The sequence below is a fragment of the Watersipora subatra genome, chromosome 9 (assembly GCF_963576615.1).
Source record: "Watersipora subatra chromosome 9, tzWatSuba1.1, whole genome shotgun sequence".
Lineage (NCBI taxonomy): Eukaryota > Metazoa > Bryozoa > Gymnolaemata > Cheilostomatida > Watersiporidae > Watersipora > Watersipora subatra.
The window spans coordinates 17,602,131-17,720,163 of record NC_088716.1 but is presented as its reverse complement, the minus strand read 5'-3'; the positions used below and the strand labels follow the sequence as shown (position 1 = coordinate 17,720,163).

Below are 118,033 nucleotides of genomic sequence, written 5' to 3'. Positions count from 1 at the left end.
GTTGTAAGAAATAATTTATGTTTTGCTAAACGCAATAAATTACACAAAACAAATAGGGTAAAAGTTGGCCTTCATCAGTAAATTGTGTTTACTTTCCCTTTAAGGAATATTTGGGAGTTATTTGTTATAATTAAAGAAAAATTGCTAGTGTACTAAATAGTTAGTAAAAGCTTTTTATTAAAAAATGTTTGCAATATGATATTTGAAATTTGCATGTACTTGTCTGGCAAAAGTTTTATCAGCACATCATGTAGTCTCTATATACCTGAGAGGTAACATTATCTAGAGTAGTCAATATAAGTTTATTGAATTGGGAAATTTTTTAAACTGCTCCTGTATACATTAATGCATAAGAATTGTAAAGTACTAGTAGTGAGGTAGTACTAGTAGTGAGGTAGTACTAGTAGTGAGGTAGTACTAGTAGTGAGGTAGTACTAGTAGTGAGGTAGTACTAGTAGTGAGGTAGTACTAGTAGTGAGGTAGTACTAGTAGTAAGGTAGTACTAGTAGTGAGGTAGTACTAGTAGTGAGGTAGTACTAGTAGTGAGGTAGTACTAGTAGTGAGGTAGTACTAGTAGTGAGGTAGTACTAGTAGTGAGGTAGTACTAGTAGTGAGATGTTATGAATTGGACATCTAAGCTCGTTTAGAGGAAAATATCTGGAACTCATGATATATGGAGCATATGAGAACTATGTCACAGTGGGTAGCAATTTTTCTAGTTCATAGGTTAGAAGTAGCTAAACTTAAAATTTGCAAATAAGTTGGAGAGAAGGTCCAAAATTATTTACTAACAAAAAATTGTTATAGTTGGAATGTTATAAAAAAAACTTAAAAAAACATAATTTTTCAGCGAGAGGGACAAATGATCAAATCTCAGCTTGATTGACCACAGCATTGACAAAAAGGCAAGTCTAGCCAGAGATTCCCTTTTTATATTGTTTGATGCTGACTTGTAATTTCTTCTGTTTTGAATTACTAACGATAAACCATAAACCTTTGTTTTTGAGTTCATGCTACATCTGCTTCACCTTCTTACTCAAACTTATGTAAAATGATACATAAGTTTCTCAAAATCTACTGTAAATATTACAGATGAACCTCCAACCACGTTTACTTTCTGAAAGGCCATTAAAATGTTTTATTCTCATGCCCTTGTTCCTGTCATTCCAAATGCTGCTGCTTTACATCTTCCCTCCTATCTGCGTTCAAGGAAAAAGCATTTTTAGATAGCCAACCTGTCTGCTTAGAACCTTTCAGTTTTACCTGCACTCTGTAGTACTCTACCTGTCGTACTGTACTCTCACTATAGCATCAGTTTAAATATGTAACTGATTCATGATACTTTTGTAGTAAAAACTATCAATATTAAAGCTTGTAGCTATAGCAAGCAATAGCTATAGAGTGATATAGCTAAAAAAAGCTATAGCTATAGCAGTTGTTGTTAATGCATTCAGTAAGACAGGTATTAACTTCTGTCCAATTAAAATTAATCAAATGCTTTGCTGATGCGCAAAATATGATTAAACTAACATTTTTCAACCAAAACTTTAAAGTTTGCTTTTTGGGATAAAAATTGAACAATAAAATAATTTGACGTATACATGTATAAGTCGGGAAGAAATGTTTCACATCCTGTAGTAGTTGTTGTTACTTACTGTTAATGAATACTTGTTTAAAATTTCCAGCCTACACAACTAAAGTCTTTAAAAAAATTTAATTGAATAAAAATTGGTTACAGAGTTAGCCAGACTCACCATTATTCCTCCAGATATCAGGTAAATATCATTGTCATCAAATCCGTTTTCTGCAAGATAAAATTTTGCACTGTTGACAAAAGCACTACTAATGCTGCACAAAGTAAAATATGTTGAGTTATACAAAAGGGTCTCTATAGTGTTGTTGGACCATCTATAATTTGTTCAGTTGAGAATTTTAATGATATATTTTTGCCAAAAGACTTTACAGAGTCACAGTCAAATTTTTCGAATCCAAATATTTTAAATTAGCATTCATTTTAGTCAAAATGTGAGTTTAGTTAGTTCACCCTCTTCTTTGTTTTCTACAAATTTATGATCCTCTCTGCATTATGCTGTTTTAAAAAAAAGTTGACCATTGAGTATAAAGAGTTCCTTAAGGGTTGGTCACGCAGAAACCAGAACAAGTTTTTGGTGCCAGAAGCTACAATTGAGAAAAACATCTGTTTAATTATAGCATAAAAGCTTAACACATGGCTTCGGCCATGCTAAATATTTTTGGCCAACTGCAACTAAGACTCATGTTTGCTTTCACAAGATCTTATTAGCAAATGTAACAATTATTTTATAACAATTGGTTGATTCAGTTTTGATTTAGAAGGTCACAAATTGAATCTTAAAAAAATAAGAAATTGCAAGAATGGCAAACATTTTCTTGACCCATGTGACACTTCCTACAAACTTGTTTTGCTTCAGTGGAAAAATGGGCTGATATTGCTATTTGGTGGCTGTGAGACCAACCCTTAGCCTGTGTGTGCTTTTCTATTGTACGGGTCTCAGCCTTCATTAACTGAAGCAAACAGGCTCATATAGATCTGATGTCATAACAATCATTTACTCTACACCTACCATAACCATTGGTTTGCAATTAAACCTCAGTTGGTCTCTTAGTAACTGTAAGTTCTTCTTACAGTATGTTTATTGATACACATGTAGATACCTTTGTAAGTTTACTTATAGTAATTTTACCTTTTATGTACCTGTAAGTATCCTACAGAATTACAGAGGTGGTACAAGAGTTGTTACTTACTCGAAAGGTCCAGCTTCTGGACGATGTGGTTGTGAGTCATTAGAATCATGAGGTAGGCAGCAGCTTTAGTTTTACCAAGTTTGTTTCCAGCTAGTATCTAAAGGAGGAAGACTTTCTACTAACTGTGGGAACTGATATAGTGATTTCTACTATCTACTAACTGAGGAAGCTGATATAGCAGTTCTTATGGAGATTTTGGGTCGTTCTGATTTGGGTAGCAAATGAAATAAACATCACCTGACGCCATTTGGTAGATCTTTGAAAACACTTTGATTAAAGATAAGGTAAACAACTTATAATAACTGGTTTGCAGAAAAAGAAAAATAACTACAAGAAAAATTCTAAGAATTCAAAAATGTATATTTGATCTCCATAATAATTAGATAAACAATAATAAATAAAAAGTTGAATAAATTGATTGCCATGGTAATGACCAGCTCTGCTTTGCTAGCTGCCGATTCAGACAGGTAGAGACAGGTAGAGACAGGTAGAGACAGGTAGAGACAGGTAGACAGGTAGAGGTAACTCTCACGCGAAACACTTAGAAAAAATGTGGAGCTAAGATTGCTAATACTTCAGAAACTGCATGAAGTTCTTCTATTCAGATAGGTGGTCTGCACTTACCAACTCACTAACAGAAGGGTTTGGAATCAAGGCTAAGACCAAGCTTATGCCTCCCGACTCTCCTAGGGAATTGTAGCTAAGGTCTAGTCGTGATATCATGGGATGAGCCTAAAATTAACCACATCTCATTATCAAGTTAAAGTAATAAATGATAAGTCAGAAGTAACAATTGACAGATGACAACTGACAGTTGACAACTGCTATAGTACAAATAAAAGATGACAACTGGCAGATGATAACTGACAAATGACAACTGATAAATGACACTGGTAGATGATAACTGACAATCAACAATTGGTATATGATGGCTGACAGATGACAGATGACATTTACAATTGAAAACTGACAAATGACAATTGAAGAATGACAAGTGGCAGTTGACAACTTGCAGATGACATGCGGCATAGATGACATGGTCTTTGTGATATGCCTCATGCCCATGTAAATATTGATAACAACACACCTTTCACTTTACAGCATGGTAGGTTTTTTGCTAGAACCCTCACTGTGTTCATTCAGCTAACCTACAGGTTATCAAACTCAACTATCTCTTATCTTCAGTCAGCTGTGACAGCTGATAGAAGTTTCTAGAAAATGCTTCTGGTAACACAACAAAAATGGAAGTAAACAGATTTGTTACTTGACCTGTAGACATGCACATATAGATAGGCTAGCCTTAGATCCAAGATGTCTGCAGACAAGGGAGAGTAGAGCCGCTTCTGGTTCATTATGACTCTTATGAATTGCACTTGCAACTCGTCTATGAAGATAGCTTTTAGTTGCTTCTGTTGCATTTGCTAAAGCCAAAGCTGGTCGGGTAGAACATTGACAGACAACTCCAACACCATTATCATGTGACACTATAAAATTTATATAAACTTTATATAAATTTAAGGGTTTATTTAATTTTAATATTAAATATAAATACTTATTTATTATTAAATATAGTTTTAATAATTTCAATATTTAGTTTATCTAACAAATTAAATAATTTACATAAATTCCACCAGTTTCCTATCATCTTCAGGCTTTGTAGATAGGTATTTGTTGATATTTGGAATATCAAATTTTAGTGATTGTCTGCCCATGACAAAATAACAACAGTTTTAATACAGGAATATTAATCAATACACTTTCTTGTATGTATGTATGTAAGTATTTATTTTCATTATTTTAATATACAACATGTAAAAGATAAGAAATCTATAGAAAATGAGGGTCCACATGCGCAATAGCAGAGCTAATCATGGCGCCGAACCCAAGTCAGCAGACAAAGCAACTAAAAGTCAATAGAGCTAAGCTATCCCAGTAATCCAAGCAGATGTTGCTTCAGAGTCACTTTAAATTTGTGAGCATTGGCTATCAAGCATAGACTGCCAAGCAATAGGTTCCAAGCCCGTGCCATCTGATAGTAGACCTGTCTATGTCCACATGTAGTAGAAGAAGACGGGAGTGGAAGAGATAGTAATGAATGTCTAGTAGGGTAAGCTGGATGTGATGAAGGATGGTTGTAGAATTTGTTATGTGCTAGAATACAAATGCGTAAAGTATAAAGTTGATGAATAGGTAAAATGCTACTAAGTTTAAACAGTGAAGCAGAAGAATATGTGAGAGGTTTATGATAAATGATTCTAAATAATCTTTTCTGTATGGTAAGTATTTTATTTAGGTATGTAACAGGTGCATTCCCCCTTGCCTCAATACATTATATTATTTTACGGTTTATCAAGCTGTTGTATAGTAATATGAGGGTAGTAGTAGAAAGATAGCTAGAAGCTAGGTAAATTAAACCTAAGCTTTTGTGAAGTTGTTGTCTTAAATTAGCTATATGAGCGGACCAATTTAGTGTTTGATCTATAGTTATACCAAGGAATTTTATGTTGTTTGTCCCTGAAATAGATAAATGATTCATTTTTAAATTTCCAGCTAACGAAAATGTGAAGAATGTGGGTATTATGTGGGCAGTGCAGTTTTTATGTACAACGCAAATAGCATAAAGGGGCTCTAGTATGCCTAATTAGGTTTGACACTGAACAAGGCTGACAACAAAAAGTGCAGATCAATTGAGCACCTGAGTTCGCCATCTCAACGACATCTTCCAAATCGGTATCAATCTCAGACATTCTTCGTAATCTGCGAATAGAAAGTACTGGTGCTGATTTTTAAGTAGTTCAAACTCTTAGTACAGTTCTCATACTTATAGTTTATTATATCTCATAAGAAGTTGTCATCACCTGTTGAAGAACCCGAAACTGTTTAAATTCTGCCAGTTTTAAACCTAATTTTTAGTGTTTATGAGTAATGTAGCGGATTCCCTGGTTTATAATTATGTTGGCATGTACGGGTGATGAGGCATAGTGTATATTCTATTTAAATTTATGGTCTATGCTTGTCAACACCGTGAAACTACAATAAACCAATAACTTGATTATCGATAAAGGTTATTGAAAGTATGCTAATTATACAGGTAGTCATCTGCGAAGCTATTTAGAAACATATAAAATAAAACACATTAAATGAAAGATATAAAATTTACCTAAATAATACACCCAGGAGATTGCTAAATAGTATGTGATTCCCATTCTGGTTAATTCTTGATTGTATATGTATATGAAATTGCTGTAATGATGAAACTTAATACAAATAAAAGAAAGTACCAGCATTAAAAACAGAGCTGAAAAGCTACATGTTGTTGGCTCAAAGGCTGACAGAAAAATGACTTTAAGCACACCTAATCAAACGTATAACACCATGGCAAGTCAGACAGACCACACAAGACCCACAGACCACCCAAGATCAACAGATCAACTGGCATTCATTCTGGGCAGTGAATCATGCTGGGTGTCTGGATCGTGAAGTGCAATATCAAATTATGAAATTTAACAGAGACAAGCAGAACCTTGCAAGTAACTTCAGTTAAATCACAGGTTCTATCATAGAGCAGTAAGAAGTTGTGGTATGTTGGTTAGAAGCACAGAGTTTGATCAAGGAGTGGCTGTAGAGCAACGGAATCTAATTTTCTGGCATTGGAGGCATTTGAAGTCATAAAAACCCAAAAGTTGCAACCGAAAGGGTTCAGTCGTACTCAATTTGTCTCAGTCAGCCACAACTGAAGGTTGAACAAGATATTATTGTAAGGATTATATTATTTTATCTTAAACATTCAATTCAGAACAAAACAAATAGTATCTCACAACTACCGGACAGGAAGTAGGTAGAATGACATCAGTTATTGAGGCTCAATTCTGTCTAGTGTAGCCGCACTTTATAAACTTCCGTAGCTTTGAGTAAGATATGCGATTGTCGGAAACTTTGATTTGCTTATTATGTAATCATATTTCATTCATCATGAGTGAAAGTACAGCTGAGCTTAAAGCTGTATCTACCTCTAAGGGGCAGGGATTACGTGTTTGTCACAATTTCCATTTCCATAACATTTCCATAATTCATTTTCATATTATTTCCATTTCCATAACATTTCCATAATCTATTTCCATATTATTTCCATTTCCATAACATTTCCATAATTCATTTCCATATGATTTCCATTTCCATAACATTTCCATAATTTATTTCCATATTATTTCCATTTCCATAACATTTCCATAATTTATTTCCATATTATTTCCATTTCCATAAAATTTCCATAATTCATTTCCATAGTTTTTTCCATTTCCATAACATTTCCATAATTCATTTCCATATTATTTCCATTTCCATAACATTTCCATAATTTATTTCCATATTATTTCCATTTCCATAATATTTCCATAATTCCTTTCCATATTATTTCCATTTCCATAACATTTCCATAATTCATTTCCATATTTTTTCCATTTCCATAACATTTCCATAATTCATTTCCATATTTTTTCCATTTCCATAACATTTCCATATTTCTAAAATGAAATTTCCATATCCATTTCCATAAAAATTATGGAAATATTTATGTTTATGGAAATGGAAAAGTAAACATTTCCATAATATGTTTAGCGATCCCTGGTGTGTACGTATGTGTGCGCTTGAGTGTCAAATGAGCGTGTGTGTGTGCAATCGTCAACTCTTCCCGAATATGTGATTAATTTATACATAATATGAATATGATATTTGCTTGCTAATATACTTTATTTAGGGTCCAGGCAACATCAAAACTGTATGCTACCATTGCCTATAACTAAGCCAGAGACGATTTGAGATGTTTTGAGAGTTTCTTTCAGACTTCCTTAATAGTTTCTGTAATACCACTGATGTTAGCTGGGTTTGTGTGTTACCATTGTCCGTACATGTAGCCAAGTCCAGAGACAATTTGAGTTAATTTCTTCCAGACCACTTTAATAGTTTCTGTAATACCACGGATGTTAGCTGGGTTTGTGTGTTACCATTGTCTATACATGTAGCCGAGCAAGAGACAATTTGAGTTAATTTCTAATAATTCTAGACACTTCCAGACCCCTTTAATAGTTTCTGTAATACCACTGAAGTTAGCTGTTTGTGTATTACCATTGTCTATTCATGTAGCCTAGTCTATACAATATAACTCCCCTCTGTTTATATCTTGGACTACGTGTATGTTACAATTTCCATAATTCAATTCTATATTATTGCCATTTCCATAAAATTTCCATAATTAATTTCCATAATTTCCATATTATTTCCATTTCCATACCCTTTCCATAATTTATTTCCATATTATTTCCATTTCCATAATATTTCCATAATTCATTTCCATATTATTTCCATTTCCATAATTCATTTCCATATTTTTTTCCATTTCCATAACATTTCCATAATTTATTTCCATATTATTTCCATTTTCATAACATTTCCATAATTCATTCCCATATTTTTTTCCATTTCCATAACATTTCCATAATTTATTTCCATATTATTTCCATTTCCATAACATTTCCATAATTCATTTCCATATTATTTCCATTTCCATAACATTTCCATATTTCTAAAATAAAATTTCCATATCCATTTCCATAAAATTATGGAAATATTTACGTTTATGGAAATGGATATGGAAAAGTAAACATTTCCATAATATGTTTAGCGATCCCTGCTAAGGGGTCACCAAAGAGTTTGAATGTAAAACTATCTCCAACTTTTATTACTAAGTGATTTGGTTAACGCTGTTTGGTATGTCATGGCAAATGCTCAAAAATTGTGGATTTTCACTCATTCAAATACATCTATGTGATTTATTTTTTAGATTAAAAGATAATAGTTCATTTAACAGATTTAATAAAAATGTAATGCTCTGACTAAGATGCTGATGAAAATTTTCTAGAAATTTCTTCTAAATAAACATACAGTGGATGGACGATGAACTTGTGTACAGTTTAGAAAATTTAGATAGAATTTACATCAAGAGAACTGTGTATATATAACAGTTAATCTTATATTAAACAGGTGTGCAAACACAAAGTACTCCAAGGTCAGCATTATACATGCTATATTACTTTTAATGCCTTTAAAAACGCAGTTTGATGGGAAATGGGTCTTTACACTCACAATGATATCACTCTTAAGCTATTTACAGTAGTCTAAATCAAAACATTTTCTAAAATAAAATGGTGTTCTCTACGTGTTTGTACTATGATATAAATACATAGACTTTAAGCATAGCTCCCATTTCTATTTTATGTACATTAAAAATTGAATTAATTAGAGGTTAAAAAATTACAACTCACAGTAGTTTAGTTGAACTTCCATTAAAGTTTGCAAATTTGAATTATGATTTCTACAAATACATCCTATGTTGGTTATTATATTACTATTAATCTTATTATATATTTGTAAATTAAACATCGGCTAAGAAATCTTTTACTGGATCTTTACTGAAATGTTTAGAGTTGCAGAGATGAGTGAACAGAACCTCTTGTTACTAGTAGTGATGACGTCAGCATGCTTGGCATGTGTTACTATATTCATATTCTAACTGTTTATTATTTACTTACTATTAAATTATGGTGTTTGTTTCATATTCTTTTTGAGTTATAAAAACATTTAAAACAATTCAATTAAATTTTTTGAAATTGATACAGATACAACAATAATAAGATAGTGATTTTATCTGATAGCCAATGGTCAGTTAAGTAGGAAATATAAATTGAATTTTTATGTTTAAGAATCTATGTACATGATAAAATTAAAATGTAATAAATGTTAGTGAAAAAAGATTAACCGAAGGCATACTGTATGCCAGATATAGTAATACAATGTACCTTACAGGTGTTGCCTCTTCTCTTGTACCCCTTAGCTATGTTGAAACATTGTATCAATATCACATATGACCATATTATAACATAACATCAATATAACTCACTCGCAGTCTTTTGTTATAATAATCTCATGAATATCATAACGACTCTTGAGAGGTTGTTGATGTAAGCAATTTGTTAAATATTTAATGGATTGTGAAAAGCATCTCTGGCAATCGATAGCAGGTGATGAACTCGTCATAGCAACATTGTGCAGTTATTAGGTAACAGGATGTAGTATTGAGACATTTGATCTGCAGTTAAATATAATAATGAATAAGGTTGAATTTGATAGTTTATATTTCATATGGAAATAGCTACCAATATGCAGCAATGTGATTAGTAGCACGTATCCATGTTGCTATGGATGTGTGCTAACATGGTGGGTTAAGTTAGCATATGGAACCTGTTGGCCCTTTAGTTAGATGGAAACAGGGATCCATGCTGTTATATTGACCAAAGATGTCTCAAGTGATCGCAATTATATGTCGCCCTCACTAAGAGTAGACCTCTTTAATTCTTTCAGTCAGGTATTGCAACAAGCGAATAAATCAACTAATTATGTTTCCTACCTATGAAGTTTGTTCAACAAGTTAAAAGCGAGAGATACAATCATATCCTAGTATAGACATTTATGCTATAAAATCAAATGCCTGGTCATTAGTAAAAAAACTGGGTAGCTGATACTATAGCAAGGTTGCTGTTGATGCCGTATTAAATACTTTGGTGAAGTCAGTCTCCAAAGAGCGAATAAGTTTGCTAGCACTGTGAAATGCGAAAATCTACAGAGTACACTGTCTATTGGAACTTTTCAATTTACTCTGACTTGTTATGAACTATATAAATCTATTGGAAATGACTTCAGTTCAATGCTAGTTTCCATAGAGTATACAGCTTCATGGGAACTGATTGCAGTTTGAGGTTTGATGTGTTTCCATAGAATATACTGGCCTCTCGGAGTTACCTGTAATTTTTGTGAAATTCCATAGAGGAATGCTAGTCTACTTAAACTGAGTACAGTTAAAAGTGACTTTTTATAGAATAAATCAGCCTATTACGGCGGCATATCATTCAATGTTTCCATAGAGTATACTGGTCTATTGGAGCTATATACAGTATAATGCTACTTTACATAAAATATACTGGTCTGTTAGAACTGTGTACAGTATAATCTTATTCTTCAATGAATATACTAGTTTATAGAAAGCGAAATATGTTTAATGAGCCGTATTAGTTGCTTGTATAAGCTGACTCTCTTCAAGAGATCTTCAAACACTGAGACAAACACTCAGTTTAAACTATGTTTGGTCCTGTAAACATTGTATCTAGTGAGGTCTAGTCTCTAGTGATTGACAAGTAGCTGTGTGTCTTTATATTCGTACCTTGATATCGAGCTCACCATTCAACCCATATATAGCTCAACAAGCTGATAATATTAGTAACAACCCAAGACCTTATCTAAAATATCATCTTTCTTATCTTATGTTTCGTACTCTACAGACAAGCATACAACTACACAAACAAAGAGAATCACTATTTCATTGGCTGTTTTCCTAAAACTATTAGCCAATAATTTATTAGCTTTAAATTTGGTTAAAAACGGCATGTATGATTATAAAACACCAGAGTTTATATATTAAAACATGCAATACTTTAAAAATGACTTAATACTTATAATTAGAACATTGTTGTGCAATTAGCATCTCATACTGTAATCTGAAAGTATTCATATAACATAGAGCTAACTTTTTATCAATAGATAAATCAGTTGACGTAGGAGAGGATGTCAATAAGGAGCCTGGCTATCTTGCTAGGCAGGTTGGTGGCTATGATAAAGTCAGCATGATCCCAATCAGTTACGTAGACGTCGTTGATAATGTTGGGGAGGTGCTGTCTCAAGTAACTGACATCCTAGAACACAATCATTTACTAGTATATATTACTAGTACTAGTACTAGTATACATTACTAGTACTAATATATATTACTAGTACTAGTAATATATACTAGTACTAGTATATATTACTAGTACACTAGTACTAGTAATATATACTAGTACTAGTATATATTACTAGTACTAGTAGGCCTATATATTACTAGTACTAGTACTAGTATATATTACTAGTACTAGTAATATATACTAGTACTAGTATATATTACTAGTATTTATTACTAGTACTAGTACTAGTAATATATACTAGTACTAGTATGTATTACTAGAACTAGTATATATTACTAGTACTAGTAATATATACTAGTACTAGTACTAGTATACATTACTAGTACTAGTAATATATACTAGTACTAGTACTAGTATATATTACTAGTACTAGTATATATTGTACAAATGAAAATATTCCAAAGTAAAAGATTTTATTTCAAAAACTATTGTAGTAGAAGGTATTTACAACTCAATTTAGGTATTTACAATATAATCTTTGCTAGCTTTATTAAAAATGTAACATGTATTTATGACTATGTTGTTATACTTAGAGCTTGTAAGATAACTAACAAAATTTGGCAGTTATAAATGACAGATGCTAACGAGGACAACTTTCAATATAGTTAAACTTCCAATCAGGGGATAAAGGTTGTTTCGCGAAAAAAAAAGCAAACAGATTGATGGCAGATGATCAATGGCCAATCCAGATTATTATTAGCTGTTGTCCGTTTGTCCTTGAAGCACAGATAATCATCACCATAATGAGAACCATATTGGTTCATCCATCTGTCTGAAGTCATGCTAAAAATGTTATGAAGGAAAGGCAATCTTTTTTCATAAAATTCTTAGCATGGCTAAGCAGGGTTAATCAAACCTTGGGCATCAGATTTAAAATCCGGTGTATCAGTACTACACCACTTGGTCATCTTCCTACTTCATGAGGTAACTATACATGAGCTGTTTACTTACGACAATCTCTCACAGGGTACGAGACTAGCAAGTCTACTAGAAAAGGGAAAGATTGGAAGGTGGTTGATTAGCTCAGTTGGTTAGAGCTCAGTCAACTAAGCTGAATGTCATGGGTTCAAGCCCCATATTGACCAACATTTTAGGAGTCCCATTAATTGCAAGTACAAAGTTTTATGATCAAGTGAAAGTTGGCACATTTAAAACAACTGTTATTGAAACACAAAAATAAAAAGCTTTGACATCCATACTGAACTTCATCACTTCTGATAATTTAACATTTATTCAAGTCACTTTTAATTCATGGTGACTCTGTGAGTCCTCTTAACCGAATCTAAATGAAGCTGAACTAATGTAGAAGGGATTACAATAGAAATTATAAAGTGTCCAGTGAGGACCAGTCATTTCAATGAACCAAATATACAAAATTATTTTTCATTTGTCAATTACTAAGGCTTATGAATGAAGAGTGGTAGCTAACAGTTTAAATGAAAAATGGTCATTATAAAATATTTGGGATAACCATCTTTTTTTAATTTTAACCATAAACAAGCTAAATGATTGTGTTAGCTATCATTTAGCTTGTAATAGTATAGATATACATTGCCTATGTCTGAATAAATTGATTTTTTAAACAGTAGAATTTAATCTGCTTGTGAATAACCAATGTGTATTACAACTAATTGTTGCTTATCCTAGAAGTTTTAGAAAATGACCAAGTTTAATGCTTTTAGAATAAATTCTAGTATGGTAAAGTTTGCAATACTCTTAGCCATGCCATGCTGAAACTGTTTTATTCTGTGTAAAGGCAGCTTTTTATGTTTGAACAGTGAATTTTTTTTATAAAACTAGAAGTCAACACTATTTAACTTTGTTCAAGTGATGACAGTTTATGGTAATGCTATGAATACGACGCTGCTATATTTTTTCTAACTCTGAAGTTTTTCTTTAGTTGCATAATACAACAGCTGTATCTATTTACTAACAGCTATAGGTACTTACAACGGCATCTGCTAAGATATCCTTCTCAGCTGAAAACAATGTCACTGGAGTTGTGATATCCTGAGCATTAATGATAGGAGGAGATGATCGGTTATATTTTTCCATGTTTTCTTTGGCAGAGCCATAATCATAGAATGAACAGTTACCAGATTTTACCATTTGTGCATAGTGTAGAATATCTTTCACGGAACATCCTTCTGGTGTGTGGGCAGCGTACACTGGCATGCGAGACTACAATGTGGTAACTACAAGTTACTAAATTTTATGGATAGGTCTGCACTATTGAAAGTTAAATAAGCAGGTCTGCACTATTAGAAGTTTAATGGACACGTTTGCACAAATAGAGTGTTAATGGACAGGTTTGCATTATTAGGAGTTTAATGGACAGGTCTACACTATTAGAAGTTTAATGGACAGGTCTGCACTATTAGAAGTTTATAGGACAGGTATGCACAAATAGAGTGTTAATGGACAGGTCTGCATTATTAGGAGTTTAATGGACAGGTCTGCACTATTAGAAGTTTAATGGACATGTCTGCACTATTAGAAGTTTATAGGACAGGTATGCACGAATAGAGTGTTAATGGACAGGTTTGCATTATTAGGAGTTTAATGGACAGGTCTGCACTATTAGAAGTTTAATGGACAGGTCTGCACTATTAGAAGTTTATAGGACAGGTATGCACAAATAGAGTGTTAATGGACAGGTCTGCATTATTAGGAGTTTAATGGACAGGTCTGCACTATTAGAAGTTTAATGGACAGGTCTGCGCTATTAGAAGTTTATAGGACAGGTATGCACAAATAGAGTGTTAATAGACAGGTCTGCATTATTAGGAGTTTAATGGACAGGTCTGCACTATTAGAAGTTTAATGGACAGGTCTGCACTATTAGAAGTTTATAGGACAGGTATGCACGCATAGAGTGTTAATGGACAGGTCTGTATTATTTGAAGTTTAACTTGCAAACCATTTGCTTGAGTTTTTATTGACTGGTCTCTGTGGGTAAAGTTTGTTCACAAAAACAAAACAAACAAACAAGATTTGCTGCCACCATTGCTGCTACCATTGCCAGCTTGCAATTTAACAAGTATGAATTTTACTCCATAGACCTGAAATCTTGAGAGTGTCAAGGCCTATTCTTACCTGGTTGAGATATTTGGCATCATAGCCCATGGTAACAAACAGAACACCGTCACAGATGTCAACCAGAAGAGGATGGTTGCATAGATGCGTAGCATCCCATCGAGAAGACTAAAAAAGGAAGAAAAAATTGTATTAGCTGAAACAGTAGCCTATGAGAAAACTGGTTGCATTTCAAATAGTGAATTTCGTTGTCCAGCCCACTAGAACTTTTAATTTGACTCGCCATATCAAAATAAGAAATACATGTATTTATCTACAAAACTTTTAATCATAAATATTTTAATTTCAAGTTATCAAGCATATGACCACTTTGACTATCGACCTTTCACTAATTGATTACAACTTTAGCCTTAGTATAGTTAGGTTGCTCAGTTGCCAAGTTCTAAAAGTAAAAGGAATTGAGGATACAACATTCTTCACATTAAGTACACAAATTTACTTGTTTGATAAATTAGTTGAAATTATTAGAAACCAATAATATCACACTCACATTGCTTGAAGGAAGAAACTTTCCATTGTCAATGTCTTCAAAAATTCGTCCTAAAATACTTTTAAAGGGTATAAGAAGGCGATATGGACCCTCAATGTTGGTGACATGAAATATTGGAGCCAAGGCTATAAGGTGAGATATCTAAAACACAAATTAGACAAAGGATATGAACATAAAGGTTAATATTCATTTTTTACAACTAAATGATGGAATATTGTATCTTTAAAAATCTTATCACCTTTTTACTCTTGGTCATAGCCTCATGAGCAAATGCAATGAGGGTGCCTTGGGAGTGTCCGATGTACGGAATCGAGTTTGTATTTGTTATCTTTAGAACAAAGTCTAATGATGTAGGCAGATCATACATGGCCATTTCTTGCCAACTGCAAAAATATTTTTATCAGTGAGATACAACAGAGGCTGTAAAGTTTGCTTTTTCAAAACTGCGACTTAGAAGTTGTCTCATCATTTTACTATTTTGCTATTTGAAGGGTGTCATAAATCACGGGTCATTTTAAAGCTCCCATGGAATATTTTAACATCCATATAATAGCATTGACTGTTACAAATTGTTTTTTATAATTCTGTATTAACATTTCACAGATACATAATTTTTTTCAAACCATTTCCCACAATGCAATTGTGTTTTTATTTTGTCGGTACCTGAAGTCCCAGAATTCCTTTTGCTTGTCGTTATATTTGATGTGCTTCATAGAGTAGGTATTGCCTCGACTGTTACCGAGCCATACGTCAAAACCAGCATCAGAGAAAATGAAAGGGAGGCTGTTATTGGGCAGATTCATGATGAAACCATAACTAGATGAGAGAAGGCCGTGTTGCATGAAGACAGCTTTACGATTCACTTTGGGTTTTTCATTCAGTCGTCCATTAATTCTACAAAATATTGTGCTCCATAAATTTGCTCTCTTTTAACAAACTTGCAGCTTTGCTAATCACACAATTCAACAAATCTTTATTTAGATATTTGAAATTTTAACTTCTAATGAAGTTCTTTACCAATGAACTAAAAATATATATTCTTTTTATGGATTTAACAAGCACGCTACTGACTGTCTAATGAAAATTAGCAAAACAAAATTTCTCACTTGAAGCTTATTTAATAACTACCAGCTGTTGTGCTGACTTTGAAGAAAACCAAATTGAGTTGCCAGAAGCTCCGCCTCTCTTGCCTTTGACAAGATTTTCTACTATTCTACTTCGAGAAAACTTCCATAGACATCCAGACTATTTAAATCTCAAATTGACCGGGGACTATCACCTTAACAACAGCATTACATCTCTGAATATGACACATTCATAGATGTTACTCCGTGTATTAAAGCTTAAAATGGTTTAGCAAATAAAAGCAACGTTGTTTTTTTTACTGTAACTTTGTTTTTCAGGAAAATGTATTTTTATTACTAGCCTAACTGCTTTTAAGAGCCTCCAAGCTAAAAGAATGGTTTGTTAGAGATGTAGACGTTACGCAGGACCAAAGGGAGAGAGAAAAAGCAAACCTGTGTATAGTGAGCAGATATCCATCTGGTGTCTGAACATTTTTATGTTCTTCACAATAGTAGCCATGGTAGTTTGCTGTCTCACACTGTCATGTAAAGCAGGTGTACGTTATTGTAGAGACATGTTATACAGGTTGACTTACAATATGTATTTAAAGTCTAAAGTTGGTCATTTTAGCGACACATTGTTAGTAGTGGCTGTTTCAGCTACACATTGGTAAATGTGACTGTTTTACATTGAAAAGTCATTTTGCAAATATATACATGCAAATAAATATATACAAATACATATAGACTACCGTAAAACCTGTATTTGAAGGCTACCTCTATTTGTACACCACCTCTATTTGAAGGCCACCTCTATTTGAACCCCACTATAGGAAAAGGGTTGAAAAATAGAACGCCATCCATTATGTGAAGGCCACTCTTTATTTGAAGATTACATATATTTGAGTGACACTTCGACATTCAGTTAATTAGTAATCAAAGGTGACTAATTAGGCATATTGTACTATAAGATCAGTGCATTTTCGCAATATTAAATGCATTTGTCACGCATCAAACACGTAAATGAACATAAACAAACATATATATATATACATATATATGCATTTATATATATTTATTTGTATATGTATTTATATACATTTATTTATGTATAGCAGTTGTAACTACGTAGAACGTAGCAAGTGTTGAAGCAGTCATAAAACATAGTACATTCTCAGAAACAAACCTATTCAGTCTGCTTTGTAAAGTTGTTAAAGACTTGATTGTGGTGCACCAGGTTTTTAAAGCCTCAAAACGCTTGTACTATGTTTGTAAAGTAATATAACACCAAATAATAAAAAGTTTAATAATATTGTATTATACCATTATGAAATATAATACAAATTTGTACAATGTTGTGAAATAGAATAAAAATTAAGGTTATCGTATAATATATTATAATATAATACATAATAAGTTGTTTCTTCCAAAATTTGTAAAATTGCTTCTACATGTATAATAATTTGAGGTCAAGGGTGCATTTCATTTTGGCGCTAAAATAATTGTGTTGTATTTGTTGTAGTTGTATTCTCATGATGATAGCAATATTTTATTAACAGCTTTAAACCTTCAGAAATTTCTTAAATAAATTGAAGCTTACATTTTAGGTAAAAATACATTGAAATGCCTTATACAAAATATATTAAATAACTTACGAAATTCATGTGAACCTCAGGGTCTTCTCCAACAGTTCCTTGTGAAGAAACTGATGCCACCAAAACCAGAGCAATTACAAAAGCTTTAGCTGACATCTTGTCACCAAGCGCTGCGAGAAATGAATGCTTTTCCAAGCTGACACCTGAACATATAGGCAAACTCTAACAAGGTGGGACATTCAGGTTGAACAGCCCTAAAGATGTTATTGCTAGACTGAGAAATGAAAGCTACCAACAGCCAGACAAGGCATATATTTACACGCGTATCTTATCATTGCAGAAGGAATCAGTGCTACCGTGTCACATGAGCAATAGATATGCTATCAATAGATACAAATGTGTTATCCTTAGCGCATGTATGGCTTTGTGCCAGAATTCAAGATTTCTACCAGGTCTTGTTGGATGTTGTTCAGGTGAAATTATCTGTTAAAATCATACTCTTAAATAGGCTTTTAGTAGCATTAGTAACCAGGCAGTCAAGTGAGCTGTGAGAGATTGTCATGCATAATAACTGTGTGTACAAATATTCCACTGTGCAGCAAGGTAGTTGAGTGGTGCAGATGTTAGCATGATAGGTTGGGAAGCTGAATAGGTGAGTTCATACCAGTGTGAAGCAATATTTTTCCTAATGTTCTTAGCGTGGTTCTTTTTCCTAATGCTCTTACTAATGGAAGGACAGACAGACGGACAAACACGGCTTTATTATAGTAAAGAATAGCTGAACGCTTGAATAGCAATGAATTTGAGTAACTTAAGCTAGTAATTTGAGCTAGCCTAAACAATTACTATAATAAGAGCTATGAAGCAAGCTCGTAATTACGTTACGTCTCATGATCTTTCAGGCAATCAATCATGAGCGAGCAATTCGAGCGTGCCTGTAGTAGCCAATAATATTTTCGCAAGTGCTTCAAGGGCGATTATTTCAACTGATGTAATGAGTATGACAACAATTATTTCATTGTACAGCGATGTACAAGCTTGGCATTGTGATTAGCATGCCTGTCTGCATCTCTGGAGATTCTAAATTAAAATCTAGGAAAAAGCAGCATTATCATTTCAGTAACTTTATCACAATAACTGGACAACAAAGAGATCAACACTGATATTTATATAAATAAATTTATCAAATTGCAGGCCATTCGAAACACCAGTTTTCTTGCAGCTCGCTAAAGTGTATATGCATAGTTAGCCAAGACTAGAAACAACTGGGGTTCCAACCAGTCCTTTACTGGCATGCAGAAAGAACCAAATGTTATTGTTTAAGGAAACTGACCAATGAAATAACGGCATTTGAAGCCTACTCATGGAACATTTGTGCAAAGGCTGATTTTTTAAGTTACTCTATTGAATAGAGCAGAAACATTAGTGAACATTGAACTTTCGCTTGCATCTTTTTTGACTATTTCTAATAATATCGCTCTTTCAATAAGTTTGTAGACTTCTAAAGAGTGAAATAGTTTTACGATGTGTGGACAAAGATTGTAGTTCAAGGTTGAACATTGTGCTAGTTTTATTAAACGATGTCACTGTGAATGTACTGCTCAAGTTTTATGCATACTCAGTTGGTAAACAGTTTGTGATTGGTTGAAGCCTTTAAGAACTTGGAATAGCATTCTGTAAACTTCTTTTTACACATCAAATGATTGTAGAGACCGTAGCTGGTTTTTGAGATGTGGCCAAAAATGCGTATACATTTTATTCAACTACAAGACAACTGATGCTTCAGATGACCTAAAATTTTGTAATTTTACATAACAAACTTTGTTTAGCAGCACGATGCTAGCAGATGATCTCACCTGATTGTAGCTCAACAGGACACAATAAGATTTCATAAGTGTCAAATTGAGGTCAAATTAAATGACATCCAAACTTAAATTGCTCTCTGCAACACAACATGTCTCTGGTTGTCAAGGTTCCTTGTCATTGGACTCAGACATGACCAGCTGAGATTACAAAGCCACCGCTTGTGCTTTAAAAAAACACAGTAAGCAACAAAGGCCTACTTGATCTTTGAGTGATTACTCACTCACATACATGTTAAATCAACTTGCAAAATGACTCGTCGCCACTTGTCAGTACACAAACAGCGTAGAGATGGGTTAAAACGTCCTTTGAAAATAGCTCTTATGAATTTATCGATGAATTGAGCAAAAGCAACAACAACAAGGTGTACTGTACACCTTGTTGTTGTTGGTCAAGGTTTGATTGTAACAGTCAAACCTTGACACACAAAGTTAGTATGTGTTAATATTTACTTTGTGTGACATGAAATATTCTTATACAAGTACATTCAATTTTTGTTTAACTTGTTTCACAACTGAAAGTGGTAAAATTACTAACTAACCATCCAACCAACCAACTGTGAAATAGATAACTTACATAACTAAAGGCACTCACATCTTGACTCATGATTCTATCAAATACAAATTTTTTCGACTTACTATAACAAGGTTACTATGTAGGTTATGTACTTACTAATTACAGTAAGTATGTGACATAGTTGTCATTGCTGTTTGGCATCTTTTACAAAGTTAATTTAGTTAAAGACATTTTTCACATGCAGAAAGTTGCAGGCATAAATTGTGTTGAAAGCTTTTATCAACTTGCTACTTTTGCTTAAAATCTTGCTAATCAATCAAACCTCAATATTAGAATTTAAAAAAATACGATGTTAGATTTAATCAAACATTTTTTTTAAAAACGCAAAGTAGTATTTTAGCACGCAATTTCTGAAATACGATGAACAGATCACCTTGAAACACTGCAGTGTTGAAAATTTGTATTTGTGTACATACATGCATGTAGTTGTAAAAGACACTGCTCTGTCTTTACATCACGCTAGCTAATTCCCCTTTTTCAGGCTCAAATGTAATAACGCATGAGAGTAGAGCGCTTTAGTATAATTTTCATATAACATGCACAATCACAGCCAAGGGCTACTCTGCCGTCTCAGAACAAAGTGCCAGCCTTTTATATGGGTGACCAACAACAAGTGTTACATAAGATAGAATGGTCAAACTCGTGATGGCGATTACATAAGTTGCGGTGAGACATTATTCAATACACAAAGAAAATTATGTAATAAGTTGCTAAATATAGATATGCATACGTGACAGCTACTGCTGCCAAAGATCACTAAAGTAGAGTGTAAGTTTTAAAATATAGCCTTCAATGTCCGTGTGCTACGACCATCACACAGTTCCCCTACTAAAGATGCTCGGACAGTATTGAATAGTGTTTCGTATCTACATTTTAGTTTTAAGCTCTAAGATTTCAACGAAAAAAACATGTGGGAGGCAGTAATGGTAAAAAAAGAGAATGTTTTTTTAAAGTGAAACAACCAATGGTAAAAATTTATTAATTATCGGCAAGATGAAATAGAAGTGATATAAATGATATATAAAAATATCAAATATAACAAGAATAAGTAAAAACAATGTTAATTTAAAGTTTATATTGTCAAAGGTAAACTAACTACAACAATGTGTGTCTCCTGCATCGTCAAAACTATGTTGCAAATTGCTGTTTTAAATGAAAAGATTAAATGACAAAACATTTTTGATTGATTATCACTCAATGGATTTTATTTTATACATTTTGGTTTTGTAGACTTACTTTTACATAATGCATGTTTCAATTTACAGCATTACAAGTTTAATAAATGTGAATGCCCTAAAACAAGTTTAATGGACAAGTCTGTACTGTTAAAGGTTTAATGGGCAGGTCTGGACCACTGAAGGTTTAAAGAACAGGTCTGTACTATTACAAGGTCAGTTGACATGTCTGTACTGTTAAAATTTTGATGAACAGGTCTGTACTATTACAAGGTCAATTGACATGTCTGTACTGTTAAAATTTTGATGAACAGGTCTGTACTATTACAAGGTCAATTGACATGTCTGTACTGTTAAAATTTTGATGAACAGGTCTGTACTATTACAAGGTCAATTGACATGTCTGTACTGTTAAAATTTTGATGAACAGGTCTGTACTATTACAAGGTCAATTGACATGTCTGTACTGTTAAAATTTTGATGAACAGGTCTGTACTATTACAAGGTCAATTGACATGTCTGTACTGTTAAAATTTTGATGAACAGGTCTGTACTATTACAAGGTCAATTGACATGTCTGTACTGTTAAAATTTTGATGAACAGGTCTGTACTATTACAAGGTCAATTGACATGTCTGTACTGTTAAAATTTTGATGAACAGGTCTGTACTATTACAAGGTCAATTGACATGTCTGTACTGTTAAAATTTTGATGAACAGGTCTGTACTATTACAAGGTCAATTGACATGTCTGTACTGTTAAAATTTTGATGAACAGGTCTGTACTATTACAAGGTCAATTGACATGTCTGTACTGTTAAAATTTTGATGAACAGGTCTGTACTATTACAAGGTCAATTGACATGTCTGTACTGTTAAAATTTTGATGAACAGGTCTGTACTATTACAAGGTCAATTGACATGTCTGTACTGTTAAAATTTTGATGAACAGGTCTGTACTATTACTGTACTTTTCAGACTATTATCCGCGACTTTTTTTCTGATGTTTTGAGCCATACGGCTTATATAAGGGTGCGGCTATTCTGTGGTTTTTTATTTCACCGCTAGGGCGCATTAACCAGAATCTCCAGTTAGTGCATTTCTAGCGGTGAAAGAAAAAACGAAGCAATGCCTAACTGTACTGTTCCATTAGGCAATGGGTTAAAAAGCGTCAGTTTATTCGGAACAGTGCCTAACGGCACCGTTCCGTTTTAACCAGCTAAGTTGCTGCCGTGTTAGAAAGCACCGTCCTGATTTCTGCGGCCTATACAAAAGTGCGCCCTATGTATTGTTTCATTATTGTCTTTTGAAAATAAAGCAGATGCAACTTATATAGGGATGCGGTTAATAATCCAAAAAGTACGGTATACGTCAATTAACATGTCTGTACTAGTAAAAATTCATTGGGCACCTCTGCACCACTAGAAGATTCATGGGCAGGTCTGTATATGCCTGTATTATTACTTTAACTGTCTGTTTAACAGACAGGTCTGCACTGTAACAAATTTTACAGGCAGTTCTGCAATGTTGTGAGTTCAATAGACAAGTCTGTTATGCAGCAAGACTAACGTATCGGTCTGCACTAGTTTATGGTTTGGGAAAGGTCTGCACTAGGTTATGGTTTGGGAAAGGTCTGCACTAATTTATGGTTTGTGACAGGTCTGCACTAATTTATGGTTTGTGACAGGTCTGCACTAATTTATGGTTTGTGACAGGTCTGCACTAATTTATGGTTTGTGACAGGTCTGCACTAATTTATGGTTTGTGACAGGTCTGCACTAATTTATGGTTTGCGACAGGGCTGCAATGCCTTGTCACAACGGATCCAATCAAAGTTCTGCCTTTAAGAATTGCTGTTTTGTCAAATATGTACAGGTTGGGTGCTCTCTCAGAACAACTGCACACACTTTGCTTGCACTGATATCATCTGATGCTACATCCAGTTTGCTATCAGCACGAGTTCAATAGATTGCATAGAGTGCTGCTAAGACAATGGAAATCTTAAGCTAATCAAGATCAATATAAGGCATGTGATGATTAGGTGTATCCAGGTAAAGAGCAGTGTAATAATTTATTGAGTTGCATGTACATGCACATTATAACATACAATTCTCCAAAAATATTCTTATGTCGAACATTACAAGTATGTAAGTGTGATGGCACCTATATACATAGAGAGCTGCAGCCACATAGTTCCTTCCTATTCACAAAAGAGATGCTAGTAACTTTTACACCAAACTTCACAGTTTATTAACAATATCATACGCTCACATACACTTAGATCATCTTTAATGCAAGAACACGGGGTGTGACATGATTACCCATCTCTCTGTAGAATAGCCGTGTCTCCTCATATTCATGGAACTAAACTTCATTGGCACAATAACACGGGTATGGTGACAAAGCCCCCAATTTATTGAAGAATAGCCATGTCTCTAGCGATTGGTTTTTTGGATTTGTGAGAGAACTTATTGCCTTTAAATTTGGAGGCGTTCTGGGCATGTCTCTTGGAGGTGTGCTTCTTTGTGTGTAGTCTTATTTTCTTCCTGGCAGTCACACTTGGATCAATGACAGCCTGAAATGTATTTCATATAGTAGAACTACACTCCTCGCTGGGTCAGACCTGACCACGGCGCAAATTGTAAGTCAACTACATACAGCCAACATGATAGCCTTTTGCGTATCTGTGTATCACAGGCTATTTCTGATGACAAATGGCTATTGACATAAAGTAGGCATTCTTAGCGCGGTAAAGCATAACGACCTACCTTTGTTTGGGTACATTGAAAATTCAGTAACTACTGTACAACCATTGCACAGCTTGTGTAAGGGTGGTTTTTATAAAAACCAACAAAATGCTAATGTATTACACCATGAAATTTTAAAATATTTAATTTGTGATGAGCGTTTACATTGATTTCTATGAACAGAATTTGTTACAATGTATCTATAGTTTCCCCATTCTCTCTTTTATTCGCTTGGTTTAATCAAAGCATATAAGAACCTTAACGAGCACATTTTAGCAAACAATGATAATATACATGGAGTATATGGCAGTACATGCAATTCTATGAAACTACAGACTACAAGGGGAGAGAGAAATAAGAGAGGGGGAGAGTACAGTAATACCAGGACATACGAAGGTTTTAGCAAACGAGAAATTTGTGATAGGAGGAAAAATTCGACTAAATTTTTGCTACGAGATGTGAGCATATGAAACAGGCTGCTTATGATAACAGCATCGCTTGGTCTCTCTCGTCGGATCAGTTTGTTGTTTGCACTTTTGCATGTTTTTGCGTGAATCAGTGCAGAATTAGGTGAAGGGGAGACAAAAACAAACATCAAATAGATGAGTTCCTTATAAAAAGGCTGACTTAAAGTGAAGGTGAAAGTGAGTCAAAAGTAGCTGAACTGGAAGAAGAAAAGTAAACAAATGAAAATGAAAACAAAATCAGAATTAAGTTTAGTGTAAACATGTGTTTAAGTGCTAGTGTTCAAGTCAGCTACGGTAAGTTTATTTATGTTAAGTTTAAAGTTTATGTTATGGAATGCCACAAAAATGTAGTGTACTTAACATGTTGCTGTCGAATCTCTCTCAAAGGTAAGAACTCCATACAGCACACAGTACTGGACGTAATGATGTGACATTTTATTGCAGATCATAGCCACTGAATAGGTATTTTTTAACTTAGTGAGGCGATTATATTACAATCAGAAAAACCATGTGTTTTTATTGTAATATATTTTTAGATGCTTTTTCAGAGCGTAAAATGGATAAATTTGTTTTTAGTTATATCATATGAGAAAAATCTATTTGAGATAGAGTGAATTGACACACGAGCTCAGGTCCCATAACGCGTACAGCTCGTACCTCAAGGTATTACTGCAATGTCACAGGAAGTATAAGGAGGCCGCATTGGTGACATAACTCTCTCTATACACTGCTCTACTTTAGAGCATTCCATGAATACTATCCAACCGATATCATGACAACTATCAATTCTACTTATAACTAAACAGATTACTGACCTGCTGGGCAAATTTACGTTTCCGCTCAGCTTTCCTCTGACTGGCAGCACGGTGCACATTGGCATACTCAGCAGAGTAGACTGATATGCCAACAGTTGACTTGAGGAGGTTACATACTTCCCCAGCTAGATTCCTCAAGTCCTCAGTCTCTGCCACAACAACACACAGACCATTAATTTTTGATGTCAGTTAAACTCTCAGTAAGATGCTAAGAGTAAGAGGTTGACTAGCAACAAAATTCACATTACAGCTATTTGGTATCAGAAGATTCACCATGTCTTACTCTGCTGTTTTTTAGGTGCAAAATATGTGGAAATGTGATTACAAGCTCTTAAAAGCTTAAAAACGAACAGTTAATCGCAGCCATCATGAAACCGCAGTAGATTGAAATCAGTTTATTTCTCTGACGTAGTCATTACATTTGGTTATCGTTTTGTCACGTGATGTTCTCACGTAAATTGAAAGGCCAATAAAAGGCTCAATATAAAACTTATCGTAGCACTAGTTTATGACAAACACTTCGGGTTTTACCGAAGACCCCGCATTAAATATAGATGCTCGCTACTTTACAGTTTTGTTTCGGTTGGTCTAATCATCTAGTCGTAATCTGATCATGTGACCCAATACTTTGTGAATAATTTCTGCAGCATTTTTCGATTATCACAGGTGACCAACAGACTCGTCATGTTTATCAGACAATGATATGTACTCCTTCGAGCTAAGGTTAAAAAATTAAACGAATTTTCATGGTAGGTTATAAGATATCAGTGCTGAAAGTGACAGCATTACAATGATGATAAAATAGATGCGTAAGAACAATAGACATGGTTTCATTGAATGCTGAAATATACTTGTAAAAATATTTGACTATATTTGAAATTATTTGAATGAGGTTGCGTGAAAGTGAAAACAGAAGCCATATTGTACAACTACGTCCCATTTGAGCCGTTTTGGAAAGAGATTCTAATCTACGGCGGTTTTGTGATAGCTGCGATTAACTGTTCGTTTTTGAGCTTTTAAGAGCTTGTAATTTCATTTCCACATATTTTGCACTTACAGCACAACAGAGTAAGCGATAGTGAATCTTTTGATATCAAATAACTGTAATATGAATTTTGTTGCAAGTCAACCTTTAAGTAACATGTTTTATTACAATACTGCTCTAATGTTCCAAATGTAATAATTAATGTTTATTTACTCATTCAATACATCCGCCAATAAGATTAGGTTTCTGAGACTTATTCACTACCAGCCAATAAGAAAAGGCTTCTACGACTTATTCAATACATCAGCCAATAAGATTAGGTTTCTGAGACTTATTCAACACATCAGCCAATAAGATTAGGTTTCTGAGACATTCAATACATCAGCCAATAAAATCAAATTCTGAGAGTGTTTTTCAAGACAATCACCTGCAGGCGTGTGTACTAAAGTCTAACTAGTTGAGCTACTTTTGCTGAGGCTGTTAATAATGATAATAAGTAAGGATAATGATGGAGCAACTCCAAATGTTGCAGAATGAAACTCCATAGAACCAAAAATAACTTTCATATTAGATATATGCTGATACGCCTCAAGAAGATTCCTTATGATGAGACAAACTAAATTGGGAACCCAAGGATCTCTGTCTAAATGTATAAAAAAATACAAAAACTAGGTTCAGGCTGAGTAAGTCTATCTAAAATGGATATCAAGGCCAGCAGAAGAGAGGTTTGTAGTGGTACCTGGAAACAAATTGACCATGGTGAGCTCTCGGTGAATAGGAGGTAAAATGTTTTTTAGATGCTTTTCCAGATCATGTGGACCGAGTTCCATAGCAATGGCTGCTAAACACTTGAATACATTGCTTCTCTGTAAAAGATGATTCAATGAATGACAAGACCACAGACTTGACTTGAATATAAATGAAACTGGTCCCCTGATTATAACTCTATCATTAATAGAGGGGGTACATGGGTCAAGTACAAGTGTTCATGTAGATCAATGCACAACATGTATGTTCTTCAGAAAGAGCTCCTGTACTTTACTGGTTCATATAAATATACATATGTAAAAAACAAGACAACTCACAACTAGACAAAACAACCCAAGGACTCCATTGAGCAAAAAATAAGCTGCTGCCAAAAGCGCATCTATATTTACTTTCTATGTCTATGCCTTTCATGCTGAACACTGACCTTGACACATGTTCGTGGAGAGTTTGTGGCTTCGTATGTTGCAACTTTTCCAAGGCGTCTGATAAGCCAATTAACTGAGACATCCTCTTTTTTAATCTCAGTTTCTTTGCTGGCACCTTCGGCGAGATTGGAGGAAATCACTAGCTCCTCCGTAGGCTGCTGTTGCGGTATATCTACGCTCTCAGTCTCTGTTAACAATGAGCCTCTAGTCACACGCAGTGTTTCTATGGCAACATTTAAACATGTTTCAGCTAATGAAACTTAAAAATGCCTGACTGATGCTATCAGGTATTGGCAAGTGGTTTATGTGGAAACGCAGTAGAGCCATTTTGGTTTACCTGGAGATGGTGGTGTAGGGGACCTGGACTCTGGGAGCTTTAGTATGACCTTAGCCAAGAATATCAAGTTCTTCACAATCTGCAACAACACCATGAACACATCGCTAAGGTAGATAGTACTATTCATATACACAACATCATTCAGGAAACATAGTCTATTTAACAGCGCTGAACACTACAACACATTTCATGAGTTGAACACACCCCTTAAGGATTGAACACACCCCCTAAAGTTTAACATCCCCTTAAATGTTTAACACATCCCTAAAAGTTGAACACACACCCTAGAAGTTTTGAAAGGGTTTGAAAAAGTGTACAAGTCCGCTAGCATATGCGATTTCTTTGCTAACTCAAACTAAAGAGGTTTCTTTTTACAAAATATATAATAAGCAGATTAGGGAGAACATCAATAATATGACTCTAACAGCGATCTGATGAATTAGCCCACAAGCTACATCCAAGTGAACAATGCTATTGCTAAGCTTGTATTGAGGTAGAACAGGAGATGAATATAAACAATGCTAGAGCTTCAACATTTTTTATATTGAGTATAAAGTCTTCAGTCTATGCGAACAAAGAAAATTTTTCTTTCTATGTATCAATACCTCCCAAACTTGTAAATAAGCAGTAAACAAAATAGCTAGCTTCCTGTTTATGCAAAATCACAACTCTACTACAATTTAACATGAAGCGTCATACACTGTTTAAACGCATCATAATTCTTTGTCGGAAATAAAAATGACCAAAATAGCATACACCGAGGATACACCGTACATATTTGCTATAAAATACATGTAAGTATACGGTGGTATTTCCGTGTACTAACTAACATGAATATAACATTCATAAAAATTTTGGACTGTTGTTGTTGAAGATGTATTGGCAAACATGCCCTAATTCACTGTCAAAGGACCTCAGCAGGCTCTATTATGGCATAGAGGGCAAAAAGCTATTGTGATTCTCTTACCATTGTAAGTGTAACTCTAATGGAATTTGAAAGCTTTATGTGGACTCCAACTAGTATCCACAAGCATGCAAGAGAATCATGTTGCCGACCTTTATCACATCCATTCAACCCTCTCACCTTTTCTCTTCTCCACGCATTCTTAACAACTTTATTTCATCCACCCTTTCCACCCTCCTTTCCTCTGCCCATACCTCACAATTTTATTTCATCCACCCTCTCCCCACCAATTCTTAACAATTATTTCATCTACTCCTTTCCTCCACCCATACCTCACAAGTTCATCTCATTCACCCTCTCACCCATCTAACCCCACTTCACAACACCCTAATCTTACCTGAGCAGCGAACTCCTCATCAACATATTTGGAACTAAGTTGAGTGCAAAAGTCAGCTGTGAAGTCCCTGAGCTTTTGTCTCATATTCCTCAGGAGAAACATCATACTTCTGTATGACTTGTTCAGGTCAGCGGACGATCCTTTACCTTTCTTCTCTCCTTGAGCCGTTGAAAGAGCGCTGCCGGATTCTTGAGACAGAAAGGCAGCGATAAGCTCATCAGGGTTGAAGGTGCTAAAGACGAGACCGAAGACCTGTGCTGTAGCACACCTAACCCAGGCGTGAGGGTGCAGCATGAGCTGTTTGATGTGCTCTGTAAATAAGCACATAACAATCAGATGCACAAACCATTATGTTATTATACACACTTCTCTGCTTAATGTTGAGCACATTTAACACTTTAAAGCCTGTGCCCGAAATTTGGGAAGATTTTTTTTCATCTGATCTTACGACTGAGAAAACTCGGCTTCATGGTTTTGCTTTTCACTTCATGGTTTCACTTTCCCGTACTTCTGGTTTACATAGAATTAAAAACTTTGTTGCTGTGTCCGATATATATATTCAGTATATTTTGATCGTCGACAAGTCGATTAGACTATTACCTCTTGAGATGAAATACCCAGGTTATATCTGAATGGCCGAGAAATGAAAAATGGCTGCCTACAGTACACTAGCTTCTAATGACATATTGATTGAAACTCTTGGTAATGACTGATCAAAAATAGGAAAAACTAGAAAGCTTCCCCTCAGCAACAAGAACTTTACACTAGAACTCCCTGTTTTGTATTCATTAAGGAATACCCACACTCTGTAAGGTTTGGTGTACGTCAACCATTATATTTCTCCAGTTACCTCTAAACATGGCATCTTCAAAAAAGCTTAAAAAGCTATTTACTCTGTTTAATTTCTGTTTACTTCATCGAGTTCTACAAACTTGGAGCTTAAAGATGATATTCAGTTCAAAAGGATATGCGTCATTTTACTGTAAGTGCTTTCACCGTCAATGGAAAGTTATTACTAGAGTCTAGGATCAGGGAACTTGCTTGTGTCTGCAAGGTTAAGTATACTGTGTCTGTATGTGTATACACTTGCTATGTCTGCAAGGTTAGGTATACTGTGTCTGTATGTCTGTATGTGTATACATTTGCTTGTGTCTGCAAGGTTAGGTATACTGTGTCTGTATGTGTATACACTAGCTTGTGTCTGTATGTGTGTATGTCTGTATGTGTATACACTTGCTATGTCTGTATGTCTGTGTATACACTTGCTATGTCTGTATGTCTGTGTATACACTTGCTATGTCTGTATATTTGCTTGATTAGTCTTCAAAGTGGTAAGAATAAGTTACAAAGAAATGATAATATGGTCTTATTGCATGAACTCACCAAGCAGGAGGTCACATGTGTGCTGCCTCAGTACCCTCGGACACTCCCTTATGACTTTCATAGTTAACATGACCAAATGGTAGAGTTGGAGGTCCTTGGAGGAGTCGCTCTCTCCTTCCTGATAGATAACATGTGACTCATATTAAATACATCCGAACAAAACTATCTAAGTATTTATGCAACATCAATAATAAAACACAGAATAAAACAAAATGTAATTCCAAACAATATACAGAACACATCACTAGTGTACTAGAAGATATGTCTATTTTGGGATTGCAGTTGAAATTTCTCTCACTTTATTCAACCAGAGTGCAGTCAGCAATAGATATACCAGTCAATAGAAGGCTTAAAATATATTCACATCTCAGTTACAAATAGAGATACCAACCATTGTAACATAGAGTTGAGGCTGCAATGCTTTCTCAAGAACTGGCAAGAAATCATTGAACCTGGAAGAGAAGCCATCGCATTCGACCTCGATAAACAGACCAATAACCTGCGCAGCCATCTGAACAATCTCCACCTGCAAAGTTAAGATCTGCCTACACATCAAAGATTCGCCTACATATCTAAGGCCCACCTACACATCTAAACCCTGACTAGACCAAGCAAGAAAAGACAGTCTACACAAGCAGCAGGTGTCAAGGACAATTCTCTGCTGAATTTATAAAGAGCAGCTTAAAAACTACAATGTAGGTATCACAATGAGAATTGTAGACACCTGTTACATAGAGGCAGCAAAAGGTTAAGAGATAACACACATTATGAGTTCTATAATGTCAAAAACGTTGACCATTGGAGCGAGTTTATTGCAATGACTGTCACAAGGGAATACTTACCTTAGACTCTTGAAGCCACTTGAAGGCCATTTGGAAAAGGCGAGTGCGAAAGTTTCTTTCCACTCTCCCTAAGAGAGTTTTTATGCCGAGGGCAGCTAGCCTACGGCACTTCTCTGCCTCATCATTCACTCGTGCCTGAGCCAGCGAGAGGAATATGCTCGAGGAGAACGTGTGCACCGTTTTCTACAATAGATTATGAGAGACACTATTAACTAGGTGAACATTGATATCAAACACTCCTAATGTATGTAGACTTACTGGCTGCTAAAACTCTATGAGACTATGTCTGACCATAGAAGGATTCAGTTAGCGTGTAATCTATATTATGCATAAACCTGCATAAAGCTATCTGATAATTCATAGAATAAAATCAGTCTAATCCTGTTCATTACATTTTCTGTATATATACTAGTATATACACAGAATATATACTAGTATATATATAGTATAATGTATATATACTAGTATATATATTAGTATTTTTATGTACCATACTTTTCGGACTATTAGCCACTACTTTTTTCTGATGATTTGAGCCATGCGGCTTATATAAGGGTGCGGCTATTCTGTGGCTTTTTCTTTCACCACTAGCCCGCATTAACCGGAATCTTCGTTTAGTGCGCCTCTAGCGGTGAAAGAAAATATAAAACAATGCCTAACAGTGCTGTTCCGTTAGGCACTAGGTTAAAAAGCGTCAGTTAATACGAAACAGTGTTGTTAGACACTGTTCCATTTTAAACAACAAAGTTGCTGCAATGTTAAAAAGCACCGTCCTGAGTTCCGCGGCATATACAAAGGTGCGGCCTATGTATTGCTTTATTATCGGTTTTTGGAAAATAAAGCAAACGCGGCTTATATAGGGGTACGGTTTATAGTCCGAAAAGTATGGTATATATTTTACTAGCAAATATATGTATTAGTATTTTTATTTAAAAATTTTGCTAGTATATATACATACTAGCACTTACATAGTTATGGCCCGGTAACAATGCAAATCCATGCAGAAGACTAAGAAGTTAAAACACCTATTTTATGCAGTAGCATTTGTATGCTCCTACAACATAAATAATCCCTTCCAAACACACTTTATATGGATTTTACATAATGCAAGCAGTAAAATACATGTAAATGGCCTAATCCATTCCAAGATCTTCCCAAACCCATCCCTTCGGCCCTTCAGAATGAACGTACTAAACTTAACTTCTTAATTTATTGACTGTACAGTAACTGTGGTATTATTTGTTTGTATCCACAAACTTTTCCTTTTTTTGTCACTTACACTTGATTTAGGGTCCATGGGTAATTTCACGTCATGTTAAGGTGAGCATTAACTTTAAATTAAAATTAACACTTTCATGTTCATTTTAATTGAAATTTTGCCAAAGCAAGGTCTCTGATGCGAAGAAAATTGCTAAGAAAGACAGGTAAAAAACTAGAACAAAGTGAAATATATAATAATGTGGCAAAAAAGAAAAATATATTTTTAATTTCGACTATGTGACTCTCGTTAGTCAAATCAAATTTGAGAACTTGCACCGAGTTGATGCTTTAATTTATATAAATGTTCTCTTGTAGTACAAAGCGCAAACTTTATATAAGTTCGTTACGTTCAGTAGAATTGAAGTAAAATGAGGTTTACATTACAGAGCGTCTGCTATTCAAGAAAACCGTGGAGTGGTATTCAAGAAAACTTGGAGTAGTTGTATTTTGGAGAATACAACTTTACGATGTAGATGTCAAACACAGTGTCAAAAATTGAACATTATAAGCTTATACAATTAATATAAGCAGAATATGATATTGAACCATGAAAAAAAGATATGTACACATCAATAAATCGCTTGTATTGACAACTAATTGACACTTTTAGTAACCAACTGACTGTGAGAGATACATTCGTAACCAACATTGTACTCAATAAAACATTAATTAAAAGTTAAATCTGTCTAAGCACTACTAAAATGAAAGTGGGTGTGAATACTTTGAAATTGATTTCATACTTATCATGAGGAGACAACTCTAAATCCTTACCATGGGAAGACAAATTCTTATTCAATTTCAAGAAGTCGAATTAAATGGTTAGGATTTAAAGAACTACCTAGCACTGCCCAAAGTGTTTTTAAAAATACTTATTGAGCTATACCGTAATCCACAAGTTTATACCATGAGGTGACAACTCCATATGAATTTCAATGAGCTGGCTCAAGCGTAGGCCAACAATGATGAGATTATTTATACAATTAGCCTTCAAAGGTCATTAGATTTTTTATACAACTAACTAGTATGTGGTAACAGATAATCCAAGTTTTCTGAAAATTACCCAGATAATTACCCATGTGCAAAATATAATGACCTAAATTCTTCATAGAATGACTAATAGAACTATAAAATAATCGATAGGCAACATAAAGGAAATTTTACTTTGTGCAATTATATATACAAAAATCTATCAACCTGAGGAAAGGCTGTCAGCATGGCGCCTAGCATTTCAAATATGCTCTCACGACCATGTTGAGCACCATAGTCCAGATTGTCAAGGTAGAAATTGATGTGCTTTGGCAGACCTTTGCCAAGAGGATAGTCCAAGAGAAACTGTAGCACAACCTGCAAGAGACAGCACTTGTATGCTGATGTATATAGCCTCCATGATGAAATGTGAAGACTTAATACATAAACAAACATGTAGATTTGAGATTTACTATATATTAAAAATATGCTGTTTAAAAAATTTGACTATTAGTCAGCATGTAAATATCGTATCGAGAGTTTTACCTCTATACAGTTGAGTCTCATATCAGAAGACTTACCTGCCTACAGTTGAGTCTCATATCAGGAGTCTTACCTGTCTACAGTTGAGTCTCACATCAGAAGTCTTTCCTGTCTACAGTTGAGTCTCACATCAGAAGTCTTACCTGTCTACAGTTGAGTCTCATATCAGAAGTCTTACCTGCCTACAGTTGAGTCTTATATTAGAAGTTTAACCTGTGTACAGTTGAGTCTCATATTAGAAGTCTTACCTGTCTACAGCTGAGTCTCACATCAGAAATCTTACCTGTCTACAGTTGAGTCTCATATCAGAAGTCTTACCTGCCTACAGTTGAGTCTCATATCAGAAGTCTTACCTGTCTATAGTTGAGTCTCACATCAGAAGTCTTACCTGCCTACAGTTGAGTCTCACATCAGAAGTCTTACCTGTCTACAGTTGAGTCTCATATCATAAGTCTTACCTGTCTACAGTTGAGTCTCATCAGAAGTCTTACCTGTCTACAGTTGAGTCTCATATCAGAAGTCTTACCTGTCTATAGTTGAGTCTCACATCAGAAGTCTTACCTGTCTACAGTTGAGTCTCACATCAGAAGTCTTACTTGTCTACATGTGAGTCTCATACTAGAAGTCTTACCTGTCTACAGCTGAGTCTCACATCAGAAGTCTTACCTGTCTACAGTTGAGTCTCATATCAGAAGTCTTACCTGCCTACAGTTGAGTCTCATATCAGAAGTCTTACCTGTCTATAGTTGAGTCTCACATCAGAAGTCTTACGTGCCTACAGTTGAGTCTCATATCAGAAGTCTTACCTGTCTACAGTTGAGTCTCATATCAGAAGTCTTACCTGTCTATAGTTGAGTCTCACATCAGAAGTCTTACGTGCCTACAGTTGAGTCTCATATCAGAAGTCTTACCTGTCTACAGTTGAGTCTCATATCAGAAGTCTTACCTGTCTATAGTTGAGTCTCACATCAGAAGTCTTACCTGTCTACAGTTGAGTCTCCCATCAGAAGTCTTACCTGCCTACAGTTGAGTCTCACATCAGAAGTCTTACCTGTCTATAGTTGAGTCTCACATCAGAAGTCTTACCTGTCTACAGTTGAGTCTCCCATCAGAAGTCTTACCTGCCTACAGTTGAGTCTCACATCAGAAGTCTTACCTGTCTATGGTTGAGTCTCACATCAGAAGTCTTACTTGTCAACAGTTGAGTCTCACATCAGAAGTCTTACCTGCCTACAGTTGAGTCTCATATCAGAAGTCTTACCTGTCTATGGTTGAGTCTCACATCAGAAGTCTTACTTGTCTACAGTTGAGTCTCATATCAGAAGTCTTACCTGCCTACAGTTGAGTCTCACATCAGAAGTCTTACCTGCCTACAGTTGAGTCTCATATCAGAAGTCTTACCTGTCTATAGTTGAGTCTCACATCAGAAGTCTTACCTGCCTACAGTTGAGTCTCATATCAGAAGTCTTACCTGTCTACAGTTGAGTCTCACATCAGAAGTCTTACCTGCCTACAGTTGAGTCTCATATCAGAAGTCTTACCTGTTTACAGTTGAGTCTCATATCAGAAGTCTTACCTGTCTACAGTTGAGTCTCACATCAGAAGTCTTACTTGTCTACAGTTGAGTCTCACATCAGAAGTCTTACCTGTCTACAGTTGAGTCTCACATCAGAAGTCTTACCTGCCTACAGTTGAGTCTCATATCAGAAGTCTTACCTGTCTACAGTTGAGTCTCATATCAGAAGTCTTACCTGCCTACAGTTGAGTCTCATATCAGAAGTCTTACCTGTCTATAGTTGAGTCTCACATCAGAAGTCTTACCTGCCTACAGTTGAGTCTCACATCAGAAGTCTTACCTGTCTACAGTTGAGTCTCATATCAGAGGTCTTACCTGTCTACAGTTGAGTCTCATCAGAAGTCTTACCTGTCTACAGTTGAGTCTCACATCAGAAGTCTTACCTGCCTACAGTTGAGTCTCACATCAGAAGTCTTACCTGTCTACAGTTGAGTCTCACATCAGAAGTCTTACCTGCCTACAGTTGAGTCTCCCATCAGAAGTCTTACCTGTCTACAGTTGAGTCTCATATCAGAAGTCTTACCTGTCTACAGTTGAGTCTCACATCAGAAGTCTTACCTGTCTACAGTTGAGTCTCATATCAGAAGTCTTACCTGTCTACAGTTGAGTCTCACATCAGAAGATTCACTGTTTACTGACAACTCCTCTAACTTCTTTATCAGCTCATAGAGCAGTTTACAAATAAGCTTCCGGGAGATAATGGCCTGCAACAATGATATGGTTAGTTGTTGCAGTATTGATAATAAATCATATCAGATTCAAGAACTGAGCTAATAAAGCTACACATAGTAATGTTAATGAGAAGATAACACTATCTATATAAAAAATCTCAGCGTTTGTTTGTCTGTCGTCCATGTGTCCGGTTATAGCGATAAAGTCATAGGAACAAAAATCTGTTTTGCATTGGATCTGGATTTGCACTAGAATCAAGCAAATGCAATTATATTTGCCTGTATAGTGCAATTCGCACTGTATAAGGCTAATGTAATTACTTCAAGAAGTTCTCATTGCTTTTTTAAACTGCAGAATAAACTATGCAAAATACAATGTACTGTATTCTTGTAAGAATATTTGTTCCAACTTAAGACACCATTGATATACGGATAAAATATTGGAATGGTTTCACTTCATATATTGAGATTAGACTGTAGTTAACACATGCTATGTATTATTTATGTAAAATGCTATGAAACCCAGTTGACTTGTAATTATCATTGATAACAAATTATAGATAAAATTTGTGTGATAAACTGTGCCTATATCAGAGGAAAGTGTAGCCCTATTTTGGACACTTGGTCGGAGCATTTATTCTCAGTCGTTGAAGCTAAGGTACATGTAGGCTCTCTGAAAGATTTATTTTACAATAAAATATTTCTGCTGAACCAGCTTTCACTATTTATATTACTTTATTGTTGTCTATTGTATACCTTTGTACCTTCTATCTATTATATATATACAGTCAAACATGGATAACTCGTCCACGGATAGTTCGAACACATGGTTAATTCGAACGGTTTCTTTGGTCCGTTCCCACGTAATGATAAATTGCTATAGATAACTCGAACTCAACACTGTTAATTCGAACTGTTTTTTTGCCCAACGGATACCGAAACGGTTGTTATCGCTTTAGAAAATCACTTTTTTCAAAGCCATAGAGGTAAACCTCATCTTTTCGTAATTCATAAGCGTCGTTATTACCACCATCGGCAAAATACTTCTGTCAACGACTTTTCTAAAGGTTTGGTAAAATTTGATTTATACTGCTATACGATGAGTAGCACGGGCTAGCCAGGTCACGCGCGCAAGGATTTTCGCCACGCACATACAAAACAAAAACAGCATGTTGTTTTGTATATGCGTGGCGAAAATCCTTGAGTGCGTGACCCGGCTAGCCCGTGACGAATAGTTTTTCGACGTTGATTCCGTGTTCAATCAACGTCGGAATGCTGAATGTTTAAAACGTCTTAAAAATTGTGGTAAAAAAACGTTTACGTTGTCTTAGCTAAAAAAAACTATTCATCGTTTGACCTAAACACAGAATACGTGTGTACATTCAATAAGTATCCATTCAAAAAGCGTGAGTGATATACAATGTACCGTAAAACCTCGTAAAACTTTTAATTGAACTGCCTCGGAGTGTTGCTCTTAACGAATCCCAGGTAAAGTAAAGTTATCTTTGCATAAACTTCAAGAAAAATCGACAAAATTGATCATGGGTAAAACGCTCAAAAGAAAAATGTCTTTTCTTTTGAGCATTTCAACAACGATCAAGTTTTGCCAATGTCAATCTGAATAACGTCCTGGCAATAACATCATCTCAAACAGCAAACTAATCTCAAGTGATAGAAAAATCTCTATACTTTTTGATAAAAACGTTTTAAACATTACATTAGAAGCATTTAATTTGAAACAAGCCATTTGTGCTTTTGATTTATATTATAGTTTGTATATGTACATGTATCTACTAATAAATAAGTAAATACATGGACTTGTGACAGTGCTCTGATAACTTGAACGCACTGATAATTCGAACACTTTTGCTCGGTCCCGTGAAGTTCGAGTTATCCATGTTTGACTGTATATACATATATATACATGTATATATCTGTGTTTGTTTGTCTGTCGTTCGCGTGTCCAGTTATAACAATAAAGTTATAGGAACAAAATATCCGCTTCGCATTGGAATCAGGCAAATTCAATTACATTGGCCAGTATTAGTGCAAGTCTTTTTTATTTATTGTTAATTGATTTATTTAGTATTACAGATTTAAGCTTTACAATTTAGTTTTTTATACATCTATCTATATAAATCTCAGTGTTTGTCTGTCGTCTGTTTGTCATTCGTGTGTCCAGTTGAAGTGATAAAGTTACAGCAACTAAAACATCTGCTTTGTAGCGGAATTGAACTCAGCTTTGCAGACAGGCATCCTATCCATTACACTACGCACCCAACTGGCCATACTATAGAATAATTATGTACATCATGATTATTACACCTGCCAACCTTTAATGCCGATTGGTTAAAATACTCACGCTTCAACCAGCACTCTTGAAGATCATGATTACGTGAAAGATTGAAACGCAATATCTTTTCCTAGCGCTAGCTTCAGAGGGACGAACATACATGTAGATCATATTATAGTACAGATTTTGACTAGCTTAAGCTACCCCAATTCATTAAGTGAAGAAACTTAGCCATTGAAAAATAAAGTTCTTATGCAAAAACCTTTTTATTACCTGTGCAACTCGAGGCATTTAGCTTGTTATAGATATAAAAAGCAAAACCACATCATTTACCTGAAGGTAAATGTATATTACAGGATTATCATTGCAGACTGACCTTTAAGAGTGAGAAGGCTGTAGCCTGTCTGTTATGATCTAAAATATCTGACTCGGCATACGATAAGAGAATCTCAACCTTCTCCTCCGTCCACTCATAGTAGCCGCATGTCTTCAGCACCATCGATATTAACTGCAGAAAATTTACTTACACAATATATATATAACATAGACACCTTGGTGGGGCATTATGCAAAAAATATGCCTTTCAAATTCAGCATGAAATAAAAAAATTGAATGCTCAAACAAGTTGTAATGTAGGTGTAAGACAAGTTTATTAGTTTAACATTCCTGGAGTTGATGCCAAGTCAAATCGGCCTAATCCGTGCTGACCAATGATAGTTGCCGGCGTTGAGCCATAAGCTAAGGTTTGCTTAACTCATAGCATGACGTTTCTCTAGTTTCTGTAGAAGGCAGCCAGATTTGAATTACCACTCTTAATTATTAAGTTGTCAATTACCATGGGATTATTTATTAGAGATTACAGGTTAGTTACGTATGCTGTTTTATTTTATTACACATGTTATATTGTCTTGTCACATTTCATTTGATGTTCAGTACTTTTACTTGCTATCATACTGTAACTTTTCATATTTTATTGCATTCATATTTATTGTGCTTTGCAAGTTGGTATAAAAATGGCACTGAAATATTATTTCAGGTTTCACGGTAAAAATGAAGATTGTGAATTGCACACTTAACCAGTGAAATCGTCTCTCTTAAAGTCCTGAGTGAATTCAATATTTAGAGTTTCCATCCAACTCTACACCTATAATGTAATATGAAACACAATAATCACTAAGCTGTTAGTGAATCTTTACAAATTTGTTTCAAACAGATATTGATCGCCTGATGGGAGCAAACATTATTCGCTTGAAAAAATTGCACTGAACAACTAACAGCTAAGTACACTTTATATTTTATATTATACTACAATTCACTCTACACACAGTGTATTGAGTGCTCGTTCCTCAGTATTCTTTATGAAACTAGTGTTTCTAATAATAATATAACACAATTAATAGTTTTTGATAGAATTAATTAATCAAATGTATTAGAATTTTGCAGTCATCAAAACTCGTATTAGTGATGTGGAAATCAGGAGCACTTCTAGTAACTGAGCTAATTATCAAAGCAACCTACAGGTAATGAGTTATGATATTTAAATACATAAAGTTTCCTGAAAAATGTTATTATAGAAAAAGTGAGATTTGCATTGGGACAAGACAATTATTCAATATATATTTGATGGATAAAAACTGTCGAGTAGTAGTAACCAATACCTTTTAAAGTTTATATACAAGAGAAGATAACCCTCTAATAGAAAAAAGAACATAATCATTTAGTTTTAATATGTAAGTCAAAAGTATTAAACTACTCAAGCACACAAAACACCTGAGTGCCTGATTGTACAAGCTAGGGACAAGTCTACACCCACCCTGAAACAGAGCTGACATAGCTCAAAGCTTTCTCCAGAAGCAGTTCCACTATAAGTCTTCAGTAGCAGAAAAATAGGGTTAATTATCTTCTCCATGCCATTGACCAATGATGGCAGTCCTAATAACATGATAACCAATCAAATGACAGATAACAGAAGCAAAATAAATGCTAGCAGTAGTTGAAGGAGAATCATCCCGACCTACTTTCAGAGGCAGAGACCCTCTATTTACAGTTTTGGTTTTTACAAAGAGTGTGTTTTGCCCAGAAGTTCACACGGCAATATAATAGCCTTGTTCGAAGGAAAGAAGAAATGTTGAATAGCAATATGTTGACTGACAATATGTCCAACATGACATGGGTATGTTGGAAAAGTTTAACCAGTTCCTAATGATATATTTATATTGCTTCTTGAACTCACTTACAGACAAGTTATAGCTTATCTGTTCTAACATACAGTTCAACTCTGTACAGCTAACATACAACTCAACTCTGTACAGCTAACATACAATTCAACTCTGTACAGCTAACATACAGCTCAACTCTGTACAGCTAACATACAACTCAACTCTGTACAGCTAACATACAACTCAACTCTGTACAGCTAACATACAACTCAACTCTGTACAGCTAACATACAATTCAACTCTGTACAGCTGACATACAGCTCAACTCTGTACAGCTAACATACAACTCAACTCTGTATAGCTAACATACAACTCAACTCTGTACAGCTAACATACAATTCAACTCTGTACAGCTAACATACAGCTCAACTCTGTATAGCTAACATACAACTCAACTCTGTACAGCTAACATACAATTCAACTCTGTACAGCTAACATACAGCTCAACTCTGTACAGCTAACACACAACTCAACTCTGTATAGCTAACATACAACTCAACTCTGTACTGCTAACATACAACTCAACTCTGTATAGCTAACATACAACTCAACTCTGTAAGCTAACATATAGCTCCATTCTGTGAGCTAACATACAATTCAACTCTGTACAGCTAACATACAGCTCAACTCTGTACAGCTAACATACAACTCAACTCTGTACAGCTAACATACAACTCAACTCTGTACAGCTAACATACAACTCAACTCTGTACAGCTAACATACAATTCAACTCTGTACAGCTAACATACAGCTCAACTCTGTACAGCTAACATACAACTCAACTCTGTACAGCTAACATACAACTCAACTCTGTACAGCTAACATACAACTCAACTCTGTACAGCTAACATACAATTCAACTCTGTACAGCTAACATACAACTCAACTCTGTACAGCTAACACACAACTCAACTCTGTACAGCTAACACACAACTCAACTCTGTATAGCTAACATACAGCTCAACTCTGTACAGCTAACATACAACTCAACTCTGTACAGCTAACATACAGCTCAACTCTGTACAGCTAACATACAACTCAACTCTGTACAGCTAACATACAGCTCAACTCTGTACAGCTAACATACAACTCAACTCTGTACAGCTAACATACAACTCAACTCTGTATAGCTAACATACAACTCAACTCTGTACTGCTAACATACAACTCAACTCTGTATAGCTAACACACAACTCAACTCTGTACTGCTAACATACAACTCAACTCTGTACAGCTAACATACAACTCAACTCTGTATAGCTAACATACAACTCAACTCTGTACAGCTAACATACAATTCAACTCTGTACAGCTAACATACAGCTCAACTCTGTACAGCTAACATACAACTCAACTCTGTACAGCTAACATACAACTCAACTCTGTACAGCTAACATACAACTCAACTCTGTACAGCTAACATACAATTCAACTCTGTACAGCTAACATACAGCTCAACTCTGTACAGCTAACATACAACTCAACTCTGTACAGCTAACATACAACTCAACTCTGTACAGCTAACATACAACTCAACTCTGTACAGCTAACATACAATTCAACTCTGTACAGCTAACATACAACTCAACTCTGTACAGCTAACACACAACTCAACTCTGTACAGCTAACACACAACTCAACTCTGTATAGCTAACATACAGCTCAACTCTGTACAGCTAACATACAACTCAACTCTGTACAGCTAACATACAGCTCAACTCTGTACAGCTAACATACAACTCAACTCTGTACAGCTAACATACAGCTCAACTCTGTACAGCTAACATACAACTCAACTCTGTACAGCTAACATACAACTCAACTCTGTACAGCTAACATACAACTCAACTCTGTACAGCTAACACACAACTCAACTCTGTATAGCTAACATACAACTCAACTCTGTATAGCTAACATACAACTCAACTCTGTACTGCTAACATACAACTCAACTCTGTACAGCTAACATACAACTCAACTCTGTACAGCTAACATACAACTCAACTCTGTACTGCTAACATACAACTCAACTCTGTACAGCTAACATACAACTCAACTCTGTATAGCTAACATACAACTCAACTCTGTACAGCTAACATACAGCTCAACTCTGTACAGCTAACATACAACTCAACTCTGTATAGCTAACATACAACTCAACTCTGTACTGCTAACATACAACTCAACTCTGTACAGCTAACATACAACTCAACTCTGTACAGCTAACATACAACTCAACTCTGTACTGCTAACATACAACTCAACTCTGTACAGCTAACATACAACTCAACTCTGTATAGCTAACATACAACTCAACTCTGTACAGCTAACATACAGCTCAACTCTGTACAGCTAACATACAACTCAACTCTGTATAGCTAACATACAACTCAACTCTGTACTGCTAACATACAACTCAACTCTGTACAGCTAACATACAACTCAACTCTGTATAGCTAACATACAACTCAACTCTGTACAGCTAACATACAACTCAACTCTGTACTGCTAACATACAACTCAACTCTGTACAGCTAACATACAACTCAACTCTGTATAGCTAACATACAACTCAACTCTGTACAGCTAACATACAGCTCAACTCTGTACAGCTAACATACAACTCAACTCTGTATAGCTAACATACAACTCAACTCTGTACTGCTAACATACAACTCAACTCTGTACAGCTAACATACAACTCAACTCTGTATAGCTAACATACAACTCAACTCTGTACAGCTAACATACAGCTAAACTCTGTAAGCTAACATATAGCTCCATTCTGTAAGCTAACATTTAGGCCAACTCTGCGCAATGAACATGAGGCTTAACTATGAACACTAACCTTTGAACTTGATGACGAAGGTCAGGCAAATAAGAGACTCAATTATGACAGGAACATCCTCAGAAGTGAGACCATCTACAAGGAGTCTCACGAAGGGGTCGACCATCCGTGCATGACCTTCATCTCCATATGAAATTTTGGCTCTCTTTAGTAACATGTGGAAGAGCTACAAAAGGCATAACTCCAGTAGAAGCTCAACTTAGGACAATGTTAGCGATTGATGATGATTAGTTTCTGCAAACTTATTCAATATTCACATTTTTTTTACAATGGGTTTGTTCTCATTGTATCGTCACTAAAATTTGAATCGCACCGAAAAAGCTGAAAATAATTATGATACACTTTTTTGATGGGCAACGCTTGGTAGCGGGTTTGATTGAGTGAATAAATAATTAGTTTCGGTGAAAATAATAACTGTAATAATAAAGTATTAGTATCAATAATTTTTTCACAATTTTTTTAATCATTAAAATTAAAAAGATTAAAGTGCTTCATTGTTATTCAATGAATAACTCACTGAATATAAATTGAGTCCTTCAATGAGCTCAATTGTTATTCAATGAGCTCATTGAATAACAAGCTTATGGAACGCTTGTTATTCGATGAGCATTCTAATTGAATAACAAAATAATTTTGGTTATTCAATTAGAATGCTGATTAGTCAGGATTTAAGTGATGTGACAACTCTTGGCAAACTGCCAGAATGTCATTTCACTATATCCCCTGTCAGGTCTGTGAGTGAAGGGAACAGATTTTACTATCACTATACTAGATTAATAGACTCACTTTCTTATTTACTGCTACATAAGTGAATTGACATTTGACTCGAGGAGTTGTTCTTTCAACTATATTTTCAATGACGATGATATCACCGATGACAGTAAAACTAAGAAAAAAGATTACCATGTACTGTTATAGACTTCCACATTATTGTAAAGAAGTTATGTGAAGTTTTTGCTTCATGCTACGTAAAAAATTCCATATAACGTTAAGTGTCAAGTCGGCGCAAGTTCTTAAATTCTATTTGAACAACAAGAATCTCGTTTAAAATATCGTTTCCTTTCTTGTCACACTTTGGAGAGAAAATGACATATATCTCTATTATATATATATAACTACCCTGTCAATCTGGTTTGCCGTGACGGATCGTCAGGTGTATCAATAGAGGACAGAGAATCTGAATACTTGAATACAGAGAATACTTGAAGGTTATCGATTGATGAAGGTCTTACACTGTCGGTCTACCAATCTGAATGGTATGAGTTGGAGTCTAGTCAAAAGCTATTTTTATATTCACCTTGAATCCTGGAGACGAATAGACGAACAGACGCGGCCCTTATTATAGTAAAAATATATTTTAGCTTAGCTTTATTGTATACACATAAAATATTTTTTATTATCGTGCTTCCGCAGAATGAACTTCGTTGTCTAGAAAAAAATGAACAAATGTTGTAAATGAACTTGTAGGTGTGCGCCCCTTAACTTATTGTAAAATTACTGCAACCTTGGACCGTTAACCGAGTGAAAGTGATTCGGAAAAGGAGAACAGTTGTCGTGTCAAACCAATAATACTACAGTTACAATACAGCCAATAAATTAAAAAGTGGAGTCTCATTTTTTCTTATTAAAGGGCCAAAGGAGTGAGTTTGGAAATATGCTGTAACGGATTTACACAATTTACAAGTATTTTATTGTCATACAACATAAAATCCTTATTATGTAAGCGTTCCCCTCACAGATTATTTATGTTGTAGAGGCATATACTGAACCTCTACAGAGGTTAACCACACACCTTCATTCCAAATTCAACCAAGACATGTGTGTTGCTCTTCTTCAAGGTTGGTGCTTGCGGTTGTGCCCGACCCGGCTCAGCAGGGATCACAAATGTCTCCTCAGCATCATGCATCAGCGCTGCCTTCTCCTTTCGCTTCTTCTCCGCCAGCTCAGCCTGTCTCGTCTTCTTCTCACTGCAGACCATCACAACAATATCAGTTTAGCAGCTGAATATAAAATGTCAAATGGATTAGCTTTCTCGCATGAAGATGTGCAGGAATTTGTGTTTTATGCCTAGTGTAAGTCGCTAGTGTAAGTCGCTAGTGTAAGTCAATGATAAAACAAAAAAACATCTAGACGGCAATCTCTCGCAACTTGGCTGCTCACCTTTCGTGGATTCAGTACTTTGCAGTTAAACATGCTCGTTAAAAAATAAACAAATTAATTAAAAACGCATTAAAAATTAAAATACATAAATCTCTGAACCTGACCTTCTCACAATGGACCCAGTTAATCAAAATTACGAATATTCCGACCAGATGAAGTAAAAACTACAAATGTACTATGTAAATGACATTCTCCAGCCTAAAATATTAGGACTGAAGTTAAAATATAAACTGAAAGCCAATCAAGATAAATTCAGTTTACTTACTTATGATAAAAATATAAAAGCAGTTCAAGTGTTCTGGTGTTAAATTTCAGCTCATTCCTATACTTGGAAAAGTTAGTTTCTATTTCACGCATTTTCACTTATCGTGGTGAAAATATTATGCACTGGTCCCAATTAAACACAAAGAGTTACACAAAGGGATTACTGTATTAAGACAGCTTCATCTTTATAAACATTGTATGGCCTAAACAAGAGTTTGTACATATCTCCTGCATTATACTGATTCCTATCACTTGGAATTAAATGCAGACGGATAACAAGGCAAATAACCAATAATGGAAGTATCTAAAACAAAAGACAAAGAAGATCTCTCAATAATGGGGATATGATATCATATGGCCAACACATATAATATATATAATGCATATTTAATATCAATTAATATAATATCAGGTGAGAGGTATCATAAGCGTTTCAATCAAGATCAAGTTTTGTCAATTTTAATCTTGAAACTTCCTGGCAGTCCGATTGCCTCAAACATTAAAAACAATCGCAAACGATAGAAAAATATCGATACTTTCTGATAAATTCTACTAAAATTTTGTATAAGATATTCTTTAAAGGATGCAGTAATTCCAAGATTCTTTGAGCATGAGACAAGGAGAGACAACTACTGCTAATCATACTTACTTTAAGAATTGGCCAACACTGTCGCTGACGAGACTGTAGGTGAATTTCAAGTATTGTTCAGCTGTTAAAACTGGGTTTTGCAGAAGGCCATCAGCCATTCTCTCGAGACATTGCCTCAGTTTGGACATGTCCTTAGCCTTGTGTATTGTATCTAGTTTCTGTAATCATAAGAGAAATAACTCAATGTTACTGACCATAAAACACATGAACGAATACTTCATCATATAGAATTTATTTTTAAATTAACCCTTTGAGCCCTAATGACCGGTATTCCGACATTGCGTAGTGTGTGTCCGAAACTCTAACAGCCGGAATAACGTCATCCACATGGCTCTGTTTACAAATGCTGGTTCTGAGTAACAGCGTAAACCAATCAAATTAATTCTTGCACAAAAATATTAGACCAGAAATTTTATCTCAATTTTTAACTGTTTTCAAATACCTTTATCTGTTTCCTTCGTTATAATTACAATTTTTATTGAAACGATATCGCAAAAGAAAATCGATACAACTCATTTCATATCATTATTATTTCACTAATCATCGTTTCATGAGCCATGAAACGATGATAAATGTGTGGTCAACGAATATTTCTATGAGTTTTTAAAATCACACAAATTATTATGGTTATAGCCCGAAGTGCTGTGAAAGACTTTTTTTTCTGTTTGGTGAGATTTGCTGTGGGCTGCCGGACTACTTTACTAGTGTTTTACCAAATATTATTGCATTATGAGCACATTAAGTTATATTTAATAAAAAGTTTAAAAACTTCGGATCTTTGGACAAATTGCCCAGGGTTACTGACACACATTGACAAGGACGGCCTGACAATTTTGAATTTCTGGAAACAGCTCACATAAGTTTTAAATTCTAGTAAACTTAAATTAGATTGGACCTTAGAGTTATGGTTATATTCCTTAATATTGCAAGGACAACTCCAACTTTACATGTTCAGTGTTTTTGTATTTATTTTGCGTTGACAAATCTTTGGGCCTTTGAATAGATACTTTCCTTATGAATAAGTAGAAAAATATTTTACAAATAAATGTAGCATATATTAAAATTATCACTAGCATTAACTTAGCGTGCCCTCTAAGTATCCCGTAATACATATAACTGTAGTTATTTTCAGCCTATTATTTCATCTCAAACACTAAATATGTCCGATGCAAGCTGCATCATGGCTACTCATTGACCTCTAGCAATGGTTATTTTACAAACAAAATGCAAGATATGTTAGGATTAACATTTGCCATTGGATTGGATTTAAATAGAGTTCAATTGGATTAGTTAAACCTGAGCCAATATCTTTGAACTTAATTGGCATTCTTCTAGTTCGTGAAATGAACAAAAGATATCATATTGGTTTGTGGTTAATGAAAGATCATAAATATTTTGAAATAAAGCAATGCGGCTGCAGTACTCAAAATTAGTGGGCCACACTTGATTTTGCAAATCTAAGTTTTTGGCTGTTGCGATTTTTTTAGTTGTTAAATGTCTTTTTTTAAATTCAACTATTTTAGAGACAAACATAAAGCACTTTTTAAATATGTTGAAAACACTGTATTTTTTACAATGTCTGTTAACCTCCAAACCATCGTGAGCGTGTCTAGTGAGTAATCACATACGTACCTGCTTAAGAGGACTGAGTATGACAGCAATAGTTGGGGCGGTAGCAAACTTAGCCAGTAACCAAAACATCTCATAGTACTGAGGCTTGCGTTTTTCTTTGGATGTATCATGTTTGTCCACGTCTTTGTCCTGGCTTGAGGAACCAAACAGCCCACTCATAGTGATCTACAGGAACACAAGCTAAGGTACAACAGTGCGCAACATATGTGATCAGATCCCCAAACGCCTGGCTGGCTATAAAATTTGAGTAGCTGATGTGTTGGTAATTCAGCTTTTCAGCAATATGAAATGCTGAAAAGCTGAATATGCTGACAAACAAAGAAGAAAGCCAGCAACAATGTGAAATCTATTGCCCTGTGAGGTGAGTATAATAGTTAAAATGAAGGTCTGCATCTGAAATTAATTAAAATAATTGTTTATTGTTGTTGAAGCATTGTGTCTAAATAACCATATTGATCTATCTGTCTTGGTAAACATGGAACCAATACGCTTCTGCATGGTCAAGCGTGGATTCCAAGCAAACATAATCTCGATTTCATTTTATTTATTTTCAACGCCAACTGATTTTATTTGACATCCAGTTTAAAAAGATGACAACACGGGCTTCACCAAACAACTATAAATATGGACAAACATATTCTCACTAGTAACGGATATGTAATGGTCACGGGTGCAAACTAATGATATCCGTAAAGTCTTTCAGATAATTCTTTAGGTAGTTGAAGGCGTTGAAACGTACAGTTATTTTTAGGTTGAATCATTTCACGAACCTAAATTATTTTTGTACATCTAGAGGTTTTGCTTTGAGTAAAAACATAGAAATACATTTAGCAAACGTTGTTACTATCAATATCACAAATTATTGATGATCTATATTAGATAACTAATATAGATCATCAATATAGATATCTAATATAGATAACTAATATAGATAATATTGTATTGGAGAGATAATACATAACTACTATGCCGACAATATTTGAACCACAACAATCGAAAATACAGAAAATATGTCATGACTTTCTGAACTGACCTTCGCAACTGAGATCAATTCTCATTGGTTAATTAATTTGTCGATGCAGCTGGTTGGTTGCTGTATGCCCACTAGGCAAATATCTGTGTGCAAATCTTTAGCAAATTTACCACAAGAACCTATTTATTAAATTACTCTACCTATTTCATGTATATTATTGCATTGAGAGAAGAATGAACAGTTTAAAAAAAAACTAAAATAACGTTTTTATTCCCGTCCCCAATATATTTCCTTTAGCCTCTGTACCTATATAAAAGTCTACATACATTTACTAGGGACTGGAGACAAGGTGTCAGATCCCCAGGCTTGAACATGTCTATATTCTGATGGATGATGTAATGGAGTGAGTAGCCGAGCACATTAACTTGGTAACCTGTAACCATAGCACACATATATTCCTTTATTACATAATAAATACAGCAACAAGTTTTCATTTAATCAATTGTAAACATAAAATATGGGTGAATCTTATAATTTTAGAATAATTTACTACTGAAGCAATTTTAGAATAATTTACTACTGAAGCAATTTTAGAATGATTTATTCTTGAAGTGCCTAAAGTCATTTGGCTCTAACATTTCAAATCATGAGACAAGATGAAATTGAACACCTAATAAATTTGTATTTTCCTGTTATTTATGTAAATAAATGTAAACACAAATATACATTATTTGCTAACATAAATAATTATCCCCTGGGAATTGTTGAAAAGCTGAATATGCTGACAAACAAAGAAGAAAGCCAGCAGCAATGTGAAATCTATTGCCCTGTGAGGTAATATAATAGTAATAATAATAAGTATAATAGTTACAATGAAGGTCTGCATCTGAAAGAAAACGAAAAACTGAGGCATACTGCAATTACAATTTTATTTTTCTGTCTCATTTATAAATGTAAAATGTTTGACTTTCAATAATTGTGACTATTTTCAGGCACATGTAAAACTAGGTTTAGTGAATGCTGGTGTAAGTTAATTGAGAAATGTTATCTTTAGCACAAATCCCTATATGTAAATCTCAGTATTTGTACTTTTTTTTTTTTTTGTGTGCACCCTGTGCCCAGTTATAGTGATTAAAACTAGCAATGAAAAATATGTATCACAGAGGATTTGATCTTGGAACCTGCCATTCACAAGGCGACAAGCTAACAGGCTAACTCATTAGGCTACACGGGATACAACAGACTCTTTGTCAGACAGTCATTACCTGGCTTAAAATAGGCATAGCGACTCCATGTTACACACAACATTTACACTGAAGCTTTCTCTGCTTGCACCCCTATATAAGCCGCATCTGCTTTATTTTCCAAAAAATGATAATAAAACAATACATAGGCAGCACCTTTGTATAGGCCGCAGCACTCAGGACGGTGCTTTTTAACATGGCAGCAAATTTGCTGTTTAAAACGGAACAGTGCCTAACAACACTGTTCCGTTAGGCATTGTTTCGTATATTCTTTCACCGCAAGAGGCGCACTAATTGGAGATTTCCGTTAATGCGCCATCGCAGTGAAAGAAAAAGCCACAGAATAGCCGCACCCTTATATAAGCCGCATGGTTCAAATCGTCAGAAAAAAGTAGCGGCTAATAGTCCGAAAAGTACGGTAGTAAGTTTAGCAATATACTAGCTTACTCAAATTAGCCAGTGGCAACTACATTACCTGCCACTGCGCATATGTTGGTTTTTTATTACATGTGGGACGCCGGGCATTCGGTTAGGTAACTTTATATAAATAATGATATGTATTCCTTGTGTTAATATGTTCCTTTAAAATACTATGCTAAGGGTACTCCAACTGTTTAGATTCTTTAAACAATAAAATGATTATAATACTTCCATTATGTTATTTCAGATATATAATTGTTTCTTATTTTTCATTAGTTCAAAATTAATTAAAAAACGCCAATCTTCTGGTAAAAGGCAGAATTGTTTGCCATCTATGCACTACAAAATGCCATATCAAAAGGGAAAAGCATAGAGGATGCATGTTATGTAACCAGGCTGAAACTGTCCACAAACAAAACTTCATGAGCAGATGAACTCTGGTAACGTACAACTTATATTAGTGATTTCCACGCTAGCCCTATGTTCACAGCTATCTAATTAGACATCAAAGGAAACAAGCATCCAATACTAACAGCCAATAATATTATTACTAGACAGCTGATCACATCCTGATTGGCCCTTTCCCATCTGTAATAAATACCCTGGCTAATGTCTTGTACACTCATTGATGGGATGAGAAGATTTTAAAGTTTGATTCTTATTCCTTTAAAACAAATCTTTTTATTTCTGTGAGTGATTTTAACATAATAGTGCCAACGTAAGTTACACTAACCTCTTGTAAGGGTGGCCTGAAGATGCTCCGTTATTGTGGTCATGTGACTAGGCCCGAGGTTAGCCATCATCTTAGCCAATGTCTGCCTCGCTGAGTCACGGATATCCTCAGCCCTGGACTTGATGAAGTAACACACTTTCACAAGAACACTACAAGTGGACGAATCACAGCCTTAGCATCAGAGAAAAACAGGTACAAAAAGAACCTGATCAGATAGACTGAGGTTCATACTTTGGAAGGTGACGTTCCAGTGTTTCAGCTGATATCTTCTCCAGAAGCTTGACAATGGCGACAGCCAGCGGTATCCGTAGGACCTCCGCCTGATCCGGATGTATCTATAAATAGAAAAACATTTTCAGCATCAGAAGCTAAAACCCCACTAGCAGCATTGCAACTATTCCACAAAATCCATCGGGTCATCAATTAGCCTGGGCTCCAAACTCACAGTTTTGTTCTCTTTATGTAGGTCCTCTGTGGAGGCTTTCTTGTTGAAAATCTGGTGGAGAAGGGGCAGAATAGAGCCAATGATGTGAGAGTGGATGGTGGTTGCAAGGTCTTTTGAACAGCGAACTGTGGCTGATATAGGTGTATCCCCACGCTTGCTTTCCTGGGTCTCTGACTCTACCTATAGCCAAATGTATAACAATAGGAATGCATAGATGCACCAATGTATGACCATAAATGCCTGAAGGTAAGGGTGTGGAAGAAGGGTACATCTGTGGTACCTTTAGATTTGCAATAAATCCTTGGATACATGAAATTATCAACTGTTTATCTCGCAGAATGTCATCTGGTTTCCTCCAGTTAAACTCATAACAATACCTAGTCCTTGATGGACTCCCCATAATAATACCTAGTCTTTGATGGACTCCCATAATAATACCTAATCTTTGATGAACTCCCCATAATAATATCTATTCTTTGATGGACTCCCATAATAATACCTAATCTTTGATGAACTCCCCATAATAATACCTAGTCTTTGATGGACTTCCATAATAATACCTAATTTTTGATGAACTCCCCATAATAATACCTAGTCCTTGATGGACTCCCCATAATAGGGTAATACCTAGTCCTTGACGGACTCCCCATAATAATACCTAGTCCTCGATGGACTCCCCATAATAATACTTAGTCCTTGAAGGACTCCCCATAATAATACCTAGTCCTTGATGGACTCCCCATAATAATACCTAGTCCTTGATGGACTCCCCATAATAATACCTAGTCCTTGATGGACTCCCCATAATAATACCTAGTCCTTGATGGACTCCCCATAATAATACCTAGTCCTTGACGGACTCCCCATAAGCTCTGCTGAAGTATGATTTCGAGAGGCTCGAGGTATGAAAGCAAAGGATCTACTGACTTATTGACATCTAAAGAAAATATGATGTAAGAAAAGTATAGATTGTCAGATGTGACGTTTTTTATCTCAATTAGCAACAAATTTAAACTATGTTTTTTATATTTTGCAACCAATGGCATGATAGCCTGAGGCCCTAAAGCACACTCAGTTTACATACATCAATTCCCTCATCCACATCATCACTAGCATCGTCCTCCATATTAGCCTCTAATCTAACAGGTTGGTGGCTGATGGGAGCCTCTGTAGGCCTTTCACTCTTTGGCACGATCTCTTCAGAGGCCTTGACCTGCCTCTTTTCTGCCTTCTTAACCGATAACTCTTTGCCAACCTGCGCCTCCACATATGTACTCAGGCTAACATCATAGTGAAACGCATCCAGCACTGTGCACAGCAGCCTACAAAGATTACATGAGACATTTCATAAGTCTATGTTTATGTATAACTCTATGCTACCATATGAAATATAAAACGGTGGGACTGTGGCAATGCTCCATCACGAGAATCCAGCTGATTTGTCTTTATGAAATCAGCTGACTTCGTGGTCTGTCGCAAAACCAATTTCATTATTTACTTTTAATTCATTGACAAATGTTATTTTTCAAAATTCTGAAAAGAAATTTGGAAAGTTACCAACAAAACAATAATATGCAAAGTTTGTGTAACATATAAACAAAAAGAATAAGTGCAATATATAGTACTTTAAATATTTTACGGAGGGGTAAAAGTCAGGACTCGTGAGCTCTAAGTAGAACAAAATTCATTGCTACGGAACTTTGAAACGAGATCAACACACTGAGCTTTTTCCCGATTATGTTGTCAAACGTATTTTCAGAGCACAAAATAAACACGGACAGTTAAACGTTTTGTTGCTCACGCGGACCACATGGTTCGAGCATCATTACTTGAAGGATCAGGCAGTTTTAATCAGTCTGTACATTATTGGCTAGATCAGAATACTAAAAGCGGTAAATCCGTACAATTGAGCCGGCATATAATCACATTTCTTTGTAACATGAAATATAGCCATAATGCATTTCAGACTCCCGTATCCAAGCATTTAGATAGCAGGTACTTATTTAGCACAGACTAGTACTGACACACAAGTGATGGCAGAATCATAGTCCTCTGACGATAGGAGATATCACTATAATCACTGTACTTAAATGTGATTGGCTACCTGAAAATAAGATGATATGATGGTACACCATAAACAGCTTATAGAACCCATGCATTGCTGATACGTACTATTTGTTGTTCATATATAATATTTAAAATATATAATATATTTGTTGCTACCACAAACAAAAAACTAATTGATCTAATTCCTCTTTTTTGAAGACTTCGGCATGTCATCAAGATACAAACACAAAATTTCAAGATTTCTGAACAAGCATTGACGATACTTGAGGATCAACTTTATAGATAAAATTTGATAACGGATGATGGTTGTAAATATGCTCTATTAAATGGTATCTAACTTGACAAAAAATGATAAAATTAAATTAATTAGATTATTAGCAGTGTAAGGAATCAGAACATATATAGTTTTGGGAATCTATATGTATATGATCTATACATATCTATATGGATCTATATGTAAAAACTTGTAAGTTATTCATGTCTCAAGCAGAAAACCCACCATTGCTGATTGCATCCCAATTTTGTCTGAATAAGCGTACTCAGTAAATGTGCGAGTTTAGAATAAATGCCAAAATGTGATTGATCAACATTAGTGCTGGATAACGATTCGAGTGCATTCGGTTTTTCGATAGTTGTTCTCTCTCGGTTCATCGATTCAAAAGAGAAGACAACTGCGTATGAACCGAATTTTACATCACAATTCGATTCAGTGTTTGCGCATGCCCACACAGCAGTTTCCTAAGCAAATTTTCGTGAGAGCATCGATCGGTCAGTAAATGAGTTTAGAGTTATTTTTCATCCAAATTGTAGCAATAGTCTTGACTCTTGCCAAATAAACTCATGTGATGTTTTGTAGTTGAGAGACTTATATTTGTAATATCTTATTATGGTATTAATCTTCATTGATTGTATTTATCCTGAGTATATTGTAATTTTTTTATTTATATTTATTCAATTGTTTTTAAATTACGTAATCAATTTGATGTTGATTAATTAAATTTTAAAGAAGATAAAATTTTTCAAATTGTATTGGTTAATTAATATTAATATAATTAAAATTTTCACCATTACTTAAACACTTTTGCAAATATTAATTATTAGTTTACTATTTATTAATAAATATACAAATCTCGGTTCGATGCGGTTCATAATGCCAATATGAGTAAACCGAAGTAACAATTGAAGATTCGGTTTCATTCAGTTTTCAGGAGAAAACAACTCTGAAATTGAATGCATAGTGCAGGTAGACATCGAACAGCTCTAATCAACATCCAGATTGTTGACAGTGCAGGTAGACATCGAACAGCTCTAATCAACATCCAGATTGTTGACATGTTGAACAGTTGTAATTCAATCAATATACATGTAGATCTCAATTACCTGACGGCCATCTTGTTGTTGTCTAATCTAGACAGGAGGTTGAGGGAGAGTTTGAGCTGAGATTTATAGGCAGACCAGGACAGGTGCTTGCAGATGGCCCCCACGGTCGATATGCAGACATCAACCATAGAGTTCTTCTTGTGATAATCAGTGTCATCCTAAAGAGATATTACTAGCTATGATGCTATGTGTTAAGGATTCCTCTACTTAACTGAACTACTGCTAGAGTTAATCTTCGTAGTTTCGCTGCTCACCTTTCGCAGTTTCAGTACTTCGGAGTTAAAAAATCTTTGTTAAATAATAAAGAAAAATTAATTAAAAAACCATTCTTGAAAAAAAGAAAATACATAAATAGAAACATGCGACTTCCTTATCACAACAAACCCAGTTAAACACAAGTAGAAATATTCGGGCCAGATGAAGTCCAAACTTTGCCCTATGGTAAGTCAAAACTTACCACTAAGTGCATTCTCCCACTTAAAATACCGAGAATGAAGTCAAAATACAAATTGAAATTTAATCAAAATAACTTTAATTTGCTTACTTAATATATAGGAAACAAATACAATATGTTTAGAAAACAGTGTAAGTGTTCTGGTATCAAATATTGACTCATATTGATGTAAAAACATTAGTTTCTATTTCGCGTATCTTTTTCATTCCTTGTAGGACTGATTTCGGCAAATAGCATCTTGACATATTTGTTATTCTGATGTTATCAGCACACCAACTGCCAAATTTGAAATTCAAGAAAATATTTTGTTGATATCGTATGGCTAAAAATATTTCGTATTGAGAGAGCAAACAGTCGTGTTCTTCATCGTGGGTCAATAAAATCGTATAACGGGGTCATCGTAATCGAATGGTGCACTGTACTAGAATTATAGAGTTGGTGCTATAAATGTCATGATATGACAGTTATGAATTTTAAATTTCAAAAAAGGCTTAAAGACACAAATTCATTTTCTATTCACTTTTGCATTTTCGGAAATGACCAAAAATAATAGACAACCAGATTGCATTGAAAATGCAATACAAAGATTTTTTCTTTTCATAGCATCAAGTAAGCAACTTGATTAAAATAAAAAAGGAAGGAATGGCAAAAAATTTGTTCCATGAAATGTTACTGCAAAACAGACCACACAAGTAAAGACTTGACTATATATAGTAACCTTGATGAAGGAGAACACAAGTGGCAGCAGGTACTTGGTCAATGATGAGCTCTTCATAGGGACTGTATCTAAATGCCGCATCAGCCTGTTGAGACCCTTCAACCTTCTTGACACCTACATACAGAAAGCAGATTTTCCTCATGTATGGAACCCATCTATGAGCGCCTGAGCTCTTAGAATCAATCAGAGCAGTTCTGATAAATGATTTGTTTTCAATAACTAGGCAGTGATTATCACCTGTATGTGACGAATGTTCTCCCAGAAGTCATCCTCTACATTTGTTTGGTTCGTCAGTCCAACCATGTCCTCATAGAGATCAGGTCTGCTGTTGATTAAGTCTCTCAAGGTCGCCAAAAACTCGGACCTGAAGGGCCAAAAAGAATAATACATTAAAAAACTACATGTAGCTACAAATAATCAATTTGAAGTTATCTACACCTGAAGAACCAGGTATAGAAAACTCCAAATTGTAACTAACCCGGGGGAAGTTAACCTTTTTGTGGGCAGAGCGACGTTTTTGTTGCTTTGCGATACGGCTGCTAATGGGCAGTGCGACGTTTTTGTTGTTTCGGTAACGTATTTTATTATTGCAGTTTCTGGTTAGCTAAATGCCGTTTTTTGTTTACTTTTTTTACCAATAGCAAGCTACGATATAGTAGTTTCGGTTAGTCTCAAAAATTGACTTTTAGGTTGAAAAAAACGATCGTTTTTAGCAGTGATGAATAAATAAACTTTCGAAAAAAATTAGAAAATTGTTCTAAATAATTTATCAACTTTTATTTTTCTTGCTTCGGTTATAGCTTTTATTTACCAAATTTTTCGAGAGTTTGACTTAAGTTTACCGTCATGGCGACTTCTAAAAGAACCTCCCGAGATTATTCTAATAAAGCAAGAACTAGTACCGAAATTACTAAGAGATTCAGAGCTGACAGTGATTTTTTAGATTTAGTTGCAAGAGATGACAGTGAATCAGGTTTGGATTGTGATTGGAATCACTTTACATCTGGAAGTGACAGTGATGAAAAGGCTGGTAGCAGTAATGATGAGGATGTGAGTAGGAGTGATGCCAGTGCCTGGAAGAATATAACCAACATAAACAGAGATAAATCTCGTACAATTCAGCAGTTTATAGCAGTGACAGGCCCAGTATTTACTCCAGTAGATGCTCAACCAGTAGAATATTTTGAAAAGTTTTTTGAGCCGGTCAATCCAGGATGTACATCTTTGTGGGAGCTCTTTGTTACCCGAATAAGCACATGGTGCAAAGTCTGTGATGTGGGCCTTTGTAAAGGAGAATGCTTTCAAAAAGTATCATTTGTAAATAGACAATTATTATGAAAAGCATATATTTTCTGTTATACATTTTTGATTGTTTATAATATATATATATATATATATATATATGCCTATGGACATATACAAGTATACCTATGCACCTTTAAACATAGATATATGCACATAATAACACACAGAAAAGTGTATGAACCTTTAAAAAAAATTAATTTTTTGGAAAATTAATTCGCCCATGGGAGTCTGATTTAGTTTTGAAAATTCGCCCGCGAAAGGGTTAATATTACAGATCGAAGCATAGTATTATAACTGCTATGATATAGCTGATTAGCTCAGTTGATTAGAGTCTCAGTCTAATAAGGTGAATCTCGACCAAACCGGAACATGTGCATAGGAAGTAAACAATCGGAACAGCTCCGGAAGCAGCATAGAAACATTCGTTAACAAAGGGAAAAGCAAGTCACACCTTATAAATTCATTTCAAAAAGGAAGGAACCATCTGCGGCGACTTTCTCCTCTACTGAAGAGATTTGCTAGGGAGACAACTCCTCCAGTCGAGTTGCCCTAAATTGTTTTGAATGGGGATTCTCTTTCAAAGTTGTGAAGTAAATATGCCACTGCTATTTATATTTTCTTTTTCACACGATTGTTGATGTAACTATCTGTTGCATTTTTTGCTGTTTCACTATCAATTTCTGCAATTTTTGGTATTTTACCTTAACTTAGAGTGTTTTCGATGTTTTAAAAGCAAAACGTACAAAATGTTTACTTTTGTTCTATTTTTGCATGATCACAAATAGAAAATATTTTATTAAAACTAAATCTAATCTAATTAAATCTATATCTAGCCGTTTTTATTTATAGTATGCAGTATACAGTACATTTTATGGTATAAAATATTACTAAAATACTTTATCGAAGTTGTTTTCTTGACTTGGAACGGTTCAAAATTCACATACATTTATTCTAATGGAAATAGTGGTTTCAGATCTCGAACAACTTGGTTTTTTTAACGGATTATGAAACGGATTATGTTCGACAACTGAGGTTCCACTGTATTACAAACAGTCTCTGTCTGTACTTCCATAGCCATGCTTACAAGTAAAAAAACATTGCTTTCGACGGGATTCAAACTTGTAACTTTCAACTTGCTAGACTGACGCTCGACCATCTGTACCAATCAACTGCCTTGCAACATTTGTGAATATTTGTGCATATAGTTATCCCACCTAACGATCTCTCACATCACCCCAGACTGCTAGGGTACTAGTATTTATAATACAAGTATCTTGTCTTTACTGTAACTTCCTACATTTTGAGGGCTTCGCTGTAATCAACTAAGACCTCCATGCCAAGACCTACTTTTCTGTTCGACACCCTGCATTGCATAAAAATAACATACTTTTTACTTGTTGCTACCAACCGTATAGTGTCCTGTTTAACTTGTATGCCAAGCCTGAGCAGTGGCAGCAGGTGTCTGTTGATTGCCACCTCATAGTACTGCTCCGGCATCTTCTTCACAATGGTCTGGAGAGACGCTGCTGCACTGTCTCTCAGAGCCATGTCATCAACCTGAGAATGAAACGCGGATTAGGGACTTACAAGGATGAGAAGATGGTCAAACTCACAAGAAAAGCAGAACATGATGAGAAACCACAAATTAGTGAAAACAAGACACTGAGATCAACTGAAGGTGTACAATTGTGACAAAAAGAAAAATACAAATTAATGTTATCAGGTTAAGAAGAGCATATAACATGATTTAGGACTATAAAATTTAGTAATAAGTTGTGAGTTCAAATTCCATACAAGGGAATTCTTTTTCCCTTTAGGCTAGCTCACTTCAGTTGTTGTGTGTTTGTTGGTATATGAGATGGCTACGAAATAGTCCCTGCAGCCAAGTAAAAGATAACCATATATGGAACTTGAATGGAATTAAAATCCACAAACTAGATTTGCTATCAATGCATAAATTATCAGAATATTGAAGCAGCAAAAAGCCTTGGAACTAGTTTTGAGCAGGCTATGTATTCAGGTAGAGCGTCTTATATTGCATGGGCGCCTCTACCACATTGTAAGAACTCAGGCTTACAATGCTAGTCTTGTAAGATCAGGTAACCATCTTGAGGTATACAACTAAGGCTTGGTCCCACTGTTCACTCATGAAAGACATGGTATGAACGACGACATTTGACCAAGCCGATGTTATATGATGCACCTTTTAAAAGTCAATGGCGACCGATGGGAACCAAGTTTGCAAATAAAATTTTCAAGCTGATATGGATTGATATAGTGGAAAAATGAGTGAAAAAGAGAGGACAAAGATTTCAGAAGTGGAAGGAAAACAAAAGAAGATGATCACTTGAGATACAAATGTTTAATAGGAGTAAAGAAAGTGACTCAGACATACAGAGGAGAGTCTCACAAGTGAAGAAGATGCTCCACATATGAACTAGACAAGTATCAATTACTCACGTGTCTGAGGGTGTAGGCACAGTTGTGGACCATGGCGAGAACTAGAGGAAGCGGGCACTTGCCATAATCCCACCAGACTATCTCCCTGAAAGCCCCCAGTCTACTGTCATAGTCTGGCTCCTCGATACGGGATCGGTCAAAAGCGTTGACCTAAGGCAAACAGCATAACAACATTATGCAATATTGAGTCATATTGAATCAGAGTGGCACCCCTAAGGTGCTCCACAGAATGATACTTCAGGTAACAAACTTCAGGGAACTAAACAATGCATTTATAAGGTATTGGGACAATGTGGTAATGGATATACGAATCAAATGTGTCGACATGAATTTTGTTAAAAATGTTCGGTACAGAATCACAGTTGTCCAATTATTTGCTTTGCAAGGGTAATAAAAACAGCTTATAAACAGTGATAGATAAAGTAGTTACTATTAGCCAAGTTCACTAATTTGCCAATAGCAAGATTAGCAAATTTGATTAACTTAATGCTAATCTTACTATAATAAGAGCCGTGCGCTGTGAAGGCCACGAACTGTGAAGGTTGTGAAACCAGCCCTCATGCGCTACTGCATATTTTAACCTATGTAAGAAGGAAGTATACTTGCGATTCAATTGAATTGCAAATGGGCTGTGAGGTTTAATAGGTGTGAAATCCAGTGCAATTTTCCGTTCTTGAACTTTTTTGCTAGAACTGGACACACGAATGACAGACCAACAGACCAAAACTGAGATTTCTATATATAAAGATAGTTTCCATTGCAATACTAACAATTGCAGTATATGTGTTATTTTATTACCCAGAGCAGCGGGCTTACTGTTTTGTGGTAACTGGCCAAGATGCAAAGCGTGCTCGCTCATAATAAAATCAACTAATAAGACGCGACCAATGCGAAAATGCTCCTTCAAAAACAAAACGAGCTGAATGAGGTGATCATGCCTGACAAGCACATGTCGAACACATCAATGCATAAATATAATGAATAAATGAATCGTGCTGACACTCCTTAGTGTAAAAACAGTAAGAAGTATAACAAGCAAACTAAGGTCAAGATCTAAATTTTAAAAAAATGCAAATGAGAATATTCAGTGTGACATTGGGTGAATTTGGCGCACATTTTAAAATAGTTGACACAGATTCTACCATCTACAAACATGCGATATCTCGATGGAAGAAAATATACTACAAGTTATGCACAACAATAAGGAATCTATATATATATATAAATCTCAAAGTTTGTATGTGATCTGGTTTGTCCAGCTATAGCTATTACAATCTTTGGAATGACGAATTCTTATTGCAGAAGACTTGATCTCAGAACCTCCCGTTCCCCAAATGAAATGCTAAACCATTGAGCTATACCAAATTGATGGATTCATTGGGCGATATATATTGTTATGTAGGTGAAAATACGCATACGGTTCTCCGCTAAGACGCAATGCCATTTTATGCTTGCTCTCACAGCTTTTATTAGTAAGTTTAGTAATAGGTTACTAGCTTATTTAAATTAGCCATTGGCAATGTGCCAAACTACATTACCCGCCACTGTTTATAAGCTGGTTTTTAATACCGGTACAACACCAAGCATTTTGCTTGTGTATTAATAAATTGTGGCTTTACAATTGACCAAATACCTTGTCATTCTACTCCATCAACGTTTTTCATTTCCTGAAATTTGAACTGAAATTTATAAAAAAACATAAATGCACCACACTTTATCTGATGGGAAACTCAAGAATGTGCCTTGGCATGCAATTAGGACAAGTTTGTATTGTGGGTATTAGCTTAAAATGAATACTCAGCAATTTGTGATTTTCATCCTCAATGTGTTCGATTTCCAAAAATTTAAACTGAAAACTAGCCTGACTTCCATATTGCAGTCCAGACAAAATAGAAAAAGTAGTAAGGCACATGCCAAACTAGTGCTGCCGAGTTAAAAACCTTGTAGACGTCAATGCAAAATATACTCATATTATGAACCGTTATAAAAGAGACTATTTCCTTTATAAAAGTATTGAACAATGACTTGCAACAGAATATTTCAATTTCATAAAGGACATACAATTATAGAGCAGCCATATTTGCAAGAGAAAGCAATTTGCAAAAAGGACAATCCTTTGCTGTGTTCTTTTAGACCCAGTTGGACAAGAAGCAAACACAAATGTTTAAACCTAACAATAAAGTTTTAACATCGTTAGATAAACTAATAATCAGCATAAAGATAGCAATGTGCTTAAAGAGTTTACAGACCTCCTCGACAAAGTCAGCGACTTCCTTGCAGGCAGCCGACAAATCTCTGAGAGAAAGGAAAAGCTTCACCAACTCCATTCTAACAATCCGTTGGGTGAGGGAAGAGCACAAGGGCAGCAGCTTGCTATAACAGTCATATATAGATACAGTGGTGTGCATAAACTTGGAATCACATTGTTTTGTTCACTCAATATCGAATGGATCTTCCATTTGCTTTCTATTTTCCCGCCAATTATGATGCCATGCCAGATATTATATATCAATCTGATCAGCAGAAGATGTGCTTTCAAACAATGCATTGATTGATTTAACACAATCATTTCTGAGTGATTTATATTAATCCTCTTAAACAGATTAGCAATTTTATCTCGACGGATTAGCAAGATCTCGACGGTGTCAGATGGTGATCAAGAACAAGGGCTGGCCAATAAAATACTAATGCTCAGCTCAAGACACCTTACCAGTTCTTCTGAAGACCAACAATAACCCTACGGCCCTTTTCAGGGCCACCAATTTGTATAAAAGAGTTTGTTTGTATCCTATTTTATCAATTTTTACTAACAACATTCAAAAGCCTGCAATAAGTCTGCGTTTCGGTAGATCCACCCCCAGCAATAAAACTCTGAGAATATTTTTGAATATTTGGCATCATCTTGTTCTTCAGAATTTTCCCTTTCAAATGATATATATATTGATGGGGTTGAAGCACTTAACTCCAAAGAATTTCTTTGACAACAGCATATAAACATACATATTTGAAGATTTAACTGGTGATTCCAAGTTTATGCACACCACTGTAGATTATAACTTTATTTACACCAGTCAATGCTGTTTTGAACAAATTAGACCATGAAACAAAAACAATAAAGTAAATTATGTGTATTGAAATCAAGCTTTTTTTGCATTACGCTTGTTCTATAATGTAAATTGCTAAGGTGTTGGTGTCTTGTATAAGGTGTAATGTGTACGAATATAATGGATGGTCAGGCATATTGGAGATACGATTTGAATATTTCAGAAAGCAAATAACTAAACACACATTTAGCTACCCGGCATTAAGGGCATTTAGACGCTGGTCCAAACTGTCTATATCAGGTAGCATAACACTAAAACATAACTTTTGAAAGCGTTCTAATTCTTTTATTAGTTTTCGATACAAACGGTACTATGAACATCACTAAATATATACATGCACATCGCTACATGCCATCCACTGACACTTGTTGAAGCATGTTAAACTAACCACATCCATGAAAAAGTCTGATGATCATTTAACCATGTATATTTTTATGACAACTGCCATAGATTAGAAATTGTCATGAATGGCACTTGACAAGTACCTGCAAATGAGTGGCAATAGCTACCTGCTACTGAAGGTCACCCTACTTTTAGTTATGCCTTCGATTACTGCAATTTACTTTTCAGATCAAAGCGAACTTGCAAACAGTGAGAGTTGAAGCCTTCTAATGTGCCTTTAGACATGGATGATTTGAGGGAGTTGCTTCCACGTCGACAAAGTCTATTTGGTGTAAAACGGTTCTAAAATGGCTTTATCCCAGCCTGTGACACAAAATAGTATATAAAATTTCACTGACACAGGGTCGGTGAAATATTGGATACTATGCTTGCCAAATTTTGATGGCTGTCATTGTCAAAGTACAACATGGAATTGATCAATCATATCTTGGAATGTTGATATCACCGTAAATACAGGCAAATGGAATGGATATCGATGTTGTATTCAAAGGTTAAAAAAAGGTGACCTATTTTGTATAGTTGGGAGTTTGTGTTGGTTTGGTGTAAAGTCTTCGCAAATATGCCATTCCTAGCCCGTCGAGGAAAACACAACTCCGACAAATCGTCCTGGTGTGAATGCACTTTTACATTCAGTCATTGCATACTTAAACAGTATCCATGTTATACCAAACTGATTTTCGCACAATCGCTTCCTGCGAGTCGAGGCCTTTGTTCAATTACCTGTATCACAATATATCAGCAAAAATCCCACACTACATCAGCGAACTGGTGATCGTCTGCGATACCATTGTTCACACTATCACAAACCTATCCGCGTTTACATGAGCAAATAGTCTGCGGCATAAAATTCTCACTATATAATGCAATTACGGAAATGATGACATACTAGTCCTTTAGCAAATGTCATGAAGGAAAATATAGAAGCAGCAATCTGGGACAGCCAATCAACATCACCTAAGTAGCGCACACACTGCATGACGTCATGCATCCGTGCATGACGTCATGCACGGATGCATGACAAAATCTTAGCAAAGTTTGACAGCTGCTATGCTTCCCGACATAACTGCGTTGCCTCGGTGTTGTCATCAGCCTAGTGAGAGTCTACGAAAATTAGCAGAGAGGGTAACTCCGGCATACTGCGATACCTTATTCTTTTTAATGTATCTCAAGTTCAGTGGATGTTACAGCTGAGAGTATGTGTGGAGATGACATTCCTAACAAGTGTCAGTAACTTAACCTTCCCTTGAGCTATTCAGCTGCAGCATCATTTTAAACTCGATTATGTGGATAAATAAGAGTATGTGTCTGGGAATCCATAAAGACGGTATAAGAGAGGTTACATCTATGCATTTGAAGTTTCCCATTTAGTCTAAACAGCATGAACTAAAGAGGAAGATTAAATTTCAGTTTGGTTTCCGAAACTCTTTAGGACTGGTTTTTATAGCTGATGCAATTCGAGTCGATGCAGTTCCATGAGCTTTTATCTGGATATTAATGATCTTGCTATAAACATGGTCTCTATTATCTGAATAACATTTGCTCAGAGAATAACAATGACTAGCATGTGATCACATGAGAATGAGTATCCAGCACTTACCACAGCTGCCCATCAATGTCATCAGATTTCTTAGCCAAGTTTCCTAAAGTCTGTAGAATTCCACATTGCTTTTCTGGTGAAAGGCGTGAGGTACCACCCGTAAGGAATGGCAGCAGCTGAGTGAGGAGAGCCGTACACAATGCAGGCGCTTCTACATACTGACTGCACCTGCACATTCAGATGGAATAGACAAGTTTGATTCTCCAAGGAAAACCTCAGCAAAATCATTTTCCAATATCACTATTATATCTATAGAGGTATATCACTCATAGACGCACTGGAGTTGATGCATTTTATTACTAATATTAACCAGCTAGATGTCTATGTGTATATAGCCAACATATAAAAGATTATGAAACACACATAATTTTGATAGTCACATGAATGAGACACAAAGACATCACTTTCACTGGGACGAACTAGTAATAGTACTGAATTGATTATACTCCACTGTCTGTCAAGTTTTTTATGCCTGTTTGATAAAAGCCTAACTGACATTCATGTAAACTATAACAAAGTTTAAAGGAGATGTACCGTACTTTTCGGACTATTACCCGCTACTTTTTTTCTGATGATTTGAGCCATGCCGCTTATATAAGGGTGTGGCTATTCTGTGACTTTGTCTTTCACCGCTGGGGCGCATTAACCAGAATCTCCGGTTAGTGCGTTAGTGCGCCTCTAGCGGTGAAAGAAAATATTAAACAATGCCTAACGGTACTGTTCCGTTAGGTACTACTAGGTTAAAAAGCGTCGGTTGATACGAAACTGTGCTGTTAGGCACTGTTCCATTTTGAATAGCAATGTGGCTGCCGTATTAAAAAGCACCGTTCTGAGTTCTGGGGCCAATACAAAGGTGCGGCCTATGTATTGTTTTATTATTATTTTTTGGAAAATGAAGCAGATGCGGCTTATGTAAGGGTGCGGTTTATAGTTCGAAAAGTACAGTATTAATTATCGTATTATCTTTAAACAATTATTGTCCAATCTTTTGTACAATAATAACTTATTCGTGCTCAAATTCATGCAAACCCTGATTCTGATTCACCATTTTTTCGATGTTATTACTATTACTCTTCACATATGCTAGCACCCTGGCAGTCCAGAGTCCTATGAGATATCATCATTGGACTGATAAAGTATGGAAAATAAGCATGTGCACAATTATTCTGAACAGCCAGAAGGTGGTTGATTGGTGCAAGTATCGAAGTATCAGTCTACCAAGCCAAATATTAAGAGTGCAAATCCCATGTGATGCAATCTTTTTTTAACTTCCAACATTGGTTTAGCACTGACAGACTAACAAAAAGTCCGACGGACATGGCCCTCATTATAGTAGATATTTTCTGCACTGTCCTCATGGTTGCTAAGTAGTAAAATAAAGAGATTTATTGTAACTCCTACTGTTGGAGTTTGTCAACCTAGCCTAAATGCCACATTCTCTGCTAAGAATTTGAACCGATTTCGGTCGTTGAAAGACAACTAGAAAATGTGTTGATTAAAAAATGTGCGACATAAATGGGAAGTGAACTACTCAAAAAGTAGGGTGAGCAAGACGTGCTATTTGTTTCCTCACATGAGTGCTACCAAAGATGTTTTCTCTCTGTAAAGAACTACTACCTGATGGTAGTTTTTATAGCAAGTACGCACCATTGATACTCACTTCATCATCATAAAATATAACTGAGATCATTGCATAGAAAATATAGCTGTGCCTTTTGTGGAAAAGTAGGAGAACTTTTAGCTAAATAAACTGGAGTCGGAAATTAAAAGCTTCATGTGACCAATGATATACAGCCCCAAAGGATAGCCGACGGCGCTCATATGGGCGGGGTTTAATTATGAAGCTCTGTTGGGATTAACCCGGACACGGCACCCGAACAAACAAATATGCTGAATAAAGCACCTTGTAAATTTACGAATATTATGAACTATAGTGGTTATTTTACTTATCTGTTGAATTCATTTTGTTGTCAAATAAATATAGTATCCCAATATTGTCACCGTTATGATCAGTCAGTTGCCATTCACAAGCATTCGTGATATTAATAGTCACAATCGTAAAATAGCTCAAATTCGGTTTTGCATTTAGATTTTGAGTATGAAAACTACACTGCACAGCTTTGCCTGCTGTCCCATCTTATTGGCAAGGTAAAACAATGTGAAACCGATGAAAGACTTGGTCATTTTATATTAGGGGTGGCAAAATATTAATCAAAAACTAGAAAAAAAATGCCGTTGTTAGGGTAATTATATTTAACTTTAGGCATATACTACGACTTTTACTAATTTTAAATTTACTAAAAATAGGTAATTTGAAATGTTTTATTTTGATTAGATACATTATTTTGGTTAGGTATTACCCCTACATTGCAGAAATTCAATGTTTGCTATTGTGACCCGCGGGGTCTACTGGCTGAATAATCTAATGAAACGATAACAGCGATTCGTGTTTTCTAAAACCTAACAAGGCAACGCGACCGCCCCGCGAGAGTTGTGTTTGCTTTGAAACCCAGGCTAGCACAATCCTAATAGAGCTCCATAATTAAACCACGCCCATATGATAGCCGTCGGCTATCCTTTTGGGCTGTATATCATTGATGTGACCTAATTGAAGGAGTCAAAACAGATTACATAACATTGCTATAATCTTTAATATAATATAAACCTTCCTTCTGTTTATCCGCAGCATCATACAGGAAGCCAACTCTGATATTCACCTTAACAGACGGTCACACTACCAACTGTTCCACTCAACCATTTTGCCGCATCGGCGGAATAATTGTGCACATAGTTATTACACATAATCTCTCACGTGCATGGTCTGCCAGGCTACTCGTAATTAGTTATTTGTAAACACTTCACACTCTAAACAGGACTTACACGGAGAGTATGTTGAGCTCACGCATGGGAAAGGCTTTCTGGTTGGTGGCTTTAAGTGCAGCCTTAGACACCCTATCCTTAATGTAGGTGATAATAGTAAAGAGGTAGGGCGTTAGCATGGCCACTTCGTAACTCCCAACTACAATCACAAAATAGCAAACATAACCACAAAACATGTTACCCAGAATTTCAAAGCTGTGAAGAATTTTTGTGATTTTGCTAAGAGCTATAACATTGAAATTTTCAATGTTATAAAAGTGCATTGTACAGACTGTCTGATGCAGATAAGTATGTAAAGCGTTCCTCAGTTTAGGAGCACAGGCTATGCAGCCAGTTGTGCAACAGATGCACGATTAACACCTCAACAGAAAGAGATAAATTTCAGAATTTCAACAAAATAGTTGAGCATGAACTCTATTGCAAAAACTGTGTATAAACTAAAAACATTCCCATAACTACTACTGGCTGCTTTAAGAGATTAATAGAATGTAACAAAGGCATCTTTCTTACCAGAATCATCCACTGCAGCAAGGGTTCCTGCAGGCAGTGTTACCCTATCATCTACCTCCATAGTAACTGGTTCTCCCGTAATGGAGGAGTTGAAATCTAAAATGTTCTCAACCATTTCCATGATGAGAGAACCCACTGTAGGTTTACAGAGAGGTGCGGCAAGCAACTTCATCACTCCTGCAAGCGGTGTGTCAGCAGAGGTCGCCGAGGTCAACTTGAGTAGCAGCGGAAGATACCTTTAAGAAATTACGGAACAGTAAATTGAATGATATGAGTCTAGGAAACATATAAATGCTAATGATAATCATAACCAAAGAGTGTAGGCAATACATCGCATCTCCCTGTGTGCTAACATATAATCCTGGGAAAGTAAATAGAAATAATTGAAGTTATTCTCTCCCATCATAGTATGATAATTCCTAACAGGTAAAAGGAAGAGTGAAGAAACTTCAATTGGTCGACAAACTGAAAGTGAGCTAGCAAATTCTAAAATTAAAACTGATAATGCCAACCTTCTATAGTGGGTCCATGTCTTGATGAGGCTGAGAAGAGGAGTGGGTGCCGATGCCCCCTCAACAGTTAACCGCGGGAGCTGAGGCCATACTGCTACTTCAAATAACTCCGTGATTTGTGTTTCCGAATAACTAAAGTCTGAGTTTGTCTCCATAAACTATGAAGAAGATAAGTAAAGTCAATAAAAGAAAAGAGACAAACCATGTAGGAGACACTCATTGGTTGAAGAGAGTCGAGGGAGACAAACCTGTGTAAGACACTTGATGGCTGTTTGCCGAGCAGCCTTCATGCTGTTAACAGACTTGAAGTTAATATCTGCCCTCCTTCCATCCAATAGGCACACGCAGTACCGCAGCACACTCACCTACAATGGAAGCCTTAACACATGTAGACCTAAATTATAATGCTCAACTGGTTGGTACGTGAGGTACACAGGCCACAGCGCTCAGTTTCTAACCATCTCAATAAAACATTAAAGATCTTCAAGGATGTCCAAAATGTGAAATATCAGAACCCCACCCTACCCAAAAATCGACATAACAAGAGAATTTTTGGTCAAGACGAGTCATTATGAAGACCATCACAACTACAAAGATTGGTTGCATTTATTTCAGCACCATATACAGATACATATCTTCTACATGATAACCATCTTAGCCACACATAATAATACAATTATTCCAAAAGATTTACCAGCAGATGGAAGACTCGGCTGAGATGGGAAGTTAAGAGATGACAAAGTTTGTCCATTATTACCACGACAGTGCTCAGAATACCCAGAATTCTTTTGGGAGGAAGGGCTTTACTTAAATCCAGTGTTGAGGCATAATCTATATAGAGCAAATCATAACAACAGGTTATTTAAAATAAACTTGCAAAAGATTTTAGCAGAAAGCATCAGTATTTGTCTAACATTTGCGATTGTTTTTGATGTTTGAGATGATCTGACTACCAGGATGTTTCAAGATTAAAATCGACAAAACTCAGAATAACAACACAATACAATGCTGAATGCTCAGAATAAAAGAAACTGCAATTATGATGTCTATAGTTGCGAAGAGACCAACAGAAAAGAGATGCATAACGCGACAACTTTAAGGTAATAGCCGATATTAACTACCGCAATAATAACAACTGAAGACCTATTTTGCAAATATTTTTTTTATGAGTACTTTAACCGTGAGAAAGTTTTACCAACTTGAATCTTGAAGCATTCTGACGGTCAAATTACCACAAACAAAAGAAAATCGCAAGTGATAAAAAATGGTGATACCTTCTGATAAAATCTACAAATATTTTATATAAGTTCATCATTAAGGTTCTGGATTGGTACAAAATCACTTAAATAATGATGCGATCAACAATCAAATGGAGCAGCTAAAATCAATGGGTTTGACCAGGATGTGAACTCTAGAACTCGTGAATTCTAAAATGATAATCATATCCCTAAAAGACATATCCCTAATTATTAAAAATTTTAACTACATCTGAGAACATATTATGTAACATTGTAGCACAATTGTAAAGCGTCTCGCATCCAAAATGATAATCAGAACTCTAAACCATTAGAACTCTAAACTGCTACAGCTAGCAGGAAACCGGGACTCTTATGAACAAAATCTCCATAATGACAACAAAATACATGTATATAATGAAACTGTCAACTAAGAACATAGAAGTATAAACTAAACACATGATTGCCATGACCAGAATTTTAAACCAGGTTATCTCACACTCAGAACAAACATACTATTAAATCATCAAGCCATAATTAAGGAGAAACCTCAACACTGAACAAAATCTTGTGTTAGCAGAGGTGGCTGAAGTCAAACATTAAGATATAATTTTTTGGTGGTGTTTTCAAAATAAAAACAGGAGACACATTATTAAAATTCAATCTTAAAATACCATGCATAAAATTTACTGGGCTTGACCGGGATTTGAACCCGGGACCTCTCACACCCAAAGCGAGAATCATACCCCTAGACCATCAAGCCTTCATACATAGTGCATCCAAACGCCGCGACCAACCTGTGACTTCTTCGTAGCATTTCCATAGCAACAAAGCGCATTAAAATGTTTACTACAATAGAAGCCGTGTCCATCTATTTGAAGCCACAGCTTGATGTTGGGAAAATAGATGGCGTCACATGGGATTAAAGTTCAGACATTTGCTTTATCAACCAGGCACACTACTAACTGCGTCTCTTAACCACCTCGCTTCATCTCAGAATATTGTGCAGATAGATAGTTCACACGACGATTTCCCGCAGAGCGCCGGACCACCAGGCCACTACTGTGTTTTAAAATCAGATTGTTCTTAAAAAGAATATTAGGCTTCACCGGAATTCCAACCCGAGACCTCTCACATCCAAAGCGAGAATTACACGTCTATCAAACCTGGATTAATAAGAAATATAGACTTTGCGAACAAATAAACCCTGAATCTTTGATAGTTGTTAACAAAATAGCCATTAATAGCCTTTGCTCTTTGATAGCAACAACAAAATAGCCATTAAAATGAATTTCAACATCAGACCATTCTTAAAAAGAATATTTGCTTTCACTGGAATTTAAACCCAAGACCTCTTGTACCTAAAGCGAGAATCATACGCATCAAGCCTTAATTAAACAGAGAGCTAGACTCTGTGAACAAACTCTGACTTTTTAGTAGCGTTTCCATAGCAACAACAAAGCATATATTAAAATGCATGAGTAGCCTGGCAATCTAGTGCGCCATGAGAGATCATCAGCTGTAATAACTGTGAATATAGTGGAACCTTGCCATGCGATTTTTATTCGTTCCAGTGTTGGCATCGTAAGGTGAGAATGTCGTATAGAGGGGTATAGAAAACCCATAGCAATTATCTAATGCAAACACCCCCTAGGTAAAAACCATCAAAATTTCATATACATACTGTAAGTGTTAAAAATTAGTAACAAAACAGTATGTAAACCTTAGTAACTATAGTTACCTATGGTAACCTTATTGTATTTATTGTACACATTTAGTGGTTATGATCAGCAATAAAATGTAACATTATAATGAGCTATGTGTCATAGGTACAGTAGAAAGTTCTTCCCTTCGAGACAGACGTATAACATAAACATTGAATTTAATTTAAATGAACTTAAAGCTAAGTTTTAGTATGTATTCTACTAAACTTCAACTTCGTCATCGGCTAAAATTTTATCAACTATTTGTTTCCGGTTTCGTTTCCACTGTAACTAATAACGAATTTTGTACGTTGAACTAAGAAAGAGCGAGCATAAGAGCTCTTTTATGCGTTGTAGGAGAACTTTTGGCAAATAGCTTATCAGCATCTTCGTTATTCCGACGTATTTAGCACATTGACTGATAAATTGGAGTAACAAATTTTTTTGCTGAAATCATATGGAGAAAAAATGTTTTGTATGAAGAAGGCAAAAAGCCGTGTTCTACATCGTAGAGCGTAAAAATCGTATAATTGTTTCACCATAACCCAAGGGCGCATTGTACAATTATTCTGCAATTCAATTAATGGGTTGACGAAGTTGATAGGGTGCCAGTCTACCGAGGTGACCGTTACAAGTTGAATCTTGCTTGATGCAAACCTTTTTCCAACTTTTAATAATAAATTATGGTAATGATTTATTATTAAAGGTAATGATTATAAAATAAAATAGTTCTAAAAATATTGGGCTTGACCGGGATTTGAACCCGGGACCTCTCGCACCCAAAGCGAGAATCATACCCCTAGACCATCAAGCCACAACTGTTTGACATTGTAGAAGCTACAACAATAATCCTACGCTTAGCCACATGTTTAATAATATGTATTAGAAGTATGAGATAAGCATTCCCATTATTTAATTACATGGCTGAGTGCATTCCAACAGAGGGGTCTTATCAGTAGCAACTCTATGCTGTGTAATAACTGTGCATTAAGGTATCTACCTTGAGCAAATTAATTCTGAAGATTACGATTAGGGTAGGAATAAAAACACCTTTCAGTGCAATTCTAACTGAAGGTACAAATTTTGGTTTGGGTGTGTGCACGTGCGCCTATCTCACAACCTGGGTTTATGATTATGAGAGTTTAGGCAATGAAATCATAGCTAGTTAGCCGTGGCAGCGGAAATGCCACGCCTCCAATTGATAACATATTACTGATACACCTTCCAAAAACCCACTTCAAAAAGTAGCTAGGGTTACTTAATCACAACAGTTCTACTTTTCCATTCTTTATTTTGTTGGTGACTACTATATACTAAGTTTTCCTTTCCTAAATGTTAAAAAAAACTCCAAAATTGTGTATCAAATAATTGGTAAAGTCCGTTTTTTGAATAATAATAATTCTTTTAATTATTAAGAGAATTTAGACTTCTTTGTTAGTTTAGACTGATAAAAAAGTTCTCCAGTTAATACTTATTTTTTTAGCAATGGTTCTAAGCTTAAAAAACATGAAAAAAATTCAGCTCAATGCAAGTGTATGCAAATTTTTTGAACGTACGCCGCCACCGGAAGTTAGGCTTTATATAAACCGATGTTTATATGATTGTCTATACTCTTCTATGTTCTACTCTGCTCACGACCAAGTGAAGCGATGTTAAAGCTATCTCAACAGACAAATAACACATGTAACTCGTAAACTAACGTGAAAATGGCAGAGGTCTTTAAACCAGACAGAATCATGAAATAGCCATGACCATGGTCGGTTTAGACACCAAAGAATAAATTGTTTTGACCAAAGAATAAATTGTTTTGACTAAGCAATACTATTGCATGATGACAGATTTCCTGTTATAAATATTCTAGTCTACAATATATGTAAATAATCTGAAAGTAGACGAACAAGGACTGACCTCGATTAAGGATGGGTGTAAATGGATCAGTTACAAGGTCTAGCAGTATTTCCAACTCTTCTTCCTGACAACCAGCCAGGAATGAGATAACAATACTACGCCGGAGATCGCCTCTTCCTCCACGACCTTTTGTCTCCTTGCCGGTTGAGTGCAACATCCGACCTATCAACACAACTCACAGTAACCACAGACTGAAACAGGAATAATCTTCCCCGCTCGATAGAGAACAGCCCTCACTCGCTATTTATGCACATACCAATCTATAAACCAAGGGTTCTCAGACCTTGAAAGCATACCAAAGCATAGATGATAAAAAAAATATTTACAAGGCAGAAAAACGTGAAAATAGAGAAAAAAACTAAATCAAACTTAATGGTAAAAGGTTGTTATTTGGCTTATCAACAATCGGAAAGCAGCAAGGATTTAGCTACCAGATTTTTATTGACACATATCGTTAAGTATACTGTTAATGTAATTGTTTCCTGTTTTTCAATCAGACTTTTTTCTCATTAATGTGCTGTGCATATCGTTGAAGTTAAATCAACTGCCAAAATCTTCTATTCAACTCTTTCATTTAAAAGAAATATGTCAAAGACAGTTTGGTAGCTCCTTTTGAAGAAGCCAACTGTGCAGACGACATAGAGGTACGTGTGCAAGTATAGTAACAAATAATGTTATGTTCAGTACCACCAGAGTGTGAAACTCCGTTTTTGATGACATCAAATATGAATGATTATCCTATCATGTCTATCTAACCAGTCGGAGCACTTGTTTGACTGGTTATGTTACCTAATAGAAGTTATCTTCTCTATGCATAAACTATAGCTCTCTATGCATTCTCTAGCATAAACTATGGTTGAAATATACCGACTGCTACATTGAAGAGGGAACAAGTACATTACCGCCTAACCTCAGAGTTCAAATACTCAGTCTGTAATATCATTCATCCCCTTTTACCATTTTTACTACAACCCTAAATAGAACACAATTATTTTGTAAGTAGCAACATCTTGCTGGTTTGAACTGGTGCCTCATAAACTTAGCTTCTGTAAAAGACTTAGGAAACCTAAGTAGATTGAGCCACATTATGTGTATTCAGTTGTTTGGAACTAAGGCTTTATCCTGACTATCTTTAGTCTATAAATAGAAAAAAGGTGTCTTGTAAGGAACACAAGCTTTGACCATGTTATCTGGCCATCAATTGTAGCGATTCATACAAATCTAATTACTGTATTCAGCTTTTCTTATAGTCTCATTAAAATAGTGAGACATCTCAGTGTTAAAGATGAACTCTCACAAAATTTTAGTAGATTTATCTGAAATCATCGGTATTTTTTTATCATTTGCGATCATTTTTAATGTTTGAGGTGATCTGATTGCCAGGATGTTTCAAGATTAAAATTGACAAAACCTGATCGCGATTTAAACACTCAGATCAAGCGAGAGTGTGATTATAGTCTATGGTATTATGTCTATAGTTGCAAAGAGACTAACAGAATAGAGACCCGTAATGCTGCAACTTGAACGCAATATCTGATATCAACTATAGCAATGATAACAACTATAGCAATGATAACAACTATAGCAATGATAACAACTATAGCAATGATAACAACTATAGCAATGATAACAACTATAGCAATGATAACAACTATAGCAATGATATCAACTATAACAATGATAACAACTATAGCAATGATAACAACTATAGCAATGATAACAACTATAGCAATGATAACAACTATAGCAATGATAACAACTATAGCAATGATAACAACTATAGCAATGATAACAACTATAGCAATGATAACAACTATAGCAATGATAACAACTATAGCAATGATAACAACTATAGCAATGATAACAACTATAGCAATGATAACAACTATAGCAATGATAACAACTATAGCAATGATAACAACTATAGCAATGATAACAACTATAGCAATGATAACAACTATAGCAATGATAACAACTATAGCAATGATAACAACTATAGCAATGATAACAACTATAGCAATGATAACAACTATAGCAATGATAACAACTATAGCAATGATAACAACTATAGCAATGATAACAACTATAGCAATGATAACAACTATAGCAATGATAACAACTATAGCAATGATAACAACTATAGCAATGATAACAACTATAGCAATGATAACAACTATAGCAATGATAACAACTATAGCAATGATAACAACTATAGCAATGATAACAACTATAGCAATGATAACAACTATAGCAATGATAACAACTATAGCAATGATAACAACTATAGCAATGATAACAACTATAGCAATGATAACAACTATAGCAATGATAACAACTATAGCAATGATAACAACTATTGCAATGATAACAACTATAGCAATGATAACAACTAGTGATGTCATTTCACACATATTTTCCTTCTAAACATTCAAGCCATGACCAAGTTGGTTGATTTCAACCTTGAAACTTCCTGGCAGTTAGATCACCTCAAACATACAACAATCACAAATCATAAAAAATGCCGATACTTTCTGATAAAATTTCTCAAAATTTTGTGCGAGTTCATCTGTAAGTATCAAAGTCGATGTTTCAGAATTCAGGCCTTTATCCAGCTTATATTTAGTTTACGAATAGAAGAACACTGTCTTTTATCAAACACAAACTATTGGTCTTTGTGACACAACTCTAAAAACAAGTTAATATCAATTACTGAACCACAGAACGACTTCTCATGAGCAGCCTTTGGTACCAGACCTGTTATGACTTTATGAGAGTATAATGCAAACATTATAAAAGCATTATATAACATTCAAAAGGGTTTAACTAAAATATGAAAAGTAAAAGAAACATAGCAGGACATATCTGATATAACAAAATATCTTGCTGATTATAAATTGCATTAAAACTTTATTTTAAACCAAACTGTTTATGGCAATTTAAACATTACAAAATAGAAATATAATCCCACAGATGTGGCTAAACCAACTAAACTAATACGGAGTGTGCTCTGCGTGTCTGATCAGACTTCACATATAGATGACACTGAGTGACAGGCTCAGCAAAAGTTGGCACGTACAATCTAAAGTCTGGTAAACACTATATCACAGGGTGTCACTGTTAATCCCACAATACTTCGGTGAATGACTATTACAAACTCATCTGGGTTTACATCACGGAATAGTCCACAACATTCTCATTATAAAATGCGATCGATGAAACGATAAAATACTCATTCGGCAGCAAATGTCATGAAGGGAAATGTAGATCAAGCAATCTGCGAGAGCCAATTACCATCACCAAAGTGATACACATTGTATAGACTGTCAATGAATACATGTCGAAATATCAAGAAAGTTTGTGACAGCTGCAATGTTTCCCGACATATTCACAATGCTTTGGCGATGCCATCAGTGCACGGTACACAGTCGACGGAATAATCGCTGAGAGGACAATCTAGACACACCGCGGCCAAGCGTGAACCAGCCTTAACAAACGAGTAAGAATGCGGCGCTAACATCAAAGGAAGTATGAATCATAGAGGAGAATACTAGAGAGTTTTGACTAACCATAGAGTATTCTCATGAGCACAGGCATGACTGTAGGCCTATCCACTGCCTTCACCACGCTCGTCGCCGCGTCTATGCTGAAGAGGGTCAGCTCTGCGCGGAATGTGTTCTCATTCAGTAGTCGTTCCAGATTCTCATGATACTGTGTCAGGTGCTTCTTCTTGTACGTCATGAGACACTTCAGAGCCACCTGCAAGCACCGACATGTCATGCCAGTCATGACATTTACAGGATATCTTGTTAATGGTCTACCAGTAATGACAAGTAACAAACAGTTATTTAGCAAAAACAGAGATCAGTCTATGTCCACAGGTCTGCTAGATAACTACATTTTCTTTCAAATGAAACCTATTAATTTCGGTTTTAGATTATTTATTTGCTAGCATGTGTTCCCAAGTGTTTGAAACTTTCAAGTCCCGACAGCATATCTAAGTTTCTCCAAATTAATTCCCTAGGAGTTTGTCTTATACTAGTTTTAATACGGCTGAAACAAAATCCACCTGTTCCTGAGTGTCAGGAAACGCATGGCCTTAGGCCTTACACGGTACACAGAATGGTTTTAACAACTGCAAATGTATTTTTGTAATTACCAATGAAAACTATTAAATCAAAATTGAATTAAACATTTAACCCTTAGAACTTTAACAGTCGTCATTCTGGCATTGCGCAGGGTGTGTCAGAAACATTAGCAGCCAGAATACCGGCATTCCCATGACTCTGTTTACAAAAGCTGTTTCAAAGTAACAACGTAAACCAATCAAATTAATTGTTGTATAGGAAAATTTAGAGTTAGACCAGAAATTTCACTTCTATTTGTAGCAGTTTTCAAATATCTTCATCTACGTCCTTCGTTATAATAAACAATTTTATTAGAACGATATCGCAAAAAAATCGATATGACTCATTCGTTGGTAGATCATGGATGATTGTGATGCAAATGAAGAATTTTATGATACTAAATATAATTTTATAACATTATATAATTTTCCAGTTTATTTTGAGTCATGAAATGATGATGAACGTGTGCTCAATAGATATGATACTACTGTAAATATTTTTCCGAGTTTTTAAAATCGTACAATTTTTTCTGTTTGATGACATTTGCTGGGGGTTACTCGACTTTTGACTAGTGCAGGGGTTGGCAACCTTTTCCACTCAAAGAGCCATTTGGGCCCGTTTTCCACAGGAAAAAATGCAGTGGGAGTCACAAACCCCCTTTCATGTTTCAAATTAAAAAATAAATAAACACCCCATGTAACTTTTGTGTTTAGCTTTAAATGTTTTTATACAATGTTTACATCATAAAACGTAAAGTTGTGGCATGTATAATGATTTAATTGCTGAGAAAACAAAATTACACTTTTGCAAAAACAATAAAATAATTTCGGTGGTTTTATTGGCGCATAAATTGTTATGAAGTGTACTACCTGTATTAGTGTTATTGTTTGTCAGTAGTGTTGTTGCCGATATTGCAGACCTAAGTGGCTGACCGGCCTTACTAGATTTGTAATTGTTTAATTAACCCAGTTCATTGACATAATATCAGGAGGTATCTTGTAGCGATCTGACATTCCGCGCGAGATCGCTGGTACGTTTTTCGGTACTTTTATGTTACAGTCACGTGACGATCATGTGATGAGGTACTAATAATACAACATAATGTAAATAACGACGCTTACCAAGCGACAATGTTTGATTTATCACCATACTTACCAGTTTTAAAATTATATTACAAAATCTAGTGATAAAATTTCTATGTTTTTATGAATTACTTGGCATATGGTAATAAAAGGAGTAAATTCTAAAGTCAGAAGGAGCCGCAGCGAGGGGATGAAAGAGCCGCATGCGGCTCCGGAGCCGCAAGTTGCCGACCCCTGGACTAGTGTTTTACCAAATATCATTGCATTATGAGCACATTTAGATATATTTAATAAAAAGTTTAAAAATTTCAGATCGTTGGACAACAGGTTTTCCAGTGTTACTGACACACACTGACAAGAACGGCTTCAAAGGGTTAATTTATTTTATAGTTTCGAGTTTATTCTTTCTTATTAATTCAATTTTCTAGTGACTTTTATTTAGTAATAAATGAAAACTTTTTACAAATACAGTCAAACATGGATAACTCGAACTTCAAGGGACCGAGCAAAAGTGTTCGAATTATCAGAGCATTCAAGTTATCAGAGCACTGTCACAAGTCCATATATTTACTTATTTATTAGTAGATACATGTACATATACAAACTATAATATAAATCAAAAGCACAAATGGCTTGTTTCAAATTAAATGCTTCTAATGTAAAGTTTAAAACGTTTTCATGAAAAAGTATAGAGATTTTTCTATCACTTGAGATTGGTTTGTTGTTTGAGGTGATGTTATTGCCAGGACGTTTTTCAGATTGACATTGGCAAAACTTGATCGTTGTTGAAATGCTCAAAAGAAAAGACATTTTTTTCTTTTGGGGTTTTACCCACCATCAATTTTGCCGTTTTTTCTTGAAGTTTATGCAGATTACTTTACTTTACCTGGGATTCGTTAAGAGCAACACTCCGAGGCAGTTCAATTAGAAGTTTTACGAGGTTTTACGGTACATTCTATATCACTCACGCTTTTTTAATAGATACTTATTGAATGTACACACGTATTCTGTGTTTAGGTCAAACGATGAATAGTTTTTTGTAGCTCAGACAACGTATACGTTTAATTACAACATTTTTTAAGACGTTTTAAACATTCAACATTCCGACGTTGATTCAACACGGAATCAACGTCGGAAAACTATTCATCACGGGTTAGCCGAGTCACGCTCTCAAGGATTTTCGCCACGCACATACAAAACAACATGCGATTTTTGTTTTGTATGTGCGTGGCGAAAATTCTTGCGCGCGTGACCCGGCTAGCCCGTGCTATTCATCGTATCGCTGTATAAATCAAATTTCACCAAACTTTTAGAAAAGTCGTTGACAAAAATATTTTGCCGATGGTGGTAATAACGACGCTTATGAATTACGAAAAGATGAAGTTTACCTCTATGGCTTTGAATAAAGTGATTTTCTAAAGCGAAAACAACCGTTTCGGTAGCTGTTGGGCAAAAAAACAGTTCGAATTAACAGTGTTGAATTCGAGTTATCTATAGCAATTTATCATTACGTGGGAACGGACCAAAGGAAATGTTCGAATTAACCATTTTTTCGAGCTATCCGTGGACGAGTTATCCATGTTTGACTGTACATTAAACTTCTTTTTCAATTAGCTTTTGCATGTAAACAAGTGTTAGGCTATAGTAGAGTATATTGTGATAGATGTTATGTATTTTTACCTATTTTTCATGTTTACTTTCTTGTTATTTCACTTTTCGCGTCGCATTTGCATTTATCATAGGTCTTTTTGATAAAGCTTCCACGAGAGCAGATATTAGCGTGACAACCGGTAGGATAAATGCCTAAACAGCTGCTATAAGTGTATGGTAAGTGCATAACAAAAATGCCATGGCTAGCGTAGATGTTTAATATCTAAACATTCACCATCACTTTAATGGTTTTCAAAAATATATTTTCTTTTCATTTCACTTTCGATTCTTTAAGCGAATTTGTGAACTAATTCCACAATTTATAACACAATATCATAACTCCTAACCATTGTTAAGTGAGCCCTACATGTATTGCGAAGAAGCATAAAATGGATAAAACCAAAATTGTTTATATTCAGTAACTACTGTTGACTCTAACTGTAACCCATCACCTCATCATACTAATGCCTTTCACAACTCACTCCAGTGACAAGTCGCCTTAGTTTTAGGCCCCTAGTAAATAAGATCAAGTGGTATAAAATCTTCGTTCGTCACAATATCCACCGATTTCATTGCATAGACAGTATTTTTCTCGAGTATACAAACTCAGTAAATCATTTTGCATCTACTTATTTTAAACCACGTAAAACAATTGTTTTCAACTAAAAATGATTTTCAGTTGTTTTTTTTTTTTGAATTTTTAGTTTTTTGAAAGGTTTTTCAAAAAACCTTTTTGCAGGGTTTTTAAATCTTTCAAAAAAGCAAATACAATCGCCTAGATGAAAGCTTAAGAAAACATTGCAATACTCTTGAGTGAAACTTCCCACTTTTCATAGAACCTGCCATAGATGTATTTCACAGTTCAATACCGGCGACAAGATAAAATTTACTCTTATTCTGCCATGGTACACACATCATGAATGACATTTTCAATCAAACTACTAACAGCAGGCAAACTATGTGTATATAGGACAGCGTTTTTAAAACTGCTCTCATAAAATAAAAGGTCAGCCACAGACAACTCCCAACAAACAATAATACACGCTACACTACCTAGCTTTAGTACCTGTTGGATTGTCATGTCTCTGTGCAGTAACAGGTCATTATAGAGCTTGGTTAGCCTTGGCTCCTGACTTATTCTCATAGGATGTTGAAATTTGGAAAATAAGGTGAGCTTGGTTATCAATGTCTCATGTATAACCTTGGTTCTCTTCTTCCGCTGTTCTTGTACCTGCAGCATAGTATTGCTTGTTACACAGAGTGAAATTATGTTCAACTACAACTTTGACCTTTCTATTAATAAGACCTGAAAATCCTGAAATACTGAAGCAGACTATATATTGGAAATGCAGCATGGAGCAGAGATAACCATATTCCTAACGCTATCATACTGCTATCAAAGTGTATTCAGATTTGTTGATAGACTTTTCCTGTTGTTAAAAGCCTGCTGGGCCATGTCCAGGAGAAACTGCGGTTAACATCATACTGTTAACAAGTTTTTAACACCTTGTTAACGCTCGTGTACAAATATGCATGGAAATTTTAGTGAGTTACACGAAAACTGATGATTCAAGAAACTTAAAATTTAGTGATTCAACATACAAGACTCTGCTTAAAGATAAATTTACACAAAACTTTAGTAGACTATCAGAAAGTATAATTATTTTTTATCACTTGCGATCGTTTTTATGGTTTAAGTGATCTGACTGACAGAATGTTTCAAGATTAAAATCAACAAAACTTGATGGGGTTAAAACACACATATCAAGCGAAAGTGTGATTATGATGTCTATGGTTGTAACGACGCCGATGAATTGCGACGGGTAATGCTTGAATGCAATAGCCAATATCAACTGTCGATACTAGTGATGTCATTTTGAACCTATTTTTCTTCTGAGCATTCTAACCACAATCAAGTTTTATCGATTTTAGTCTTGAAACATTCTGGCAGTCAAATCACCTCAAACATCAAAAACAATCGCAAATGATAGAAAAATACCAATACTTACTGAAATCTTGTGTAAGTTCACCTCTTAGGCAGAGCATAGTGCATATTACCTTTGCTACTTGTCTACTTTTTAAATCTTGTAACTACACTAACATAACAGAATTTCAACTTTTAGTTGCCTACTTCAAAAAGAGCATTTTTCAAGAGTAAGCAACTCCTAATGCTGCAAACCAAAATACCTGGTCTCCTTCAGTCCTCTTTTCTTTACCATCAGCTAAGCTTTCACCTGCTTCATCTGTCTCCATAGACTCAGTCTGTTGAAATCTTCGAATGTCCTCTGTCGGTGCATCATAGAAGGCTGATATGTAGTACTCATCACTACACAAATATAAAAATAATAAAGAATTAATACAATATAATATGATTAATAGAAAGAAAAATGAGATGGAAAGTAAACACAAGTGAAGCATCTCTAATCTGTTGGTCTCTTTGCAACTATAGACATCCTAATAACACCTTCGCTTGATCTGAGCGTTTTAACCCACATTTTAACATCAAATTTTGTCCATTTTTGTCTTGAAATATCCTGACAGTCAGATCACCTCACACATCAAAAACAATCGCAAACATAGAAAAATACTGATACTTTCTGATAAACGCAACTAAAATTTTGTGTAAGTTTCTCTTTGACTAGCCTGAGTAAACTAACCAAGCACCAAAATCACTTTCAACTAATCCAGCAATGAATCTAACACCTGTTATGACTTTATGAGAGTATAATGCAAGCATAAACATTACCACGTGACACGTAAACAAAGTTGATTATTTGATTTTAGCACTAGCCAGTCTAAGAGACAAGTAGGATGTGGGTTCCACCAAACTTACTTGAGAAACTGGAAAAAAAGCCCCACAAAAATGGCTGAGTGCTGCTCAAAGCTATGAGAGAAGTTCTGCAGGGCCCTCCAGAGGAGCAGCCTTTGGTTGTGGAAATCAGCTCTATCAGAGTCATTCGTATGATAAGACTCCACCTGGTGGTAGATCTCTAGCAGAGGAGAAGGCTCTTCACACTCTGTGTCCTCTGAAGGTGGCTCTGTTACAACTAGTGAACAAAGTGTCTCTACTATCAGCAGAGTATGGAGATCTCATTAAATAAAAAGTCACAGAGTATATCCTGAACTATGGTCAATACATTAAAATAAAATGTTTGCGCTTAAAAGAAAGCTAATAGCCTGACGATTATAATGAACAAAAATATTGTTACAACAGCTTCAGGAGGACAAATGAAATTTTGCCCCGAGTCACCCTCAGTTGATTATTAAAAACCCATCTTGAGAAGAGAAACCTAACAAATGTGAACATGAATCTAAGAACTTGTGGAATAATATAAAACCACACAAATAACTTGAACAGCGTTGAATTTTTATTTCAACTGTTGTGTGCCAGAATTACATAAATCATTAGAATATTGACATTACGTAAAGCCACGACCTCTGGCACCATGAACTAACCAATCAGAGCTAAATGATGCAGACAAACCTGTGCAATTGTGAGCAGCTGTAGTTAGTATCCCGTCATAGCAAGTCCAGAGTGTCTCCTGAGTGAGTGAATTACCATGGCTCTCCATGAGAGTCAGCACCTCAGGCCAAAGCATAGAGAAATTAACATACAGAACAGCTGAAAGGTAGAGTAGAGGAACATCATTGAGTGTGCCATCGGAGGGAAGACGTGGCATGATGAGGTCATAGTGAAGCTCTCTCAACACTCGTAGCTTTTCTCTGCAATAAATTATTTCTTTTCAGATGATGTCTAACTATGTGAAGAAAGATAATAGATACTATTGTTAAAATACCAAACTGTTAAAGATCTTGCTGTAGGAGCGACACTATACAACATATGCACAGAGAATAACATCATTATATACAGGCTCCAGTGAATAGATGATGTGCTATTTTGATATACTGAGTGATATACTAAGCTTAACTAATAAAATATGCTGAACCCAAATGAAATAACAGGCAATTTTCTTCTGTATATGTCTATTTTCATTTGTCTCATAAATTAAATAATGCTTACTTAGCATTTTCTTGTTATTATCACTGTGCTATTTCTTTACTGTATATAAGCACAAATAATTTATTCAGTGTAAAAATAGCGCCGCAACAAAGTCTTCGGCAAAAATTCCTACTGCGATAACATTAGTTTGTTTACACGCATCCCACAATATTTTGAGTCATGATTGCATCACACCACAAACAAACATTATATTATTAAAACCTGTCAGAGCCATAATAAACACATAAAACACTGTGTGGAAGACAGTTTTTTACAATCGATATTTGCTCTTCAAAACAAAAGCATATTTCAATAGAAAAGAAACTATTGCACTCAGTGAAGCCATAAAGAATCTGCCACATCGGCCATAAATGTGATATACTATTACATATATCACATTTATATATATGTATTTGTATATGCTCCCTCACTTCGGTTTGGTTGAGCACTCTGTGAGAGGCGCGGCAGCATTAGCCTTTGTGCAAAGCTCATCACTTGTGGGTTGAGCACTCTGGTGTCAGCACATCGACTTTATTAAAGTCTGTGAGGCAACTTAGTTGTTTCATGGCAAGAAGTCAACTTTCATTGGTAATGGGATTTGTGTCCCTTGCCTGCTCTGAGCTGCACTGATGAGGCTTCAATAGCCGAAACAGTACTGTCTGTAGCATGAGTATATACATGTATATATATACAGTCAAACATGGATAACTCGCCCTCGGATAGCTCGAACACATGGTTGACTCAAACGGTTTTTTTGGTCTGCTCCCACCTAATGATAAATTGCTTTAGATAACTCGACCTCAACTCTGTTAAATCGAACAGTTTTTTGCCCAACGGCTACCGAAACGGTTGTTATCACTTTAGAAAATCACTTTATTCCAAGCCATAGAGGTAAACCTCAATCTTTCGTAGTTCATAGGCTTCGTTATTACCATAATCGGCAAAATATGTTTGTCAACGACTTTTCTAAAGGTTTGGTGAAATTTGAGTTTTACCAAACATCCTCTTAGCGATGGCCCTTCGGAAGCAAGGAAAAGTGAGGTAACCTTCGCATGAACTTCAAGAAAAATTGGCAAAATTGATCTTGGTTAAAACGCTCAGAGAAAGAAGATGTTTTGAAAACGTCCCGGCAATAACATCACCTCAAACAACAAACCAATCTCAAGTGATAGAAAAATCTATGCTTTTTGATAAATATTCAAGCATTTAATTTGAAACAAACCTTTCATGCTGTTGACTTATATTATAGTTTGTATATGTACATATATCTACTAATAAATAAATACATGTACTGGTGACAGTGCTCTGATAACTTGAACGCTCTGATAAATCGAACACTTTCACTCGGTCCCGTGAAGTTTGAGTTATCTATATCTGACTGTATATATATATATAATTGGTAATGGGATTTGTGTCCCTTGCCTGCTCTGAGCTGCAATGATAAGGCTCGAATAGCCGAAACAGTACTGTCTGTAGCATGAGTGTATATATATATATATAAAGTTTATTAAAAACTACAGGTTGAAATCATTACTACTATTAGTTTCATGCAACCACGTTGCAATCTTCAGATAGAATCTTCTACCTGAAGATTGCGACGCGATTGCATGAAACTAATAGTAGTAATGATTTTAACCTGTAGTTTTTAGTAAACTTCATACACAGCTTTAATTGACTCGATTATTGAGCACTTTACTTTACAGTGTAAACCACATATACTATATATATATATATATATATAATACTCATGCTACATATAGTGATATATATGAGGGTGGCACCAGCTACCTGTAGTTAGTGAGAGTCGCCTCCTTTTCCTCAGCCTGCAGACAAAGTTCGAATATTCCCAGACGCTCATCTTGATCTGATTCCAATTCGGCATCAGTTTTCACTCCTCTTTCTCCAACGTCAAACAGTGACAAAAGTTGAAAGGTCAGCAGACGGACCTGTATCAAAAAGTAACTCTCAGAAACGCCACTAAACACAATAAGCAATACAGAAGGAGATGGTTTGTGTGTCAATATTGGTAAGTTCATGCAAATACAAACCATGATGTAACATTATAAGAGAACTAATTCTATTAATACTCACAGATAACTTGCTACTAGTAGTCAGTCACTAGCAGTTACTACCTACCGACTACTAGTTACTACTACAGTGTAACCTTGACATACAAATTCAATTTGTTCCATTACCATCATTATAGTATACCAAAAAATTGTATCTCAAAGCATTTTTTCCATTTAAATACAGTGGAGCCTCGGTTCTCGACCAACTCGGTTTTCGACCAAAAAATTGGAGATTTGTTTGTGTCGGATCTCGAACATAAATTCGGTTCTTGACCGAATCGGAGCATGTAAATTGGAATTAAACATTCGGAACAGCTCCGGAAACAGCATGGAAACATTCGTTAACAAAGAGAGAAGCAAGTTACGCTTCATAAATTCTTTACATAAAGGAAGGAACCATCTGGGACGAAGAGACAAATCCCTCTACCAAAGAGATTTGCTAGCGAGACAACTCCTCCAGTCGAGTTACCCGAAATTGTTTTGGAGGAGGATTCTCCTTCAAATATGTGGAGTAAATGCGCCAATATTGTTTATATTTTCTTTTTCACACGATTTTTGATGTAACTGATCTGTTGCACTGTTTTGCTGTTTCATTATCAATTTCTGCAATTTTTGGTCTTGTATTTTAACCTAGAATGTTTTAGATGTGTTAGGAGCAAAACATACAGTACGAAATGTTTACTTGTTGTTTTCTTTTTTATCATCGAAGATAAAAAATATTTTAATAAAATTAAACGCGATCTATATCTACTCATTTTTAATTATGGTATGTAGTATACAGTACAGTTTATGGTGTAGAATGTTAGAAAAATCCGTTAGAAGTTGTTTTCTCAACTTGGAACGGATTAAAATACACGTATATTAATTTTAATGGGAATAATTTTTTGTGGATCTCGAACAACTCGGTTTTCGAACAAACCTCTGGAACGGATTATGTTCGAGAACCAAGGTTCCACTGTACATGTAACACGTATTAATCCGTTCTAGCACTATGAAACCAAAACACGGCGGAATTAATAAATAATAATATTATAAATATTATTATTTATTAACTCCGCCGTTATATTATTATTATAATCTTAATAATTAATATTTAATTATTAATATTAAATTAATATTAAATATTAATTTAATATTGATAAATAAATATTATTTATTTATTAATATTAAATTAATATTAATAAATTAATTAATATTATGTATAATATATTATACATATAATATATATTGTACATATAATATATATTATACATATAATATATATTATACATATAATACATATCTAATACTGTATATATTACAGTATATATTATATATAACATGGAGTATACACAGTTTATACACAAAGAAACTAACAACACGAATAATGACAAAATAACACAGTAATATGATAAATGATAATAAATACAGGACACCCTCAGGATACGATTGCCCTGATATACAATGTTTTTATCTTATGAAGTGGAACATGATGACTTTTTCACCTAACTATGCAAATTTTATTTCACCATAGGATTCAAAGATTTTTTCACCCGAGTTCAAATTTGGCAGTTGGTGTGCTTATTATGTTGTGTCAAAATCATAAAGACACTGAAATGCTGTTTGCCAAAAATATTTCTAAAATGTCAGAAAGAGACATGACTGATTTTTCCGACAGTTTAGCAATTCTGGCGCGTAAAATGGGAATGTTTTGCGTATACAACCAGCAGCAAAGTTGGAGTCGCAATCCCTTCAAAGAAAGATCATTGGTCAGACAACTTCCCTCAATCTGACCTTGATGGTTAGAAATGGGATTTGAACTTTCGACAACTTCATGATGCTGATGGAGGAAACAACCACATGTTCAGAAACATTCACTATTTGCATACATGTAGCTATATTTGGATTCAACTTCCCTCTACCTGTGATTTGTGGGAGCTGATGTTACTTTTTACAAGTGGATAAAGTTCCTCAAATTTCTGCAGAGCAAACATGTGCTCACGGTCTGTGGAGGAAGACTTGAGGTAAGTGAGGTACAGGGAGCAAAGCCTCAGAACCTGTGGACAACTCGGATATTTTCTACAAGCAATAATAGCATTTGTGTGATCAAATAAATAAATAAATAGAAAAAGGTTGATACTTTCCGATAAAATTTTTTAAAACTTCACATGAGAGGCCCGGCTGAGGCCCTACATGAGAGAAACCTGTTGGGGGCTTACATCGCCCCCCTCCACACCCTAGGTGTTCATAACTAGTCGCCTAACATTAGCCGCCCCAACTTGCAACCAGTGAATACAGGCCTGACTATCAATAAACAAAGCTATTTAATTTCGCGTTTTCGCTCGTTCGTTATGATAGTTTAGTTTCGCACATGAAATTTTCGCGAGAGGATGACTCCGCGAAAACGCGAAAGTTAGATGAGGCGAATACATAAGTGTCCTAGGGTACTTCAATAATTAAATTTTTACATATAATATATGCTGTTGAATATATTCAATGCATTACATTCAATGCTATATGTAATTACTTCAAGTATTTATTGTTTTTTGGGCTCTAGAACATTAAACAAAATGCAATGTATTCTTATAAGATTATTTGTTCCACCATACAATGGTTTTGACAAATGAAGCAAACTTTGGAACAGATTAACTTTGTATGTGGAGTGATTTAACTATATAAAATTATCAGTGTACTAAAAATATTCAAACAAGTAGAAGGTTGTTGAGTGAATTGACAAGACTGAACCATAAATATCGCTACTACCTACTTTAATAGATCTGTAACGGATATAATATCAGGACAGAGCTCGGCCCAAAGACAGCACTGCAGGCTCTGACTAGCTACGAGTCCAACTTGACTGGATGACAACTTGTCTTCGAGCAAGGTCGTGTAGAGGTGACAAAACAAATCATTCAACATATCTTTGGCATCAACCTGGATAAATAGCCACCATAATTAACAATAGGAATATGTCAGATGTAAAAACACAAAGGAATAACGAGCAGATGAGCCGTTCTATTTAGACACAAACCATCTAGATACACGCTAGATTACAACAAATATATGTAGATTAGACTTCATACATCTCCATAATTATATATATTAAACCTGAATATACCAGCAGATATATGAAACATAGATATACAGTCAAACATGGATAACTCAAACTTCACGGGACCGAGCGAAAGTGTTCGAATTATCAGAGCATTCAAGTTATCAGAGCACTGTCACAAGTCCATGTATTTATTTATTCATTAGTAGATATATGTATATATATACAAACTATAATATAAGTCAACAGCATGAAAGGCTTGTTTCAAATTAAATGCTTCTAATTTAAAGTTTAAAAATTATTTATCAAGAAGTATAGAGATTTTTCTATCGCTTGAGATTGGTTTGCTGTTTGAGGTGATGTTATTGCCGGGACGTTTTTTATATTAAAATCGGCCAAACTTGATCGCTGTTGAAATGCTCAGGAGAAAAGACATCTCTTTTCTCTGAGCGTTTTAACCAAGATCAATTTTGCCAATTTTTCTTGAAGTTTATGCAAAGGTTGCCTCACTTTTCCTTGCTTCCAAAGGGCCATCGCTAAGCGGATGTTTGGTAAAAATCAAATTTCACCAAACCTTTAGAAAAGTCGTTGACAAAAATAGTTTGCCGATGATGGTAATAACAAAGCCTATGAACTACGAAAAGTTGAGGTTTACCTCTATGGCTTGGAATAAAGTGATTTTCCAAAGTGATAACAATTGCTTCGGTAGCTGTTGGGCAAAAAACTGTTCGAGTTAACAGAGTTGAGGTCGAGTCATCTAATGCGACTTATCATTACGTGGGAGCGGACCAGAAAAACCATTCGAGTTAACCATGTGTTCGAGCTATCCAAGGGCGAGTAAACCATGTTTGACTGTATATCCACATACATCAAGCATTGATATATATCCACACATTTCTATACTCTTAATCCAACTAATGTTTCAGTTGATTATGAATGTACCAAAACATTATGATACTATTTAAAATGAATACACAAAGATATGATAACAACCTACTAGGTTGGTAGAGTGTGGAAGGAGGTGAAGGGCAGACCATGTTAACTGGAGACACTCATAGCTGAGTTCTCTTTGTGATAATATCTTGTGCAAGAACTTTGTTATCTCAGCCCCCTTAGACTTCAGACGATATACATCCTGTGGTTTATACTGGCCACCTCTTCTTTCTGGCCGTCGATCCGCAACCAGCTTACTGAGAACTGCCAGCACTTCTGATTGGTTGTCTACCACATTTGCCACTTCTGATTGGTTGTCTACCACATTTTCTCCATACTGGCTTTCGCACAAGCAGTCATCACAGAAGTCCATTAACTTGTGTAAGACACCCTGTAAAAATTGTGATGCTTGTCAAACAAACCTCATCATTAAACTGACATCTAATTTAAAAATATTCGTCAGAATGTCTAAATATTTTTCCATCATTTGAGACTTTGTTTGTGATGGTTGAGATGATTTGACTGCCAGGATATTTCAAGATTAAAATCCTGATCGCAGTTGAAAATGTTCAGCAGGAAAAAATGCGTCCTCAAATGACGTCGATAGTCATGCATAATGTTTCTAAGGAATAAATATACGGTCTCATCACCATCGGGTACTTTTATGCTTACACAACCTTCAGAAGAAAACAATGAGAAAAATTCTAACAACCTTGCTTAAATCATCTAAAACTTCTAAATCAATGTATCTGAGGCTATATTTAGAGAGTTTTACCTTCTCAAATTGGCCGTAAGAAAAGATAGCTTCAGTGAATCTGAAAATGCAGCTTAAATTCCTGACGCACTCCGAACGATAGACAAGGGAGAGGCATCGAGAGATGGTCGAGACTTCGATGGTTGTCTTACCACATAGGAGTAGAGAGGAGAAACTTCCCAACACGCTGTACAAAATATTTACAAATAAAGAACAATCATTAGTGCTATTTATATCAAGCGTGAAGCAAATTGCATGAAGGCACTACATTGTATCTTAGAAATTATATGAATCCTAGTCATTATATCTTAGTAACGTACAAGGAGATTTAGAGGAACACAGGCTAATTATTCAATCACTGGTTCAACCAGAGCTGTTGATACTACTAGAGCATCTCTGTGGAAGCTTGTTGCCAATAAGGTGACATACTTGCAAACTTTGTAACTGTTTTGAAACTGGTGATTGAAACTGTGTTGTTGAAGTTGTCTACACTATATACTTTAGTTATAGTTAGCAATTGTCTGCACCTACTTACACTTTCTGGTATTGCATCACTAATATCCTAATGTGTACTTATACGTACATCTGTTGTGAATGTAAACTGTAACTCAGTTGGTGCTCTTAGAGCTTCCCGAGATGCCAATTTGATTGTTTGGTGGCGAATTTGAAAAGAAACAATTAGAAAATCGCTACCATTTAAAGATATATTGCCAATCATATAAATGATATAATCGCGTAATGGCGATTTATCTAACACCTGAAGATTTTCAGAGTGAGTGATGCTGGAACAAACGACGGTCTCTAGTCTTATAATGAGCTCATTTGAAGGTCTTCTACCCACACGGGCATTCACAAAAAATGTTTCTAATTGACACCAACACAAAATAGTTTCTTCTCAGGTCAAAATACACAAACAAATGTTAACAAAAATTTACAATTTTTTCATAATATCACCATATTATTATTAATTATATATTCTGAATTAAATTTAGATCGCGAATTGTCTATCAATAGACGATTGGCGATATATCACGATTCTATATTCTAAAAATGCAATATAGAAAAAGACCTATAGGAGAGCAAAAGGTGTACATTAACATATGATTGAACACTCATACCCAACTTACATAGAAACAAACTGTTCAGATGTTGCTTGTTCACCAATCGTTTCTAGTAAAGGTAGCACAGTATCTTTACACCAGTCAGTGGAGAGACGGGGCAGTAAACAGCCACCCTTGAACTCAATGAGATGGAAGAGGAGTGTAACTAGACATTCCAACTTGTCATAAGATATAGGAGCAGCTGTTAATAAAGCCTTCATCTCCTCCTGTTTAGATAGAACACTTGAAAGGTCAGCTGATAAAGAGGGGAGAATGATGACGTAAAAAGGTAGTGATGAAAAAAAACAGAAAGAGAAATGTAAAGCAATAAGGAAAGAGAGAAGGAGTGAAAAGGGAAGAGAGAAAGACTATATATTAACTTTATTCACATCTGTCAAACTCAGAAGTCATCTTTAAAATGCATGTTACGATCTCACAAATAAAGATTTTATTTGACCAGTTTTTAGAAATAAAAAAATGAGCCTTAAGTTTCAATCAAGCAAGCAGTTTCCATTCAATAGTTAAGAGGATATTAAAATTTTTAGCCATTTTGAGATTTCACACTCTTGTTAAAACTTGGCAAGTACGGTAATTGAAATTATATAAAAAATATAGTCAAACATGGATAACTCGAACTTCACGGGACCGAGTGAGAGTGTTCGAGTGATCAGAGCGTTCAAGTTATCAGAGCACAGTCATAAGTCCATGTATTTATTTATTAGTAGATACATGTACGTATACAAACTATAATATAAATCAAAAGCACAAATGGCTTGTTTCAAATTAAATGCTTCTAATGTAAAGTTTAAAACGTTTTTATCAAAAAGTATAGAGATTTTTCTATCACTTGAGATTGGTTTGTTGTTTGAGGTGATGTTATTGCCAGGACGTTTTTTAGGTTAAAATTGACAAAACTTGATCGTTGTTGAAATGCTCAGAAGAAAAGACATCTTTTTCTTTTGAGCATTTTAACCAAGATCAATTTTGCTAATTTTTCTTGAAGTTTATGCGAAGGTTACCTCACTTTTCCTTGCTTCCGAAGGGCCATCGCTAAGCGGATGTTTGTTAAAAATCAAATTTCACCAAACCTTTAGAAAAGTCGTTGACAAAAATATTTTGCAGATGGTGGTAATAACGATGCCTATGAATTATGAAAAGTTGAGGTTTACCTCCATGGCTTGGAATAAAGTGATTTTCTAAGGCGATAACAACCGTTTCGGTAGCCATTGGGCAAAAAACTGTTCGAGTTAACCAAGTTGAGGTCGACTTATCTAAAGCAATTTATCATTACGTGGAAACAGACCAAATAAACCGTTCAAGTTAACCATGTGTTCGAGCTATCCGAGGGCGAGTTATCCATGTTTGAATGTATATAGAAAATATTTAGAAAAATAGCGTGTTAGTCAATGCTAGGCAGTTCCACTCTTTCTGACCGAGTTCAACCAAATGTGACATGTGACTAGTGCCTTCCGCTAAGTGGGTAAAAAATTTTTTTTATCAAACTTTGTCATAAACCGCTACTTGCTATCTGATTAAACATGAGAAAAACCTCAGGCATCACAGGGCTTACTGCTACTAACCAGTAAACTCAACTTTCTCAGACTATCTACTAATAATAATTTAAATAGTTTGTTCTCAGTCAGTTTGGACTTCTACTAAAATCCAGAATGATTTAATGGCATAAACACCATGCAGCACACTCTATCTTATGAAGATGCCAACCTGAAGAACAGTCCAGAGAGCAGTTGCATTAGTCTGGTCTACATGCTCAGCCATGAGGTTGAAAGACACCTGCAAGGCATGCCATGGCAGGCTGGAGATACCCTTCTCACTGACAGTACGCAGCAGATGACCCAAAGTCTCATGAGTGCATCTGCAAGAGTTGACGTAATCAAGGAAACATTGTGACACAATTGAAAAAAGCGGGTGATCAGCATTTTTTGAGAATAAATTCAGCCAATTATAGAATAGAAACAGTTGTGACAGACTCTTCAAGGGAATTAGAACTATATCACCATCTTATCCATATCTTATATTTCAGCTTACAGACATTTCTTTTACAATCTACTATCACTTTATACAATCATATTATAATATATATACAAATATATTAGTGTACAGTCATACTTCAACTTACGAGCTTAATGCGTTCGGAGACTGAGCTCGTATGTCAATTTACTCGCATGTTGGTGCAATTTATTTATATATAGTACAATTAAATATATATTTATTGGTTTCCATACTCTGTAAAATGCAAATAAAACACTCAAAACAAGATATTGTAACAGAAAGAACATGTTGGTTATTGTCCTAACTTAGCATTTGCTTTCAAAAAGCAACAAATAAAAAATAATGCAAGGAAATGTGTTAAATTAAAATGTAAAATTAAATACATACCATAGCAGCTAACGCTAGCATTTGCCAGAGAGAGATATATAAGTTATCCTTCATTACAACATTTGACTGATAAATTTGGATTTTATCATTGTCTTAAAAGACAAACTTAGAAGCAAATCTAAAAGCAAACTTTCATTTTTAACTTGACGTAATTAAAATTTCTTCGGCGTTCATAGCTTGAAGTTTCTCGCTAGTTAGCTAATTTTTCCTTTGTTTCGCTTTCACGACTAGCCGGCCGTTTTAAGATGAACCTATCTAAGGACGTTTGCCTTTGTCGCCCTTTCAACATGTCGCGATTAGGACGAACACAGGTGTCGTCACAGGTGTCGTCACAGGTGTCGTCACGTCGTTTAATGCGCGACCACTATCCAACTTGTCCGAATGTCAATTTTTATAGTTTTGATAGATAGCAACGGCCTTTTCAAATAGCTTCGTTTCAGTTACGCTGTCACCGGCCAATTGTTTATCTTATATCCAATGCCTGAGCGGTCTCTCCATCAGCGGTGGTGAAGATCGCCGCGCCGTTTAGAAACTACGGTTAGTACTTTTGCGAGCTAAATGCCCTGAATATAATCCTTCTGTTTGATAATTGTGGATGTATTTCTGTCCTATTGTTGAGCTAGCTCAATCATGCATACACATTTCGCATATTTTTCAATAATTTTCCGTTTAATATCAATTAATATCATTTGCTTTTTCTTTGCATTATTTTTCATTTTACTGGCAAACTTTCGGTCTACGCACAGTACTTTTAATTCACATAATTCTGCACTGAAAAGCGTGCACAAAAACACGGTACAAAAGTATAACCTGCGCAGTTGAAAAATACAGATTGATGCTGTTGTCATAAAACACCTCCGGCATACTTGGCAACTGACTCACGTGCTCGTATCTCAAATATGGCTCGTATGTTAGTGCTAAAACTTGCTTAAAAGCTGGCTCGTATCTCAAGTTTCTCGTACGTTGGAGCACTCGTAAGTTGAAGTATTACTGTATATATACACAAACACACACACTAAACACATTGCACATATAAACACTAGCAAAATGACAAGCGTTGCACGGGTATAAAAACCAGCTTATAAACAATGAAATGTAATGTAGTTGCCTGCCACATGCCATTATCCTGGTACATTACCAATGACCGATTTGAGTAAGCTTTTTTTAGTAAGAGCCGTGAGAGCAAGCATTAAATGACATTGTACCGCAATGGAGAACGATAGCGTATTTTCACTCACATAGCGACATATATCGTCCAATCATTCCAATTATCTCATGTAATTTAATTGGTAAGATATTTGCTTGGCGAACGGGAAGTTCCAAGATCACATCCAGCAGGATGCGACCTTTTAATTCCAAGATTTCAATAGCTATAGCTGGACATACCGAAACACAGACAAACTTTGAGATTTTTATATACATATATATTGGTGCATATACATACACCAAACACCATACACAGGTGAGAAATCCCACAATTCTCAGCTAAATCAGGTAAGTAAACTTACGAATGAAAGTGACCTTTAGCACCTTTCACCATCTCAAAGATAAGATTTCCAACTCCAGGAACAAGATCTGGATACTTTTCAAGCAAAGAGAAGACAATGCTAAAGAGACCCTTTCTATCTTTAACCTGAAAGGATGATGGTATCAAGTAATGCTTTATGAATGTTGTATAAAGAAATATATTAGAAGTACAATGTCAGGCAAAGTAGAGTCACAACTTGGCATAAAAAATTTGATCTATACTTTGTATGTTGAAACCATTATATGTTGAAAGATATTCTTATTATAATACACTGAAATTTGTTTAATTTGTTTCCGAGTCCATATAACTGCAAAGAATCTGTAAAAAGTACTACAGATAATTTTACTATCATATAATATTATATAAAATTATGCATAGTACTAAATAAAACACATTTTATAAAATATATGTAAAGAAACTAAACACATAAAGTTATTATCAATACAAAGATTTTATGGCTACATTTCCTTTACCTTGTAGTGATAGAGATACACAGTGTAACTTATTTGTGACTTATTCCATGTTAAGTTTGACTCGACTTTGCATATTCATGACACATGTCATAATTTGTTGTTATTTAATGTCTTCACTTATAATTTTCATCCTCAGCCTCTCGACTTTCACATTTAAGATGTTTCACAAAGCCTTAAACTTTGTATGTTGAAAACTTACCTTGGATGCATAATGTGGAATTTGCACAAGTCAAATTTATATCAGAAGACAATAACTGCATGTATATGTAAATGTAAAAAGCCCAAAATGTAAAAAAACTATATTATACTTCCAAAAAAAAAATCGTCATAACAAATACTGATACATTAAAATGAACTCAAAACAAGGCATTTTGAGTAAATCAAAGAAATTTGAGCGCAAGGTAGAAAGGTAGAAAAGTCATTAAAAATAATTAAAAAATGGTCAAACTTTAAACTAGTAAAACTAAAAGAGAAAATGAAAAACTCACCTTCCTCATGAGATAACTCAAACTCTCTCCCGCAAACCGTCTAATGTAATCCCGACAGCTGTCACTGAGGAAAGGCCTATAAAGGGCTACCACCTGTCAACACATGTCATCAGTATAAACACACTATTGAGATTATGATTTCATATCTACAAAAAAATTAATCTCACCTATGAAATGCCAAACTATGAACTCTGTTATACAGAATCCACAGTTGGCTGACATTATAACAAGATAACACTATGTAAAGTTCATACCATGGAATTAAAAAACAAACCAACTGTAAGGTAAAAATATGTGTAAATGGACAACATTCAGAAACTATATAACAGAACCCACGGTAACAGCTCTATGACACGGAGAAGACATGTGATTCATAGATTTTTACCTGTTTTATGTCCTGAAGCATTTTCCGCCAGAGAATTTTGAAGAGGTGAGACAGACAAGAAAAAGTCTGCTCAAGTGTTTCCCAGGACTTGTGAGACCGGTTCAAGATGACAGCAATAGCGGTGAAGAACCTCTTAAAGTGGGGATAAAAATCCTTTTGCAGGTCACGCGCTAGGTGCACTACCAAACTAAAACAGGGGACAGATTATACATAAAGTGGCTGTATCTATTGCCTGTTATTACCAGTTTAACATCCATAGAGTTCCAGTCATGAGATAAGATGTATTGTTAAATTTAGAGTGTCACTGAAACAGTATCTGTTGGATAACCTGAGATAGCTCACCCCTAGGGCTTGCTTGCTGACTTTCAGGTCAGCAAGCGTGGCCGGAAATATTGAGGCCTAAATCATTATTTTCATGACTGATAATTAATAATATATTTACAAGTATTTTTTTCATTATTAATAATTTCAGATTGTTTATGATGCGAATAAAACAAAACTTGGATGCTGTCGAAGAGAAATAGTGTTTCTCAATAGACTGGTCACGTACTGATCAGAATAAATTTAAGTAACTACAGTTTTCAGACAAATATTCGAAATTTCATTAAGTCAATAAGGAAGCGACAAACATCTTCATAACTCTATGAGCTCAATGAGAAAGAAACAAACATCTTCATAACTCTATGAGCTTGCTAAGGGAGGAGCACTTAAACAGCTATCTTTGTGTTTTCATGAAATTTTTAAGCCTTCTGATATTCTAAATTACTAGCACTAATCTGTTCCCATGAATAAACTGATCAGTCAAAGAAGTGAGTCAAATACTGACACCTGACTACAAATATCGTAATGAAGAAAAATAAATACAACAGAACTTGAAGAAATGTCACAAAGAACTCACTCTAAGAGAGCCTCTAAGGCCATGCTGTCCTTAACTCCCAGGTGTTCAACCAAAGACTCCACAACCTTCTTCTCATTGTACACAAGCTGAGCAAAGGTGTCGGCACAACCTTCTACAGACTGGTAGAACTTGGCTACAAATGCCATACAAGGTCAATTACTGAGAAAACTAGACATACTATAGGTATGAAGAAAAACCAGCCATTATTTAATTTTAACGAAAAGTGCCTGGTCCCAATATGCGTGATATTTTTGATGGGGAGACATTACAATGACTATGTTTCCATGGTGCGCAGTACTGCGAAGCAGCCCCCTCCGTAGTCGAGGGGATTGTACGTTTCCATGCTGCGCAGTGGTTTTCAGCAAATGCCGCAAATTAGCCAGAGAAGAGAAATTGTATCAATCGAATCGCCTGTTGGAGAAATAGAATCGATCACGGATACCGAACGTCATAAACGGTCTTTTTATGATTCTGTCGTCTTTATACTTTTATTTACAATACACATTCACAAGGTTTTACAAACCTTAACACACTTTTTACATAGTAATATATTTTTAATAAGTATTTTTAAGTAATATATTATTTAAACGTTAATTTAGGACTTGCCACTTATTTTTCGAAAAGTGTTGGCATCGATAACAAAGTCCAGGAAAGTAATCACCTCATCATCCTCGTGAATGCAGACCATAATTAAATTTAGGTGAAAGAAGATTGGAAGAATAGTAAAAAAACAAGATTAGCAGGACGCCCTTTGTGCTAGTTTATGGCCCTCGAAGAATCCGTCTCCACGGCAGGAGAGCTATGCGCAGCCACTGCGCAGTCGCTGTTTCCTTGCTGCGAATTTGCACTGGCTTCGCACTGATCAGTGCGCAGTGATTTCAGTGCGAAGATGCCGTTTCCATGATTCGGAGATAGCGCAACTCCGAAGCACTGCGCATCATGGAAACATAGTGAATTAAAGATGTAGTTGCGTCAAAATTTAAGTTGATATTAAAAGCATTTTTTTTTCTCTATCAGTTGATATGTTGTTTGTTGTGTTACGCGATCGCATTGCCAAGATATTTGAAGATTAAAACCGAAAAAATCTGATCACCGTAAAAACGCTCAGGCCACAAAAACGTGCCCAGCCTCGCCAAAAATGATGTCACGCGTTTGGCAACCTCTCTCTATCTCTCGTATTCACATCGGCTATTTGCGATAAAAGTCTAGTCTTACGCGGCTCTATTGGCATATATCTTATTTTGTATTTGCTCGTGTTGGCTAGAATAAAATTTTAAATCCTGCTACAGATGCATTATTATGAATGTTTAAAAGGCCTCAAATAACGAAAATTGAAAGTTTGTTCTACTCACTTTCTCCAAATGTTGTGTAAACATTTGGGTACCGACTACCAATTCTACCGGTCTACGGTAATTCTGTCTAGTCACTTTATGTAGAACGCGGTCTTTGTATCAGCACAGTTCTGCAGCTACCCATATAAACGATATACAGCCTCCCATAAGCCCCGCCCACATTATGTCGCCTATTACCTATTGCCTACGTACTAGTTTCTTACTAGTTTCTTACTACTAGCAAGCCACCTCTTTGAAAAGAATATAGACAGGGATAGAGTTTTAAGGATGAGAAGTCTGCTGCAAACTGGATTTGAACTCACATTCTCCAGTTCTGCGGACACCCATATACCATATCCGATTCACTACAATATTCTGCAAATCATGTTTTGCATTATCTTCAACAATATTATTTTATTATATAATTTTTACAAGCAAAAATATTTTCATCTCGGCATAAAGCTTTTATTAAAAATATTCATCAAGTCGTGGCCACTCACATAGTATTAGCTGATACAATAAGACAAATTCATCTACTGCAACAAACTCAAACAAAACATCATCCAGCACGCATTCAAGTCTTGCTTTCTCCTTTATAGCAGTTTCCACACTGACAAAGCTTCTTCGGCTGGTGGGACGACATAAACATTCTGTAATCAGTAAAACAAGTAAATGTAAACAAAGTAGATGCAATAAATATGTCATTCATAGATATGTCATTCTAAAGCGTATCTATTGACAGCTTCCAAATTGGGAGTTAAATAGATTGCGAGTGTAATTTTAAAAACGAATAAACATTTAATAAAGGCACAAGTACGCCAAGCCAACGATTCGAAGCTTTGGTTCTGGAAATTAAAGATTTGCAATGATCAATCGATTTTACCCACTTCCTACGTGTGAAAATAATTTGTAATCATGACTCTAATTTACCAAAGAAAATTCGAAAAAAATATTATAGCTAGGTAAAACGGCAGATAAGCTATGAAACGATGATTGGAGATAGCAAAGAATTATCATTTTATTAATTAGTATATGTATTTATGACTATAAAAAATATTACATTTACTAAAGTATAGAAGACTCTAAGTTAATTTACCTCCATTCTGTCTTCTTCTGCAGCAAAACGCTGCTGACGCCTGTCAGCTTTGGCCATAGGCTGTCTACTCTAATCTTTTACTAAACGTTGCTCAGATAACTCTGAGTAGCGGTCGCTCGAACTTGAAGCCATTTTAAAACTATGTATAACTTAGTAATTGTTGAAACGCGTTGAATCAGTAACGATGAGCATGAATTCTCTAGCGATGAGAATCTTCGAGATCACAGACAACGCGTTTTACGAGTGATAACATTTATTACGGTCTATATAAAAATTTCGCAATCGTGATTTGCTAACGAAGCGAACTCATATTTATCGCTCGTGGTTTCGTTTCAGAAAACAAGCTAGTGACGTCACGAAATTGGCACCCGCTGGAACGTGAGCTTTTTAAAAGAGGGCCTCATTCAAACGCATATATCTCTGGACAGGGTTGGTCTACAAAGACAAAAATGGCATCAAATTGTAGCTGATGTTTTAGCCTTTTATGGGTCCTAATTTCATTTTTGACGCAACTACATCTTTAAAAGCCAGACATTCTGCACAAGTCAGGGTGGGCATAATGTCTGGCTGGGGCTGATCAAGTAACAATCTCTAGTTGCTTGAACATCCCACTTTAAGAGTTGTTGGACTGTTCGGCATGTTAGGATAGATGCACCAAAGAGAAGCATCATAAAGAAAAGGAAATACTCTACTCACTAAAATGGGCAGTCTGGTCTAAATCTCGCCATTTAAGAAGACCCTCAGCAAAAAATGTCTCTTCATCCTGGAATTAGACAGGCAGTATGAGGCATCAACACTTTACAACTGACATAAAGTCACAGAACTCAGGCATAGGCTGGGTCATGTGAAACAATCAGAGCTACATGGAAGTAAGATGCAATGCACTTAAAACATTCTTGTTGGTAAAACATAATAGAGATAATATTAGAATATACAGTAGTATATATGATTATAATTGAATATAAAATAGTATATATGACCATTTTTGAATATACAATAGTATATATGATCATATTTGAATATACAGTAGTATATGTGATCATATTTGAATATACAGTAGTATATAAGATCATATTAGAATATACAGTAGTATACATGATCATGTTTGAATATACAGTAGTATATACGATAATATTTGAATATACAGTAGTATATATGATTATATTTGAATATATATGATAATATTTGAATATACATTAGTATATAAGATCATATAAGAATATACAGTAGTATATATGATCATATCTGAATATACAGTAGTATATATGATCACATTTGAATATACAGTAATATATATGATCATATTAGAATATACAGTAGTATATATGATCATATTTGAATATACAGTAGTATATACGATAATATTTGAATATACAGTAGTATATATGATTATATTTGAATATATATGATAATATTTGAATATACATTAGTATATAAGATCATATAAGAATATACAGTAGTATATATGATCATATCTGAATATACAGTAGTATATATGATCACATTTGAATATACAGTAATATATATGATCATATTAGAATATACAGTAGTATATATGATCATATTTGAATATACAGTAGTATATATGATCACATTTGAATATACAGTAATATATCTGATCATATTAGAATATACAGTAGTATATGTGATCATATTTGAATATACAGTAGTATATATGATCATATTTGAATATACAGTAGTATATATGATCATATTTGAATATACAGTAGTATATATGATCATGTTTGAATATGCAGTAATATATATGATAATATTTGAATATACAGTAGTATATATGATCATGTTTGAATATGCAGTAGTATATATGATCATATTTGAATATACAGTAGTATATATGATAATATTTGAATATACAGTGGTATATATGATCATATTTGAATATACAGTAGTATATATGATAATATTTGAATATACAGTAGTATAAAAGATCATATTTGAATATACAGTAGTATATATGATCATATTTGAATATACAGTAGTATATAAGATCATATTTGAATATAGAGTACTATATATGATCACATTTGAATATACAGTAATATATATGATCATATTGGAATATACAGTAGTATATATGATCATATTTGAATATACAGTAGTATATATGATCATATTTGAATATACAGTAGTATATATGACCATATTTGAATATACAATAGTATATACGATCATATTTGAATATACAATAGTATATATGATCATATTTGAATATACAGTAGTATATATGATAATATTTGAATATACAGTAGTATATATGATCATATTTGAATATACAATAGTATATACGATCATATTTGAATATACAATAGTATATATGATCATATTTGAATATATATGATAATATTTGAATATACAGTAGTATATATGATAATATTTGAATATACAGTAGTATATATGATAATATTTGAATATACAGTAGTATATATGATCATATTTGAATATACAGTAGTATATATGATCATATTTGAATATACAATAGTATATACGATCATATTTGAATATACAATAGTATATATGATCATATTTGAATATACAGTAGTATATATGATAATATTTGAATATACAGTGGTATATATGATCATATTTGAATATACAGTAGTATATATGATAATATTTGAATATACAGTAGTATATAAGATCATATTTGAATATACAGTAGTATATATGATCATATTTGAATATACAGTAGTATATATGATCATATTTGAATATACAATAGTATATATAATCATATTTGAATATACAGTAGTATTTATAGTCAGAAAGCGGGATAACCCTATCTGTCATAAAAACAATTTCTAATCCCATTCTCAACTTATGCAATATGATGCGTGCAAAAGATTCTTCAGTATTTATATATTGCCTGTTTGCACGTTGCACTCTGTAATGTCATTGCTTATATACTTTCATGTTTAAATTACATACTCATCAAATGGCGGAGGCGCAATAAACAAGTCGATCACTGTTGCCATTGTGACAATTGTGATCATATTTGAAATGCCATATTTGAAAATAACACGCCTGAATTATTCCTTCAACCAGATTGTAACCAAACATCACAGTGCGTACACCGCAGTACTGTTAGAGAATTACAGCAGAACATGTAAACAATACATACCTCGGGCACCTCAGTCCTCTTCTCTATCTTCCTGGAGACATCTACACTGATTGACTGTATTCGTTCAGAGAACGGTTGAAACTAAAAAAAAGTGATAAACTATTAAATTGTCTTAAGACAATGAACCGATTAAAACTTTCACAAGAAACTGTAGATGCCATTTTTTTACTATTTCTTTTGTTAAACTATAGCAAAGCAATGGCAAAAAGATTATACATCTATTCAACAGCTAACCTATTTAGGTTCTACATCAGTCTAGCATGAGAACCTACCCGATGGATGGTTTTGACATCTCCAGGTTTTTTCATAGTTGAGAGCTCGTCGAGTTAGTACCACCATAGACTACAATAAGGTCCAAATATTATATCTGTATTGCTTTGCAAAAGCTAGAGTTAGTTGCAACTATTAAGCTTACAAGCAATGCCACTTGCAAATTTGTCTTTCAGTTTGAACTATTGGAATCAACAGGAAAGACTAGTTATAGGTGTAAGGTTGAGATAATATTACCTTTAACTACCTGCAATTCATACATTCCCATTCACCCTAGTACAGAGTTTATGTCCAATATAACAAATATTGACCACTGGAAACTAATAAAGCTATATTGTATGATATATTGGATTTTTTAAAAGCACGTGTCTTTGACTTAAACTTTCTACATGAGAAACAAAGATTAGACTTGAAAAAAGAGAGAACAGACATTTGCAAAGATACCATAGTTTTTATGGTTAGAAACATCCTGAAGGCAAAGTATATACAAGCGATGTGTTGTTGTCCTAGCCACTAAAATATATCAACTGCAAAAAAGTTCCTGATTAATTTATCACGTAAGCCTCAAAGAAAACATTGTTAGTGTTAGAAGGAAATGATGGTACCTCCATTTCTCAAAGATGCATGCAAATGTATGCATAAAAATCAATGTATGATTGCGTACAATCAGGCAATACTTATTGCTAAAATTGACAGTCAATGCTGTCAGATTGGTTTGTATGTGATTTGAGCAGTATTCTAAAGAGGCAATAAATATGATCTAAATATTGATCAAAAAGCAACACAAGCTAGGTTTCTTTACAATAGCATGACTTTTGAAACGAGGTTACCAGATTTTAAGTCTAAATCGGCGAAATAAGGCGAAAAGAGAAATAGTTCATAATTAAACTGACAATTTTTATCCTAATTACAATGCATATTAGTAGTCGCGAGTACTACGTGCGTATTACTCATGACAATAAATAATATTATACTAAACGGTTTTGTTTAAAAAGCTATGAAGGAGGAAAATACTGCCTATGGGATCTACAGTCAGCACTAAATTTGTTTATCGTTTTTAATTTATGCTTTAGACTGGTATTCAAAAATACAAGTTTTACTATGTACTAATATAATATCAAATAAAGTAACATTATGGCTGCTTTGGGTAATACTAAACGGGGCTCCGCTAGAATATCTGTGTACGTTCGTGCATGGCCAGTCAACCAGGAACAGTCCCATCTGTGTTAACACCGGCAATAACACCGCATAGTTGTTCCTTCTGTAACGCGGAAAACAATCGTAAATTTAGCGAATCCATCTCAACCTTTTTTGCGAAAATAAATTTTCTCAATGCTTCTAAAATATAATATAGAGCGATAGCATGACGCCTGATATTTTTTGTATTGTGAGCGTTCAACTACTGTATTGCGTTGGTTGAAATTATCTGAGAGTGTATTTAAGTTGTAAATGTTTTTCTTTAGGGTTACACAGTTATTGTTAAGTTTAACCTTCACGCCTCGTTTCTGTGTACCACCAAAATAGCAATGTCTTTACCGTTTCTTGCTGCTAGTATTTTACGCGACATAAATTCGAAAAAATCTACCGTAAAAACCGCAGTTTATTCGACTGTTTATCAGGTAAATGCTCGTTTTAGTTCCTATCTATTCTGTTAGTCTAGTATCCTGTAAGAGCCCTGTTTGAATGTAATAGGTATATATGATGTTATAATGCTTATGTATTGTTTACAACATGCCTTTGTTATGTTAGTGCCTTAGAAAATTTAATTACTACTAATTATTTGAGTTTGATATTTTGGTGTCTCAAAAAGCTTTATTGCATTACAAATGTGTTTGATTTTGTTTTATTTTGGCCTACCTATCAACGAGTTCAATATACAAGTAGCTATCTAGATCACTAGTTAATCTTTCTTGATCATTCTAGATCTTCTTCATCCCACCTGCATATAAATTTCCAAAACTATTCAAGAATGTGCAGGCAAAAACTTAAGATTATTTCCAATGGAAGATATGCCATATATGCTTACAATACATAGTTGCAGAGCAAAAATCAGGGCATCCTAAAAAGTTTAAAAATTGTAGCAATACACTAACATCATCAACTCGTTTGTATTTTTTGTAATCTCACAGTGAGTTATTGTATTACCTCCGCCATGATATTGCAGAACAAGAAGCAGTTGATGTCAGTTGTTTGTGAATGTCTGAGACACGCTTCAATATTACGGGAAGTTTTGGAGCTTAGTAGTTTTCAGCTATGTGATAAAAGGTTCAAGAAGAATGAAGAGCTAGCACTTGTTGTTTTGCACCAGCATCTGTTTGGGAAGGGGTTGAATGGCTGCTACTCTAAGTTCAAGGTGCACTTTACTCACATCTTCAAGTTCTCCCATACAAGAATAGCAAGTGTTGGAGAGAGGTTGATACTTTGGTTTGCTTTTCTTGTGGAAACTAAAATATATGCTTTTTCTAAAGGTGTTAATATAAGCTGTAATAGATTTCGTTTGATCCCACAATGATAAGTTGAACCTCTTCATGAAGCTTGTGCTTTTAGATATTTTGATTTTAGTGCAGAGTATTTGCATTCATGAGATAGACTTGTGTGTTTTACAATTGAGTAGAAGAAAATTGAAATACCAACGACACGGCCCTGATTTTGTTTGGAAGCTCTTTCAACTAACGCTCTCTTGTAGGCTTTAGTAATTACGCTAGTCACGTATCATGGCTTAGAATCTGCCAACTTTTGTTACTCATCCATATTATTTTTGGAAGAATAGATGTCACATTTTGTGAAATTTGCTATCCCTAGACCCTGGAACAAACTTTTTTATAGACTTCCTGTAGCAATATTATATTTAATTTTTCTTTCGAATAGAAAACGGTCGACAGTCAAAAGTCTGCAATACACTCAGCAACAGTGAGAGTTAAGTTAAGACACAAAGTCAAATCATTGAATGAGATAGTCAGCTCCAGTTCTAATATCCCAGGTATTATTCTGTAGTACCTGTTCGTTTAGTTGTCTGTTTTATATTCGTCTTCTGTCCGCTTTATTCACATCTGAATCCTACAACACCGATATTTGTTGTTTCCTCTGTTCAGCTCTTTTTTGCACTCATAGAATCCCCAATTTTTTTCTCACTCAACTGGTTTCTGCTTATATGTTGTTCTGAGTTTTTACTGTTTTGATATTTCAAGTTACAATGTATTGAAACAATCTTTTGAAAAACAAACTGTCATGGCATGGCTTCCTCGCACTCAGAACTACATGGTTCTTTGATCATAACTTGGACTACTGTCAAATTTGTTTTTAAATCTAGTGCTATCATTCACAGTGCTTCCACGGTACATTCGAGTGAATACTATCGTTGCTTCAGTATCAGATGTTCTCTCCACATTCAAGTCTTCAGGCTATGAGTATATCGATCTTGATAATGCAGACTCGCAATCCTCAAGTAGTTGGGTCAGTGTTGACCCAGATATTAGCAACTTACTCACCTTACCAACTTCCATAGATCTTCACAATCATAATCTCTTGCTGAACGGCAGCATTATACTACAAGATAAGGTAAGGGTCTTTTATTAAAGGGTTGATAATATTAGAAATAGATGAATTGTCCCCTACAGTTTATAAGCATTGAATCGTCCAGTCATGTTCTATAATTTCAACTGTGAGCCATTACTTTTAGTTTAGGCACTAACAATAACCTTAGTCAGTTGCCCAAACCTATACAGTTGGTTGAAAGTAAATATTTTATGGATTCATGGTTCTGTTGCTACAGGCCAGCTGCTTGAGCTCCTTCGTTTTGAATCCTCCTTCTGGCAGTCATGTGATTGACGCTTGTGCAGCTCCTGGAAATAAAACATCTCATTTAGCCGCTATTATGAGCAATACGGGGTAAGATCAGAGATCAGTTTACATGTTTAGCCGCCGTGTGTATAAAATTAATCACATGCTTTTGCAAATCCGTGACATATCTTTTGCAGGCTGATAACGGCATTTGAAAAGAACAAGAAACGCTCAAAGATTCTTGAAAGCATGCTAAGTAAAGCCAAGGTTACATGCTCTAAAGTGATCAATGCTGACTTCACTCAGTGTGATGTTACTAAATACAGTGATGTAGAGTATATATTGGTAGACCCTTCGTGTAGCGGATCAGGTAAAGCTTTGGTTTACCTCTGTAACATTATCATTCGAGCCTAATGCAACTTATCAAATTTTACTCTATAATGATTTTGTTGCTGGTGTTTAATACTCATTCGTTTCTGTCATTGTCGCGCAGTAAGTCATTGAAGCTGTCAAAGTGTGCATATCTCAGCCAAAACAATCGAAGTTCGTAAAAAATTGGCAAGACAGCCCCCAACTGATATCTAAAAATTAGCGTTATTCCAGTTTTTTGTCCTATGGGTGCGCAATTCTATTTGCTGCGTTTTAATTATAGTCGAATTCATTGTTTATGAAGCGATAATGTAAATACTACACTCACTAATAATATCTTGTTCAATAAAGATGCAGTTCTGTTGATCCTGGCCGAAGGATTTGCATGCAGCTCGGGCTATTTGGTTGCAAGCTTTGGCTTTCTCAAACAAAGCTTATCCATAAGTACACCATTTCAGTAAAACTAGGGTTTAAAAATTTTCCATTGTATTTCTCATTTGCATCTTTTTAGAATTAGTAAAACTATATAATTAGTTTCAAATCGAAAAACTATCTATTAAGTTAGAGTGTGTTCTTATTAACAAGTGCAGACAAATCCCCAACCATTATAAAGCTCCTAATTTTTTAATTGATTTAATTAATAGTATTTTTTATTTAATAACTGATACATTTTTTTGTTATAGCTAGCTTTCCCATTCATTCCTGTTATTGCATGTTTTATTTTCATCTCCATTAATTTGCTATGGCATAGGTATCACTGGCAGGCTTGGTTCTATTGAAGAAGACAACTCCTACTCAGAAGAACGTCTTGAGAAGCTCGCTTCTTTTCAGTCAGTTATATTAAAGAAAGCTCTTTCTTTTCCTCGAGTAAAGAAAGTTGTGTACTCAACCTGCTCAGTGCATAGCAAGGAAAATGAGCAGGTGGGTTTACTAGTATTTTCATGACATTATATTAATCAGATAAGGCAGTTGGGTCTTTATAACTTTGAGATGATGTTTCCTTGGTTACCAAGGTCATCTATACAAGTTGTCTGGGCATCAAACAGATTTTATCTCTGTACCGCTGTATAAGTTTTCCTACTTTGTATGGCCTGGACATTTTATGTTGCTAGACGTGATTACAACCTTCAAAAACCTAATTTCTGCATCATTTAAAGACATTTGCTATAAGATGCTATTACCACCAGCTCCTATTTATAATCAATCTTAAAAAATTTTTCTTACCCTATCTAAGATCAACTTTGAGGCATTTGTCGAAGCTCATATCTTTTTTCGTACGCTTCTGTAAGTTGTTTGAACATCTTTGCTGGTTTCACAGGTGGTGAGGGATGTGCTTACCCAGATGGAGGGCCGGTTTACACTTGAAGAAGCCTTACCAAGCTGGTCTCATCGAGGAGAAACGTTAGATGAGGAGTTTCCATTAGGGGTCAACTGTATTCGAGCCTCTCCACAGACTACTAAAACTATAGGCTTCTTTTTAGCCCTTTTCACCAAAACTTCAGATTTCTCGTAATTTCTATATATTTTCATGACTACTTTTTATGTTCCTTTTACACTTGAATAGCCAAACTTGTCATGTCAGGTTTTTGTTACAATTGTTGTTAGCAAGTTTGGTGGTTTCTTTTTAGTTGATACCAGCTGATATGAGGCTGATAAATGTTCTGAATAAAAGTCTGGTCAAACCCTATTATATTGATAGTTGACTATTTGTCATAATTATGAGACTTGCTATTTGTTACTTGCTATTACGTCAACTTGAAGCCATTTCAGTGCCTCTTTCGAGATGTTTCAATAAAGAGCTATTCAAACCAGCTACCTTCAGGTTTTATACTAGAAAAAGCTAGTTTCGTAAAAGATCGTTTACATCAAACTCTGCAGCATACCAGTAAAAATAACTTTGGTCAAAAACCACATCATGAAATTAATCATCTTTTTTACATCTCACATGTTAAAAATTACATGCACTACAATTTGAAAATTAGTACTAAAATAGTAGTGCTAGGGCTGTATAATACATTCATTATTATTTATTAATTGTGTCAATGGTTTCTGTTCTAAAAGAGAAAATCAAAGAGTCAGAGGGGAATTGTGAATAAAACACCCAGCTCGTCCATCACCTGTAATATGGTGGTTCAAATAGTAGTAGATCGATCACTTTTAAAAAAACCGTGTTTTTCTATATTGGGAGATATATGCCTGTCATATTTGCGAGGGTTCTTTTATTACAAAATTGGGATACCCGGCACTGAGAAAATATTGTAATGCTTGCCGAAAAGCGAGTTGCCTGACTGTTAAAGTTCAGTTCAAACCACTACAATAGAACATGGTACAATCACACTACTCACTAAAACATAAACTTACTTCGAACATCAACATTAGTAGAGTACCAACACACGTTCTCGTTACATGCATTCAATTCTATTTTCACTCTGTTCACATTGGGAGTCAATACATGGACAAGGCCCAATGATTTGAGCCAGAAACGTATTAGGCTGGGAGTCAAACTGGTCATCAATAGTTCCTTATTAGTGGGTAGAATGACACCTAAGCAAGTTCACCGGACTGCTCAAAAGTTCTTATCACACATGGCTTCTATTTCCATTAAACAAGCAGAGATCATACTTACAATGCTAGTTGACTACCACAAGCAGCACCACAATGAAGTAATTCCAAATCACATCAGACCGAATGCTGTATGTAACACACGACCTTTTACCTACCGTAATCTCATCTCACAATAAGCTAAGTAGACTACCGTCAACCAGTTCCTAACTCAAAAACAACCTGTTCCTAAAAAATGCAGTGATCTTGTTTTTGTGAATTTTAACGTTAGCTTATAAAGCACTTTGTTTGTAAACTGTAATAATAGTTTTTTGCAGATATACTTTGTTCACACACGAAAACCATTGTATATTCATAGTGTTTACATTTATACCAGCAGAGGATATTGATGATGCTATGGTGTTCATAGACAGTCGTTGCAACAATGATACATAATTTTCAATGTACTGTACTTACTTTCTGTACCTACAGCCCTTTTCCATTCCCATTGAAGTATTACTAAAGATTGATGAAAGTATGAAAGTTTTTTCATAACCGATGCATATGATGAACTAATGTCCAGAAGGATATTTACATGTCTTAGATTGTTAAATAACCTATAGTCGATTCAAATTATAAATGGTATTAGTAGAAATGACAGTATGCATTCACTGAGATGATAGAAACTTTATTACCTACGTTACTAAAATAAGACTATGAGGCCATTGCAAGACTACTTTGATCAAACTGTATGTTTGTACTTAGATAAGTGGTTCGTGGGGAGCAGCAGTGGCTCAGTGGTTAGTGCTCTGGTATATGATCAGTAGGTCAGGGGTTCAAATCCCATGAGAGCCATTAGTGGTGTTAGGAAGGGCATCTAGTCACGATAACTCTCATGAGCAAATGGCCATAGTAAATCCCATGCTATAGGAGGATGGCCATTTTCGCAATTGACCCTTAATGGAAGTTAATAGAAGAAGATAATCATGTTGTTTACCAGATTAATGCTTATTTTAGAAATCTTTCTCGTAAAGGTCTGCATAAAGAGAAAGTGCAAATGAAGCGAGTGAAAGTTCGACAAAATTTGGGCTCAGATGTTTATGGAGTTGCTGCTAACTCTCTGAAAGAGTACATCAAAGAGGGATGTCGCTTCCTTAAGGTACATGTAGTTATCAACAATAGATTTATCAATAGATGCGTACATGAACAGGAAGCAAATTTTGTCCCAACTTTTAGTATTAAAACTAGTCTATGCTACATGTAGAATAAAGATCTAAAAGAATTTTAAAAGTTACTATAACAAATTCTAGCAAAAATAAAAAATGGGAGAAACAGTTCTCTTCTATTTTTACCGACTGTAACAAAAATAATACTCTAAGTATTCGAGGCTAACCTCAGCTTCGTTCAATTTAGTGGAAAACTGAAGTTTTGGTTGAAATCTGAAGCTGGAAAATCTGGAGTATTTTTGGTCAACATCTGATTTGGTTTGAGATGGTAAACTTTATAAAGCTGGATTTGTGGTTGTTTTCTCATTCTCTTAATGTTCTTGTTAGCTGTTCTCTACTGTAACATTTTACAAAATAGCTGAAAAACAAGCTACAAGCTACAAAAATCTATATTTCTCAAAGTTGGTCTGTCCGAGTGTGTGTTTGTCCAGCTACATGTACACCTATATTCTTGGATTAAAAAATTTGTATCGCAGAAGAATTGATCTCAGCCCTCTCACTCACGGGTCCAATGCCTTACCAATTAAGACGCACAAGCTTGATGCATTCATTAGGCGGTATATATCACTATATGGGAGCAAATACGCTTCCGTTGTCCGTTACGACACAACGTGGTGGCGCAACATCATGGAGAGCGGTAGCATAATTTTATGCCTACTCAATTGTGTGAGCAAGTAGTTAGCTTACTATCCAGTGCACTACACATCCAACTGGCCTTACTATGGAATAATTGTGTACATCATCTTTATTGCACAAGTCAAACTTTAATACTCAGTGATTATAATAGCTTGCTTTGTTTGTCAGCCAATACTCTTATAATGTTTGTATTTGTAGAATATATATAATATTTTTATATATATTCTTATAATATTTGCAGTACAACGAATAAGCATTTTAAAGAACTTATAATATAAAAGCAAGCAATTTCAGAGTCGTCTATTCATCTTGGTGTTTAGATCGCCGACGGCTTCAGTTCAGAGAAGTTATTTAGCCTTTTAAAAAGTTGAACAAAGAGTTGTAGCTTTTTAAACAAACATAACCTTTAGCTGAATGCTGGTTCCGTTGATACTCTCGTACCTTGCAACTATTTTTGTAACTTTTTAATAATGTTATTTTGTATATTTGATCTTTTTAACTAGTGTTTGTTTTTTTTATGTCTGTCCCTCCTGGAGATCACAATCTTTTTTCATGTTCTTTCATAGTTTCTCTTTAGCTTTTGTCATCATAATTCTTAGCCATAGGTTTGCACAGACAGTGTGATTATTTCAAACCAATTGTATTTGCTTTAGATTGATAAGAATGATTATCAACATGTCGTACATGAATATGCAATTGTAGAAGATAACGACTACTTTGTCAGCTTGCCAATTGATAGCCTTTTCATATTCACCACACAATCTGGTGAAAAAGGTATGTTCACTACATTATCTCTATTTATTACATGACGAACACTTTGTAAGGTTTAAAAGTTGACTTGCAATAAAATTTACATTACAGTTATTTGGTATGAAAAGATTCACCATGTCTTACTCTGTTGTGTTGTAGGTGCCAAATATGTGGAAATGTGATTAGAAGCTCTTAAAAGCTCAAAAAACGAAAAGCCGCCGTAAATTGGAATCTCTTTATTTCGATGACATAGCCATGAAATTTGGTTATTGTCTTGTCACGTGACGTTCTCACGGGAATTGAAAGGCCAATAAAAAGCTCAATATAAAACTTATCGTAGCACTAGTTTATGACAAACACTTCGGGTTTTACCAAAGACCCCGGTATCAAATATAGATGCTCGCTACTTTACAGTTTTATTCGGTTTGGTCTAATCGGCAAGTCGTAATCCAATCATGTGACCCAATACTTCACAAATAATTTTTGCAGCACTTTTCGATTATCATAAGTGACCAACAGGCTCGTCATGATTATCAGACAATGATATGTACTCCTTCAAGCTAAGGCTAAAAAATTAAACAAATTTTCACGGTAAGTTTTAGGATATCACTGCAAAGTGTAAACAGAAACCATCTCTCACAACTTTGTCACATTTGAGCCATTTTGGAAAGAAAATCCAAACTACGGCGGTGTCGTGTGGCTGCGATTTTCTGGTCGTTTTTGAGCTTTTAAGAGCTTGTAATCACATTTCCACATATTTTGCACCTAAAACACAGCAGAGTAAGGCATGGTGAATCTTTTCATATCAAATAACTGCAATGTGAATTTTGTTGCAAGTCAACCTTTAAGGGTGACTAAAGATAGTACTGTAGACATGAACACAACTATTGAATAATAATATGCTCTGCAGCCTCCAGAGTAAGAGAAACATTGGTCTCTACATCATATGATCATAAACAAAAAACTGTTCATATTAGTTTCACTGTTCTAACATTCATTTAAGTTAGAAGCATCATAATATTTCAATTTAATAAATTATTATTTTGTTAGTGTTACAAGTTCTGGTTGTACAGCAAATACAAGTCTAGTAATCCAGTAATCCAGTCCAGTAATCCCTCCTACGATCAGTGAAAATCTCTGAAATAGAAACGAATTTTTTAGGTTAATTCGTTGATTTTGAGTGTTGAGGGTGTTTAAGAGAAATGAGGAAAGACGTCACAAGTACGTTGCACGTTTGTACTTTACAAAATTTAGAAAAGTAACAACCTGTGACGGCTGCTAGCATAATGATATTTGCGGAGGAATGAGAGTCTTAGGCAAAGCAGTTTTTGAAGGACGCTAAACTGACAGAGAAAGAAGAAGAGATAGCCAGGAGAATTCTATGTCAGTGGAAAAGATTTTTGACATATGAAATAACTGTCTATAAAAAAATTACAGAATTATAAGAAAATTACATTATCTTCAGCCACTTTTGTACTGAAGCTGGATAACGCATTCAAATCAATGATAATATAATATGTAAGCATTATGAATAGCCTGTTTTACATTAACATATGTAAAGGTGAGGGTGGGTTTTTCATGGATAACAGACAGTGATAGTAGACCGGCAGATTTTATTGACAGGTTGCTATTGACAACGCAAACATCAGCAAGCAGCTAGCTTGTCTCTCTTTAGATAAGCAAACAATCAATAGCATTCTATTGTGAGCCTTTTTAGAGCAACTTTTGTACTGAAACTGGATATCATGTTCAAATCAATGAGATTATAATATATGTAAACATTATGAGTAGCTAGTTTTGTGAGAATAAAGGGGACAGGGAGGGGTGGGTTGTTCATGCATAGCACACAGTGAAAGCTTAAACTTTCTTGACAGGTTTCCAGTGACAACGCTGCCGGCAGCCAGCTTTGTTATACATGTATTTGCATATAACAAGTGGACACAACTCTTCTGTATCATTTAGTGAGTAGTCTGTTTGAAATGATGCTGATCTTTTTCTCTAGTTGGCTTTGTTTGTTTCAATGTACTGTACTGTTATGTACTGCTGTATCTGTGGCAGCTTGATAATCCAGCCTTGTTTACTCGGAGTCTTGTATGTTCTATATGATAAATAGAGAAGTGCAAAAATAGACTGTGTTGTGTTTTAATAAAATATGTTCAAAGGTCATAAAAAACAAATACTTCATAAGTTTTATTTTCACTCATTTTAACATAAATATTGAAGTATCGAAATCTAGTCTATGCTAGGTTAAAGATCTAAATGAATTTTAATCAAAAAGCACAATAACACATTCTAATAGAAATGAAAATGAAAAAACGTTTCTTTTCTATTTTTACCAACTTTAACCAAAGTAATACTACAGGAAGGTATTAAAGGTTAGCCTCAGCTTCTTTCAGTTTAGTTGAAAGCCAAAGTTTTTGTTGAAATCTGAAGCTTAAAAATCTTGAGTTTTTTCTGGGCAAAATCCGATTTGATTCCAGATTGGAAAATTTATTAGGCTATATGAGTTATAGTTATTTTCTCCTTCTATTTAAGGTTCTTGTTAGCTATTTTCGGCCATAATTTTTACAAAAGAGCTGAAACAATTTATATGTATAGATCTCAGTGTTTGTCATCTCGTCTGTCATTCGTAGTTATTATTGTAATTATGAGACTTGCTATTTGTTACTTGCTATTACGTCAACTTGAAGCCATTTCAGTGCCTCTTTCGAGATGTTTCAATAAAGAGCTATTCAAACCAGCTACCCTCAGGTTTTATACTAGAAAAAGCTAGTTTCGTAAAAGATCGTTTACATCAAACTCTGCAGCATACCAGTAAAAATAACTTTGGTCAAAAACCACATCATGAAATTAATCATCGTTTTTACATCTCACATGTTAAAAATTATATGCATTACAATTTGAAAATTAGTACTAAAATAGTAGTGCTAGGGCTGTATAATACATTCATTATTACTTATTAATTGTGTCAATGGTTTCTGTTCTAAAAGGGAAAATCAAAGAGTCAGAGGGGAATTGTGAATAAAACACCCAGTTCGTCCATCTCCTGGAATATGGTGGTTCAAATAGTAGTAGATCGATCACTTTTAAAAAAACCATGTTTTTCTATATTAGGAGATATATGCCTGTCATATTTGTGAGGGTTCTTTTATTACAAAATTGGGATACCCGGCACGGAGAAAATATTGTAATGCTTGCCCAAAAGCGAGTCGCCTTAGTGTTAAAATTCAGTTCAAACGTACATGTACTACAATAGAACATGGTACAGTCACACTACTCACTAAAACAT

At 35.0% G+C, this 118,033-nt stretch overlaps 5 protein-coding genes and 2 non-coding genes across 9 annotated transcripts; 1 reads left to right on the top strand and 6 right to left on the bottom strand.

The window, feature by feature from the left end:
- Positions 1 to 11,379: 11,379 nt before the first annotated feature.
- On the bottom strand, positions 11,380 to 18,007 carry LOC137403734 (gastric triacylglycerol lipase-like). The gene is made up of 8 exons (XM_068089753.1): positions 17,939 to 18,007; positions 16,737 to 16,822; positions 15,883 to 16,113; positions 15,458 to 15,602; positions 15,220 to 15,360; positions 14,730 to 14,837; positions 13,584 to 13,814; positions 11,380 to 11,585 (listed from the first exon to the last, which is right to left on the bottom strand). Exons 1-8 carry the CDS (start codon positions 17,945 to 17,947, stop codon positions 11,439 to 11,441), a joined length of 1,098 nt encoding a protein of 365 aa, XP_067945854.1. The 5' UTR covers positions 17,948 to 18,007; the 3' UTR covers positions 11,380 to 11,438.
- A 5,546-nt stretch (positions 18,008 to 23,553) lies between these two features.
- Positions 23,554 to 59,923, bottom strand: LOC137403732 (small subunit processome component 20 homolog). Of its 2 annotated transcripts, none has more exons than XM_068089752.1 (26): positions 59,792 to 59,923; positions 57,316 to 57,442; positions 57,079 to 57,192; positions 55,907 to 56,064; positions 53,544 to 53,781; positions 52,460 to 52,639; positions 52,246 to 52,349; positions 52,015 to 52,163; positions 49,944 to 50,050; positions 48,645 to 48,809; positions 47,013 to 47,170; positions 45,732 to 45,906; positions 43,940 to 44,105; positions 40,679 to 40,803; positions 39,248 to 39,379; positions 36,501 to 36,611; positions 34,017 to 34,166; positions 31,563 to 31,745; positions 31,112 to 31,246; positions 30,721 to 30,838; positions 29,338 to 29,648; positions 28,037 to 28,115; positions 27,699 to 27,886; positions 27,246 to 27,372; positions 25,522 to 25,670; positions 23,554 to 24,067 (listed from the first exon to the last, which is right to left on the bottom strand). In XM_068089752.1, exons 1-26 carry the CDS (start codon positions 59,878 to 59,880, stop codon positions 23,906 to 23,908), a joined length of 3,900 nt encoding a protein of 1,299 aa, XP_067945853.1. In that variant the 5' UTR covers positions 59,881 to 59,923; the 3' UTR covers positions 23,554 to 23,905. The 2 variants fall into 2 exon arrangements, with proteins under 2 accessions (XP_067945853.1, XP_067945852.1); XM_068089751.1 differs by having other exon boundaries at positions 40,685 to 40,803.
- A 908-nt stretch (positions 59,924 to 60,831) lies between these two features.
- On the bottom strand, positions 60,832 to 78,077 carry LOC137404850 (small subunit processome component 20 homolog). Its single transcript, XM_068091078.1, has 10 exons — positions 78,029 to 78,077; positions 74,695 to 74,856; positions 70,543 to 70,679; positions 70,097 to 70,213; positions 69,849 to 70,006; positions 69,337 to 69,572; positions 68,827 to 68,965; positions 65,947 to 66,114; positions 63,093 to 63,216; positions 60,832 to 60,993 (listed from the first exon to the last, which is right to left on the bottom strand). Exons 1-10 carry the CDS (start codon positions 78,075 to 78,077, stop codon positions 60,832 to 60,834), a joined length of 1,452 nt encoding a protein of 483 aa, XP_067947179.1.
- Positions 71,775 to 71,846, bottom strand: Trnap-ugg (transfer RNA proline (anticodon UGG)). The gene has a single exon. It is a non-coding gene; the product is annotated as a tRNA-Pro (tRNA).
- On the bottom strand, positions 73,529 to 73,600 carry Trnap-ugg (transfer RNA proline (anticodon UGG)). The gene has a single exon. It is a non-coding gene; the product is annotated as a tRNA-Pro (tRNA).
- Positions 78,078 to 78,079: 2 nt separating the features above from the next.
- Positions 78,080 to 105,520, bottom strand: LOC137404849 (small subunit processome component 20 homolog). The gene is made up of 20 exons (XM_068091077.1): positions 105,445 to 105,520; positions 105,173 to 105,253; positions 102,730 to 102,796; positions 99,607 to 99,739; positions 98,709 to 98,895; positions 98,324 to 98,416; positions 97,343 to 97,467; positions 95,160 to 95,310; positions 93,465 to 93,664; positions 92,359 to 92,524; positions 91,648 to 91,974; positions 90,366 to 90,532; positions 89,521 to 89,677; positions 87,339 to 87,496; positions 85,035 to 85,273; positions 84,384 to 84,597; positions 83,738 to 83,876; positions 82,617 to 82,781; positions 78,261 to 78,450; positions 78,080 to 78,147 (listed from the first exon to the last, which is right to left on the bottom strand). The coding sequence occupies exons 1-20, from the start codon at positions 105,478 to 105,480 to the stop codon at positions 78,080 to 78,082; spliced, it is 3,063 nt and encodes a 1,020-aa protein (XP_067947178.1). The 5' UTR covers positions 105,481 to 105,520.
- Positions 105,521 to 106,769: 1,249 nt separating this feature from the next.
- Positions 106,770 to 111,235, top strand: LOC137403906 (28S rRNA (cytosine-C(5))-methyltransferase-like). 2 transcript variants are annotated; one of them, XM_068090015.1, is made up of 8 exons: positions 106,770 to 107,061; positions 107,607 to 107,795; positions 108,311 to 108,422; positions 108,768 to 109,000; positions 109,215 to 109,330; positions 109,420 to 109,592; positions 110,373 to 110,512; positions 110,910 to 111,235. In XM_068090015.1, exons 1-8 carry the CDS (start codon positions 106,969 to 106,971, stop codon positions 111,102 to 111,104), a joined length of 1,251 nt encoding a protein of 416 aa, XP_067946116.1. In that variant the 5' UTR covers positions 106,770 to 106,968; the 3' UTR covers positions 111,105 to 111,235. The 2 variants fall into 2 exon arrangements, with proteins under 2 accessions (XP_067946116.1, XP_067946115.1); XM_068090014.1 differs by having other exon boundaries at positions 110,343 to 110,512.
- The last annotated feature ends 6,798 nt before the right edge of the window (positions 111,236 to 118,033 follow it).

Excerpts from the sequence above, each read along its gene's own strand:
- LOC137403906 (XM_068090014.1), top strand. The coding sequence starts at position 106,969 with ATGTCTTTACCGTTTCTTGCTGCTAGTATTTTACGCGACATAAATTCG. Across the intron at positions 108,423-108,767 it reads CTCCAGTTCTAATATCCCAG|TGCTTCCACGGTACATTCGA; the intron begins GTATTATTCTGT and ends TATCATTCACAG. Across the intron at positions 109,593-110,342 it reads CCCTTCGTGTAGCGGATCAG|GTATCACTGGCAGGCTTGGT; the intron begins GTAAAGCTTTGG and ends GCTATGGCATAG.
- LOC137403734 (XM_068089753.1), bottom strand. Across the intron at positions 16,114-16,736 it reads TATCTGCTCACTATACACAG|AATTAATGGACGACTGAATG; the intron begins GTTTGCTTTTTC and ends AATATTTTGTAG. Across the intron at positions 11,586-13,583 it reads ATATCTTAGCAGATGCCGTT|GATGTCAGTTACTTGAGACA; the intron begins GTAAGTACCTAT and ends ATTGTGTTCTAG.
- LOC137404850 (XM_068091078.1), bottom strand. The coding sequence starts at position 78,077 with ATGTCGGGAAACATTGCAGCTGTCACAAACTTTCTTGATATTTCGACA. Across the intron at positions 69,573-69,848 it reads ACATGGACCCACTATAGAAG|GTATCTTCCGCTGCTACTCA; the intron begins GTTGGCATTATC and ends AATTTCTTAAAG. Across the intron at positions 66,115-68,826 it reads GAGCTCAACATACTCTCCGT|GTGCAGTCAGTATGTAGAAG; the intron begins GTAAGTCCTGTT and ends CTGAATGTGCAG.
- LOC137404849 (XM_068091077.1), bottom strand. The coding sequence starts at position 105,480 with ATGAAAAAACCTGGAGATGTCAAAACCATCCATCGG. Across the intron at positions 87,497-89,520 it reads TCAGCTCCCACAAATCACAG|GTCCGTCTGCTGACCTTTCA; the intron begins GTAGAGGGAAGT and ends TTTTTGATACAG. Across the intron at positions 82,782-83,737 it reads AGAGGACTGAAGGAGACCAG|GTACAAGAACAGCGGAAGAA; the intron begins GTATTTTGGTTT and ends ACTATGCTGCAG.
- LOC137403732 (XM_068089752.1), bottom strand. The coding sequence starts at position 59,880 with ATGCCGGAGCAGTACTATGAGGTGGCAATCAACAGACACCTGCTGCCA. Across the intron at positions 45,907-47,012 it reads AGTGTTGGCCAATTCTTAAA|TGAGAAGAAGACGAGACAGG; the intron begins GTAAGTATGATT and ends GATGGTCTGCAG. Across the intron at positions 40,804-43,939 it reads CTTCGTCATCAAGTTCAAAG|GACTGCCATCATTGGTCAAT; the intron begins GTTAGTGTTCAT and ends TCATGTTATTAG.